Source organism: Castanea sativa, chromosome 4, assembly GCF_040712315.1.
Source record: "Castanea sativa cultivar Marrone di Chiusa Pesio chromosome 4, ASM4071231v1".
Lineage (NCBI taxonomy): Eukaryota > Viridiplantae > Streptophyta > Magnoliopsida > Fagales > Fagaceae > Castanea > Castanea sativa.
In genome coordinates this window covers 42,563,511-42,707,689 of record NC_134016.1, presented here as the reverse complement: position 1 = coordinate 42,707,689, position 144,179 = coordinate 42,563,511, and the positions used below count along the sequence as shown (strand labels likewise).

Below are 144,179 nucleotides of genomic sequence, written 5' to 3'. Positions count from 1 at the left end.
AATGCAAGTAATTTGATTCAACTTTCTTCTTTGATAAATGAATTTTATGTTGAATTTGTTTATATTTTTATTATTAATAAAATTTCAATTCAACATATATGGATATTTGTTTATATTTTTATTAATGAATTTTATCTTTTATGTTGAATTTTTTATTTGTTTTCATATGTACCTGAGATTTTCTTTCTATCTTATTCTTTTGTTATGTTTAGAATTGATTTTCTTTTGAGTAATTGGGTTAATCTCTATATTTATATTGACATTGTTTTCATGGGTTTAGTTTTTAGGTATAAATTTCTATTAATTATTATTTTTATATTGTACATAGCAGATAAAATATCTCTATTTTTGGAGAAAAATCGAAGCTACAACTTATGTTTTCCTACCTAGGGAATGATAAATTTTTATTTGGTATGTTATATATAAATTTGTTGAATTTGGTTTGGTTTTGAAGTTGAATTTGGGGGTTCTATAAATTTTGAAGTTTTAAGTTTTGGGGTTTTTGATATTTATGTCTTAGTAGGTTGATTTTAATTCTTCACCTTAAATGCTTTTTATTTATTTATTTATTTTTTTTAGAAACACAAACACACACACACACACACACATAGGGAAAGGGAGATGAAATAAGGGAATACACTCACATGTCAACACCAAAACTGCATGCGGTAGTTAGTGTCGTGAAACAAGTGATAAACTCCTTTTTAATATCACACCTTACCGATGTGGTACAACTCAACAACAATGAGTATCTTTTTTGTTGATTAATTATTTGTTAGGATTAATTTCAATTAATTATTCGTTTGGATTCAATATAAAAGATAATGAAATTAGGTATTATAATTTTGATACTATTCCATGTTTTGAATTTTCTATATTGTTTTTTTTTTTTTGAATAAATGGCAACAAAATTTTCTATATTGTTATTACTACGAAAAAGTCATATTCCTACTCAAATTTGAAACTTGGTGTGTATTCTTCGTATCATGGTTTTTGTTTATATATTTGCAGTTTATATTAGTTTTGAGAGTGTATATATATATATAATTATTAGGAGTTTTGCTTTATTAATTTAAAAATTGTAAATTATTTTGTAAGTTTTGGTAATTATGCACTCGTAACTCAATAACGTTCTACATTAGACAACACTTCTAAACTATAGAAAAGTATAGAAGTTACATATTTCATCATTTTTTTTCAGAGTCAATAGTTTTTCCGTGCACCGCACATATTAGCAACTAGTTTAGGGAAATAAATATGCATTTTCATAGTTTAGGGGCAAGTGTAAACAAGGTATTGTTTAAGAGCATGAAGTGTACATTTTCATAATTTAGGGGTAGAAGGGTAAGTGTAAAAGGGATTATAGTTTGGGGCTAAAGTATGCATTTTTATAGTTTAAGGGGTCAAGTGTAGAATGGGTATAGTTTAGGGGTATAGTGTAATTTTTCTGCATAAATTAAACTCTATTTCTAATTAAGATATATAGTTTACTGTACATAAAACTCTATTACTTAATTTTCAAGAAATTCAAAAAAAAAAATTCAACTAAAATTTCATTATTAAAAGTTTCAAGTAATTAAATGTTGTAAAAATATCATTTCTTATTTAGTTTAGATGAAGAGAAAGTATTTGATATCAAATGATACTATGCTAGTAATATCAAAATCCAATAAGTGTGAGACATGTCAGCAAAAAATAACTAAGCCACTAACAATGGAAAGACACGTGTTAGTGGGTAATTATTTTTGTACACATGTCTCTCATTTATTGGATTTTGATAGGAATCATTTGATACAAAATACTTTTTCCTAGATGAAACTCTATTAATTTTATTTTTGATACTCTATTAAAGTTATTATTGGACTTAGCATTGCTCCAATGTTCTTGTACGCTAAACCTATCAACATCATCACACATAAGTAAAAAGGGCATATCTCATGAATCCAAAACTAATTTTTGTCCTTAGAGTTTCAAGTGATTAACTAATTATTAAATTTTTATTTTTTAGTGAATATATATTAAAGAGTCTATTACTTGGATTAATTTTTTTTTATTAAAGATTTATCTTTGTTCCCCTGAATTTTTTTTTTGTTTTTATTTTTTCTCCGCCACTATTAATACATAAAGAAACAGTAGACTGATGGAGCAAAAAATTGTTTTACTTTATTCATAGATTATGATTTAGAACCCACTGTTTTATTGTAGTAACTATCAAATTGTAAAAAATAAAATAATATACATTTGGAAATCTTTTACTGAACAAGACAATTTAACAAGGTTTTATAGGTTTCTCAAAAAAAAAGTTTTATAGGGTTATGGAATTAAGCTATGTTAGGTATAGCTGCAATCCCCCATAATTACATTTATATTTTTCATTTTAAAAATTGGTCAAAGCTTAAGTTTTAAAAATTTAAGCCATTAAACTATGTGCTTACGATTTTGCTTCTTGCACTGTATTTCTTACTTAAACGATATGCATGCTTTAGTGTTAAGTGATTACCATATGGTCCTTATTGTTTTATCACATCCACGTGTTCAAACTAGTAATCAAATTATAAAATAAATACATGACGTTCATACCATGTCGTTGCTTATTTGATTATACGAGTCATGAACTCTTAGTGCAAATGCTTCGGTTGACTTAGGCATTCGAACATGTAGGGACACGAGGATGAAGAGAATATCATTAGGCTTTCTAAACTTGTAAGTTGAAGCTGTAACCATCCATGAATTCAAATGGACTCATTCCTTAGGCCTAGTAACAGAACATTATACGCAAACTAGCAAGTGTTTAGATTTGAATTCCGAAAGATGAAATCCTAATTCCGTCCTTATTGGTGGGCCATATCCATACATATTCTCGCGAAAGAAGTAGTGTCTAATGTTTTAGATGTATGTAACATCATACTATGAGTTAGGCCCATAGGTGGGTGAAACTCACATGTTATGAGTGTGATGTTACAAGAATTTGAAACTAGTTTGATGAGGAGTGTGATAGGGTTAACTTCCTTTATTAGTGACAACACCAGGTAGACCTATTGACTTTTATCAAAAAAAAGAAAAAAAAAGGTAGGCCAATTGACATAGCATTACCTAATCATAATTTTGTTCTTTGTGTATATCCATTTTGGCGGTCATTTGTATTTTTTGTTGGATCCATGTACATTTTGAGGGAGCAGCCAAAATGGTTATCAAGATGTCACTGTTTCGAAGCTAACATAAAACACTTACAAGGTGGAGAATCTGAAATGTGACAATGTGAGGGAAACGTTGATATAGTGGGGAATCTGAAACCGCAAAATGTGAAGGAATGGACTATTTTTGAGCATGCCAAAAAAGCACATAAAACATATTGCAACATGCATCCCTTTTGAGGCTTAAGGTACCATTTCTTCTTTTTTCACACCACAAAGCCCAGAAATATCACTACCACAACAAATTTCGAAATGAATTTTAGTGGTTCGAATTCTTTTGAGATGCAGATAGATTGTGTTTACTTTCAGACTTGCTGGTAGTGCCTGGCAACAAAGAATCCATGTTACAAGTAAATAAAAGGAGAGGTAGAGGAGAACACATTGGTTTCAATATATATAGGCTACTGTCTCTTTTGACCATTTGTGTATCTTTCAAAACTTACTATAACTATATTGAAGAATTTTGTTATGAGTTTGTTTCATACATAAATGAATCATTTCTCAAGTGTTATCTTTGGTATTTTTCTCTTTTTTGTTCTCCTTCATTGAAAAAAATTAAAAATTCTATAGGTAATCTAAATCTGGTTTTGCTTCAGATTGTCTTTCCGAGCAAGTTATCTCAAGCACTGATAGGACTGGGGAAACTTCGCTGATAGTACCAAGTGTTTCAGCTTCATAATCAGAACAAAGATGCCATAGCATGGGATATGCATTAGTGCCACCGATAAGTACCTTCAAATTATTAAAAAAAAGGGTTAGCCAATTTGCTTATATATGCATAAACAAAAATATATTGACAAAAATAATTTTACTGCTTAGATAAATTATCCAAGTACTAGTTAATTGTGGAGTTTGGACAACTGCATGGATTGAAATAGGAAGGAAACATGTACTGTGGTACAGAAGAATTTTTCTGATTGAGAAATTTGGATTTGTAATTTGCAAATTGTAAATAATGATTGCATCATGTAATAGAGGAAAAAAGCATTATAAGTTTATAACTATAGATCAGGGCTACTAAAAGAATTTGGATCACAATGTTGAAGAGCCACCTGTTTGACCTAACATTTACAACTTCTGACAGATTGGCTTGAGACATGGAAATTGTAAAGATTGTATGGATTCAAAGGAAACAATTATGTGAGTAAAAATGTTTTTATATGAACTTTCTGGTTGAAGGAAACATAGGGCCTAATTTCTTTCTGAACAATAGAAGGCGAATGGTTAAGATTACATACCATAGTGGAGCATATGAAGATGACAAGTCAAGAAATGGATATGGCCACCTGTTTTTCAAAAAAAAAAAAAGAAAGTTACCTAAAATATATTCAAATATGATGGTTTTTTTATAGTACAGGCTTCAGATAATGGTCTTACCAAAGTTTGACACAAGCATGTAGTATCCACTGAAAAATCACATAAACGACTGTCCATAGGCAGAAATATCCAATTCGAAACCAAGAAAACCTCTGAAAAAAAAAATTCATAATAAAGATGAATGTTCATGAAAAGAGCTGAACAAAGAGTGAAAAATTGAGATAATTACAACAACTTACCAAGCAATTCAAAGCCGTCTCACCAAGCAGGAAAACAGCATTGATTGAGTGCATATTTATAACCAACTGCAGTAATAGGGGGAAAAAATTGTTTAATCAATATTGACACTGAATATTTTTTTGGGGAGAAGATAAAGAGATAAATTTCCTTTCTGTAAGTTAAAATGGAGATTGGTCTCATTTTAGGAAGACGCAATGCATTAAAAGAATAACCATCTGCCAGAGTTTTAAACAATTTAGCTTGCAAAGTGCAAGATCAGGTCAAGTAGTTTGTAGTTTTACATAAATGTTTGATCTTTTGGCTTTTTGCAATAGCAAGCTCGTATTAGGTTCTAGACTTTATCCAAGGAAAGTAAGTCATTCATATATAATAAAAAAAAAAAAAGAAAGAAGAAGAAGCATTCCGCATATGTCCTGCTTCTAGTCAACTTTTCAAAATAACTTGAGAAAGGGTATTAATTGGATACAATCAAATAAAATTTTGCAAAGAATAATATTGAGGCTCTATGATACTTACAAAATTTAGGTTGTAATCTTTGATCAGAAGGAATGGAACAATTATAAACCAAAAGACACAATCTGTGAGCAAAACAGCACCTGCATTCATCTGTTAACAAGAAAAAGAAAATGTCAAAACAAGTGCATGGAAGAAACAAAGCTATTAAGTTTTCTATTTTTTTTAACACAAAAATCAAGAAAAATAGAATGCAATATTTAGAAGCATTATTCAGCTCCTGTCTGAGTGGTGCCTACCTGATTCATACAACAACCTATTCAATTTGCAACATAATCTAGGTGGGAGCATAGTACAATTTCAATTGAGAAGTAAAATTAGTTAGTTAATGAAAAAGCCCTGCTTGTCATTACTCATTCTGTAATTGAACTGGTGGTGAAAAGGTTGAGGATTACATTGGTAATATAATTATATTCATGCATAGTAATAAAATTTTGCCTTAAGTCTTAAATTTAAAAGGAGTTACCAAGTGCTAGCATATAATGAGAGGCAGAGAAACAGATTATAGGAAAAAGTTGCATGTCTATGCAATGCATAAGCACTATATATTTCCTACTTCAGCGACTCATTCTTGAACAAATTACCTGGAAAATTATTTGAAAGACATAACCCCAGAAGCCTGCAGGTTCACGTACATGACATTGTGTATTGGGGCCTGAGATTTTGGATGGGTCTGACATTTTGGAATCTTGGCTATGTGAAGTAGATACACAAGAACCTTGCTCTGTATCCACCTCTACATTATCAACTCTGTCACCTCCAGCTTTCTTATGATATTGGTAACAGCCACGCATGGAGAGCAATGATCCAAGCTACACATTGAAATTGAGATCATAAGTAAGAAAAAACTAATGCAGATAAGAAAGAGAGAGACAGAGAGGATGATTCATCATTAGAGAAGGTTCACTGAAGATGCAACACATACCCCAAAATAAATGGTGATTGATGTAAAAGTCCATCTGTCCACCAAAACAAAAAACGATTAGTTAAATTATATGGTCTCTACATCACATGATTAACCAAAAATAGCATCACACAAAGTTAATTCTTGACCAACTTCACACTATTTTTCAAACTCTTAAACTCAATGTAAAGGAAACAATTTCTGAAATATTTGCATATCATACTTATTTTGGAAAATCCTTCAATTATACTCTTAATCATCTATTTCATATCATATAAGATAAATGTCGGATGCATATAAAGTTCTGACATAAACTGAAAACAGGAAATTATATACAAACAAAATCATGAGTCTTTCCATACTATAAATAATCTCAAGAAGAAATTAAAATTGCTTACTGAGTGTAATAGTAAAATATGCTGCCTCCATCTGTTATAGCTGTGGCAATGAGCAGTGCTAAAAGCACCAAGAAAGCAAGAACTCTGAAACTCAACAACCAAGCTGGGTGGATTCCTTTCAAACATGGCCTCCAAGTTTCGTCATCATACAAACCTCCTTCACTTTCTTGCTGGGTTTCTGGGCTATGGCGTTTGCGGAAACCTTCATGTTTCCATATTAGAGTGAATGCGAAAGTGATCGTAATTGAAACCCATATGGCACAAAGCAAGACCCTCCAATTCATCCAGTAACTTGAGGTTGTTGTATCACCAGTCATGATTGGATGCCAAGAATCTTTTGAGGACCCTGTTAAAAAACTCATGGCTTTACTTTTCCTTCTCTAATTGTTCACTCGCTATGATATGAAATGAAGGGAGACTCTGAGAGAAAACAATACTATTGACAAAATGAAGTAAAACAACATGAACCTACAAGAGTCCCAATGAAACAACAATCAGATTGCTGCTAGTGAAACTGTTGGAAAATGAAATCCAGAAACACAGAAGGCAGCAAAGTATTTCTAGAGATTGCAGCTTCAGGAAAATATATCCCTATTGCAATAACTGAGTGCAAAAATTCTAAGAATAAAGTAAAAGAATAAATGGTTTGAGGAAAGTAAAGTACAAATGCTCAAACCAAAAACCAAATCATCCAGACAAACCCTCACACTTTCATGAATACCCAGTTCCAGAAAAGCTAAATAGAATGTGTAATCACAAAAACCCAATAATGCAATGAGGCCAAATTCCAAAGATGTTTAGCAAAGTCCCCATTGATCATGGGTTTCTCATATGAATCAACATCAAAACCACTGCTTAAGATTTTTTCCAATACAAAGATTAAAACAAAATATACATAACCCATTGCCCCACATTAATCTCTAGCACAAGGCATAGATTCCAAACTTTAGTTGCATTTTGCACATAAAGATAAGCCGACATTTGTTATAATAAACTAGTACATGAAATGTAAAAGCAGTAGCAGAAGAAGCTGAATTCCAAGCAAAGGAAAGGCTTATACTTACAAGGGAAAGCAGGAAAATGTTGTGGTGTGTGTGTGTTAGAAAAAGAGAGGAAGAGATGCTTTGCTTCTTTGCTTTAAAATACAAAACTAGCAAGAGAGAGAGAGAGAGAGAGAGAGGAAATGGGTGGTAGGCTTTGAGTATAAGCTTCTTTCTTTTGAGTCTAAGTGGATGTTTGGGAGAGTAGTTTAAGTTACATTGTTTAAGTGTTTTTCATCTACGTGTGGGTGAAAAAGTGTGTAAAAATATGTGTAATATTGCTTAAAATGTGTAGTTGTATGTTAAAACTAAAGTGCCTAACAGCCCTAAATTATTTAAAACAAGATCTTGTAAAACAGACCAGAGGCACAATCTCCATATTTTCATGCAAATATAAAATTCACAAAGACATGCATGTTTTTTGTCACCTTTTCTAAGATTACCAGTCTTTTATTTATTTTCTATTTAGTTTTTTAAAGATGTTGGTATTGCAAAAAAACTTAAAAAGAAAGAGAAAGACCAACCAGGCATAATATTAGTTTAGTACTTGTATTTTGTGTTGGACGGCTTGAAGTTGAAGATGCTTTTTTGAGGTACAAGAATAGCTTTTGGTTGTGTTCTGAGTTTTTCTAATAAAAGCAATAAAATAAACAGAAATGAAAATAATGATGTGCTAGATTGGGGAAGTGGGTCCCAAATTTGACCCAAAAATTATTTAGGGTCATTGGTCATGATTCATCAATCAAGTATTGGTTATACTTGGGACCCACAAATTTTGTGGGGACATTGCGTTGATTGGAGGCATTATTTTATGGGTCCTAATTGCTTTTAGTTGAAGCATGAACTTGTTGTTGCTTGGGGGAGAGAGATGTGGGACCCATATAAGTCACACACCGTGATGGCCCATTGCTTTGGCCTTTGGGCCTTTTAGCCTTTTGGACCAAGGACGCTCTCCGATTGCCTCATACGTGTCTTTTATTCATTGGTTGGATTGTGGATTTATTATCCATAAACAAATTGGTCCCACTTAAGTAAATCATCATGGGGTTTAGGAAATTAGGAAGCAATTAGAGAGAATAGAACGTGAAAGCACAGGGTGCTTGCATGGTCACGAGGTTCATGAATTATCAATCACATCACACCTCTAGGTGAGTTTTGTATGAAAAAAATTAATATACAATAACCCTTTTTTAGGCCTTGACTCAATTTTGGTGCCCTTTTAAAGCTAAACAATGAGATCGCCGACATCAATGGCTTTTCAAAACTTTCATTACTTCAAATCATAAACCAACATAAGAAAAAGAAAAAGAAAAAGAAAAAGATAGGATAAAAAGATATGTTGTTGTAGAGGTAATTTCTTTTGGGTCTTTCACATTAATTTTTTAATAGTAAATCAACGTGTTGAATAATCAATGGAGACGAAGGTGTCAGCATATCATATACTTTTGGGACCAATGTTTGACAAAGGTGTCAAATAGTCCCATTTTTTGGGTGAAGCGTGGAAGCCAAGCAAGTAGAATAGTAGCCAAACTCCACAAGTTACTTAAGAGCATGGAATAAATGGTGAAATTAGTTTTTTTTTTTTTTTTTTTCAACTGTTAATTGATGATCAAAGAAAAACTAAAAAGAGCTCGTAAATGTGATCATTGCCCTAATATTATGTACATCTTTACATTGCGTTATATTATCTATTACCATAATTTGAATTTACAAATTTTAAACTTGTTGGTGTGATATGTTACAATAACTTTCTAGTTTTTAGTTCATACCAATGGACCACCTTTCGGTGGTTATTTTTCAATGTCCATCACTGTATCCTAGAATAGGTATAGGCTTCGAGTTCCCTAAGTGTTGTCTTTGGCTCCATGTGTCCTATACACATAGGGTATTAATCGTATAAGACCTGAAGCCACTAGACTAACCATCTAGGATTGGAATAATAAGTGCCTATTGAGTCATTGAGTCCATCAAGACCTTGAAATGTCATAAAATTTGTGATGTTTTAGGTGAAAAATAAAATCTAAAAAGCAAGAGGCAGTTATACTTAAGTAATGTTCTTTATGGAGCCCATTATTAAAGTAGATGCATGATTAGATATTGCTGAACCTTTCTGATACAACATCATAGTCTTATTTTTGTATCATAAATGTGGTCAGATTTCTTCATCAATTGGAAATATCTTATTCATGCGTGCCTCTCAGCCTCTGCACAATTATATTGTAATAATTTAAGCATAACACAATGTTATGATAGCCCAACAGCAACTTATTGCATGGCTTTTAGCAGAGAATTATTGAACATGAAGAAAAACAAAAAATCCTTACAACTACTATATTTTTTTCTTGATGCACGAACCAGCAAACAAAAATTACATGTTATGATCATCAAGGTTGTGTATAATCATCAAGCGGAAGAAAAAAAAAAAGACTCAAGAAAAATCAAATATAGGCATTCATTTTTTATATTTGAACTAGAAAGAGATGAAAGAACGAGATTTACCTTTCATTTTGAGTGACTATTTTGTAAAGGAAATCCCAACTTAGCTCCTGAAACTGTTTGTTGAAAAGTGAATAATGGTGAGGAATTACCACAGCTTAGCTCCTGTACTTATAGTAGAGAGAGGTTTGTGTCATCAATATCGGAGTAGAAGCTACCTGGCAAAAAATGAAGCTTTCATAGGAAGAAAAGATAAAAAGATTGTTGTAAAGCTAAGTTCTTCCATTCATATTGACTTTAGGGACAAAATTTTTGTCACAAGTCACAACATTTATTTCCTTCCAAAATATGGAAAAAAAGAAATAGAGAAAAAGCTTTCATAGGAAGATAGGATAAAAAGAATGTAGTAAAGCTAATTTCTTTCATTTATATTGACGAACATAAATTTTGTCACGATATTTTCCTTTTACAATTTATTAAAGTGGTTAATTGCGCATAAGTTGTGGACAATACTTTTATATAAACCTATCAATATATTTTTTTTCATTACTTAAACAAATTATAAAATAAGTTGTGACAAAACTTATATCTTTAGACTTATTCGATGAATTTTACAAAGAAATCTAAAGTACGCAATGAAGAAGAAGTTGCCCGCATTTCATGCTTGAAATGGGTGTCCTATTCTCATTTAAATGTGTGTATACATGACAAGCGTGGTCGCCAAGCAAAGGAACAACCAGACTCAGGTCCCCGAAGCTCTTGGCCTCATTCCTAAAGGTAATGACTCCACGCGCATAAGACACAAAAACAAACGAACAGACCTGTTAAGATCCAAAATTTTGAAATAAGGGCTATTTATTACTTTTTAATTGTGATTGTTGAGGATTTTGAGAACGTTGGACCAACGTTTGGGATGAATATAACCCTCGTTCCCCACACAGAATAATTGATATAGACACAAAATTTGACAACATTTTCAAGCTAGTTGTTGTCAAAATTTTTTACCCGTTTTCATTTAAATTTACTGGAGGTATAACTTTTCTACCTACCATCTAATAATCTGCCATATTATTCGGTGTGAAATTTTTTGGGTTGATAAACTTTCTCACCCCCACACACACACACACACACACACACACACATATATATGGGTATACAATTACAAGAAAGAATTAAATATTAAGTTAAAACACTTGAACACAGGGTCTCATAGATAGTATAAAATTTGAAAATTACCATACCAAACTTTTAGGATTGGAATAATTTACTCCAGCAGTTTTGAAGCTCAACTGCATCTCACAGTGTTTGGAATAGTTTCTCATATACGATACATTAAATTCTTTAAGTAAATTCAAATATAAGGTTCGAAGGCATATTTTTAGCCATTGAAACCTATTTAAAAATGAACCCATCAGGACTAAGACAGGGCATTAAAAAATTGGCAATTTTTCAAGAGTAAGAAGAAAGTAGGTGGACAATACAAACTAAAAAGCAAGAGGCTGTAACTCTATTTAATGGTATTTAGTTTTTTGGTGAAATTATGGTGTCTTTACTTTATAGCTCATAGAAGTAGACAGATTATGACACATTTCTGAACATACACAACATCAAATTCTTAATTGGTATAGGTGGTTACTGGTTAGCATTTTATGTACTGTAAAATCATGAAAATTTTATGTTCCTTCATCAATTGGAAATGTGCCCCTAGAGAATTATTAGTTTGTAACAATCTAAGCACAATACAACGTATACAACGGTGTGTGTGTGTGTATATATATATATGTGCAATTTATGCACACACACATGGCATATTTGGTTTTTGGAAAAAATATTGAAAATAAAGAAAAACAAAAATCAATACAATTTTTTTTTAAGACGAGAATAAATTTCCCATTACTTTATAGATGCCTTTGTTTTATACGGAAAAAAAAAATAAAAAACCTCAATTAGTTATGTATTACAAAGCATGATCAGCCAACCAATATGATATGATCTTTCTGCCAACAAACCAAGTTTGTGTGACGAAAGTATGGCACGTATTTTTTGGGGGGGGGGTGGTCTAGCTAAAATCTACTACCTACAATATAATTTTATTATATATATGTATATATAGTTTTTTTTAAGCAAAATGTATAGCTTATATTTTTAGAGTTGTGTTAACCGGCACTATGTGCCTGTTAAGGAATTAATTTATGTCAGATTTTTTTGCTAGCTGATTTGTCTACACGAGCCTATCATAGATAGAAAACTAGATATAACCCTTCATTATAGCATCCTTCAATGCAACCTTTTTTAGTTTTTGCTAGCTGATTTGTCTACACGAGCCTATCATTAATAGAAAAATAAATATAACCCTTTATTATAGCATCCTCCAATGCAACCTTTTTTAGTTTTTTAGGTTCATCATTAAAAAGTGGGGAGAAAAGATATAAATCAATAGGCACATGTTTCTCAAAAAAAAAAAAAAAAAAGGCACATGTTTCTCAGGCCTCCATTTTCCCTACTAATAATTCCTTGGCTTGTGATAATAGGACCATATTAGTTCAAAAAATATTATAAAAAAAAAAGTTCAAAGAATATGATGTTCTAAAATCCAATGATTTCTTTCCCTAAAAAGAAACCCAAATAAAGTTTCTCTCCAAACTAGTTTAGAGAAAGACCCTTCAAACTTATTATATATTTTTATATTGAGTGTGAAATTTGAAAATCTAACCGTTGAATTGTATGTTTTTATTATATCCTTCTGCAAAATTTCTAGAAGATCAAAAATCAATTGTTATGTCATCAAATAAATGTTAAAATTTTAAATTTTTGTAATCTAAAATTGTGTATAAAAAATAAGTTCATTGATCAAATAGTAAATAAAATCCGATTTGAACAAAATTTGATATGCATGTTAAGAACTTAAGTAACATAAAATTCAACAGTTGGATTTTCAAAATTCACACTCAAAAAAGAGATATATGATAAGTTTGAAGGGTTTTTCTCTAAACTAGTTTTGAGATAAATTTTGTTCGAAGAAACCCCACCCAAATAGTTTTTAAAAGACTATATATTAGTTGCTCCTTTATTCTCTATTCGTGGCATTTACGTCGAAATATGCCAATGGTGTCCCAGTGAGTTTTCTGGTCCAAACTTAGTTCAAAGTGAATGCAAATTCAAAACCTCCATTTTTGTTTGATTTATAATTCATTATTTTTTTTTAATAGTTTAAGCTTCAAGCGTAATTGATAATTTTACCATGATATCAAAGAAAGGAATACTAGGTCTGACAAACTCCATCTCTATCTAAAACTTAAGCTTTTGGAACAAATGATACTTTATCAATCTTGTTACTACAATGTCAAAGTGTAAGACAAAAAATAAAGAAATATCACATGTAGGCATTCATTTATATTTTTCCAAGAAAGAGACGAAGGAAGAGAGATATACCTTTCATATTGAGTGGCTATGCCTATGTCTAAGTGCAAGGAAAACCCAAAAGTTAGCTCCTGAAAACTTCAAGTTAAATAAGTGACTAATGGAGAGGAACCACATTTTAGCTCCTGAGCTTTGAGTTTATAAGCAAGGAGAGAGGGAGAGAGAGAGAGATCTAAAGCTATAACAAAGAGTTAACAAAACATGCCGCAATTAACTTCCACGTTTTAAAGCAGTGGAAGTAAGGAATACGCAAGAAAATGAGACTTTTGTTAGAAGCAAGGAAGAAATTCATATATAGGGGATAAAAAAAAAAACTAAACTAGATGATGAATAAGCCTTTACATAGCCTAGAGTTATAACAATAAGTTCAATGACACATTTACATGCATAAACTATTTCATAACAAATCATGTAACCTGTTATGGCAGGTATTATATAATTAAAATAATGTCAAATTTAAATTTATTATGACACATCAATATTAGAATATAAAGAAATAAAAGGCTTTTCAAAAAAAAAAAAAAAAAAGAAAATAAAAGGAGCATGCTAAACTAATTGAGTTTAAAGATTGATAGTTGCCTGTACGACATTGAAAAGACAGGCACAAAAATTGCTTGTCTATGTGTGAGTTGGATATAAATAATGCCTAAACCATTTGGCCAATAAAGTTCATATTCATGGTCATTGTTGGTCTGTGGGCCATGATTCAGTCAATTTCAAATTTAGCTTTTCCATTAACTTGGTTTGTAATAATTTTAGTAGGAAAAAATTAATGGATGCTCTAAGGATATTGATTTAAAATTATTTTTAGAAACATTTTATAGGTAAATGAAAAAGGAAATAAATTTTTTTGATTATTTTTTAATTTTTTATGAGAGTGGTATTAAAACTTTCTTAAAATAATTTATTAATAATTATCCAAAGAGCGCTTGTTAACATGACCTATCAAATCCTCGTAAAGGATTCAGATCTTCTAGAGTTTTTAGGGTACTCTATCAGTAGAGTTCATTAAATCCTAACCATTCTTTAATGATTTAATGGTTTAGATTCTGCCATGTCAACATTTCATTAATAATATTCTTGAAATAATAAAATAATGTTGTAAACAAAACAATTAAAATGATTGTTAATGAAATGCTGACATGGCAAAATCTAGACCATTAAATCATTAAAGAGTGGTTAGGATTTAATAAACTCTACTTGGTAGAGTACCCTAGGAACTCTAGAGTATCTGAATCCCCTCGTAAATGGTTTCTCATTAGTCATTAGATCATACGGTTATAATTCTGATAATTGGACCTCACATTTTCACCTAGTCATGCATCTTTAACAATTGGTATAAGTTGCCCTTTCCAAGGTACACAGAACACTGCCTTGCCTAATACACCAAACCAGTACATCCCAAACAAGAGACATCACTCAAGACAAAATTCATTTAACCCAAAAGCCAATATCTTCCTTTTACAAGTAAATTACACATGGCCGGCTCAAAATTCATTTAACCTAGAAGCCATCTTCTTTCTTTTATTTCGTAAATTGCACATTCAGACTCTTGAACCAAGAAATGGACTTTTGAACCCACATGATCTCAATCTTTATCCCGTACATGTATCTATATACTATATTGCAAGATCAACTAATCATTTAAATTGACTCTCCAAAAAAAAAAAAACTAAACATTTAAATTGACTCTCCCAAAAATATTCATATTAGATTTTAAATAATAATGTTGTGCCAATCATCATTGTAATTAGATTTATAAACTTAGTGATAACTGTTACAGGTATTACAAGTTTTATTACAATAAGCTTACAATTTAATGTATCACAAATCATAGAAAAATAATTCAAATATTCAGTTATAACGTGGTTGAATCACACCAATCATATTATCACATCAATTTGTAAGTTTTATGTAGAAAAATTTGTATCACTTTTAACGTTTTCATTTAAAATTGCTTTAAAATTATTTCTAATTCATTCTACTTAAATCCCATTTTAAAGTTTACAATCCATTGGAAAATAGCCACACTTTCTAGCCAAAACTTATTATTAATTTAAAAACAATCTTAATAAAAAAAAAAATTTACCATGTTATTATAAAAAAATTGACTGTTCGTTTTTAATATCTTTCATAATGTAAGGTCACAATTTTGTCCCTAAACCCAAAAGAGAAAAGGAAATAGGCTCAAAAAACTCAATACAATGAATTTGTAGAGAGTGAATTGGAAATCTAGGCACTAATGAGTATGTATAACAATCGTAGTGGGCCAAGATGATAATAGAATAAAGATGAAGTAATTTTATATAAGGAAAATCGTTCCTGAACTCAATCCGAGGATGTTAATTCTTCTATTTAACTCCCTTAAGGACAGATTACAAATATTGTTCTTGAGTCTACAATGTTTTTCTCTATTTTTTCTCAAATCCCCTTTTCTTTGGAATTTTTTCCATTTTATACTATCTTCTTCTATCTCTATCCTCCACGTGTAGATTAGATTGCTTGTGTTGATCCTTATCCCATCAGCACATTCCTGAAATCTTTGAGAGTAACTGTAAGGTTGAAAATTCACTGTTCAGGTATCACTTCCTCATTAATGCGGTCAGAGAATTAGCTACAAAGCATTCGATGCGGTGGTAATAGCTTTCTCTGAGATATTTCATACTTTTCTTTTGTCCTGTATTCTTACGATGCATCATTATCAACAGAATCTCTTGGAATGTTGCTTTCGGGTGACAGACCATACCTTCTGACATCTGCCTCATTCAACTAAGGAGGTATCTCTCCTTGAACCCCTCCTCAAACCATTGTAATTTCCCCTTTGTCTTTATTCTTTAACGCTGACCTTCCTAACAATGTTCACATTGTCCTCGGACAATTAAGCGTCCTCGAACCGGGCCTTTGACTCAATATACACTATTGGGCCTATTCTCCCTACACATAATAACTCAATTTTTAAAAATTATTTGAAAACATAAACATTGCCTAAACTCAGTGCATTACAATAACAAAAATTACTTTAAGAAATAAAAATAAATAAATATATCAATAGGTCAACAAAGTATATATATAGTCTTAATTAAATTGAGTAATAAAAAATACTAATAATTTGCATCCTTAACAAATGATATCCTTACAAGATTTTTTCAAGAGCCAACAAAAATTAAAAAACTAAACATTGATAATACTTAACTTAGGAGTACAAAAATTTTATATGTATATCTAATTGTGTAATTATGAAATGTGCCCGTGTGAATGCAAGAGGGTATGATTAGTTTATGGAAAAGGTTAACATAAAGTTAGAATTTATTACTTCTATATTTCAGACTGATTTAACCTGTCTCTCTTAATAAAAGCACTATGGTCTTTTCCCTCCAAAAAAAAAAACTAGCTAGCCGTGCCCTTTGCAGATACAAAGAAAATTTTGTTCATGGAATTAACCTCTTAAGCTCATTGGAAGCTCCTTCTCTACTTACTAGCTCTATTTTGGGGACTTTAATTTGCTTACGTGAAAAAGGGCAGGGAGACCTTTTTCTTCATCGTTGTATGGTGGAATTAGCAAACCTTTGGAATAATAGTTCAGAGTAAGTTGAAAGAGCTCCAAGATCTAATTGTTTACATGCAAAATGAAGTTACATCGGTTAAAAACATAGAGAAAGATAAGAGGTTGACATGGGAGCACAATGAAAACCAAAGTATTTTAGAGGGTGACTTGGGATAGAGAAGAATGGAAGATACGAACAAAGCCTTGATGGCTAAACTCAACTAGAAATTTCTCACTAAGAAAAGACCACAGTTTGTTTGGGAACAATTTATCTAAGTTTTTTTTTTTTTTTTTTTTTTGTGTGCTGAAAATGTACTAAATTATATTTGTATATCAATAAAATAAGAAAAATTGAAGTTTTAAAAAACTGTATATAAAAGCTAAAAGTTAAAAACTGAGCAAATAAACTCAAGCTAAATGGACACGTGTTCTAGGAGAGAGATGATCTTAGAAGTTTTTTATTTATTTATTTTATTTATTTACTAGAAACTTCTCAATAAAACATATGGATACTCTGTTTGTTTCGATGAAAAACTTTGTGTAAAGATAGTTTTTCATGTTTTCAAGCGTTTGATAGATTCATAAAAAAAGAGTCAAAAGAAAACTATCTTTGGTCAACAAAAAAGTATGGTTTATTTTTAGAGATTATTTTCCACTAAATTTTTTTAGAAAACAACTCTATCTCATAGTAAACTAAATAAAGGAAGTTAAAAAATTGTTTTTAACTTATTTAATGTTGCTATCAAACATAGGAAAATGATATAATTTTATAAAAAATACTTTTTAAAAAATTACTCAATTTCTAAAAAATATTACTGCCCAAACAAATAGAGCGGGACTAATCTCCTCAAAGTAAAGTAGTAGTTGAGAGAAAAATTTTCCGAAGGCAGAGACTCCTAAAGATGGTTCATGCCTTCGTTGTAATGGAAGTCAATTTGAATGGAAGAGACCCAGTACAAAAAGGGAATCCATAATGGAATTTGGAGTAGCATTTGGGATGAGGTTTAGACTATGGATCCACTCCTTTCTTGACTTCATCCTCGTAACTTTTTTTGTTATTTTTTTTTTCCATTATTTATATCAGTCACGTAAAGATTGTGGTAAAACAATAAAAGTTGTGGTACAAAAGCTACAAGTTACAAATATAAATTGTCTTTAAATTGAAATCACTTATATTTTGATTCATGTAAGTTGGATTTTGACTTTAGGACTTATCAATTAGAGTTCAGTGCAATGGAACACCACCCCCAAAAAAAAAAAAAAAAAAAACAGTAATCCAAGCTTTGGATGATGAAACAACTAAGCATGTCCTTAGATTCCATCTTCCTCAAGTTGTAGCAAAAGATGGTTACATTGGACCCCAAGTATAAGTGAGTTTTTCTACAAAATCAGCATAAAAAGCTTATCAAGATCATAATTCTCCACAACAAGCCCATTACTGAAATTGGAGTAGAATAAGTTATGAAGGTCAAGGATTCACGAGCAATTGAAACTATTTATTTGGAATATTGCTTGGGACATTCTTTCACCTAGAGATATGATAAGGTCTAGGTTTGCTATTGAAGATACTAGTAGTCCATCATGCCATGATGCATCTGAATCATTTTGTCACTTGTTCATCTTTTGTCAGTAGCTTAAAATAATAGTGAATGGGTGAAGATTTTGCTAAATCCAAGCCACTATCATAAATCATAATATTCCTTTGGAGGAGGCTGAGAATTTCTTGCCTTTTGCTATTGCCTGTTGTGATTTGATTTTGGATGTGTAGAAATAACCCAAAAAAAAAAAAAATTCCAGGGGCTATAGACCCTTTAAAAATTGCAAGGTATATCAAAGTCAATAAAACATACATCAACGATAAACAAGCTTGTACACATATATATAAAGGGTTGTGTTAACGTAAGGTGCCCGTTAACAACATACTTTGAGTAAATTTTTAAGTAACTTTTTCAACTTTTGACAATCTTTCAGTTTTTGGCAATTTTTTTCTACCTTTTTTGACAATTATTTTGACAACTTTTTTCCTTTTTTTTAAGTGAAACACAAAAAAAGAAACCTTAACAAGCACCGGATGATGTTTGTTAACATTTCCCATATATAAAAGCAACAAGAAGAACTAGAACTCTAGAAGTCAACAACAACAGTAAACAAGCCTAGGAAACCTTATACAGTTCAACAAAGTCATTAATGATATTTTGATTTTGGAACTCTCCCTTACTGGGCAATAGCATGTATCAGCTACATATAGCATCTTTCTTATATTGTATGGTCTATGTGAGAAAGATATTGCACATAACTAATACATAGATACTTTTTCCTACCGCACATGGCGCAGGTAACTTTAACGCGACAATTAGAGAATAAAAAGCAGAGATCCTCCAGATTCGGTCAAACACCATTGATCCTGGTGACCCTCAATGGGAAGAAGCTTTGGCAACACTGTTGGCATTTCTTTTTTTCTTTTTTCTTTTTTCTTTTTTCTTTTTTGCCGAATACTTGGAAAATAAAGCATTAAGGAGGAAAAGAGATTGCAAGCTAGAAGAGGAAGCATCCTCTCCATCAGCAGGGTAAAAAACAGAACCAGGAATATTAAGTGTTAAAAGAGAATGGTTTCTCTGAAATCATGTTGGAGGGGGATGCGCTTTTTTTTTGGTTAAGAGAGAACTCTATTAAACTTAGCTAGCCATGAAAGGCAAAGTATTGGCTACACGCCTTTCATAGTACAGACCAGTGGCATCTTCATTAACAAAAGTTACAATATCAGGGGTAGGGGGATTAAACAAAATAACAAACTCTTCTTGCTGCACATCTATGAATTCCAACACTGTTGCCAAACTAATGCCAACAGTGAGCTATGAAATGGTTATTAGATGCGCTTTAACAAACTCTTCTTGCTGCACATCTATGTAATGGTTATTTATAGATGTAATGGGATGCGCTTTAATGTTATAGATCTTATTCATTCTTCCTCTACTGCAGCTCACTGGTCTATCTAATCTATTATTGTGCATATTTTGGTTGTTTAAAGTTCTCTTTTTGTTACTAAAAAAAAGAAAAGAAAAAGAAAATCTCTCTCTTTGGAGAGCTAATTCTATGACCACTTCATTGCCCGTTGGGCCTCTTGTTGTAACCAAAGAAAGAAGGCTTTCCATCTCCTCTAGTCTGAGGATAGATGAAAGATGGACAGTGACAGTGTTCCTCTTCCCCTGTTTTGGTTTAATAAATTCCATTATCAAGTGAAAAATAGAATTGATGGGAAAACAAAAACCAAAAGCTTGTCCTAGAGCCAGTTTTCTTAAAAAATAATAAATGATAAAATAAAAATAACCTTCTCTCTTTTCAATGAATAACAAAATGTTATTTGCAAAAGGCATTATTTATTCAATAATTCAACCTAGCAGTACTTTCCTAATAAAATTAGGCCATGATTTGTAAAGTAAGAGTTCTTAATTTCCTATTCATTAGAGAGAGAGCATCAATAAGAAAAATGTTACTTGCAAAAGACTCCATCTAAAGAATTGATTCTGCATTTTTAAAAACTCCTTGACCATAATTATATCAGTAGATCAAAAGGCCATACCTTTAGGGATGAGATCAAAGGCCATTGATCAATAATATTTAATCACTGCCTTAAGAATCAGGATCATAAAATATTATTGACATTGATTCGGTACCATTACATCTATAAATAACCATAATTTATATAGCTTGTCCAAATTCGAAGACAGTACTGAATCCACCCTGAGTTCCATGCTGTTGAACCTAAAACTGTCACACACTGTCCTATATATTCATCTCTACAAATTGATTTCTTTATAAGTTTGCTATATATAATTTCAATTACTCATATCCATCTGGACAAACAATGATGAGAATATGAACTTTTATTCCCCCAGAATGGAGAGGCCTTTCAACACTTACAATGCAGAATGCACATCAAAGTTACATTGCATGATATGAGTAAAACTGTTTTCCGAACCCTCAATTTGATAACCGCTTATGCATCTTCTTGACGCAATTCCACCTCTCCAAAGTGAAGCTGCATGTGATGTCTCATAAACTAACAGTGTCATCTCCTAGTATTGAGAGAGAAAATGGGGCAATGGCCACATTAAAAGACTGAGAGCCTACTCTATCGATGTGTTTCATCTCAAAGTCACCTTCCTGCATTTGAGCAAAACCAAAGAAACTTTGATTTTCTAGGTACGTTAAACATAAGACAGCATCATCATAAACGTAAACAGATCTTGTAACAGACAACTAGCATGAAAGTACATCAGTACATGTACCAGTACTACACATATTTTAACTCAATGAGCCTTTCTCCAAGCTGCAAACATCTCTCATAGACCTTGCATACATTATTTCGGCACCAAAGCTCTATTACCGAACAATGAAATGAATACCATATCCGGGGAGAAAAAAGGCAAGGCAAGGCAAGGCAAGGCAAAACCACACGCCCCACTAGAATGGAGTATGCTTGTCTGCAAGACATGCAACTTATTTTTGATGGGGCAAATACTAGGTGAATGAAAGGCGTTATATGCAAACTCCATGTCATGATGCTCAAGGAAAGATGATTAATTTACACAATTTTCAATGATGTGAAAAATAATGTTGATGGAAGGTTTCAAACTCTAGTTTGTCCTTTTGGACCCTAATGTTGGGAAAAATAAATTAAGTATTCAAGATGATGAATATGAAATATTTTAGCGATTCATTTCTGGAAGTTCTTGTCATGTAATAGTGCAGCTTACAAGCAAAATTCTCAAGCCATGTATCATTTTGACATTCAATTGATTACTGATCATAATGGTACAAACCTAAGCTAAGAAACTGAAAATGCTTCTTTCCCTGATTTTTTTTCAATTGATACAATACCCATGAATCTAATTTCATACAAGTAAGTAATAAAAGAGAAAGCAAAACAATACTATCTTACCATTCTGCCATTGGGAGTGTTTAATGGGCATGCAGATGAGTATTCGAAACCAGTACGAGGAAGTATAACAGGCTGTTCTCCAATAACTCCTATCCCCCTGAAATAAAGGGAGAAGGATCAAAATTTAGTACTTTTTTCTCTCTAAGGAATGCAACCCATACGAAGTAATAGGACCAGTTGAAAAATAAAATAAAAAATTATCTAGGAAGACTAGATGGACAGTAAAGATTAGAATAATTTACTCACCAAACATTCTCAATTTTTTCATTGGCATCAGTAATAATCCAATGTCTTCTGAGAAGTTGAACGGGGCGGTCTGAATTATTGGTAATTCTTATTCTATATGCAAAGAAGTATTGGCCCCTTGAAGGTTGACTACGGCCCTCTATGTAAACACTCCTGACTTGAACCCTGACCCCCTGAAAAAGAGAGATTTAATTTTAGATCTACCAATAATTGTACAGTTTTTAAAAAGACTTTGTTATATTTGTCTATGCTATACCAATCAGAAAGATAATCTAGGAACACTTGAATGTCCAAATACCAAAGGCCATTCCTTTTCTTTTTCTGCCAGCATTCAGGGGCACATATCTATCAAAACACCAAAATGGAGGAAGGCTTGATAAATATATATATATATATATATATATATATATATATATGTATGTAGTTACAAAATTAACTTTCTTACGGAATATTAAATGGACATAAAGAAAAGACCAAAGAGAAACCGTATGAAAACTGAAAAAAAAAAAAATGTAGGCAAAATTGAAATTGACTAACTAAACCTTGAGCAAAAAGAAATTTTTAAAAAAAAAAAATCAAGTTCTTAACATACCAAGGTTGTTGCATCACTTGAACATTTTAAAAGAGCGTGAGGTGCAATTTCCTTTAGCTCATCACGAAATTTAGCTGCATCCTGCAGTAAAGAAGTTCTCAAAAAAGAAAGAAAAAAAATCATTGCGAAATTCATAGATGGGAGGGCTTAAGATGGATCTGCGTCATACTTCAGAAATAAAGGCTAAAAATCTAAGCTTGAAACCAAAGATCAACAGTGTAGACTGTAGAGTTGTCCATATTCAATGAAGGGTCAAACTGAACATAGGGCAGAAACAAGACGTGTCTATATTATAATAAGCTTCCATATCCTTCTAATTCCTTTCTAATTGAAAATTCAAGAATTGCATGTAGTACACTATTTTGCCAACCTTTATAATATAAGAGAAAGATTCACATAATTGTAAGGGAATAGTCCACTTTCCCACCCTTAAAAATAGGGTAGTTGCAATGTCCCAGATTGAGCACTTTACCCATTCCGTTAGTATTTTCTGTCAAATTAATGGGTTTTTTTTTTTTTTTTTTGTGTGTGTTTGGAAATATGTCTGGACCTACATGTGAATGACCTTAATACTCTCTAATAAGAAACACATCACATGCACAATGATGACTTTAATACCCTCCAATAAGAAACACATCACATACACAATGATGAACCTTCAAGTTGTGAACATGATGTGTTTGTTATTGGAAGGTATTAAGGTCATTAATATATGGGTCTGGACACATTTTTTCAAGAAAGTGTGAAATTACTGTTAATTTGATGTAAAAAACTAAGGGAGTGGGTAAAGTGATCATTACAAAAAGATAAGGGGGGACATTGCTATATTTTAAACTAAATGGGGGACTTTGCAAATGTCCTGTGTTGAAAGGGGGGAAAGGTGTAAGTTGCCCTAACTTTAGGAAAGGCTTTAGGAGATGCTAGTTACAATTTGGAAGGTCATGCAATTTACCCTAATGTTACTTTTAGGCTTGAGACTAAATGAATGTTCACCGGAATGTTAGAACATAACTATAGCATGACAACTTGTCTACTTAGGATAAGTTTTTCTGTTTGCTTCTCTTGTCCAAGAGGACAATGGGTAGTAAAAAAAATTTTATTCTAATATCATAAAGCTATGGCAAGATACTGATACTTCAAAATAAATTGACTAAGAAGAAGATGAAGGAAACGGCACAACAATTTGCTGCTAGACAAGGTTTATAACAAAACTAACATTGCTTAGCAGCCATTGACACCTATAGTGGGTTTTAGATATCTCAACTTGTAAAGTCACCTATCGTTGAATAAGGGACTTGGGATTGAATCCCGCCCACGCCAAAGAGGAACTCACTAGTGTCTTGGCCTAATGCTAAAGAGGAATCATCATGGGGCGAATTCCATAGGTTCTAAACCCAATTAAAAATAAATGAAAGACACAGCTGCAGTGTCTGCAGCACTCACTATAATTGTTGCTTATTGTAAACCAACACCAACACCAACTTGATTTTAAACTTGTGGAGACAATAGTAACAATCCTAAAATTCAAGTTTACCAAATTTGAAGTCTAAAATAAGACCAAGAAATTCGCAATCTACATTCGGAGAAACACACAAGCTGGAATACCTCAAACCTCTCATCAGCAATTGCCTCCTTCATCAATCTCCTTAGACGTAAAACCGGCTCTTCTTCCTCGAATGATTTCAACGAATCACGTATCCTTGCAGCTTCTTCATAATCCTGTTAAATCAAAAACAAAACATTTTCAACTACAATCACTCATCAACAATTGAGCACAACAAACAAAAAAAAACAAGTATTTTGAGTTGCAACTTTGCTTTACTTTTACTTTATCTCTATAATTGAACAAGTTTCAAACACACCCAATTGAATTTCCATAATTTTTTTATAAAAAAAAAACATTTGCCAAGAACGTTCTAAAGTGTGTGTTGTGTACCTCGGATTTGGCGGCAACCTCCAATCGCTGCTTTAACAAAGCATAGGTTTGGCTACGAGAAAAGAACGAACTAGAACTAGAACTGGAACTCGGAATCGGACTCGGGGTTGAACTCGGAGTCTGACCCGGCCCATTACCATTACCATTATTACCACAAGCTAAAATCCTAGAATTCTTGGATGAATCTCTGGGATTGAACCATTGTTGTTGTTGTTGTTGTTGTTGTCTCCTTATTACTCCGACCTCGGATTCTCCAAACAACCCTCCTCCACAGCTTCCTCGGCGAACAACCAAGCGCCTCGTACCAGTATTAAAATCAGTGAAAACCTTAATGTTTAATAAAGATTGCATTTTTTTTTTTTTTCCCTTCAAAAACCAGATAAAGTTTGCCCTCAAATTTTGCTGCCAAAATTGTGTTATAATATGAGGCACAGAGATTAGAGGGATTTTTTTGAACTGTGCGGCTTAAGCCCGGTACACGCACGCACGCACTTTTTTATTATTATTTGCGGGTCACATAATTTATATATGAGAAATGATATGTCCACAACATTTTCACAGTATTTTTACAACAAATTTTAAGTGACAGATTGTTACTGGTTGTTATTATTGGGGCAAAAAAGTAATTTTTGTGTTAGGTTCAAATTTGAACCTACTAGCTTAGATCCAAGTCATCTAGATTTCTCATAATACTTTACCAAATAGATTTTCTTAAATCTTAACCATTCTTTAATGATTTAATAGTTTAGATTTTGCCATGTGAACATTTTACTAACAATAATCTTAATTTTTTTTGTTTACAACATTATTATATTATTTTTAAAGTATTATTAGTGAAATGCTGCCATGGCAAAATCTAAAGGATTTGAATCCAACCTGGCCTACACGCACTTCGTGTGCGATGAGGCTTTTTTTTTTTTTTTAGTGGAACTTTGATAGCAGTTTACTGTAGCTAGATGCTTTAAGATTTAGTAACTTTGATGTAGTGAGTTTTTTAGTGTTTTTGGTGTTAGAGCATTCACATTAAGTGTGAGTTTGGGTGTTGCTGAAATCTGAAAGTTAGTGCGTTTGGCATTTTTTCAATGGGTTATGTGCATTATTCATGGGACCCACAAGTATGGAATTTAGAAAATTTTAAGTTAAAATTAGGTCACACAGTATTATTCACACATTTAAAAATTATTTTGCTACAGTATTTTTAATTTTCAGCAATAAACAGTATCCAAACAGACCCTAAGAGTGGTATAAATGCTAAAATGCTATTTTTAGCAACTGAAACCACAAAAATCTACTCCATCAAAGATGCTATATGCTAAAAAATTTGACATGTTGCTACAGTGAGCTCTAAAAAATGAGAGCTCATTGTAGCAACATGTTATCATTTTTTAATGTTTTTAATTCTCTCTTCTCAAACTTACTCTCACTCTCATTCTCTCTCATTTTTCTCTTTCTCAGACTCTCCCTCTTGTTCTCTATCCTCTTTCTCACTCTCCCTCTCTCTTGTGGACTAATTGGTTCCTAGGTCACGATGTGGTGGTTTGTTGGTCCGATTTGGGTGGTTGGGTAGTGGGTCGTGGGTCCGATAGGGCCGTGGGCCGATGGTTGTAGGGTCCGATGGTCTGATTTTGGTGCTTTGATGAGGTCGTGGGTCGTGGGGGCGATGGATCTGGTTGTTGTTGTTTGTGGTAGTTACAGGTGGATCTAGCTATCGTGGCCTGATTGTCTAATTTTTTTTTTCTGCTGTTGTTTGTGGTTGTAGGTGGATCTAGCTGGTGGGGGCAATGGTGGAGGGTTTTTTTTTTTTTTTTTTTTTTCTGTGGTTTGTGGTGGTGGGTGGATGTGGCTAGTGGAGGCAATGGTGGGTTTTTATTGGTTGTGGCATGGATGGTAGGTTTTGTGGTGGTTATGGTATGGGTGATGGGTTTTTGGTGGTTGTAGTTGGGTGGTGGGTTTTATGGTGATTGTTGGTGATGTGGTGGCTGGCGGTGCTTAGAATAGGTGGGTGGGTTGAGAGAGAGAGAGAGAGAGAGAGAGTGAAAAATAAATAAATAATAATAAAGAAAGAATATTTAAATGAAATGGTAAAAAGTAGAAGTTTTGACGTTAGGTGTATTGTAGAGTGATGTGTTATTTGCTAAATGCTAAATTTTTTAAAACCCTTGATGTGAATGCTCTTAAAATAGCAATTTAGCTCTTTTAAGAGCTTTGATGTGAATGCTCTAAGTATGATAAAAAAAAAAAATTATGCCCATTAGGTTTTCTTTTTTTGGATAAATTATTATCAATGTGATGAAGAATTTGAATTATGGTTCTCCTAGTAAAGGAGACCACTTAATACTACAAAGCTCTTGAGGTTAAGGGATAATTTTTTTCATATTTTTTTCACAACTGGCTGAAATGACAGGTTGTGTTGTGAGTATTGATTATTGAGTAGTCAATATTTACTTTAACATGACTCATCACTTATACCACTTTTACATTTCACCATTTATAACTTGCCATCCTAACAAGTTATGGGGAAAAAAAATGTGTTGCAAACTTAATGAAACAATTAATATATCAAAAACAATGATAATCCAAACTATAATTGCTTTTAGATAGGGCAAAGTTGTAAGCTAACTAATAGTTTTAGAGTTTTGGGCACGGGCAATTGAGGGGAAAAAAAAACCCTCTCGCTTTATCCTTAAGACATAAATCTGGTATATGCGATATTATTGAAACCCAAGTTCTTTATTTAACTACTAGATACTGTTCATCAGGGGGAAAAAAACTACTAAATACTTTATTAATTGAGCTAAAACCCACATCATCATACAATCTTTGAACAATGGGGTACTTTTTTTTTTAGCATTTGTTAAGATAATAAGTTGTTCTTTGATCCATAGTAATTTTATTGTTTATTATCATTATTATAATGTATTAATCTCAATATGTTAGTATTGAATTGAAAAAAATGATTTAGTATCAAAGTATCGCAACATGTTATTCCTTCCTTACATGAATGATAGATCATCATAAATTTAATTTATGAGATCTATAATTAATCCATGTGATAGGAGGAAGTCTATACTTCAAAAGTACTAATAATTATTTGTTGAACAGTTTTGAAATTTTTTTTTATTCACAAAATTATTAGTCATGCTATGAACACAAAAATAAAATAAAAACAAATTTCTGGATGTCTCATTTATAAACACCAATAGGTACCAACCATTTGAGTTTCAATACTCTTTAATAACTATTTAAGGTGTACGGTATTTGAAGATATAAGATTAATTTAAAATAAACTTGATAATTGTGCACATTTGATGTAATGGTCACTCCATAAGTACAAGTTCTTATGGGGGTGCACGATAAGAGCCGGGTTTCAAGTTATTAGAAGAGAACTTCACATATATATACAACTATACAAGTAGGTAATTAATTTGGACTTAGAAAGTATTGTTTCCCTAGGTAAAAAAAATTAAAAGGTGATAAGTTAATTACCATATATCCCATAAAGCGATAAAACATAATTTGATATTTTAATTTATTTTCCATTCATTTCGATTTAAGATTGCTTTTGCCATAGAAACAAGCTACACATAATGCATTGGCAGTACAGAAGCAAAAGAAAACATGGTTCTCAGGGCTTTTCCAAGACAGGAGGAGCTACAAGTAGATGATGATCATGGCAATGGACTATGCACTCTTGCTTGAGGTTGAAACAATTAGTTATAACACACCAACGGTTATTCTGTCTTCCAAAATCAAGATTAATTAACACAACATTGACCTTCCGGAAGTAGATAATCTTCATCATCTATGCCGCTGCCATAGTTATTATCTGTTATAACAATATTAAAAAAGAATGTTAAAATATATTTAACATTTAATTAAGAGATAAATTTAAAAGTATTATTTTGGATGGTTGAATAACATTGAAGAAATGTTGCTAAAAGGCAATAACCATAGAAAAAAAAGATGTTAATGTTGTGAATAAGATGTTCAGAGGGTGTTTGGTTAAGAGGAAAAAGTGAAGTCTTTTTTTTTTTTAATTGTTTTCAGTGAGACTCACCACTAAAAAATTGGGTTGGCTTTTCTACTTGTACTCAATTTTCATCTTTGGGATTCAAAAAAGTAAGTTTGAATACAAAAAATAAATACACATTTTTGCCATTTTCATTTTGAAAATGAATATGGTGGCATTTTTGTTATAAAAAAAAAAAATTCATAGTTTGTGTTAGATTTTTAATTGGAAAGTGAAAAAAAAAATTATATTAGACAAGAAAATTTGTGCCAAACACAAAATGAGTTGGAAATAGAAAATGAGTACAAAAAATGAAATGTGAAAATGAATACACACCCAACCCAAACAAAACAGAACCTCAATACATGTTTTCAATTTTTAAACAACATTACACGTATTTTCATACACTTTTTCACCCATACGTATTTCCAAAAAAACTGAAAATTGTTGTTGAAACATACATATCAAACATGTTAAATTATCGACTTGTAGCTCTAGCTCCTCAAATCTAAACACACGTATTTCCAAAAAGTTTAAATACATATTTTCAGTTTTTAAACAACATTACATGTACTTCCATACATATTTCACTTACACATATTTCCAAAAAAACTGAAAACTGTTGTTTAAACACACGTATCAAACGTGTTAGATCATTGACTTATAGCTCCTCAAACTGTTGTTTAGATTACCATTGCCATGATAATCATCGACTTGTAGCAGTTTAAATAAGAGTTTTCAGTTTTTTTCAGTCTTTTTATTTTTATAAAAAGATTAAGCACTTCAAATTTTTGTGTGGGAGAGAAGGAAGAAGCATAAGGCATACGTACATTGATCATGAGGAGCTACAAGTCGATGATTATCATGGCAATGGCTAGTGCACTGTTGCTTCGTATAAAAACAATTAGTTATTTGACACCAACGAGAAGTGGATCTTCCAAAATCTACATGAACACAACATTGCCCTGCTGGAACTACATAATCTTCATCAACCAAAGCAGTTGTCTTTGTATCATCTCCACCATTGCCTGTCATATGAAAAAATTGTTAATAATAATCAACAAAACACAGCATATAATTAAGAGAATGAAGGAAATTGTTAAAGTTGTGAAAGCACAGCATATAATTAAAAGCACTTCTACTTTTTGTGTGGAAGAGAATGAAGATGTATAAGGCATACATACATTCATGAAGAGCTAAAAGGGTTACAAATACAATGAAACAAAGAAGAAACGTAGTGGTGTGGAAATTTGGATTTCCCATTAGAGTGATAATGAGAGAGTGTATTCTGGCTATGCAATAGAACACAACAATGTTTATTATTTATAGCAGTTATACCATGCAGATTTAGTAGTATTGAGTCTATTGACATGGTTATAAATGTCTCATTTGTCTAAAGTCTAATAGAGTAATTCTTAAGTACTTCCGGAATACGGAAAATGATACTCTTTCCTTTCGTATTCATGGTGGGGTTTACTTATTAAATTCATGGTAGGGTTTACCATAAATGTGAGAGATGAGAGTACTATTTCTTCGTGCTCCAAGAGTACCTAAAAATTTTCCTATCTAATATACCTCTAATAGAGATAACCGAATCATTAAAACACATATCTACCAAGTTTTAACATTCTTGTAATCTTAGGACATATTTCTATAAGAAGGAGATAGAGTATACCAGCCTACCAGGTGCACTAAATATTTTCACAAATAATTCAAGTATCACGATCAATCATTGACAAAATAAAACTTTAGAAGTAAATGATTTATCATAAATCGACTATGTTACTATGTATTATAAGGGTTTCCTTTACACGCACATATACACCCATAGAATTAGAGGCTTTTCTTCAGTATTTAGTTTTTATATTTCAATGATATTTAACCTTTGAAGTAGAGATGATATATTTATAGTATGTTAGAAATTATGTACTTTTTTTGTAGAATGAAAATTTTTAATTCAATCTATGATGAGTGCTCTTTATTATCAAACTCGAGACATGAATTAGTTTTTAGTGGAGGCGGGGTTTGAAGTTTGAACTTCAAATCGCTTATTCGACGATAATAGACTTTACTTGTAATTATAAATTTTTAACTAGTTAGCAACTCATGTAATGCACGAGAAAGTTTAATAAAATGTGATTTACTCTTTCTGTTTAATATCTATATATAAAAGTTGATAATTATGATAATTATTAATAAAAGAAGACATTTTTATTTTGATTATATTTGTATATGAAATATCACATATAGCCAAGAGCCTTATAACTTAACCTACACCTCCTTATATTTCCAATAAAGATATCCACGGTTCAAATCCCACTACCCTCAACTATTGATGTAACCGATAAAAGAAATTAAATATAAAAATTTGAAAATTATGGTAGTTATTAATAGGTATTTATTATGATTGTCTTTTTCTATGTAACTATTCAATACATAATTATGGTTGTTATTAATTTATATTTATTATGATTGTATTTTTCTATGAACCTATTTAACATATAATTATGGTAACAAAAAATTGAGAAACAATTATGTTACTTATTAATAGATATTTATTATGATTGTTCTTGTACATGGAACTATATGTTCTATCGTTGAAAGAAAATATAATGTTACAATATTCTAGTCGAGGGTTTTAAAAGTTAATTCAAAATATATATGATGTGGTAGAGAATGATTTTTAGCTTCAACTTTCAATTTTCCCTCTATTTGTAGTAAGTCAAAATAAAAATTAAAAAAATTGAATGATTTATCTTACAAATTTTTCTGATTATTTTTAATTACATTTGTGAGGACAAAAGGTCCATGGCATGTTCTTGGGCCTTGGGCCTGATTTGAGGGTATTTACTTGTCCGAGGAGAGTTCAATGGTAATAATGATGTCAAACTTAAAGGCCCACGAGAAAACTATTGCGAGAAAGGCTGGTGGAAATAGTCCGAGGAGGGGTATCTCCTCGGCTGAGGGAAGTAAAGGTCAATTGGTACGCCATGGTGATTAGTATGATATTCTAGAAATTCTTATGGATGAAGATATGTTTCACAAACGCACAGAGAGGAAGAATGGGTGGGAAATATCTTAGAGAAAACTGCTACCACCGCATTAAAGACTTTGAACCAACCGCTCTGGCCGCATTAATGAGGAAGTGACATTTGAACAGTGGTGATCAGCCTTACAGCTATCATCTGAATATTTGGGGAAAGGGGTTGATAGGACAAGTATCTGGATCGGTGATCTCATCCATACGTGGAAGATGGGGAGAAGGAGGAGGATGATATAAAAGGCAAAGGAACACATTCAGATGGGGGATCGGAGAAGAAATAGGAAAAACACTGTATACACTACCACTCTTAATTGTAATCTATCTTTAGAAGAGGGAAAGATAACACAAATCGTCATCGGCTTGTGTCCGAGGAGAAATTCTGTTACATAAACGGGTTCATTGTATGTGATGTGATAATTTAGCCCATCATTTTTGTTATCCAACACTCCTAGAACCTAGATTTCAAGCCCAATCTCTACAAATTTCATTGTATTGGGCTTTTTGGGCCCGTCCCCTTCACACTGTTGGGTTTGGGCGCAAATTGTGACCTTACAACATCATTGTCTTAAAATTAAACAAATGAGATTTTTAAATGCAATTAATTCAGTTGATCTAATTAAGGATCACTTAGAATTATTAAACATGACATGGTGTATGCCACAATGTGTAAGAATTCATATCGACCGTTAAAGTTTGGTGTGGCTTGATCTTTTAATCGAATGGTCCAATTGTCGCATTTTCATGTCATTTTGATCATCATGAACTCATTTGTATTTTGAAATGAAATTTGTTTTCATCGATCAGTGTAAATGACATTTTTATTCCCATAGTATTTAAAATTTATCTTTTTGCTCTTGAATGAGTGTCTAGTTGCAAAATAGGGTGCCTACATAATGCCCCTCTACTTTAAGGAGTAATGTCCTTAAAAATCCTAATTTGAAAAAAAGGAAGATTTGATAACCATCTAATGTGTAGGATCTTTGTTGTTTTTTAGATGAATTTAAATAAAGAATAATTGATATTTTCCAAAATTATTTTTAATTGACATGGTCATAATTAAGTTGATTTAAATATGTCTAGAATAAGATTTTTCATTAACAAGGCAAGTTTGGTTCAATATGGTATGATTTGATTAATTAGAGTTAGGGCCAAGTAAGAACTTGAAAACCCTGACTCGACCCAATCCAACTTGAAGGGTCTTGGGTAGGTTAGATGGTTGTTCGGCTTGGGTTCGAGACAAACGAGCGAGATTGTTTTGAGTTTAGCCTACTTAACCTGACCTGCCCAATCTAAGAGAGGGAAAAAGAAAAAGAAAAAATCTTTCAAGTTAATAGGTCCTTTGGTGAGCTTGAATAACAAACATTTTGAGTGAATGCCCTTCTAATTTAGTTTTGACCAAAAATAAATAAAACTAATTATTATTATTATTATTATTATTATTATTATTATTATTATTATTATTATTATTATTATAGGGTTTTAACCTATAACATTCACTTCTAATAATTGAGTTTTTTATCATCAGATTAAGATACCAATTGGTACATTTTTATGTAAGCGAGGATTGAATCCTATATCTTTTATTTGGTCATCAAATACTTTACCAGCTAAACTAACTGGAACTAACTTATTGTTAATTAGATTCATCAATATGGAAATTTTCTGTTTATGGTTGAGGCTTTTGACCTTCATGAGGAATGATGCCTTTCATGAGGAAAATTCTTAGGTACTCCCGGAGCACGGAGAAATGGTGCTCCATTCTCTCCCATTTAGGGTGGACTCCACTATAAATTTGATGAGTTGACTTAACCATAAATGTGAGAGGAGGAAACACCATTCTCTATACTCCGAGAGTACCTAAGAATTACTCCTTCCATGATTGCACACTACTATGTTCAAGGAAGTTTGTGCATAAAAGACAATTTCCTTAACTAGGGTGTTGGTAAATGACTTAATTAATGGTATAATAGCTTGACTTCTATACTAGTATCGTAATAATATTTATTTATTTATTTTTAAATTTTTATTTGTGTATTTCTTTTGCTATATATTTGTATTTAATTTAGGAGTAATGCTAGAGGCACAAATAATTTCACAAGATTTTTACAAAGTGCCCATCCCAAGACCAAAATGATATTGTATAAAGCCACACACACACACACACACACATATACACACACACACACACATATAATCCGAATTAAGTAGGAATGAACTAGGTGTAAAACTCATATTTTACATCATCCAATAATAGATTGCCACATTAGCATTTTACTTAAAATTCAATACATTCTACCACTCCTAATAACATCTCAATAAACTCTCAATTTGGTTAGATTTATATATGGGTATCAGAATTGATTGAGTGTGGTTATGCTTATTCATAAATATGTGATAAGATGATGTGGCATATTAGAATTGGAGGAGTAAAATATGAGTTTTACACCACGTTCTTTTAGAATTTAATCTCATATATATATATATATATATATATATTTCAAGTTACACCTGTTACACCCCTCAATATATTTTAATCCGAATTTTGATAAATTCACTATTTGAATTTTAAATTTTTGTAGTTTAAAATTATTCATAAAAAAATTATTTTATGGCTTGAATAGTAAATATATAATATCTGAATATAATATGCAATTTAACATGCATATTAAGAACATATAAAACATGTAATCCAACAATAAGATTTTCAATATATAAATTTTATTAAAAAATTATTAGGTAGTGTAACATTACTTAGAATTACAGTATATGTAACTTGAACCCAACCATATACATTGCATAAGCTTCTCAAAAAAAAAAATATATATATATACACACACACACACATTGCATAAACCAAGTTTTTAAAAAACTAAATTTTCCTCAATTAACTTTGCACTCTTTCTTATCCCAATGACCAAAAGATTAATTACTATAAAAAAAAATTTAAAAAAAAAAAAAAAAAAACTCAAGTGCTCAAGAGAAAACATATATCTTAATTAGCGTATTGAATACATATATGACAAGTGTATTGTTGGAACTAGCTAGGTTGACAAAACTTAAAAAGTTAAAACTCCTTAGACAATATTTCAGTACTCATATATACCAAACAGATATTTTATTTTAGATTTGACAATGAATTTTGTTTCTCAAAAAAAAAACAAAAAAGACAATGAATTTTATTTGGCCATTGGACTTAAATATAATTATATTAGAATATAAAAGAAATAGTCATGTATTATTTTCACAGAAATAATGAATTTGAGTGGAATTTTTTATAGTATTTGTAATTTTCTTATTTTTATGAGATACTGCAATTTTGTTATTTTTTTTTATAGTTCCATAAAAGCTTTTTTTTTTTTTGAGTGGGGGTGGGTGGGATTCATATTTTTTAGGAGGTATTATGTAAAAAATTATTTAAGATTTAGGAACTATCCCTTCATTTCTGTATAATAATGATTTTGCCATAAAAACAAGCTGCAAATAATGCATTAACAGTACAATAGTCAATGTATATGAAGCAATTAAAAACCAGTTCCTATAACAATGTCGATACAGGAGGTACAGGTCTGGGAGGTTTAGGTAGGGGAGGATGAGGATCTGGAGGTAGAGGACTATCATGGCAATACTTAAAGCAGGAGAAGTTGAAATTATAACAAGTAGTTATAACACACCAACGATGAATGTCTCTTCCAAAATCTACCTTTATGCAACATTGACCCTCTGGAACTATATAATCTTCAACATCTGCTCTTTCCCTTGAAATTGCAGGACTATCATCACCACCATTGCCACTGCTGCTAACTGTTATATATAATAAAAAAAATGTTAAAAATAATCAACAAGATATAACATTTAATTAGTAGATAAATTTAAGTATATTCCTTTTGATAATTAAATGATATTGAGGAACTTTCTCAAAAAAATTAAAAAATTATGAAGAATTGTTGCTAAAAGGCACCAACTAAAGATGAAAAATAAGGGTATGTTTGGTATTTTTTTTTCCCTCAGTTTTCTATTTTCTAAACCCAAAAAACTTGTTTGATAACCCAAAATAGATATAAAAAAAAAACAAAAAAATTAAATTCTCAAAATATTATGTAAATTGAAAACAAGCATTTGTTATACACACAATAGAAATTCTACTCAAACTTAATTTAAGTATATATGTGTGTGAAGCTCCCTTTTGGAGATTTGAATCTCGGTTTTTGCCCTCCCATAGGTGAAGGTGACAGTTGTTACATTTTTTAATAAAAAGTTCAATCTATTTATTTAAAGTTTGTTTGTTTGGGGGTTTTTTTTTGGGGAGGGGGGGGGGGGGAGTTAAGCATTTCTAATCTTTATATGGAAGAGAATGAAAAATGTAAGGCATACATACATTCATGAGGAGCTACAAGTTGATGATTATCATTGCAATTGTCAATGCACTCTCCCTTGAAGTCGAAACAATTAGTGACAGGACACCATTTTGAGAATTTTCCAAAATCTACGTGAATGCAACATTGGTTTAGTGGAACTATGTAATCATCATCAGGAGGCAAAGCTGTGTTTGCTCCTTCCTTTGAATTGTTCAGACTATTATCTCCACCATTGCCATTGTTACTGCCTGTTATATGAAACAAAAATTAAATTAAAGATTAAGCACTTGTACTATTTGTATGGGAGAGAAGGAAGAAAAATAAGTCATGCATACATTCTAGAAGACCAAAGAGGGTCTAGAATACAATAAAACATAGAAGTAACCCACTGGTGAGGATTTTTGGATTTGCCATGAAAGTGATAATGAGAAAGTATGTTCTGGTTATGCAATAGAACTCGACAATGTCTATTATTTATACCAAATATAGCATTCAAATTTAGTAGTATTATCATTGTTATAAATGTAGGGTTAATATCAAATCATTAAAAAAATGGCAAATTTTAACTTACCTACCTCTGGTTTGACCAAAATTTAAGTTACTTACATGTGATTGAAATTTGACAATTTACCCGCTTAAGGTTAGCTTACTTAGAGTTTCATAACCCATCTTTGTTAAAAAGTAAAAACAAGGTTAAATATGTAATTTTTCTTCACTTTATGTTTCTCTCCTCCAAAAATACAAAAAACATAAAAATACAAGATTAAATAAGATAAAAAAAATTTAGCAGAACACTTGCATTATGGGATTTTAAACCACATGTAAGCAACTTAAATTTCAATCAAACATTAGGTGAGTAAAGTGTTAAATGATTTATCTGTAGTTTTTTTTAACTCTTAACATTTTTAGCATTAAATGACATTTCCTTTTTTGGATTCTAGAAACATGACCAACACTATGAGATAGGGGTAGTAATTATTATAGTTATTAATAAAAATTTATTTTTTGTATGTAAAAAATTAAAAATTAGAAATGATAATTATGGTGGTTATTAATAGGTATTTATTAGGAAAAATTTCACTTTACCACCCTAAACTATACGGTGTTTATATTTACTACCCTGAACTTTCATAATGCATAATTACCACTTTAAACTATAACTTATGTTTCACTTTACACCTTACCATCAATTGGGCTATTAACTTGAATTGAAAATCATATCACGTGCGACTCATCATGTGACCTCTACATACGTGATGCTACATGAAAATGCTGAATTACCCCTCTTCAATCCCTTAAAATAAAAGTTACATGGCACCACAAAGGTTAAATCTGTTAAACAATTTTGTTTAAAGGATTGAAGATGAGAAATTTGCTCTTTTCATGTGATGCCACATATGTAGAAGTCACATGAGTCGCATTTTATATGTTTTTCTGTCCAAGTTAACAACCTAATTGACAGTAGGGTGCAAAATGAAATATGAATTATAATTTAGGGTGGTAAAATGCAATTTCCTTACTTATTATTATTGTCTTTTTCTATAGAACTATTAAATATATAATTATAGTAATTATTAGTAGATATTTATTATCATTGTCTTTTTCTATAGAACTATTAAATATATAATTGCAGTAATTATTACTGGATATTTATTATCATTGCCTTTTTCTATGTAATTGTTGGTCTTAGATATAAAATTATGGTAGTTGTTAATGGGTACTTATTATGATTGTTTCTTTCTAGCTATAAATTAGTAAATATATAATTATGGTAATTATTAATAAATATTACTATGATTATTTTTGTATAAGGAAAAATTCTAATTAGACTTAAATATAGAATATAATTAAAACTCAATTAAATAAATTTATATCAGAATGTTGACTTGCAAAATTGTGAATATTCAAAAATTTATGTGGCAAAATATTATGATGTAACTAAAATTCAAATATCTTTGATTTTATATATATCATAGATTATTGATAAGTTCAACCCCCAATTTTCAACTTGAAATGACGAAAAGACAAGGAATAAACATAATTTTTGTTTCTTATTTACTTTGCATTAAATTCTTTTAGTTTTTTTCCCCTTAAAATTGTAGGGTGCCAAAAGTTTGAAATAAAAACTAATAAAATAGACTAACCCTTTAGACTTCGTTTGGGAGGAGAGAATGGAATGAAAGAAAGAAATATTTTTAAATTCCTTGCTTTGGAGTTTTAATTGAGGAAATGGAAGGTCCATTCCCTTATTTGGGAGTTTTAGTTGGAGGGAATAGAATGGTTAGAAAGGAACACTTATTCATCTATTTTCCCTCAAAACCTCAAACAATGCAATGAGTTCAACTTTCTTGTCTTTGCCCTTGGTATAAGGCTGAGAGTGATGAAACCCTTGTAGTGTTTATGTCTAATTATTACAATGACAAAGAGGGAGCACAATTCAGAAGTAATACTTGGTGCAAGTCGTTTTTATTAACAAACATAAATTGGATTATAGTAATCTAATAAATGTTAATATATTTTCAACATAGAAATATACATAACTTGATTTTTAACTTCAATAAAATTTTCTTTTTCCATAAACTAGAATCATTTTTTTATATTCTTTAAAATTGGGGGTATAATAGTAATGTTATTATAAAATAATTTTATTCCATTCATTCTAATGTCACTTCCGAACAATGTTACTTACATTTTATTCCATTCCATTCATTTTCATTATTTTATTTTATAACATCCAAACGAGATTTTTAAATTTCATTCAATTCAATTCTTTTCCTTACTAAATCCATTCCATTTTCTTATAAACTCCCAAACGGAGCCTAAGTTTTTATAGTTGAAATGGATAAACATTTTTTGTTTAAGAACATCAAGAATATTGCCTCAAGGGCGGAGGACTTCATCGACCTTGGACAACTCAAGAAGTGTGGAGTCTTAGATATGGGTGGGTGGTCATTATCTGAGGAGCACAGTCCATTTTTAATGACGACATTGTGAGAGTAAAGAGATGCACAGTTTACTAATTGCTCGTTATTATTATTCTCAAACACTAATTGATTTTTTATCTAAATAAGAATTAAATTTCAAATATCTTTTTCAAGACCCAAAAAAAAACTTTACCAAGTTCTGTAAAAATATTGCAGTAAAACTTCTTCTAATATTGCTCATAATATATACAGTATATATATATATATATATCATTACAAATTTTCATAATAAATATAGCAGAAGTTAAATTATACTATCAATCAACTTATATCATGAACTTAGTTTATTATTATATTCATTATTATTGGTGAGAAAGTCAGATTATTATCATTATTTATTTATTATGAAAGATGAGAAACAGAGTCACGGACTCATGAGGGTCACATTGTGTGTGTGTCTGTGAGAGAGAGTCCGTGAATTGCGGACCAACCTGCCTCGTCTTCTTCATTTCTCTCTCTCGTACCAGCCAAAAAACACCAAAACGTGAGCCATAAACAAAGCGAAGTCATGTGGGGGCCACGTGAAGAGAGTAGAGCAGAGTGGACCCCACCTGTTCTAGAGCAACAAGAAAAAAAAAAACAAACACAACGAGAGAGATAGAGCCGTCTCTAGTCTTTAGTCTTACGTATGTGCCTGCCTGCCTTTGTCTCAATTCTCATTTCTCAATCTCTCATCTTGATTCTTTCTTTCCCCCCACTTTTTTTTTCTTTTCTTTTCTTTTAATATATATATAATTTAGTGGTAAATCTTTTTATTATTTATTAAATTTTGCCATTTTTGGAAATTTTTTTTGATAGAGCCATTTTTGGAATTAATTGGGCTGATTGATTAGCATTGGACCGACAACCACCTGCCCACTCAAAAAATTTTAATTGCAAAAATTGAAATTTTTTTTAATTAATGGCAAGTACGAAAATAGCCTCCTGATCTCACATGATTTTGGGCCCATTTACATTGAAATTGGGCCGGTGAAGCAACCAACTCTGCCAAGGCTAACAACATGTTAGCTGGTAGCTGGATGGTTGCTCCTACCAAGAGAGTCTGACATTATATTATGATTCATATTCAATACCCAAAACGCCAAATAAATAAAAACAAAAGGAAAAAAATGTATACAAGAGTACATATTTTTGTGAATCATAATAAGCTCTGTAAGCCCATGATTCATGTTGTGTTTATGCATAAAAAGATGTTCAGAGACCAAGTACAATAAGGGTAGATACTCCCCCCCCCAAAAAAAATTATTATAAGGGTCAAGGAATTTGGTTACATTATTACAAAAAAAATCATAAGATGTATGTTGTGTATGTGTTTGTTTTATTATTTTTATACAATTTGACTAATAAAAAAACAAAACAAAACATAAGTTATAAATCTAGATATATTGTATCATAAGTCTCTCAATTAAATTTAATGCATGGTTGTATCAATTAATATAACCAAGAGTTTTAAAGTTTAATTGGTACTAGGGGTGTTCACAGTCGAATCAACAAGAGTTTGTATTCAATTCATGCTCGACTTGATCAAATTGAGTGGATTAGAATGCAACCTGCTGTCGATTGATGAGGAGCATTAGTTTGGATGGTCGGGCTCTTTATGAGTGGCGATTGAATCAGTTGACACCAGCTAAAGAATGGGTGAGGCAGAAATACAACCTTACTTTTGTTAATATTCAACAAATTATCAAATAACCTTTTATCCTAAAAAAAAAAAATTATCAAATAACCCAAAATGCTTGGTCTACTAGTTTCTAAGATTTTATAAGACCCTGAGTTTAAAATTCATAACCATCATCTTTCATGATGTATGAGTCAAGATATTAGATTCGTTTGGTTAGACATTTTAGGAGCTTAAAAAAGTGTTTTTAAAACTTAAAACTCTATTTTACAACCACAAGTTCTCACAACTATTATACAAATGTTCATCTTAAATTCAAAACACTGATTTCTATTAGTTTATATAAATCACACTCAAACATATAAATAAAATTTTTTGAGAAGAAAAAAACAAAAAAACCTAATTCCAACACACACTAATAAATTTCACCTCCCATTTAGCCAAAAATTAATATGGGGCACATTATACGCCAGACATAGGCCCAACAAAACAAGGGGTCCACAACAAAAGAAGGACACCATAGTAAATTTAGGCACACTGAACCGACGCATCAGTAACCAGAGAAATAAAGAAATGAAAAAAATTACTGGTGGGAAAACGAAAAGAAAAAAAAAAAAAAAAAGCTGATGAAGGCGATGAAGAAGTTTACACCACCAACACCAACACCAACACTAACAATTTCTCTTCGTACAAATGGAATCATCGGTTTTCTTAACCTTAACCACTCACCCCAATACCATCGTCTTTTTCCACGAACCATTGTCCCTCCCAATACCATTAATTATTATTGCTACCATTATGCTTCACTTTCTCCTTCTCCTCTCTTAGCAAATATTCTCTCTCTTTTTCTCTTTCTCTCTATCTCTCTCACCCTCTCATTCTCACCACTCAGATCCGACTTTGCCTCCATTTGAAGTTTTTTAGGTACTGATTCTGCAAACAATAGGAAAGAAACTGGATTTAAAAAAATAAAAAAAAACTTGTTTTTTGTTGTTTTTCCATTTCTTCTTTGATATTGCTGATCTGGGTATTGCTTCTTTTTTTTTGTTTTGGATGCTATGATGGGATAAAGATTGGAACTTTTTGTTTTTGTTTTGATGGTTACCCTTTTGATTTTAGAAATCTATGGATGATTGTTGTTATGCTCAAGTTGGAAATTTTATGTGTTAGATTTTGTTTTTCTATTAATGGGGTGGAATCGATGACTTTCTCTGATGTGATGGGGTTGTTGAATCGAAATAGAGGCTTGCTATGGGTTTTAAGTTGTTGATATGCTAGGTTTTGAATTTGATATTCATTTGCGTACGCTGTGGTTGATGTGAATGGTGTGGAGATGAGAAAATTTGGAAAACTTCCTTGAAATGAGTTTTAAGGGGTTGTCTGTCACTCTGCTGAGTTGAGTTTATTGCATTTTTTAGGTCCAAAATAATGAATAGTTGAACTTTTCAATTTGTAGTTCTTGTTTCTTTGTGTTAGTATCTCTCTGTAACAAAATGCAGCATAGTGTATCTAGTTATTGGTGATGTTGTTTGTGATGTTCTACAAGGTTCTTTATTGATTTTTTTAAGTGGGTGCTCTTCAATTTGCTCGATCATCTGGTTCCCCTCATAACTATTGATATTTTGAGGTGCTTCATTGTGCATGATTTGGATTTTTTAGGAGATTCTTGAGCTTAGGTGCTTAATCGTTGGTACCCATCATAATTAGTTTGGTAAGTTTGGTTAGTTTATGAAATGATGGTTGCCTGCCTTGGTTTCTTATAGGATTATGTTTGGAGGAGATAATAGCAATCCCGTGTTTCCCACGTTCGTTGAGGAAGGTCGGTTTCAATATGATACCAGTGGATTGCCTCAGCTGCAATTATTTGGGGATTGTGAGTCTTTCCTAAGAACTTATTACTCATTTATGCTATTTGATTTTCTTCTAGTTACAGATTTAGATTTTCTAATTCTGTTGTTTTGTTGTCCTAAAATGTTATTTTGATATTCATGTAGCTTTTGTACATGGTTCTACTCTTATTGTCTGGTCCTGTTATTGCTTCTGGACAGTTGTTATGTGCTTGGTCTCTCTATATTTTACAACTTTGATCAATTAGGATTTTGGACAAGGTTTCTCATTCAGTTTGTGCATTTAAGATTTTATTATTGCTTAAATAAAGGATGATGTATTTGTTGCCTGTGCCATAATTTGAACAAATAATTTGATTTTTTAACTTAATACATGTTTGAAAGTCCAGGTAATTTCAATATATAAGCGGATTTGAGTTACTTAACAGATAACTATGAGAGGAGAAAATGGCCTGTATATGCTAAATGAATATGCATTTTCTTAAGTCTTCCATTTTTGTACTAGTAGTTGGAGTTGACATCATATGTTTGTGTACATATTATTGACGATCAATTATGAGAAATGTGCAAGTAATTATGATTGAATGATGACTGGTTATTGGTAAATAAGCCAAGTGTAGTTAGATTAATTTTTCTAGTGTTTCAATGGGTCACCATATACTTATGTTTAGATGATGGGATGTAAAGCTACAGCGCTGCTAGCACACAAGTTTGGGTTCTATGCAAAATTTGTAAAACATAACCACAAACGACAGTGGCCATTAAGCACCTGAACTTTGAGCATTTTACATCAGGATTAATAATTTTGACATTGTCCTGGACAGAAGAAAATGTAACATATTCTCCATGTATCACCTCTTGTGACCCTGTCTCTTTGTCCCTTTCCAGTTTGTCCCATTACAGCAATCTTTATCCTCTACCGTTTCTTGTGAGTTGTGACTTATCTTGTCAATACTATATCTCTTTTTTCCCCCCACTTTCTTTCTTTGTGTTATTAGATGTGATGTATTATTATTTTTTTGGTATACTTACAACGAAATTTAATTTTCTTTCTGTTGCTCTCATTGTTTATATCGATTTTATATGGTTATAACTTGGTGGCATTTTTCTTTTTCATTTAAAATATTCAGTGTCTTTTGTTTAATCTATAAGGTAACTTTGCAATCTGTGCAGTCCCAGTTGGATGCAATGTTGGTCCTTTAAACTACATTGGAAACGACCAAACAACTCCTATGGAGCAGCCAATCAAAAGAGCTAGGGAAGCAGAATCTATTTCCAGACAGCAGCAAAAGCGTCTTTTAACTCTAAATAATAACTTCTCTCAAGACAAAGCTGGTCATTCTGGAAGCATTCTGAATCCTAATCCTGTATCAACCGGGCTGAAACTTTCGTATGAGGAGGATGAACACAATTCTTCTGTTACTTCTGCAAGTGAAAGTATGACAGGTGTCCTTCCTGTTATTTTATCCCTCGGCGATAATCTGAAGATAGAGATTGATCGGCAGAAGGAAGAATTTGATCGTTATATTAGACTTCAGGTAATAATCTAATTCCACAAACTAGCTTATGGTGTTGTTGTGTCAACATCTAAATCTTAACAATACCTGCAATTCTTTTTATGGTGAAAGAATCAGAAGTAAAATTTTGATCCTTTTTATCACCACTTAGGAGGTTGACTCCTAGACATTAGTTTGCGATAGATTTGTTGCTTGTTTCACAATACCCTCTACAACCAATTCTTCATTGGTGTGTTTTGAACAGGAAGAAAACATCCTCAAGGGTGTGAGGGAACTGAAGCATAGACAAACAGTTTCTTTCCTGAGTGCCATAGAAAAGGGAGTTGATAGGAAGTTACGTGAAAAAGAGCTTGAAATAGAGAATATGAACCGCAAGAACAAGGACCTAATGGAGAGAATAAAGCAGGTCGCCATGGAAGTTCAGTCTTGGCACTATAGAGCAAAGTACAATGAGTCTGTAGTCAATGTCTTGAAAAGCAATTTGCAGCAAGTCATGTCTCAGGGTGCTATGCATGGGAAGGAAGGATGTGGGGATAGCGAGGTTGATGATACAGCCTCTGGTACTAACGTGGATCACCTACGCATTGTAGGCAGGTCTGGAAATTTGGCCTTTACAGAGAAACAGTTGAGTTGCAGGGCTTGTAAAGTTAAGGAAGTCTGTGTCTTGTTGTTACCTTGTAGGCATCTGTGTCTCTGTAAGGATTGTGAAGGGTTTATTGATGTATGTCCTGTGTGCCGGGTAATGAAGACTGCAAGTGTTCAAGTATATATGTCTTAAAAAGTGTAATGGTATCAAGGTATATTTCTAGGCACTTGCATTCCTCATTGCCCCTTTACTGCAATCAATTTAATTTATTAATGTTATCATGGTTACTGGATTTATGGGTTGTTAAATGGAGGTGCTTAAGTTACAGAGTTTTTAAGACAAATTATAATGGCTCAAGTTTCATTAATTTCATTGGTTTACAAATCTCTGTAAAGGATTTTAAGCATCATCCATGTATAATCTTTGTGGGAACACAATTTTCAGACCAAGCTCAAAATGTAAGGGATCTTGGCCCAGTGAACCTAGTACAATAAATTTGTAGAGAGTAGGTCAAAGAGCTAGGCTTTAATGCTTGGATAACAGTTAATATGGTTTTAAATGATGTGCCAACAAGAATTGAACTCGGTTTGGCGAGAAAGTTGGTTGTCGGCACAGTCCGAGAAGTTCTGTTCTAGCATATATTGGATGACCATCGTTACAGGAGTTGTTGAGATTCCTCAAATGCTTTCTCTTTTCCTTTTTTTAATCTCCTATTCTATGAGATCTCTACCCTTATTTACATTACATCTCTCCCTTCATCCTTACCCTACACGTGGACCACATGTGGACAGTTGATGGTTGTCCCATCAGCCCCCTCTAAAAGTCTTCTGGGGTAGCTATAAGGTTGCCATAATACTGTTCAGAGGTTACTTCCTCATTAATGCGGTGATAGCAGTTTTTCCTTAGATATTTTTGAGTTCTTATCCCTCTTGTACGTTCATAATGCTCGTTACTATCATTAGAACTTCCTGGAAGGTCATCCTTGATCATTAGGATCTATACCAGATTTACGTTTGGCTTTATCCGAGGAGATAGTACTCCTCGGACTTGGACCACCCATGCTTCTCAGCCAAACCCACATGCTCTCGACCAAAACCACATACTCTCGGCCAAATCCCAAAATCCATGACCCAACAATCTTAGTGGGCATTGTGTTTTCTTTTTTGTTGGCTTTTCTAAACAAAGTTAATTTGGTTTCTACTTTCTCATTCCAATTGAAATTGGGTATGTTATAGAGTTATAGTACTGTCATGGACTCATGGTCCCGGATGTGGGATATAGACTGTTCTAACAGATAAAAAGATCTCTCTCTCCCAAAAAAAAAAAGAAAAAAAAAAACATGATGAGTGAAAAAGAGGGGAAAGCATGCTGATATTGGAGATATAGAATTACAACTTTGATTTTGATATTGAAGGCAATTGAGATGAATGAACCAGAATTTGAGATTACTGGGTTAGTTTTTAAAAGCTGAAAGGTTTAAATTAGTGGAAAATGTTATGCAAGAAAGGCTCACCAAGTTTGTTGTAGGCCTGGGGTTCAAGTGATAGTTCAATTTGTACAGATTTATTAATAGAATTTGTAGTAACTGTCACTCTAAAAGGCCCAAAACCGACTTTAGAATGAACAAGGCTTCTCTCGAAACCCTCTTATATATTCTTATTAAATATGAATTTTGAAAATCTAATTATTAGATTGCATGGTAAATATTTTTATTAAATGTGAGTTTTGAAAATCTAATAATTGGATTGCATAAATATGAATTTTGAAATCTAATAATTGTATTGCATGGGGGTAAAGTTGCATTTTTTTTTTTTTTTTTTTTTAAGTTCTATTTGATGGGATCATTGTAGGTATGGTAAACTTGCATTTTTTACTACTGAATTAGAAAAATTAGAATGCCAACTGAGATCCCAACAAATTGTCTCAGTCTCACTTAACTCAAAATGGCTGATGGGAATTATAGATACTCTGTTTAGGAGATCTGGTATCATTGTTTATTGCACCTCCTGGGTTCATCTAACTTTATACATCTTGTCTATCATTGGTGCCATCTATAAATACCATTAGATTCAATAGTCAAGAATATTTCCACTCATATATGCCATAAAAATATTCTGATTCCAGCAAAGTTGGAATGGCAAGCTCCTTCACCTAGAATTCATTATTGTCAAACTTTTTTCACAAGTTTTTTTTAAAATATTTTTTATTTTTATGTGTGGGGGTGTATCACTGTCACAGATCTAATCTAGCTACCTGCTAATCAATTTGCCGGTTGTTGGAAATGGCAGTCCAGGCTTGGATGATCAAAGTCTTGTTATTTTCTTCCCATCCTTACCAATAGGTCAAAAATTGAATTAAATACACACTTCCTACCACAGATGAGACATTTTCCTTCCTTTTTTTGGCCGCCAAACAAATGGGACTTCTCCTTTTTTTGGTCGTAAAGTAAAATAGATGGGACTTAAAAGAAATATAAAAAAATAAAATAAAACATCTATGTTACCTACCATTACCAAGACTTGAAAAGGAAATTAAGAAATAATCAAGAAATATAAATTACATTTATCAAGTTGATATTTTTAGTCACTGAATCATGGATTGAAAAATCGTTTCGATCCATAAATTATGGATTGCATCAATTTATTCCCTACAATTTAAAAAAGCGTTCGGTATCATACTAATATGTTTTTGGTTTTACAATTTAATGGTTATAAAATTTTGGAAATGTAATTTTACAAACTTAAGGTTTTCAAGCATAACTATTAAACTTGGACTAGACGTTAACTCGGTTTATAAGCTGGGTCACTGGTTCAACCAGTGGGTCACTAGTCAAACCGCATGGTCAAATTAAAAAAAAAAAAAAAAAAAAAATATATATATATATATATATATATATATATATATATATAAGTTTGAAAAATCGTAGCATGAATATGTAAATTAACTATTGCAACTTACAATAATTAATGTTTTTTTGAGAAATAATTACAACATGCTGCTAATCCTGCAGTTTGAATCATTTCCCCCCTGGACCTCTAAACACTTTGTACATAGGGAGGTGTCAATTCAATTACAAGGCCATTGACAATTAATTTTTTAACTTTATACATAAAAAGATTAATAAATAAAAGAAATCTTAATGGCGTTTAATTTATATTTGGCAATAAAGTTAAGGTTAGCTAAAGTCTAAAGTAATAAACAAATTCAAAGCAACAAAATAGTGGAAAATTCAAAGAGGAAACATGTCATACACTCACACAGTACACCGAAAAAAAATTAAACAAAAGAAAAGATGCTTAAACTTAAAAGGCAATAAACAAATAAAGTATATATATATAAAAATAAAAATAAATCTAAACAAAAGAAGACAAATGAAGTTTTGTTGTTTGATATACTCATGCGGTCATCCTTGCTAATTGGTGGCGAATTACTGAAGTGAAAAGTGATTTTGTTTAGACTTGAGCACAGAAAACTGATGCACAGTAGCAGCCTTGCAGGCTTGGAGAACTGTGAAAAGTGATGGTATTGGGTGAATCAGCAGAGAACAATTTTTTTTTTTTTTTGGGTTTAAAATACCATATGATCATAAATTAAATAGTAAAAAAGTCAATAGAGTGTGATAGGGTTCTGGTTTTTCTCATCTTGAAGCCGTCTATAGAGGTCGTCCGTGACCTAACTAGTATTGCAAGCACCCCTGAAAACCTTACCTATAACTATCTCGTTCAAAGAGAAAGAGCCTAGGACGAGGTCCTCGTGACCAGGGAATGAGATGCTTGTCCTTAAGAAATTCATCCGTAGACGGAACGGCCCCTATTCATGAGCTAAATACACTCGACAAGGGGATACTAGGACGAGGGTATCATATTTAGGAAAATCTCTGAGTATAATGTGACAATTCCTTATTTTACGCATAACTTCCCCGTATCCGTTGTAGTACATAACTCCTAAACAGTTATGAAAGTTATTTTTAAATCCTTATGCCTCCTTAAATCCATGAGAGGTTATAATTGCGATAACCGTCTATTAGAACACTATATAAACACTTATTCAGACAAAGTAAAGGTACGTTTTTATTGCTCCCAAAAAGTTGGAACTCCAAAAATATAGAGAGAAAACTAACTTTGTCATCGGAGAGTTTTTGGCCGGCAGCCCCGGTCACCTTTGATTGCTTTTCTTTCTTTTTTCAGGCCGTTGATAGAGCAAATAGTTCTTTCAAGTCCGAAGCATCCAGCCTACTGATTTTCTTTGCATCATCAAAGTGGATCTAATAATGTAATTTTATGCAATTTATAAACTCAGCTGGGTTACACGGGTTGCTTAAAATCCACTAAATTTTATTGGTTTTGACCAAGTCATGTACTCTTCCAATATAATTGATTATCCGGTTTATGTACTGGGTCATCAGGTTACCGGTCCAACTAGCCAGACTCATTTAATAACATTATTTCCAAGAGTTAAAGATAGAAACTTTTTTTTTTTTCATGTAAATATGATACAGATTTGAAAGTTTTGACACACGCTTCGTATGAGTAATTATTTATCTTTATATCAAAATATTAATATGTTTTCTTTTGTTAGAGGCAAGATTCAACGTACCTAGTCTTGATAACAAAAGATTTCTTTTTTTTAGAACCAAAAGACTTTATCATTTGACTATTTAGTGAAAAATTGACTAATTAAAGAAAAAGAAAAAGAAAAAAAAGGATTAGGATGAAAATTTGATAGACTAAATTAATAAAATATCTGTTTGAATTTGACACCCTGATTTGAAACTGTTAATTTAAAAAGTATATATATTTTTAATAATCTTATAACAAAATACTTTTTTTTTTTCCAGATTGGCAAGATTCGATGTATCTAGTCTTGATAACAAAATAAATTTTCTTTTTTTTGGAAAACCAAAAGACTAACAATTGACTAATTAGAAAGAAATAAAAAAAGAGAGAATAGGATTAAAATTTGATTGACTAAATTGATAAAATTACGTGAATGTTTTGAGTTTGACATTCTGATTTGAAACTGTATATTTTTAAATCTAATTTTTTAATTCTGGTTACAAAAATTTTAAAAATTTATATATATATTATATAAAACAGCTACACCTAATCAACACAACCCAAAATTTACAGAATTCAGGATAACAATGCTTCAAAAACCCACATCATTTACAACAACAAACTGAAACTGAAGTGGTCTTACTTACAAATAACTATATCAAAGTCTAATCAATTGTAATTCTGTACTTTCACACATAAATTATCCATGTACAATTGATCATATCAAAAACTATGACACAAAACTATAGTTGTGTCCTAGACTTTCTCTATAAGGATATACATCCAAATTTATAGTATCTCATAATTTTTTTTTTTTTTGAAATCTTAATTTAAATTAAAAAAAAAATTTATAGTAAAAAAAATTTAATACTAATATTAGACACAAAAGAAAGAATCCCAAAGAATATGCGAGACATTTCCGATTCCGTTTTTTTTTTTTTCTTTCCTTTTCATTTCGTCTCCCACTTCACTCCACCAAACCCAACTACCCTCTCTTCCTCGAACGACTTTCCAACGCCTAAATATCTCTCTCTCTCTAAATCTATAAACCCTTCTTTCTCTCTCTCTCTCTGAGATCTCTCTCTCACACAAAAGCTTTGAGTGCTTTCGAAAATGCAGAGCGCGTCGTTCACACTCGCTTCTCCTTCGCCATCGCTCTCTCTCCTAAAGTCACGGAGGCAGCCTTCGAGCTTCAGCTTCAACCCTAGATTCGATCCCATTCGCGCTTCTTCGTCGTCTTCGAACCTCAACAGCGATTCCTTCAATGTGAATCTCTCTACTCGCCGATCCTGGTCTCTCTCTTCTTCGTCTTCTTCGTCGCCGTTCAAGCTCAGACCTTGGAATGCGCCGCCGCCGTGTTATTCCGATGCGGAAACGAACCGTTTCGAGGTTAAGGCGACTTCGGTGCCCGAAGCCGCCGGAGAGAAACCCGAATCGAGTGCCTTGTTCAAGACCTTGGAGCTCGGCGCCTTGTTTGGCCTCTGGTACCTCTTCAATATCTACTTCAACATCTACAACAAGCAGGTTCGGTTTCGCTTCACTTTCGTTTTTTGAAAATTTTTTTTTTCTAGATTGAGAATTTGTGGATTTTCGTCGTGAAATTTTGTGTATTTGGCTTTGTTCTTTTGAGCGAATGTGTTGTTGCTATTTGATTTGGTTTTGAGCTTTGAGAAAAATGTGTTGCTGGTTTGTTTTGGTTGTTGAAAATTTGAAGGTTGAGGATTGTGGATTTGCGTGATTTTGATTAGGTTTTTGAGTGTTGAAATTTGTGGAAAATTTATTGTTAGATCGTATAGTGAAGGAAATGAAAAGAAAAGAATTAAAGTGAGCTTTGTAATGTACTGAAAACTCTGTTTTTCTTGGAACTCTGTTTTGGTGGGAAAGCTTTCTGAGAAAAATCACTTTGAAAGTAAAAAAGATTATTACTATAAAGTAAAAGAATTTATTTGAAGGAGTGATCAAAATGTGATCTTTCGTTTACAATTACAAGCGAAACACTCTGTATGATCCAAAAAATCAACAATGGTGCGTCCTCAAATTTTATCTGATACTCTTAGCTGTGTTTATGGTTGATGTTGATCAATAATTAGATTTTGGAAATTACCCCGAAAAAATGTACTTTGGTGTCTTTAATTTTACCAGAAGAATTATAATTAAAGTGAGCTTTGTAACGTGAATCACTTTTTGAAAGCAAAAAGATATTATTATAAAGTAAAAGAATTTATTAGGAGTGGTCAAAATGTGAGCTTTCACAAACAATTACAAAAGAAACACTTGTATGATCCAAAAAATCAACAATGGCGTGTCATCAAATTTTATAGTTGATGTTGATTAATAATTAGACTTTGGAAATTACCTGAAAAAATGTACTTTGGTAACTTTAATTTTATCAGAAAAATTATAATTAGTTTTTACTTGGGTCTTTAGGGTTTAGTTCAAATCAGGCTGCTGATTGTGAGACACTTGAATTTAATGTGTGTTAATACTTGACCAATAATTCAGTATGAGATTGGAGCTGATTTGTGACACATGTTTTGATCACAGGTTTTGAAGGTGTACCCATACCCGGTAACTGTCACTGCAATTCAGTTTGCTGTTGGTACTGTAGTTGTTTCTTTAATGTGGGGTCTTAATCTCTACAAAAAGCCAAATGTTAGCAGTTCACAGGTATTTGATGTGGTGTGAAAGGTTTAGTATTTAGTGTACTGGTCTTGATTTTGTGTAGTGATTCTTATTTGTGAGTAACTTCTTGACAGCTTGCAGTGATATTGCCACTGGCAGTGGTGCATACATTAGGGAACGTTTTCACGAATATGAGTCTTGGAAAAGTTGCAGTGTCATTCACTCACACGATCAAGGCTATGGAGCCCTTCTTCTCTGTTGTCCTATCTGCTATGTTTTTGGGGGAGGTGCGAATTTCCTTTTCTATTTTGCCCCTTTTTTTTATGTCTTTGGATCACCAAGATTGGGTGGAGATGATTTTTTTTTTCTAATAAGTAGTGAAATTTTTATTGATATCAAAAAAGAGTCACTCAAGTATACAACTGGGTACTATACAATCAATCACAGAAACTGGATGGAGACTGGAGATGAAACTGATTGAAATATATAATTCTGTAGTATGATAGCATTGACAGCTTTAGTTAGTTTCCAGTAAAGTTTCCTTTGTATTCTTAAGTTTTGTTGAAATGATTTCTATGCAAGAATTTCAATTTTTATAATGAGCATCATTCATCAAGTTGTTTTGATTCTAACTATTATCCTCGTTCTCATACAGTTGCCCACTTTTTGGGTGGTTGCTTCCCTTGTACCTATTGTTGGAGGAGTGGCACTTGCATCAGTCACCGAGGCCTCTTTCAACTGGTACAACATTATATCTGCATATAAAATTATAAATCTTATTTACTTATCTATCTATCTATCTATCTATCTATATATATATATATATATATATATATATATATATATATATATATATTGTTTACATAGATTAAAAGATATCCGCATCATGTAGTTGTTGATTTAGGATTGAATGGTTGTATGGTACTCGAGGGGTGGGTTATGAGGTTCGACCCACCATAGATGTGGGATTTGTGAGTTTTATTGGACAAGGGGTATTTTCTATCATTCGGGAAAAAAGGATTCTAAAAATAATTTTGGGCTGTCAATGAGCTCTAGCATAAATAGCACCTCTTCTAATGAAAAAAAATGAATGGAGGGTGAGATTGCGGGTTCAATGCCACTGGGTGTGTTACTTACCAGCAAAAAGAAAAAAATGTGACTTCATATGGGCTATTCAGTAGCATTGTAAAACTAAGGACTTTACTTGATTTAGTTTTATCAGTGAAAAGAATAACATATGATCGTTCTGTTTTATTTTGGAGAAGGGCTGGATTCTGGAGTGCTATGGCTTCCAATTTGTCAAACCAATCTCGTAATGTCCTTAGCAAAAAGGTCATGGTTAAATCAGAGGTAATCAACATTTTCGAGATGCATATGTTCTTAATCTTTTTGCCTTTATTTTTTGATTTATGAAATAATTGTTTGGTGTGTCATACTACATTCTGCTGTTGTTATTTCTTTTCATTTTATTTTTAGTTTGTATTTGAATTGGCACATAATCGGCATTTTATCCTTTCACAGGAATCTTTGGACAACATCACTCTCTTCTCCATAATAACAGTTATGTCCTTTATCTTGTTAGCCCCTGTGGCTCTCTTCATGGAAGGTGTCAAGTTTACTCCTACATTCCTGCAATCGGCTGTGAGTAACTTTTTTAAGAGCTAAAAGCTACAACAAAAAGTCTTTATAGTTTGATTTTACGCAGAAAAGAATCTTTAATGTAGGTGCCTATCTGATTCATTTTATATATTTAAATTCCATGACAGGGGTTAAATGTTAATCAAATATACACCAGGTCTCTTCTAGCTGCACTCTGCTTCCATGCTTATCAGCAGGTGAGGCACTTCGCATGCTCTGGCTTCTCTCATTTCTTTTTCTTAGTGTGCGTTTGGGTTAGAATGAAAAATGAAAAAAAAAAGTACTATTCAACTTATTTTTGTTATTATTCATGGGCCCCACTGCACTTTTTGGCACTATTTATGGGCTTTATTATACTATTTTAACTAACTTTTACCTTTATCTGTAGTACTTTCAGCTTTATCTGTAGTACTTTCAGCAATAATTTTTCAGTTTCAACAAAATAAGTAGTATCCAAACACACTCTTAATGTATATGTTTTTCATACGTGAATTATGACCTTTCTAGAACTAGTCTTGAGCTTCTTATATGTAAAAGCTGCCATCTTTGTTTATTTTAAATAGTGGATATCAATTGTTGGACAAGTAGCTCTCATGAGCAATGAACTCTTGTTTCAAGATAGGTTAAGTTCATTGTTTAAATGATATATGCCTGTTATTCTACCGAACTATTTGACAAAAACTTGAGAAATTTGCACCATTTGTATGGAGATTTTTTGGCTCATTAGAGCCTATTATTAGGTTATGACACATTGTTTGTCATTTATACTTGCAATGTATTTACTTGAAGGAATCTAAATACTGCTTTACTCATCATATATTCTTTTGCCTCTCAATGTGATTTTCTTTCACATGGTTGTACTCACCATGGTCTGGTGTAACCGGAGTTTTGAAGATTCTGAAAGGAACTGATCTTAAACTCTTCTTCTTCAAAAACTTATTGGATTGGTTGTCTGTAATAGGCAGTCATTCTATTTTTTCAGTTTTTCTTTGATGGATGTTTGTAATTTGTGTTTTTGATTGTTTCTTGTCCCTAGTGTATACTTCTTGTATACTTGGGTGATACTTTTTTGATATTTAAATAAAATTTTCTCATTACTTGTAAAAAAAAAAAACCATGGTCTGGTGTGACTACTTGCAATCTGGTCAAATTGACTAGAAAATGATTCTCTCATGAAGCCTTTTACACCTTGTTACACTGCTCACACATATAAGTTCTGATCAACTCAATGCTGAAGTGTCTGATAGGGTTAAACACGAGAGAGGGTAAAAAGTGAATGTTCTAGTAGGAACCGTGCTAACTGAGGTCTTAAATTAGAAAGAGAAAAAATCATGGGAGGCATTGTACCATTTTAAAGCATTTGGGACTTTACATAGGCCTCTGCTTATTGTCAGCATTTTTAAAACATTTTTCCTTAGTAGGAACAGTGCTGACACTTATGGATTGAACTTCGCAGGTTTCCTACATGATATTGCAGAGGGTATCTCCTGTTACCCACTCTGTAGGCAATTGTGTGAAGCGGGTGGTGGTCATTGTTAGCTCTGTCCTCTTCTTCAAAACTCCTGTCTCGCCAATCAACACTCTTGGTAATTTACTTGCTTGATCTTAAGCTGGAAAAAAAAAGGTTTACATTGTTTGGTATTAGTTTTATATTACTATGACCCTTCCTTTCCATTCATAGAGATATTTTTGTCCTGGACTTCGTGCAGGCACTGGAGTTGCTCTTTCTGGAGTCTTCTTGTATTCACAGGTGAAGCGCCTTAAGCCAAAGAAAGCTTGAAATTTTGTGGAGAAATTTTTGCTCGTAATTTGTTTTTTTAGATGATAAGTTACGCATTCAAGAATTTGTTTGTAGGTCAGGTTGTGACTGAATTAGATGATAAGTTCCTTTTATGCCATTTAACTTATTTGGCTATTCTTTTGTGGACCGAGAGTAAATGATGCTGTTCCCCAAACCATCCTTCTATCACCTTTGTACTTTTGGTTGGGTTTATAATTGAAATTTAGAATGTAATTCCTTGTGCTATTTCACGTTTTTTTTAATAATTAGATCAACAATACTACAGACACACCCACCCAATTATACAACATGATGTGCTTGATTATAAGTGGTTGATAAAAAATGATGGGTCCATGTAAATAAGAACGTGTAGAAAGTATCTATCACTCATAATCGACTACATCACCTTGTTGTAAAATTGGGTATGTCCTTGCAATTATTGTAATCTGACTGGATTCATGGAGTATGAAGATTTACAGGAACGTGTTTGTTGAATGCATCTAATATGCATTATTGGTTGGTTCAGAAAGGGTCGGGTGTGCCTCTTATTTGCATTATGGGTTGTTCCGGAAAGGGTTGGATGTGGTAGTGTATATCTCTCTATTAAATAACCTGACTGCAAAACATTCACATATTTTGGCTATATCATTATTTGCATCTTCTAACAAGTTAGGAAGTGTAGAGGGGACAACCTTAATGCTGAGAATCCTTTAAGAGCGAAACAAAAGCACAGAACAGAAGGTTATATCACTGAAAGCTTGATCATAGAAGAGATTGTGTTTCCGGAGAGCATCATAAGTATTGTTGTAATTGCTTTTTATATTAAAGTAATTTTGCAAACATTGTCAACATACACTTTGAGGTTTCAAACTTTCAATCATACACAACCCAAGCAGCCGCATCCCACCCACCCACTGACTGCATCCCACCCACCAAGCTGAGATGCTAGACAATGCAAACCTAATAAGTTGAGATGCTAGACAAAACAGTAATGCTTTGCTCTGAGATGAACTAAACTGAACCAAGTAACTTCAATGTATGAGATAGAACAGAGAGGAGAGAGTGAAAAAACAGGGAAAAAAAATGGTGAAAGAGGTTTTATAGATTAGTGATGATGGAATTTATGAGATAGTGGAGAGAAAATTGGTGGTGGCTCATGAATGGGAAGAGAAGAGAGCAAAAGGGAAGAGCGGAGAACAAAAGAGTCTGTAAGAGTGGAGAGGGTGAAGTAGTGAATGTGTGGCTCAAAGTGAAGATAAAAAGAGATTTTATTTAAGATGAGAGAGAAAGATGAATAAAAAATAATAAAAATCAAATGACATTTTCTTTCGTACTGTTTCAAATATGAGATTTTACTATAGCAAATGCCAAAACCTTTTGGCATTTAACACACTTTATGATAGTCTGTTTTTGGTGTTTGGTGTGCCAAATGCCAAATATTTGACATTTGGCCCACCTAATAGGAATGCTCTTATTCATACGAGTATAGGACATTATCACCGGTGTTTAAAATACGTTTTACAATTTCTTACCTTGAAACTTGGTGCACCTTTGAGAAAATCAGAAATTGAAACAATAAAATATTAAAATAACAAACTCTCAAAAAAAAAATTTTTGGTGATAACTAAACAGGAAAAGAAAAAAAGTTGAAACTTGGTGTACCTTTGAGAAAATCAGAAATTGAAACAATAAAATATTAAAATAACGAACTCTCAAAAAAAAAATTTTTTTGGTGATAACTAAACAGGAAAAGAAAAAAAGAAAAAAGAACAAAGAAGAAGAAGATGAAATCTATAATCTAATCTACTTTCAGTCCAGGCTAGTAGATGCACAAATTATTACTATTCAAATGTACCTAGAAACATTTATATGGATGGATTACTTATATAAACCAAATATTATACAGAGAACTTTACCGTATAATAAGTTAATAACGTTTATTAACATCTAAATTTTAATTTTATCAACAAGTTCATGGCTATCCTATCAACAACAACAAAAAGTTCATGGCTACAGTAAAAACATGCATATAATGCCATTGACCTGCATATAAAATTTAATCCTTTCTTTTTCTTTCTTTTGGTGCGGTGGTCACTTTACAAGTATAAATATTTGTGGGGTGTGGAGGGTAAGGGCCGGAGTTCAAATCTTCAGGGTAGAACTTTACACACATACATACAGATTAGATTAAAATAAAAATTCTATTTTGTATAAAAAAAAAAAAAATTGTCTAATAACTTCACGATCCCGTGAAAAGTTACATGTTTGGTATTAATTAGTAGAATCTGAAAAGGGAAAAGACTTAATAAGAGAAATGGAAAATTTAAATTTTGCAAATTTAGAAACCATACTAGCTCATAGTGCAAGTTATTATAGGCTAATTAAATTTAGTACTAATTAGTAATTACGAAATTGGACCGATATAAACAGAAAGGGTTTTCTAATAACAGTGTGGCTCTATGTTTAACACTTTCCCTTACAACTAGCTAATGAATATTACACAGTCCACAAATTGTTTTGACTTCCAGCAAATTAACACCAACATGTATTAAGTATAACATCGAGTAAAAACTGTCATTAGTGGCTACAATATCCACTCCGTTACGCTTTTTTCTGAGTATTTATACTCCATTATTTATTACATTAATTTAAGGCTTCAATAGTTTTATTTATTTATTTATTTTACTGATGAAGAAAGTTATACATGAAGCTTTCACATTCCTTGACATAATGTTTCTAAATTCTTCATTTATTGCAAAATTCCAACACGAATTGCTTATTAAGGAGGTACACATTTATTATACTTTAATATCATGCATGCTTACTATTAACATGTTGATCTACTTGGAGCAAAATAACATAAAAATTTTATATTAGATGAAGTACTCATACTGAAAAATTACGATCGAGGAGTACTTAATTAATTGCCATCTAAACATGTCCCTACGTATATCATCTATATATATATGCGAGATGCATAATAATGTGTGGTGCATGCCTAATTTGACCTGAAAATGTTACAAAGCACTCTTTTTACTTTTTCTTTTTCTTTATTTTTAATTTCAATAATTACAACATGGATGAAAGATTTAACTCCTAGAAGTTTTAGTTAAAAACACCAAAAAAGTATTGGTTAAGTTACACGATCATTCTTATTAAAGTCATTCAAATTATGTGAAAGTGATGATACTTAACAATGAACACGCTAATAGCGAACAATACAACTCCAAATATATTAGTTGGAAAATAAATAAATAAATGTTCAAAATTTTCATTCATAATAAGCCTGGAAAAACAATATACACTCAATTCCCTTACAGATAAATACAATTCCATACAAACAGTTGAGTACATATGTCACAAGAATTCCAATAGTATTATTTATTTTATTATTATTATCATTATTTTATATGTATGTTTTGCTTCTTGCATGCGTGTTACCCAACTATTATCCATTCGTTCTTGAATTCTTCCTCTCAAAGTAATTCAAGGAAAAAAACTTTCAGCCAATGGCATAAGAAAAAAAGGGAACCCTGAAGCCAAATTCCTAAGGGTTTACACATTTGGCTTCATTAACTTGAGACATCATCTCCACCAAATCCAGCTCCTTCTTCACGTCACAATCTACCACTGGAGTCATATCAACTGGAATATCCATGTCAAAATCATTCTCGTCCACAACTACTGGAGCACAATGCAGCATATTCTCATTAACCACAGGACCACAAGGCATTTGATCATCAAAATTGTTCTCATCCATAATAGGAGCATTATTAGGTATGTCATCAAGAAGAGAATCAATGCTACAGCTCTCCTGAAACATGTTTTCGTCGAAACAAAAGTCCGGAACCTCATTGAAATCATAGTTTGGAACCAACCGAGCATTAGGGCAAAACTCATCAGTGGACTGTGGCAGCTGAGTTGGTGTTTTAGTGGTGGTGTTATTGGCTGTGGCATTACTAGAAGAAGTCTTTCTTCTATTTTGCACCATGTTTGATGGGTCCAAGTTCAAGCCCTTGATGTATTCTTGTAGAAGAGAGCCTCTAGGGTACTTTGAACGACATTTTCGTTTCGAGTATTGCCTTCTTTTGGTTGCATTCCAGTGGTTCTTGATGGAGTTTTCAGTTCTCCCAGGCAACCTCTTTGCAATCTCTGCCCATTTATTTCCAATCTCTGCATGGGCCTGAATTAGTACCTTATCTTCCTCTTCACTCCATGTATCCTTCTGCAAAGTAACGAACGAATATGAGCAAAAATAAAAGACATTTTCATGCATTGGTGTCTAGTGTTAAAAAATGCATATTTGTATCTCGATTTAATCAATGAATTCCATAAAAACATGTAGGGGTAAAGATAGAATAATATAGAATCAATGAAGAAGAAATTAATAAAACCTTGATGTCTGGTCTAAGATGGTTATGCCATCTCTCTCGGCACTGCTTTCCTATCCTCCCAGGCAACATTTGAGCAATGTAAGACCATTTTCTCACTCCATATTGCTTAACCAGTTGAATCAAATGCCTGTATTTACATGCATCAATACTTGATAAAGACAACCAAACATAGGGAATAACAAAAGAGCAATTTTAGAGAAACACAAAATTTGACAACTTTTTTTACAATTTGTTAATATGATAAGTTGTGATTTAAGTATTATCACTTTCCCATATGTTTATCATCGATATCACTTTTATTATATATGAATCATAATAAATCATGTTAACAGTTATAAAAACTTGAAAATTTTTGTGTTGTTAGATTTATTGATAACAAAAATTCATAATTGATAGGATCTTGATTGTCTCAAGCTCTCAACATCCACACTCCATGCACATTGGACAATTATTTATGAAGTGTGGACATCAAGTATCCACATAGAATTCATATTTTTCAAACTAATGTCCAATGTGTATGGAGTGTGAATATTGAAAGGGTCAAACAATAATTTACCTAGATAATGTAAAATTATAAATATATATATATATATATATATATATTTATTTATTGAGGAATGAAATCTTTTGTACCTGTCTTCTTCAACCGTCCATTGACCCTTAACAACATTAGATTTCTTACGAACTTTTTGTGGTTTTTTAGTTGTTGGAAATGCTCTATTCTTGTTCATGCCAATTTTTTTGTAGTACCCATTTTCCGCTGTTATGCATGAGACTTCATCTGGTACAACAAAATTCAGAGGTTTTATTATGTCTTGGCAAGTTGTAAAGACCATGTGACTCCGATCTGATCCCATAATATCAATGGGATTTCTCTGAGGGAGATTCAAGTATCCTCCACTTTGGAAATTGTCCATTACATGACCATGCCCACCATTATCCATAAATGGCTTACACTCGAAAATATCAAAATCAGTTGAGGTGCACTGAGTTTGCACCCCAAAGATGGGATTTGATGAAGACCCATTAATTTGAAACTGATCAAGATGGTGAATAGATTGCAAGAAACCCTTTGATGAAGGAGCTTCAAAGGATAAATCATCTTTCATATAGGACTCTAGGTAATTATCAGACAAAAGTATTGGTTGTGAAGCAATATTTTCCCTATACTTTGTGTCAAGCTCCATTAGAGAGAGAGGGAGAGATGAGGACTAAGTGAGGCAAATGGCCTAGTGTTTTGGTTCTAATCTCCTTCGTGTTACTTAACAGGTGAGCCTTAGATGCAATTAACTGTAGTGGTCGAACATGACCTTTAAATCTACTGGTGACCAAATTTTGCTTTGTTAAGACTTATCTGGTATTTCCTAGCTTTTGATGGATACTTTAACAACTGCAATTAAGAATTTAATAAATATGTAATAAGTATATTAAATATAATTAAGGAGTTACATATAGCATATGGTCAATGAAGGTCATGGTTTCAGACGTGAGAATAGAATTGAGTACGGTACTTGTTGGTATAAATATTCTAATCGGACACATGGCATAAAGGCATTGGCTAGATTGATGGGAATTTTTGTCTTTCAAAATTTGTTTTATGGTTTCTTATTTTAAATAAAATGAAATTTGCTCCACAAATTAATTCCGAGTGGAAGGAATGTTTTGCAACATGTAGCAAAATGGTTGAACATATTTATGACCATCTTGACCTTGTTTTTACTTTCTATATGCGGGGAAAAATTAATATGCAATTTGACGAGGATTATCTAATTGGCCAAGGATCTTGTAACTGAATTGACACCTCCTCATGTACAAAATGCTTGGGGGTCTAAGAGGGAAAAAGTTCAAGCTGTGGGCCGGTTAGCAGCATATTGTAGTTATCTTAAAAAAAAAAAAAAACTAGTTGAATTTAAGAATATGTTTAAGGGCTTCTTATTAAATAAAAAGTATATTTACTCCACAAATTAATTTTGAGCGAAGGTAACTTTTTTGCAGCATTAGTCAAATGGTTGAACATACTTATGATGGTCATGACCTTTGTTTTTACTTGCTACATATGGGACTAGTTAATATCTAATGCTGTGATCATCTTACTTATGTTTTTACTTACTACATATGGGACAAGTTAATATTCAATGCTGAGGATTTAAAACTGGAATGCATTTGTTGTTTGAGAAATTAGGTCAATGGAAATTATGCAAATGTGTCCTAAGCACAAATCTCATTTAATTACTTAAATTTGTAAAGAAAAAAAACTTTAATTATTTTAATATTGCAATTTATAAAAAAAATTTACAAGCATAATTTGCAATTGATAAACCTTGTAGAAGATGAGGAAACTGAAAAAAATGCTCTTTATCACTTTAAGTTTGTAAACATTGGTTATTACCACCCAAATAGTTATTAGTGTTTGTGATAATTTATTTTGATACAAAGAAATCATAAGTTAGAATTTTTTTATTTATTATTTAAGCTCACCTTTAGTAAAATAAATAATTTTTATAATCATATCAATAAATTATAGTGAAGAAAAACATCCTATATTCTTATAGCTGTAAATAAATTTAGGCTCTTGTCGCCTCAACTATCATTATTTCTTTGCACTTTTCGTTTGATTTTTTTTTTCCTCTTATATACTTTCTTTCACATAATTTATTTGATATGATCATATGACCATGATGGTGTCATTACACTAATCAAGTTGACTGTTTTTGACAAATATTTCAAGAATAAAGGCATCCTAATAATTTGGACAGCTTAGAGAGACCTAGCCAATTAGAAGTATCCGTCTAGAATAATGCTAATACCATAACAAAAATTTTGCCACAACTTACCCACGTAGTATGTTGTGAGCAATGGAATATAAGTGGTGGGTCTATATAAGTTTATAACTCCACCACTCATAATATCAAACATGGGCAAAATGTACGTGGATTTTATTGTGGTATTGGATTCATCCATTATTCCATTTATCTTTCGGTGTCTCACAAAAAAAAAAAAAACAATATTGTATCTAATTCACTCTAAAAATATCCCTTCAAACCACTTTGGTTCAATTTAGTTCATTTGGTCCAATTAGATCCATTTCGATCCAATTTTAGCCACTTCAGTCAACTTTGGTTCACCTCGGTCCATTCAGTCCACTTTGGTCATTCGTTCTTTTTGGTCCATTTCAGTCCACTTTAGTCCCTTAGGTCTACTTTAGTCCATTCAGTCCACTTTGGTCATTCGCTCTTTTTGGTCCATTTTGGTCCACTTCAGTCCCTTAGGTACACTTTAGTCCATTCGGTCCTTCTGCTGCACTAGGTCTACCTTGGTCTCTTAGGTCCAGTCCATTCGGTCCTTTTAGTCCACTTCGGTCTATTAGGTCCACTTTGGTGAATCCGGTCCACTTAGGTTCAATTCAGACCATTTGGTTCAACTCGGTCTATTGGGTCTAGTTTAGTCCATTTTGTCCACGTCAGTTCCCAAACAAACACTCAGTTGTTTTAAGCATGCCTGAGTTAAGTTGAGTATACAACAATATAATTGAATTAGTAAATGATATGAATTTTGTGTTGTCTCATCCTTATTAATAATAACAAAAAAAGGTGCATAACATATCTAATTTTATCCGTAAATTTTGAAGCAAACTGCTAGTAAGAGTCATGCTAAAACTATTACTAAAATCTCAAAAATCAAGTTAATATAAATCATAACTCAACAAAATTAAAATAAAATAATCTTTTAACATAAACATGTAATGCGGGACTCACGTTCTTGATAATTTGGAGAATATATATTTTTTTTTCTCTAAAGTTTATATGAAATTCGTATAACATGCACACTAGATTCTTCATTAATTGTTAAAAATAAGTTTGACATTTCAAATAAAAATTATCTAGAAATAAATAGAAAGTTAGAATGTGTAATGTTTTGAATAAACTTCAAAAAAATTAAGGATGACAAACACATTAGTGTAAATTTTAGGAACTATGAAGTAAGATTGTTTCACAAATGGTTAGGCCCAAGTAGAATACAATAGAAAAGATCGACCATATGTGGTGGTTTGGGATATTGCAAGATCCTAGGAGCTAATGTAGCACTTCTCTGTAGTTGAGTTCAGTAGTTGTTACCTGGGTTAGGAAATTCTAACGTCTCAGCTCATGAATAGAAACTAAGTTTAGGACAAGTACATGTTGTTGTTAAAGGTGCATAATTGAGTTACAAGGCTCTTCACAATCATCTTTAGCCTTGTATTTCTATGCGTCCTTGACCATCCTCTCAATCTCTTGATTGGGTAGTGATCTTCCTTTTCATACCAGAGGTCTTCTCTTCAGTGGAAACATTAAGTATTACATTACATCAATGGCAGCCTTAATGTCTCTACTGAGGAGAAGATCACTAGTGTATATGAATGAATTACTCACCCTTGTATTAGACTCTCTTTTTGAGAGAAAAAGGAAATTAATCTTTGTTTGGTATTTAGAGGAAATGGACGGCTTCCTTTTGTCCATGAAAGATATTTACTATTACTAGTAACTTGGGGTAGAGTATGAGAAGTGGGTGTTGGAGTTGATGACAAACTCATGTATTGCAAATTATGCCATGCCATACTTATCAGATGCTATAGCTCTAAAATTAGCAAGGGTTAGAGACAAGTCTAGTGGTATTTACTTTTGTGTTTATTTATGAGCAACTCTTTGTTTTGTTGTGTTTTCTATTTAGTGTTTATCTAAATTGATAAAAAAAAAATTCTCCACTGTTTAGCCTGTTACATTTACTCTTCCAGTTCCTAGAATGTAGATGCTTTCTTCTCTTCCCCAATTAAAAAATAACAGAACATTGAAGTAATAATGGCTGATATGAGTAGCAATAGCTTGGTAGCTTTTTATTACTTTTTGTGGTGTTTGTTGATGGCATCAGAATAATTTTGTAGTTCAGTAATGTTTATTTGGGAAAGCCGAAGGGGTCCCAAAAGTTTGATAAAATTGTGCAGTCAGTAGTCATTGGACTTTGGTAGTGGACAAGAAGATTTCTTGCAAAGAAAACAAGATCAAATAACAACAGCGCATAATCTACAATATCAAGATTAGACAAACTAATTAAAGTTCTTTTTTGAATGGAATCACACCCTAATTATCTCAAAGAGTTGTGTTGTATTGAGATCTATCCAACTTACTTGGAGGGGATAAACATTAAACACTTGTAAAGATTAACTTTTTAATTTTAATTTTACATTTTGAATGATAAGCCTTAAGATTGTATATTAAACCCTTGAAATAGTTTAGCAAAAATTAAAGAATTCCATGATTTGATGATGCTGATAGTTTTTGGATTTTTTTAGGCACCGTCAATTACTCCTGAATGAATGCCTCCTCAACCATCCAAAAGAGGGGGGGAAAAATTTGTGGAGGTGGCTCTTACAACAAAACATCAGATTTCATTTACAATTTGAAATAGAAGGATTTAATTATATACACAAGGTTTCTGACCCTACATTCCAATTAGATTTCATCATTGTTACAAAGCCTAAGTGACACTAGTTGAATTACAAAGCTATTAATTAGTTAAGGTCTAATTAAGAATGTAAATGAGTTTATCAACAAAAAAAAAAAGTACGTAAATGGGTTCAAGTTATTTTAACCGATAAATATGTTTGAATAATCTATGGGTGATTAAGTCCCACCTACATAATATATAAATCAATTGATATCTTAACATGATGATAATAAATTGTATCCATATATTTCAAATTCTAATTAATCTGGAATTTATTTTTCTTTGGATACATGCACTCCAATGAAACTCATGCCTTTTTAATGAATACATGCACGAGTATTGAACATCACTCCAATTTTCTTCCTTACTTTTTAAGCATAATTACTTGTCCCTTGCGTAAGCTTAGGAAGGAAAATTGGTGTGCAATTGAAAAATAATCCATTCAGAGTTTTGAGTTCAGCTAATTTAGGAAGGTGATATTACAATATTTTTGCAAATATGGAGAGTTAATAGGAGCAAAGAACAATATAGTTATAGTTATTGGGCTGGAATTTTTGAGCACATCATGTCTTAATGAATAATATTTTACAACTTAGACGTTGCATATGAAAACATACCTTCAGGCCTATATAAATTTTAAGTGCAGCACCTATTTTAAACATTGCATCTAGTGAGTTCTAGAAAAGGAGTTACACTAGAAAGTGAAAATCATGGAATACCCTTCTTTTTTGAAAATTTTCTTCTTCATGATGAATGCTCAACTTATTAGAAACATTTTTGGTGATAAGGAGTTTTGTATCAAAGCTGATCAAAATCCTAAAAGAAGGTCTTTGTTTATGTTAAGAGTATCAAGAGAGCTTTTTCTCTGAGGGAGAGATTCAAGTATCCTCCACTTTGGGAATTGTCCACAACATGACCGTGCCCACCATTATCCACAAATGGCTTACACTCAGTAAATATCAAAATCAGTTGAGGTGCACCCATATGTAAAATTGTTATTCAATGAATCATAACACTGAGTTTGCACCCCCAAAGATGGGATTTGATGAAGACCCATTAGTTTGAAACTGATCAAGATGGTGAAAATCTTGCAAGAAACCCTTTGATGAAGGAGCTTCAAAGGAGAAATCATCTTTCATATAGGACTTCCAAGTAATTATCAGACAAAAGTACTGGTTGTGAAGCAAGATTTTCCCTAAACTTTGTGTCAAGCTCCATTAGAGAGAGACGGAGAGATGAGGACTAAAAGTGAGGCAAATGGCCTAGTGTTTTGGTTCTAATCTCCTTTGTGTTACTTAATAGGTGAGCTTTAGATGTCATTAATTGTAGTGGTCGATCATGACCTTTAAATCTAAATCATCCAATGGTGATCAAAATTTGCTTTGTTAAGACTTAATTTGGTATTTCTTAGCTTTTGATGGATACTTTAACAACTGCAATTAAGAATTTAATAAATATGTAATAAGTATATTAATTGTAATTAAGCAGTTACATATAGCATATGGTCAATGAAGGTCATGGTTTCAGATATGTGAGAATAGATTTGAGTACGGTACTCGTTGGTATAATACCCTAATCGGACACATGGCATAAAGGCATTGGCTTGATTGATGGGCATTTTTGTCTTTCAGAATTTGTTTTATGGTTTCTTATTTTAAATAAAATGAAATTTACTCCACAAATTAATTCTAAGTGGAAGCAATGTTTTGCAACATGTAGTAAAATGGTTGAACATATTTATGACCATCTTGACTAGGGGTGTTCGCGGTACGGTGCAGTGCGATGCGATGTGGTTTTGGGCCATTTTTAGCACCATACTTTGCGGTGCGATTTAGCTAAAATCATAACTGTACCACACCTTATTTTTGAGGTCACATGTGTGGTGCAGTGTGATTTATATTTTAGCCAAAACCATAACCACTTTACACCTCATTTTTGCGGTCATATATGCGATACGGTGTATAAGATGCGATTTGAATGATTTGAAGTTGGTATATTTTTCAAATTTTGGGTTTTTTCAACCTAGCTCAAAACTAATTTTTCTCTTTGTTTTGGTCAAAGTTTTAAACTATTGAGCTAGTTTTTATTTATTTTGGGCTTACTTTCCTAATCAACACTTGCTAGGGTTATCAAACTACTTATAAAAAAAAGGGTTATCAAACTTTTTTTTTTGAAAACTAAGGTTATTAAACTATTAATAATATATTTAATATTAAAAATAATTAAATATATTAATATATAGAGAGGGTGCGGTGTGGTGTAGTTTGTGCGGTTTTCTTATTATAAAATCTCAAACCGCACTGCACCATGCGGTGTGGTGCGGTGCGGTGCACCATTACTTGCGATGCGGTGCAATTTTGCCATTTTGTGGGCGGTTTTGGTGCGGCTTTTACGATTTGTGCGGTTTATGCAATTTGGTGTACACCTCGAATCTTGACCTTGTTTTTACTTACTATATGTGGGAAAAATTAATATGCAATTTGATAAGGATTTTAACTCGTTGTCTTTTACAATATGTTTAAGGGCTTCTTATTAAATAAAAAGAAAATTTACTCCACAAATTAATTTTGAGTGAAGGCAACTTTTTTGCAGCATGTAGTCAAATGGTTGAACATATTTATGATGATCATGACCTCTGTTTTTACTTACTACATATAGGACTAGTTAATATCTAATGATGTGGTCATCTTACTCATGTTTTTACTTACTACATGTTAGAGATATATTAAATATATTAGCTCAATGTAATAGGCTCAAGCCTAGTCCTACTTGTACTAGTAATCTAGGGTTTAGTCGCCTATATATACTCATGTTAGGGTTCATTGTAACACAGGTTTTGTACTACACTCTTATGCAATAAAAATGTAACCCTTAAGGGGTTCATTTGTAGATGTAGGCCGACAAGGCTGAACCATGTAACCCTCGTATTCTCGGTGTTCCTATTTTATGCTTCCCCTTCCGCATCCACTCTAGCATATACAACATGGTATAACACATTGCGTTGCTACTAATGTATTTTAACATGGTATTAGAGTCATTCCTCTTTCTGGTTCCTGTGGACATCTCTAGCATTCTTCCGCTACCCTCGCCTTCATCCAATAGTCATTGTCAGATGCGAGTCACCGCCGCCACCCCCACAGTCCCTGCAACTCTCGGTTCTCACCTTTCTGTTTATCCAACTGTCAAAGCAAAGACATAGAGTGACAGAACAGCTAACCCCGAGCAAAACCCAACCAAGAACAGCCAGAAAAGACCTCACACGCGCTGCCTAAAGCTTCTAACTGTCGAACACGAGCTACACGCGTCAACACGCGCCGCCAGAAGTTCTCCACGTGTTGCACGCGCTAGTCAGAGTGCCACCACTCGCACACAAAGGCTCCAAAAACTCCCACATGCCGCCGAGTGTTCTTGACTCCCAGCTTGGATCTCGGCCACACGCGCCACCCTGATGGCCTTGTCATCCCTTGATCTGCAAAACACTAAAATTCTGCAACAAAACGCTAAAGCACGCACCCCCACGCGCCACCTGGAAATATTCTCACGCGTCGTCGTTGTCACTTTCCTGCCACACACCAAAATACTATGTCAGCTAAATATGATGTCAGCCCTAGCCACATCATCAGCCACGCACGTCAGTAGTGTCGCCTTGTCAGCACCACGTCACCTAGTTGACCGTTGACCCGGACCACCCGAATCTGACCTGTGAGCTTTGACTGTTGACTTTGACTTTTGTGTTGACCTTTGACCAAAAGTTAAAATTTTCCAAAAGGGCATATCTTGCTCAGTTTTTCGCGTAGATTACGATTTTGGACTCCGTTTATTCATTTGAAGCTCCAAAATTGGGCAATTGGCACATTCTTCATTGTGGTTTCTTCGAAGGCATTCTTCAAGGCATCTCCAAGGGATCTTCTCATGCTTATCCAATCTCAAGCCTTCATCGAGCTTCCACCTTGAGTTTTAGGGAGGATGTTAGAGAGATATTAAACATATTAGCCCAATGTAATAGGCCTAAGCCCAGTCCTACTTGTACTAGTAGTCTAGGGTTTAGTCATCTATATATACTCATGTTAGGGTTCATTGTAACACATGTTTTGTACTACACTCTTATACAATAAAGATTTAACCCTTAAGGGATTCCTCCATGAATGTAGGCTGACAAGGTTGAACCATGTAACCCTCGTGTTCTCGGTGTTCCTATTCTATGCTTCCCTTTCCGCATCCACTCTAGCATATATAACATGGTATAACACATTGCGTTGCAACTAATGTATTCTAACACTACATATGGGACAAGTTAATATTCAATGCTGAGGATTTAAAACCGGGATGCATTTGTTGTTTGGGAAATTGGGTCAATGGAAATTATGCAAATGTGTCCTAAGCAAAAATCTGATTTAATTACTTAAATTTGTAAAGAAAAAAAAAATTGTTTTAATATTGCTATTTATAAAAAAAAAAAATTTCAAGCATAATTTGCAATTGATAAACCTTGTAGAAGATGAGGAAACTGTATAAATGCTCTTTATGACTTTAAGTTTGTAAACATTGGCTATTACCACCCAAATACTTATTAGTGTTTGTGATAAGTTATTTCGATACAAAGAAATTGTAAGTGAGAATTTTTTTATTTAATATTTAAGCTCACCTTTACTAAAATAAATAATTTTTATAATCATATCAATATATTATAGTGAAGAAAAACATCCTATATTCCTATAGCCATAAATAAATTTAGGCTCTTGCTGCTTCAACTATTATCATTTCTTTGCACTTTGAATTTTTTTTTTCTCCTATGCACTTTCTTTCACATAATTGATTTGACATGATATGATCATATGACCATACTGGTGTCATTACACTAATCAAGTTGACTGTTTTTGACAAATATATTCAAGAATAAAGGCATCCTAATAATTTGGACAGCTTAGAGAGACCTAGCCAATTAGAAGTATCCATCTAGAATAATGCTAATACCATAACAAAAATTTTGCCACAACTTACCCACGTAGTATGTTGTGAGCGATGGAATAAAAGTGGTGGGTCTATATAAGTCTATAACTCCACCACTCATAATATCAACACATGGGCAAGTTGTGGATTTTATTGTGGTATTGGATTCATCCATTATTCCATTTATCTTTCGGTGTCTCACCAAAAAAAAAAAAAAACAATAATGTATCTAATTCACTCTAAAAATATCCCTTCAAACCACTTCGGTTCAATTTAGTGCATTTGGTCCAATTAGATCCATTTTGATCCAATTTTGACTACTTCAGTCAACTTTAGTCCACGTCGGTCCATTTAGTCCACTTTGGTCATTCGTTCTTTTTAGTCCATTTCGGTCCACTTCAGTCCCTTAGGTCTACTTTAGTCCATTCAGTCCACTTTGGTCATTCGTTCTTTTTGGTCCACCTCGGTCCCTTAGGTACACTTTAGTCCATTCGGTCCTTCTGCTCCATTGGGTCTACCTTGGTCTCTTAGTTCCAGTCCATTCGGTCCTTTTGGTGCACTTCGGTCTATTAGGTCCACTTTAGTGAATCCAGTCCACTTAGGTCCAATTCAGACCATTTGGTTCAACTCGGTCCATTTGGTCTAGTTTAGTCCATTTTGTCTACTTCAATCTATTGTTCCCAAACAAACACTTAGTTGTTTTAAGCATGCCTGAGTTTATTGAGTATAGAATAAATGATATGAATTTTGTGTTGTCTCGTCCTTATTAATAATAACAAAAATAGGTGCATAACATATCCAATTTCATCCGTAAATTTTGAAGCAAACTGCTAGTAAAAGTCATGTTAAAACTATTACTAAAATCTCAAAAATCAAGTTAATGTAAATCATAAATCATAACTCAACAAAATTAAAATAAAATAGTCTTTTAACATAAACACGTAATGCGGTACTTACGTTCTTGATAATTTGGAGAATGTATTTTTTTTTTCTCTATAAAGTTTATATGAAATTCGTATAACATGCACGCTAGATTCTTCATTAATTGTTAAAAATAAGTTTGACACTTCAAATAAAAATTATCTAGAAATAAATAGAAAGTCAGAATGTGTAATGTTTTGAATAAACTTAAAAAAAATTAAGGATGACAAACTAAATTAGTGTAAATTTTAGGAACTATGAAGTAAGAAAGTTTCACAAATGGTTAGGCCCAAGCAGAATACAATAGAAAAGATCGACCATATATGGTGGTTTGGGATATTGCAAGATCCTAGGAGCTGATGCAGCACTTCTCTGTAGTTGAGTTCAGTAGTTGTTACCTGGGCTTAGGAAATTCTAATGTCTCAGCTCATGAATGGAAACTAAGTTTAGGACAAGTATATGTTGTTGTTAAAGGTGCCTATAAATTGAGTTACAAAACTATTGACAATCATCTTTAGCCTCGTATTTCTATCCGTCCTTGACCATCCTCTCAATCTCTTGATTGGGTAGTGATCTTCCTTTTCATACCACATGTCTTCTCTTCAGTGGAAACATTAAGTAGACCATTACATCAATGGCAGCCTTAATCTCTCTACTGAGGAGAAGATCACTGGTGTATGTGAATGTACTACTCACCCTTTTATTAGACTCTCTTTTTGAGAGAAAAAGGAAATTAATCTTTGTTTGGTATTTAGAGAAAATGGATGGCTTCCTTTAGTCCATGAAACATATTTACTATTACTAGTAACATGGGGTAGAGTATGAGAAGTGGGTGTTGGAGTTGATGACAAACTCATGTATTGCAAATTATGCCATGTCATACTTATCAGATGCTATAGCTCTAACATTAGCAAGGGTTAGAGACAAGTCTAGTGGTATTTACTTTTGTGTTTATTTATGAGCAACTCTTTGTTTTGTTGTGTTTCTATTTAGTGTTTATCTAAACTGATAAAAAAATTTCCCCACTGTTTAGCCTGTTACATTTACTCTTCCAGTTCTAGAATGTAGATGCTTTCTTCTCTTCCCCAGTTTGAAAATAACAAAACATTGAAGTAATAATGGCTGATATGAGTAGCAATAGCTTGGTAACTTTTTATTACTTTTTGTGGTGTTTGTTGATGGCATCAGAATAATTTTGTAGTTCAGTAATGTTTATTTGGGAAAGCCAAAGGGGTCTCAAAAGTTTGATAAAATTGTTCAGTCATTAGTCATTGGACTTTTGTAGTGGACTATATTTCTTGCAAAGAGAACAAGATCAAATAACAACAGCGCATAATCTACAATATCAAGATTAGACAAACTAATCAAAGTTCTTTTTTGGATGGAATCACACCCTAATTATCTCAAAGAGTTGTGTTGTACTGAGATCTGTCCAATCTACTTGGAGGGGATAAACATTAACCACTTGTAAAGATTAACTTTTTAATTTTAATTTTACATTTTGTATGTTAAGCCTTAAGATTGTATATTAAACCCTTGATATAGTTTAGCAAAAATTAAAGAATTCCCTGATTTGATGATGCTGATAGTTTTTGGATTTTTTTAGGCACCATCAATTACCCCTGAATGAATGCCTCCTCAACCGTCCAAGAGAGGGGGAAAAAAATTTGTGGAGGTGGCTCTTACAACAAAACATCATATTTCACTTACAGTTGGAAATAGAAGGATTTAATTATATACGCAAGGTTTTTGGCCATGAATTCCAATTAGATTTCATCATTGCTACAAAGCCTAAGTGACACTAGTCGAATTACAAAGCTCTTAATTAGTTAAGGTCTAAATAAGTATGTAAATGAGTTTATCAAAAAAAAAAAAAAAAAATACGTAAATGGATTCAAGTTATTTTAACCAATAAATATGTTTGAATAATCTATGAGTGATTAAATCTCACCTAAATAAAATATAAATCAATTGATATCTTAACATGATGATAATAAATTGTATTGATATATTTCAAATACTAATTAATCTGGAATTTTTTTTCTTTGGATACATGCACTCCAATGAAACTCACGCATTTTTAATGAATACATGTACGAGTATTGAACATCACTCCAATTTTCTTCCTTACCTTTTAAGCATAATTACTTGGTGTGCAATTGAAAAATAATCCATTCAAAGTTGTGAGTTTCAGCTAATTTAGGAAGGTGATATTACAATATCTTTGCATATATGGAGAGTTAATAGGAACAAAGAACAATATAGTTATAGTTGTTGGACTGGAATTTTTGAGCATATAATGTCTTAATGAATAATATTTTACAACTTAGACGTTGCATATGAAAACATACCTTCAGGCCTATATAAATTTAAGTGCAGCACCTATTTTAAACATTGCACCTAGTGAGTTCTAGAAAAGGAGTAATACTAGAAAGTGAAAATCATGGAATACCCTTCTTTTTTGAAAATTTTCTTCTTCATGATGAATGCTCAACTTATTAGAAACATTTTTGGTGATAAGGAGTTTTGTATCAAAGCTGATCAAAATCCTAAAAGAAGGTCTTTGTTTATGTTAAGAGTATCAAGAGAGCTTTTTCTCTGAGGGAGAGATTCAAGTATCCTCCACTTTGGGAATTGTCCACAACATGACCGTGCCCACCATTATCCACAAATGGCTTACACTCAGTAAATATCAAAATCAGTTGAGGTGCACCCATATGTAAAATTGTTATTCAATGAATCATAACACTGAGTTTGCACCCCCAAAGATGGGATTTGATGAAGACCCATTAGTTTGAAATTGATCAAGATGGTGAAAATCTTGCAAGAAACCCTTTGATGAAGGAGCTTCAAAGGAGAAATCATCTTTCATATAGGACTTCCAAGTAATTATCAGACAAAAGTACTGGTTGTGAAGCAAGATTTTCCCTAAACTTTGTGTCAAGCTCCATTAGAGAGAGACGGAGAGATGAGGACCAAAAGTGAGGCAAATGGCCTAGTGTTTTGGTTCTAATCTCCTTTGTGTTACTTAATAGGTGAGCTTTAGATGTCATTAATTGTAGTGGTCGATCATGACCTTTAAATCTAAATCATCCAATGGTGACCAAAATTTGCTTTGTTAAGACTTAATTTGGTATTTCTTAGCTTTTGATGGATACTTTAACAACTGCAATTAAGAATTTAATAAATATGTAATAAGTATATTAATTGTAATTAAGCAGTTACATATAGCATATGGTCAATGAAGGTCATGGTTTCAGATATGTGAGAATAGATTTGAGTACGGTACTCGTTGGTATAATACCCTAATCGGACACATGGCATAAAGGCATTGGCTTGATTGATGGGCATTTTTGTCTTTCAGAATTTGTTTTATGGTTTCTTTTTTTAAATAAAATGAAATTTACTCCACAAATTAATTCTGAGTGGAAGCAATGTTTTGCAACATGTAGTAAAATGGTTGAACATATTTATGACCATCTTGACCTTGTTTTTACTTACAATATGCGGGAAAAATTAATATGCAATTTGATGAGGATTTAACTCGTTGTCTTTTACAATATGTTTAAGGGCTTCTTATTAAATAAAAAGAAAATTTACTCCACAAATTAATTTTGAGTGAAGGCAACTTTTTTGCAGCATGTAGTCAAATGGTTGAACATATTTATGATGATCATCTTACTCATGTTTTTACTTACTACATATGGGAAGTTAATATCTAATGCTGTGGTCATCTTACTCATGTTTTTACTTTCTACATATGGGACAAGTTAATATTCAATGCTGAGGATTTAAAACCGGGATGCATTTGTTGTTTGAGAAATTGGGTCAATGGAAATTATGCAAATGTGTCCTAAGCTAAAATCTCATTTAATTACTGAAATTTGTAAAGAAAAAAAAACTTTAATTTTTTTAATATTGCTATTTATAAAAAAATTTTACAAGTATAATTTGCAATTGATAAACCTTGTAGAAGATGAGGGAACTGTAAAAATGCTCTTTATGACTTTAAGTTTGTAAACATTGGTTATTACCACACAAATACTTAGAATTTATTTTGACACAAAGAAATCATTAGTTAGAATTTTTTTATTTATTATTTAAGCTCACCTTTACTAAAATAAATAATTTTTATAATCATAATAATATTATATAGTGAAGAAAAACATCCTATATTCCTATAGCTATAAATAAATTTAGGCTTTTGTTGCTTCAACTATTATTATTTCTTTGCACTTTTCGTTTGATTCTTTTTTCCTCTTATATACTTTCTTTCACATAATTTATTTGATATGATCATATGACCATGCTGGTGTCATTACACTAATCAAGTTGATTGTTTTTGACAAATATATTCAAGAATAAAGGCATCCTAATAATTTGGACAGCTTAGAGAGAGCTAACCAATTAGAAGTATCCATCTAGAATAATGCTAATACCATATATAACAAAAATTTTGCCACAACTTACCCACATAGTAAGTTGTGATCGATGGAATAAAAGTGGTGGGTTTATATAAGTCTACAACTCCACTACTCATAATATCAACACATGGGCAAGTTGTGGATTTTATTGTGGTATTGGATTCATCCATTATTCCATTTATCTTTCGTTGTTTCACCAAAAAAAAAATTATTATAATAATGTATCTAATTCACTCTAAAAATATCACTTCAAACCACTTTGGTTCAATTTAGTTCATTTGGTCCAATTAGATCCAATTTTGATCACTTCAGTCCATTCAGTCAACTTTATTACAAAAAACGCGTTTTTGAGCTGCGTTTTCCACATGCTAAGGTTGCGTTTAGCTGGGTAGGATTGAACCTGCCTTTTTAAAAACGCGGCTCTATGGGGATTTTTTTCTCTTTTTTTTTTTCAATATATCTGGAGCTGCGTTTAAGAAACGCAGCTTCAAAGATGCTGAGAGCTGCGTTTATTAAACGCAGCACCAAATATCTTGAAGGTGCGTTTGATAAAACGCAACGTAGTTTTAAGAGGGCGTTTGGATTGGCGTCCACGTCCACGTCCACATCTGAGTTTTGTTTTGTTTTTTTTTTTTTTTCATGCGCGTCTGTTACTGTTCATTGGCCATGAACAAGTGATTTTAGGCCAATGAACAGTAATTTTTGGCATGAATAGTATTTTTTACACATTTAAAAATTATTTTGATACAATGTTTTCAATTTTCAGCAATAAGTTCTATCCAAACACACCCTAAGTATAAAAATAAAATAAAAAAAATTTCCTCAACTCCACATAATTGAAAAAAACCCTAATAAGCTGCCTCTCGGTCCCTAAACCCTAAGCTTCAAAGATGCTGAGAGCTGCGTTTATTAAACGCAGCACCAGATATCTTGAAGGTGGGTTTGATAAAACGCAGCGTAGTTTTAAGTAAAAAAAAAAAAAAAAAAAAATTCCCTCAACTCCACATAATTGAAAAAAACCCTAAAGCTGCCTCTCAGTCCCTAAATACCTCAGATCCAATACCCTCCCCTCCTTCCCTCACTTCCACCCTCTCCGCTCTTCCCTCACCGACGCCGACGCCGACGCCGACAAAGCCCAGTCCTCCATCACCGTCGACCTGCCACTGCCAACCTCCACTTCACCGCCGATCATCCTCACCGAGCCGCCACCGTTGTGTTGCAGTGCTGCCGCCGACGATTTGGCTAGCACTCTAGCCCGCCGATCCTCTCACTCTTCAAGGTATTTGGTTGGGGTTTGATTTGGGTTTTTGATTCGGGTATTTGCGTTGCAATGATTTGTTATGTTGCTTGTTCGTTTTTGATTTCTGGGTTTCGGTCCTTTAGGAATTTGAATGCTTGGGGATTATGGTTTTTTGGGTCCTAGGGTTTTCGTTTGAACAAGATTGGTAATTTTGGCTTTTGGGTTTCTTTATCTACGTTTCAATTTACACTATAAAACTTGTTTAATCCGAATTGTACTAGTATACTTACTAAAGTTTTAAAAATTTTCTCTCTTTTCCTATTTTCAAAGGCCTCTTAATATTCTAATTCTGTTTTCTGCTGCATTCTGAAACCACAAAACCAAAATGTTCCAAGTGGATATAGGAACCCTGCTCCCCGCTCAAGAAAAAAGAAAAGAAAAGAGCTAAACAATTAAAAATTAGCATTTTTCTAAATCTATCTATTCTTACTGCACAGCTTACTTTGCTAATGAATCTTCTTCCTAGAGTTCTGCCTTTCTAAAAAATTGTCTTTAAGCAGCCCCACTTTATTGCCCTTCACGTATTTGCACACTAAAGTACTTATTTAATGTCAAATTTAATGGCTTGCCTTTGTTTTCTATTTTGTGCCTTCTGTGCAGTGGTGTGAACAACTGAACATTGCACACTGCTATCTTAATATATGGAGGTGGTTCTGTGTTGGGAAAAACATCTTTGGTTTCTCTTGTTTATCTTTATTTTTCTATTTTTGTTTTAATGGTTAGTTCCATAGCATCTCCCGCGGAATAACCTTGTCTTGATAGGGAGAGAATTTTAGGATTTCTTACGTGGTTGAAAAATGTTATCCAGATTGAGGAAAGAACTCTTGGAAGTGGAGCTGCTGCTCAACTTCTGGAAAAATTGAAACCACCCTATTGGTTTTTGGCTCGCCTACATTGCAAGTTTTCTGCTCTTGTTCAGGCTGTTCAGCATGGGGAAGGTGGCCCAGTGACAAAATCTCTTGCACTTGATAAGTGCCTTCCCGGTCGCCCATTTTTACAGGTATATAAGGTGATAGTTGTCTAAAGGGCCTTTCTTTTAGTCAATGCTGAAGGCTAAACTTGTGGCATTCACTTTACTGTTAGATACAATCCCTTTCAATCTGTCTCCAATCATTCCTTTTCTGGTATAATTATGAATCTTTAGACTATTTTGACTGTTTTCATTTTGCATTTTGAAACCTTGGATAACAGGTCCTTAACATGCATTCCTCTAATGTGTTTACGGATAGTGTTTTCTTATATTATATGTCACATGTGATTGTTTCTATTTGCTGGGTTTTGAAAAGAAAATTAATGAGATTGAAGAAGGCTTTATACCCAAAAAATAATTGATGAGTTGTTTCTTCAGATTAATCTAATCTAATAAGAAAGGATGTTTACTTAGGGGGTGCGAAATGGAGATAGTAATGGTGCTCATATGGAGAAACTTATCAAGGGGAAATGTGAGCTATATTTTGTACAGCTTCAGATATCATGTCCTGTATTTAGGTGGGGTGTTATGTTGTCTAGTCCAGCTTGTAATTATTTTCCCCAAGAATATATTATTGAGAAGTATGACAAGATGGACATGGATTTTAACATGTATCATGCATGTCTACATCTTACATAACCTATGTAATTATACACATTCTATATGTTTCTTGCATTTATGTCTATGTTCAATTTTTTGAATGATGTGCATGTTGCCATGCCTACAACACCTTAATTACTGTCTTTTGTTTATGATTGTCATGTACTCTGTACTGAACATCTTGATAAATTTCTAGTTACTGGGTTTGCCAATTATTTGCCATTTGATTCCTTGCTATATATATATATATATATATATGATATTTTTATAGACGTTAAATAAAAAATTAAACTATTTACAAATATTAGGAGAAAGGCACACAACTACAATAAATTTGTTATGAAGGCTTTTTTATTTTTCTGTTCAAATAAAAGAGGATCAGTCCTTAAAGCTTAAATGCAAGACTTGATGGAAACATGCAAAATGGATTGCTAATTTGTCTCTCATTTGAGCTTAAGTTGACAATTAGATAAGACTCATGATTAGATGATTATATATATATTACGCAGACACATACATCTATTCATGAGGGGGCTGTGTTTCAAAAACCAAAAATAAACCCAATTTTAAAGCTCAAATATGCAAGACTTGATGTGGCTTCTTATTTCGTCTCTTATTTCTCGTATTCAATTCTTCATACTTTTGAATTACTGTAACACTTATCTACACTGTATCATGTTCTAAATATAATACATACAACATTCAACAAATTGAGTGTGTGACAAATTAATCCAAACACTATGTGCTTCAATGGCCAATTCCTCAATTATATTGCCTTGGTTGAAGTGATTGAAGGTTTGGATTTCAGCACACTTGTTAGGCAGTATAATGGGGCCAAGACCTTTCTCAAGTGAGCGTTTTCTCAAAGTGAAGTGGGCATTTTCTTTGTAGCTTTGCTCTGGGGGGAAGATGTGTATAATGTCTTCTTTTTTTCTTTTTTTTTAAAATGATATTATGATGGCACAACTTTAGCAATACACTGGTTTGTATCTATATACACATGCGTTCCTGTGTGGGCATGCACCATGCATTTAGGTAACATGTAATGTAGATTTTTATTTTTAGCAGTAGATGCATCCATATTATTCCATTTTTATGTGCGTGCATTGGTGCATGCGTGTGTGCCTTACTATGCATGTATTTGTGCGCACACGCTGGATAAAATTAATTCAGATTTTATTTATATTTTTTAGGGGAGACATTCAACAGCATATTATTCCATTTAAGGCTTACCCATTCTGTCTGTGTAGATGTGGGTGTGATTGTATTTGCATCTACCTCAACTTAGATCTGTAAAAATTTCAGTATTGGAAATACAAGTTTTTATACTTATTTAATTGAAGTGTTTTCCTTTCATAAGAGCAGGACTGGCAGTGGCAGGATAAGTGCTTGTGGAGGTAATGGATATGGCGGTGGCGGTGGCGGTGGCGGTGGTGGAAGAGTTTCAGTTAATGTTTTCAGCAGGCATTATGACCCGGAAATTTTTGTGTATGGTGAGACTCACTATGTTCTTTGGCTATGGTTAGCTCCCTTTATATTTTCTTGATAAGTAATTATTAGAATTGAAGGGAAACCTCATGTACACGGTACACTGGATGAGTACATTACAACAAAAAAGAAAAAGAATGATGCAGCAAGAAAAACTTAAGAGCTGAAGTAGTTCTGATATGTGCTTATTGAGCTGTTAACAAAATTGGTAAAGAGCTTAAAATTTAAACAAAAGTAGAAGAAGTTGTAGTCTTGAAGGAAAGCAGTCTTAAAAAAAAAAAAATTTTAATATTATAAGTACTTGAAGACATTTATTGAAGAGAGAAAGGAAAAAAAAAAGTGCTCCCCATGTACAAAGGAAGTTACTTGGGAAACTAAAATATATCAGCTAAAAGTTGAATATACCTAAAAATTTCTTCAAACTATGGACTCCCTTCTTCTCTTGCACATGCATCACCACCCATATGCACGTGGAATTGTGTTTGTAACAGTTAGTGGAGGTTCATTTGGATGTTTTGATTCCTTCTCACTGAGTTTATCAATAAGGTCACTGACAAGTGACAACAAACTAGATTGAAAGAGCTCTGGCCCTTTTCGCTTTTTTGATGTTGTAAATCTATGTTTTTAACATTTTCAGTAAGTTAATGCAATGATACATTGCTCTTTCCAATTCTATTCCATGTGAACCATATTTGCTGCTGTTGGTCCTTATAGTGTCCTTTCAATTTATGGAGTTCATTATTAACTCCCACAGGATTGCTGAGAGGCTTCATAGCAGATTATGGTGTGCCATTGATGGTTGTAGTTTGGACAGCTATTTCCTATCTACCAGCTGGAAGTGTTCCAAAAGGAATCCCAAGACGACTCTTCAGTCCAAATCCATGGTCACCAGGTGCATATGAGAATTGGACTGTCATTTTGTTGTGTATAAGTTTTCACATGGTTTGGAACTGTGGAGTGTTGGCAATTGTTTTGTTGGTTCCAATTGGTTGCATATGTTGAGTGTTTTGGGCAAGAATTAAAGATTTAGCCCAAAAAAATAGGGGGAAAAACCTATAGCCGCGTTTTTAAAGACGCGGCTATAGAAAACCCCACCGTGTTTGTAAACGCAGCCCAAAGCTTGCCTATAGCCGCGTTTTAGAAAACGCAGCTACAGGTCTGAGCCTACAGCTGCGTTTTTATAGGTCTTAGCCCATACCCGCGTTTTAAATGCAGCCCAAACCGGGTCTATAGCCGCGTTTTCTTCAAAACGCAGCTATAGGTCCCGCATCTATGCACGTGAAAAAACGCAGCTACATGGACTAAAAAACGCAGCTATAGGATGATCTGAAGCTACGTTTTTAAAAGCGCCTCTTCAGGTCCCGCAGGGGACTATTGTCGCGTAGGATAGGCTGTGTTTGAAAATGCGGCTTAAGACACACAGCTCGGGCCCTGAAGTTGCGTTTTTAGGGACTATAGCTGCGTTTTTCAAACGCGGCTATAACCCTCGTTTTTTTTAAATTTGCTCCATTTTGGTCCATGTCGGTCCATTCAATCCACTATGGTCATTTACTCTTTTTGGTCCATTTTGGTCCACTTCAGTCCCTTAGGTCTACTATAGTCCATTCAGTCCACTTTGGTCATTCGCTCTTTTTGGTCCACTTAGGTCCCTTAGGTACACTTTAGTCCATTCGGTCCTTTTGCTCCATTAGGTCCACTTTGGTCTCTAAGCTCCAGTCCATTCGGTCCTTTTGGTCGACTTAGGTCTGTTTGGTCCACTTTGGTGAATTCGGTCTACTTCGGTCCAATTCAGACCATTTGGTTCAACTCGGTCCATTTGGTCTAGTTTAGTCCATTTTGACCACTTCAGTCTATTGTTCCCAAATAGACACTTAGCTGTTTTAAGCATGCCTGAGTTAAGTTGAGTCTAGAACAATTTGATTGAATTAGTAAATGATATGAATTTTGTGTTGTTTCATCCTTATTAATAATAATAAAAAAGGTGCATAACCTATCCAATTTCATCCATAAATTTTGAAGCAAGGTGCTAGTAAAAGTCATGTTAAAACTATTACTAAAATCTCAAAAATTAAGTTAATTTAATCGTAACTCAACAAAATTAAAAAAAAACAGTCATTTAACATAAACACGTAATGCGGGACTCACGTTATTGATAATTTGGAGAATATATTATTTTTTCTCTAAAGTTTATATGAAATTCGTATAACATGCATGTTAGAATCTTTATTAATTGTTAAAAATAAGTTTGACACTTCAGATAAAAATTATCTAGAAATAAATAGAAAGTCAAAATGTGAAATGTTTTGAATAAACTTCATAAAAATTAAGGATGACAAACTAAATTAGTGTAAATTTTAGGAACTACGAAGTAAGAACGTTTCACAAATGGTTAGGCCCAAGCAGAATACAATAGAAAAGTGGGTGTTGGAGTTGATGACAAACTCATGTATTGCAAATTATGCCATTCCATACTTATCAGATGCTATAGCTCTAATATTAGCAAGGGTTAGAGACAATGCTAGTGGTATTTATTTTTGAGTTTATTTATGAGCAACTCTTTGTTTTGTTGTGTTTTTAATTTAGTGTTTATCTAAACTGATAAAAAATTTCCCCACTGTTTAGCCTGTTACATTTACTCTTCCAGTTCCTAGAATGTAGATGCTTTCTTCTCTTCCCCAGTTTGAAAATAGCAAAACATTGAAGTAATAATGGCTGATATGAGTAGCAATAGCTTGGTAACTTTTTATTACTTTTTGTGGTGCTTGTTGATGGCATTAGAATAATTTTTAGTTCAATAATGTTTATTTGGGAAAGCCGAAGGGGTCCCAAAAGTTTGATAAAATTGTGTAGTCAGTAGTCATTGGACTTTGGTAGTGGACTGGATTTCTTGCAAAGAGAACAAGATCAAATAACAACAGTGCATAATCTACAATATCAAGATTACACAAACTAATTAAAGATTTTTTTTTTGGATGGAATCACACCCTAATTATCTCAAAGAGTTGTGTTGTACTGAGATCTGTCCATCTTACTTGGAGGGGATAAACATTAACTACTTGTAAAGATTAAATTTTTAATTTTAATTTTACATTTTGGATGATAAGCCTTAAGATTGTATATTAAACCCTTGATATAGTTTAGCAAAAATTAAAGAATTCCATGATTTGATGATGCTGATAGCTTTTGGATTTTTTTAGGTACCATCAATTACTCCTGAATGAATATATCCTCAACCGTCCAAGAGAGGGGAAAAGAAATTGTGGAGGTTGCTCTTACAACAAAACATCAAATTTCACTTACAGTTGGAAATAGAAGGATTTACATATATACACAAGGTTTCGGGCCTTGCAGTCCAATTAGATTTCATCATTGCTACAAAGCCTAAATGATACTAGTTGAATTACAAAGCTCTTAATTAGTTAAGGTCTAATTAAGTATGTAAATGAGTTTATAAAAAAAAAAGGTACGTAAATGGGTTCAAGTTATTTTAACCGATAAATATGTTTGAATAATCTATGGGTGATTAAATCCCACCTACATAAAATATAAATCAATTGATATCTTAACAATAATAAATTGTATCCATATATTTCAAATTCTAATTAATGTGGAGTTTTTTTTTTCTTTGGATACATGCACTCCAATGAAACTCACGCCTTTTTAATGAATACATGCACGAGTATTGAACATCACTCCAATTTTCGTCCTTACATTTTAAGCATAATTACTTGTCTCTTGCGTAAACTTAGAAAAATTGGTGTGCAATTGAAAAATAATCCATTCAAAGTGGTGAGTTTCAGCTAATTTAGGAAGGTGATATTACAATATCTTTGCAAATATGGAGAGTTAATAGGAACAAAGAACAATATAGTTATAGTTGTTGGGCTGGAATTTTTGAGCATATGAAAACATACCTTCCGGCCTATATAAATTTAAGTGCAGCACCTATTGAGTTCTCGAAAAGGAGTTAAACTAGAAAGTTGAAATCATGCAATACCTTTCTTTTTTGAAAATTTTCATCTTCATGATGAATGCTCAACTTATTAGAAACATTTTTGGTTATAAGGAGTTTTGTATCAAAGCTGCTCAAAATCCTAGAAGAAGGTCTTTGTTTTTGTTAGAGTATCGCTGCTTTTTCTCGGAGGGGATTCAAGTATCCTCAAATTGTCCATAATATGACCGTGCCCGCCATTATCCATAAATGGCTTACACTGGTAAATATCAAAATCAGTTGCGGTGCACCCATATGTGAAATTGTTACTCAAATTAGCTATTGAAAATAATCAAATATATTATATTGGGACTTTTTTGTACTCTCTTGCTTATTAATTTTTGGAATAATTATTCTGTTAACGTTACATGGTAATTTTTTTTTTTTTTTTAAATTTCCCGTGATTTATATTGTGATGGTATGATTGCCATTTTCGAAAGATATGATCTACAATCAAGGACCATTTTTTTCTTTTTAGTTTTTTAAAGTCCCTTTATTTTAGACCCCCAAAAAAAAATCCATGTCCAGAGCTAATTTCTCACTTAATTGCTTGAAGATTGACAATTAGAGGTCCTTCAAGGTTTAATATGAAGAACTTTTTTTTTTTTTTTTTTTTTTTTTGAGAATCATATGAAAGACTAAACGGAGTTTGAGCATTCTATATATGACTTCAAATTTAAATCTGGACTTAAGTGCCAAGGATTGGCCGTGTGGCACTCACCATAGATTAATTACGTTTATTTTGAACCTAAGCTTTATGAAAAAAAATAAAAATTGAAGGTTTCAATTCTAGCTTGGTGTGAAATTTTTATAAACCATTTTCTAGAGGTAGAATGCATTTTCAGCACTTTGAGATGGTAAGCAAGACTATGATTATGAATACTCAGTTTTTTTATTTAGGAGAAAACAAGTCTAGTTTGAAAAACAAAGCATTTCATCCAAGCCAAGGCACTAAAAAGTCTCAAAAAACCCGTATCAAAACTCAATAGAAATTGTAAATCCAGAACTTGAGCCTGTTCCTTCCTATGAGAAAAGGCTGGGATAATAATAATATTTATCAGAATGTGTTTAAGCTAAATGCACCAAGATCGAGTCAAGTTAAGATAGGCTTAAAGGTGCATTCGAGATCATTCACAAAGGCTAATCCCAATCTCATTTCACAATTTGTTGATTTTTCAAATTGAAAAGTTTGAATGGTCTGTGACTTGATTTGGCTAGGCTCCATAGCATTGTAAAACTAAGGACTTTACTTGATTTAGTTTTATCAATGAAAAGAATAACACATGATCGTTCTGTTTTATTTTGGAGAAGGGTTGGATTCTGGAGTGCTATGGATTGAAACCCAGTAGATTTGGATGTTATTTTTTGATATTTTTTGTTTGGTTACTGAGAAAATGAGAGAGAAATGATCTGTTTTTTTGGTTTGAAACTTAGTAGATCTTGCTTTTATTTTTTGACCTTTTCTGTTTGGCTCTGCATTTTTTGGTATGATTGAATCCCTGTATGTTTTGTTCAGGTTGAACTGGAGAGGTTACGCATTATTTGCAAGAGAATAATCAGACGTGAAAAAAAGAAGGTAAGTAATTGTAAATTAAACAATGTAGTTTGCAACTAAAAGCATCTACATCAGTTCTTTCATTTTACACGTCTACTTTTATACTAAAAATTCACTTTTTTTATTTTACACATTTAATTTTACAAAAACATCCACGTCATTTCATTTACCCTACCAACCTTTTTAATTAAATAGTCAATTTCCTTCCATTTTTTATTATTTACCCAACTGCCCTATATAATTAGAGCGCTACATCTCTCCCTACTCATTACTGATTTTTGCTCTCTCTCTCTCTGTACCCCTCCCGATCAACTCTCGATCAATCAACTCTCCCTCTCCCTCTCGATCAATCAACTCTCTCTCTCTCCCTCTCGATCAATTCTCCCTCTCCCTCTCGATCAACTCTCCTCTCCCTCTCCCTCTCCCTCTCGATCCGATCACGAGCTCAGATCAGCTCTCCCTCTCCGATCCACGATCCGCGATCCGCCCTCTCCGATCCACTCTCCGCGATCCGCCTTCTCCGATCCACTCACCGCGATCCGCCCTCTCCGATCCACGGTCCGCGATCCGCTCTCTCCGATCCACGGTCCGCGATCCGCCCTCTCGGATCTACGTTCCGCGATCCGCCCTCTCCGATCCCCGATCCGCGATCCGCCCTCTCCGATCCGCGATCCGCGAGCTCCGATCCACGGCAAGACCCACGAGCTCCGACCAGTCAAGCACCGATCTGTGTTTGTGTATGTCTGTGTTTTTTTTATTTTGAGCAAAGTGTATTTCTGTGGATCTTCTGTGTCGAGAAAAAAGATGAGAGAATTGAGTTTGTTGAGCACGGATCAGAGAGAGAAAAAAAAGGAGTGAACGATAAAATGATAAAATATTGTATAAACGAGCTACAGTAGTATTACACGGATACTTTAGCTCGTTGATGGTTTTGTAAGATTTTACACAGTTTTAGGTCCACTTATGTACGTGATTTTTTGACCAAAATGTGTAAAATGAAGAATTTTTTGTATTATAGAAGATTATACAAGAACTGTTGTGGATGCACTAATATTGTATTTGTAACTGTGATTGAGAAGCTCATGGCATTGGAGTTCACGTTTCAACCTTTGCGCTAGTGATATGCTTGTTGATGCAAATTTCACTGAAGTATAAGAAGTTTGTACCAATGATTTGAATACTCTATGATTGTTAATGGAAATTTCTCTAAAGTATATGCTTGTTAATGGATGCTTGTTAACTCTATGATTTGAATACTCTTATATTTTAAGTCTATAAATGCAATGTGGATCTCTTTTACTCTTTGTGAAGTAGGCTAATTAGTTACCTTATTGAGAAGAGACCTTAATCAGAACTTCATAACTTTTTCTCTTCCTTATTTTTCTTAGATTATTATATTTCTAACCTTCAACCGTACGCGACACTTCAGCTGAACTAAACTACACCTCAGTCACTACTAATTTGGGGGTTATCTCTATGGATCCTTTTCCCAATTAATTGGAGACTGCCATTTGTATTTTTTTCTTTCATTTCTTTAATATTCTCCCACCACCTCTTTTTATGTTTCTCTGTGATTTGGTATCTGTCCTAGTTGATGCATTAAGTTTGGCTTCGTAAGTACACGCTTATCACATTTGTCCTTCTAGTCTTTAAACTTATTTTTAGTTTCGACTACCTTAATTAAATAAGTTTTAGGCCAGCATGCATTTCACAATAAGAGGATTGGAATTTCAGAGGCTATTAGTCTATTACTAATTATGTAATTGCCATTTCCATTTTCCCAAGATGCTAAAATTTCTTTACATTTTCTATCTTGTAAGGATCATGTTTGTAATACTGTCCTGTCATGCTTACGCCTCTACACTATCAATTTTAGTTTTTTAGTGGTCAAATGACTCAAATCTTCATCATCAATTTAGGTTATTCTCTTCCTTTCTTTTTCTTTGTTTCCTTGTCAGTCATCAATTCTGAAAGGCGTTATCCTTGAATTATTTTGTATAATAAAGGCTGTTTTATGTTCAATCTTTTGAGAAATGAAAATAGAATCTAAACATCTACTTTCATGCTTAGCCAACAAGTATTATGTGCTGCTGTTTTACTGTAAAATGTTATAAGGAAAATAATTTCAGCATTTTACAATTTTTTGTTTCATTGTAAAATTTGGTTGAACTTCAAAATGTTTCCTATTAACTACAAAATCATTCGTAAAATGTTGTACAGCGTTTCACCTTTAAAAACTTAGTAAAACATTGAAAAGCTATTCCATTTTTTCTTGAGTATCAAGGCTCTTAATTATTGTCTTTAGAGATACATTTTTTCTTGGGTTTCTTTTTCTTCATGACCATGTTAATGGGTTTCAGTTATTCCATGGTGAGAGGTTAGAAAAATTAATTTTTTTGAGGGATTTGCTTCATGGGGTTTTATTATTTTGTTGTTTTCTTGCAGGAACAAAACAACCTCTCTCTCAATCTCAGTCGGACCTCTCTCAATCTCCCCAACGGTAAGTTTTTTTTAAAACTTATGTTTTGATTTTTGGTTTAGCATTACGATTTTGTGTTTGTTACCAAGGTTTGTCTTTTGCCTCATTAATTATGATGTTAGACTTGAAAGAACCTCATTAATTAGAGTAAGGATTATTGTTAATGCTCGTATACTTATCTCTATGTAATATTCAGATTTAGGATCTATCTGGGTAGATGTCATTCATGTTGATAACTTTGTCAGATAAAAGAAGTTGAAATGTATTGGAATCTTGAAATTACTTTGTTCGAGCTATTTCTGTAAAATGAAGGGAAGATGATTTGATTTATATCTGTCACAAATGCAGTCCTTTCATTGGGTCCTTTTTCTTTTTCTCTGGTTTCTGGTGGCAATATGAATCAACTCCAAGGCCTCATTCCTTTACCAGTTTGTGTCAAAGACATCAGTTCCATCCTCCCACCCCAACCCCCACTCCACCCTTTACAATAGTTATGGGGGTTTTCTGTTACTAAGTTACCATAATTTCCCTGTTGTGTGTTCTTCCTGTGCTTTTAAGGAATTTTTTCTTCGTGCCTTTCATTTGGTGGTTGTTGGCTAGCTTCTTTTATTGATAGTCTTCTTGATATTTTGGATTTCCTAAGTTGCTTTTTTCCTAGAGGTGCTCCCTATACACACTATTGTTAGCTTTAGTTTGATGCTTTGTGAGCCATTAAAAAAAAAAAAAAGCACCGTAGTCTGCATGCATATTTCTTGTTGATTTTTTCATGCCTTTTGATAAAGAAAATATAGGTCAAAGAAACAGTGGTTGAATCTATTTTAGGGGCAACTTAGGTGATGAATTTAAGTATCATTTGGAAAATCCATTCCCCAGATCAGTCAGGATGTATGATTTTCTCATTTATAATCGAGCTTTATCGGGAGATGGGTTTTGGAGGACAGTGGTGAGGGTGAATGGTGTATGTGGTTAGCTTGTGGGAGAGTATTAGGGGTGATTGGGATGCATAATTGTTTGGAATTTGATTTTCAGTACGGTAGTTGAGTTAGCTTTCAGCACAATTTTTAATGTGGGGAGGTTGCATTAGAACTCATAATTACTTATATGCAGTAGATAGAAGCAATTGTTGTAGATGAGGCTAATATGAGGTTAAATGAATACAACTAGTGGCTTCTCCCTTTGTGTGTGTATCTGTGTAATTTGGGACTTGCTTTTCCATTTTTCTGCTTTGTTTTTTTTTTAAATGTTCCTCATGGAATTTCCATGTACTAGGGTTACGCTGTGTTGAATATTTTCTATAAATTTAATTCCTCACTAGGAAAAAGAGGAAAAAAAGGAACAAATATACTGGAGTTGTAAAGAAAATAGAGGAGTTATGTTGGGAAGTCTTGCAGCTAAAAATCCTTTGCTAAATGAGCAATCTTATAGCTCAAGATATCCTCCATTTCATTAGCTTGTCAACACAGTAAAGATCTTATCTAAATGGCAGATAGTTCAATAGTGTTCTGATCCTATGAGCAAATTTGAGTGGCAATCTTTCTACTGGTTATCCACTGAATAACATTATATACCATACCTTTCTACATGAGGATTAGTGCTGCTACCCTCTTTCATGGTATATTTTTTTCTAGTTCCCATCAACTATAGCTTGATACCTGTTCATTGTCAATTGTTGTCATAGCTTCTAATGAAGACTCTCACAGTTCATACTCTTTTTAAGCATGCCATGGTAAGTCTGTGATTAGAATCCTCAAGTTCTCATCTTGGCTAGTGGTCCAGGTTTATGAACTTATACTATTGAGTCTTATCTTGCATTTTGTGTTCTCTACATCAAAACTTACCTTGTCATATGTTCCCATCACAAATCGTTTACATTCACTCCTCTCCTTTTTTTTTTTTTTTTTTCTTTTTCTTTTTTGTGGGGAGAGGGCAGGTTTTAATTTTTTAGGCTCTATCAGTGATTGATATTTGACCGCTACCTATGTTTTTAAACTTGGTTTTGCTACTTTTAGACTGCTGGAATCTTGTGATTGAATGCTTGTATGTTTTTAGAGATGCATTTTTTCTTGGGTTTCTTTTTCTTCATGACCATGTTAATGGGTTTCAGTTATTCCATGGTGAGAGGTTAGAAAAATTAATTTTTTTGAGGGATTTGCTTCATGGGGTTTTATTATTTTGTTGTTTTCTTGCAGGAACAAAACAACCTCTCTCTCAGTCTCCCCAACGGTAAGTTTTTTTTAAAACTTATGTTTTGATTTTTGGTTTAGCATTACGATTTTGTGTTTGTTACCAAGGTTTGTATTTTGCCTCATTAATTATGATGTTAGACTTGAAAGAACCTCATTAATTAGAGTAAGGATTATTGTTAATGCTCGTATACTTATCTCTATGTAATATTCAGATTTAGGATCTATCTGGGTAGATGTCATTCATGTTGATAACTTTGTCAGATAAAAGAAGTTGAAATGTATTGGAATCTTGAAATTACTTTGTTCGAGCTATTTCTGTAAAATGAAGGGAAGATGATTTGATTTATATCTGTCACAAATGCAGTCCTTTCGTTGGGTCCTTTTTTTTTTTTCTCTGGTTTCTGGTGGCAATATGAATCAACTCCAAGGCCTCCTTCCTTTACCAGTTTGTGTCAAAGACATCAGTTCCATCCTCCCACCCCAACCCCCACTCCACCCTTCACAATAGTTATGGGGGTTTTCTGTTACTAAGTTACCATAATTTCCCTGTTGTGTGTTCTTCCTGTGCTTTTAAGGAATTTTTTCTTCGTGCCTTTCATTTGGTGGTTGTTGGCTAGCTTCTTTTATTGATAGTCTTCTTGATATTTTGGATTTCCTAAGTTGCTTTTTTCCTAGAGGTGCTCCCTATACACACTATTGTTTGCTTTAGTTTGATGCTTTGTGAGCCATTAAAAAAAAAAAAAAAAGCACCGTAGTCTGCATGCATATTTCTTGTTGATTTTTTCATGCCTTTTGATAAAGAAAATATAGGTCAAAGAAACAGTGGTTGAATCTATTTTAGGGGCAACTTAGGTGATGAATTTAAGTATCATTTGGAAAATCCATTCTCCAGATCAGTCAGGATGTATGATTTTCTCGTTTATAATCGAGCTTTATCGGGAGATAGGTTTTGGAGGACAGTGGTGATGGTGAATGGTGTATGTGGTTAGCTTGTGGGAGAGTATTAGGGGTGATTGGGATGCATAATTGTTTGGAATTTGATTTTCAGTACGGTAGTTGAGTTAGCTTTCAGCACAATTTTTAATGTGGGGAGGTTGCATTAGAACTCATAATTACTTATATGCAGTAGATAGAAGCAATTGTTGTAGATGAGGCTAATATGAGGTTAAATGAATACAACTAGTGGCTTCTCCCTTTGTGTGTGTATCTGTGTAATTTGGGGCTTGCTTTTCCATTTTTCTGCTTTGTTTTTTTTTAAATGTTCCTCATGGAATTTCCATGTACTAGGGTTACGCTGTGTTGAATATTTTCTATAAATTTAATTCCTCACTAGGAAAAAGAGGAAAAAAAGGAACAAATATACTGGAGTTGTAAAGAAAATAGAGGAGTTATGTTGGGAAGTCTTGCAGCTAAAAATCCTTTGCTAAATGAGCAATCTTATAGCTCAAGATATCCTCCATTTCATTAGCTTGTCAACACAGTAAAGATCTTATTAACCGGAAATTATCTGGATGGAAGAAGTTGTACTTGTCTAAGGGGGGTCGTTTGATATTACTCAAGAGTACGCTTTCTAGTCTTCCGACTTACTTTCTATCGTTGTTCTCTATTCCTACTCATGTGGCTAATAAAATTGAAAAGATGCAAAGGGATTTCCTGTGGGGAGATAGCAAGATTCACTTGGTAGGATGGGACAAAGTTTGTGCGCCTATAGCCAATGGTGGCTTAGGGATAAGGAAACTTACTACCTTTAATAAGGCTCTATTGGGGAAATGGTTGTGGCGGTTTGGTAAGGAAGAGGGTCGTTTATGGAGGCGGGTAGTAGCTTCAAAATATGGGGAAGAGTGGGGGGGATGGACCTCAAAGCTGGGTAGGGGAGCTCATGGGTGTGGTTTGTGGAGAAGCATCCGTATGGGTTGGGAGGATTTCAGTAAAAATTGTCAATTTGTGGTTGGGTTGGGGAATAGGGTGAGGTTTTGGCAGGATGGGTGGTATGGGGATCAACCTTTTCAGTTGGCTTTTCCTAGGCTGTATGGCATTGCCATTGATAAGGAGGCTTCTGTTGAAGCTTCTTTGCATAGGCAGGGGGCGGAGGATAGAAGATCTTGGAATGTTCGGTTTAGTAGATTTTTTAATGATTGGGAGATGGATGAAGGGCTGCGGTTTCTTCGTATGTTGGGTGCTATAATCCCTCCTATGGATGTTGGTGACCGGATGAGCTGGAAATTGAAGCGTAATGAGGCTTTTGACATCCGGTCGTACTATTACAAATTAAGAAATTCTCCTTCAACTATCTTTCCTTGGAAAGCTATTTGGAGAGTTAAGGCCCCTAGGCGAGTTTCTTTTTTTGTATGGTGCGTAGCTTGGAATAAGATCCTAACGGGAGACAATCTGAGATTGAGGAGATTGGTTTTTGTGGATTGGTGCATTATGTGCCGTCATGGTGGAGAGACGGTAGATCACCTGCTTCTTCATTGTGAGGTGGCCTATCGGTTATGGAGCTTTGTTTTTATAACTTTTGGCTTGGCTTGGGTTATGCCTAGTTCGGTTCCAGACTTGCTTTTTGGATGGTGGAATTGGTTGGGGAAGCATTCGTCTCAGATCTGGAATTTAGTCCCGTTGTGCATCCTTTCGTGTATTTGGAAGGAGCAGAACCGGAGGACTTTTGAGGATTTGGATAGCTCTAGGGATCAGTTGCTTGCTTCTTTTTGTGGAACTCTATTTGATTGGTCTCGGGCGTGGGGACTCACGTCTAGTGATTCCCTCCCTTCTTTTCTTTGTTCCCTTCTCTTTTTGTAATTTCTCTGTTGTTTGGTTTTCTCTCTTGTTTCTCTTTGTTTTCTTTTTCTTGTATTTCTGGGTTGCTTTGTGTTTTTCAGGCATAGAGTAACTTTCGTATATATATCATTCTTACTTATCAAAAAAAAAAACAGTAAAGATCTTATCTAAATGGCAGATAGTTCAATAGTGTTCTGATCCTATGAGCAAATTTGAGTGGCAATCTTTCTACTGGTTATCCACTGAATAACATTATATACCATACCTTTCTACATGAGGATTAGTGCTGCTACCCTCTTTCATGGTATATTTTTTTCTAGTTCCCATCAACTATAGCTTGATACCTGTTCATTGTCAATTGTTGTCATAGCTTCTAATGAAGACTCTCACAGTTCATACTCTTTTTAAGCATGCCATGGTAAGTCTGTGATTAGAATCCTCAAGTTCCCATCTTGGCTAGTGGTCCAGGTTTATGAACTTATACTATTGAGTCTTATCTTGCATTTTGTGTTCTCTACATCAAAACTTACCTTGTCATATGTTCCCATCACAAATCATTTACATTCACTCCTCTCCCTTTTTTTTTTTTTGTGGGGAGCGGGCAGGTTTTAATTTTTTAGGCTCTATCAGTGATTGATATTTGACTGCTACCTATGTTTTTAAACTTGGTTTTGCTACTTTTAGACTGCTGGAATCTTGTGATTGAATCCTTGTATGTTTTTAGAGATGCATTTTTTCTTGGGTTTCTTTTTCTTCATGACCATGTTAATGGGTTTTAGTTATTCCATGGTGAGAGGTTAGAAAAATTAATTTTTTTGAGGGATTTGCTTCATGGGGTTTTATTATTTTGTTGTTTTCTTGCAGGAACAAAACAACCTCTCTCTCAATCTCAGTCGGACCTCTCTCAATCTCCCCAACGGTAAGTTTTTTTTAAAACTTATGTTTTGATTTTTGGTTTAGCATTACGATTTTGTGTTTGTTACCAAGGTTTGTCTTTTGCCTCATTAATTATGATGTTAGACTTGAAAGAACCTCATTAATTAGAGTAAGGATTATTGTTAATGCTCGTATACTTATCTCTATGTAATATTCAGATTTAGGATCTATCTGGGTAGATGTCATTCATGTTGATAACTTTGTCAGATAAAAGAAGTTGAAATGCATTGGAATCTTGAAATTACTTTGTTCGAGCTATTTCTGTAAAATGAAGGGAAGATGATTTGATTTATATCTGTCACAAATGCAGTCCTTTCATTGGGTCCTTTTTTTTTTTCTCTGGTTTCTGGTGGCAATATGAATCAACTCCAAGGCCTCATTCCTTTACCAGTTTGTGTCAAAGACATCAGTTCCATCCTCCCACCCCAACCCCCACTCCACCCTTTACAATAGTTATGGGGGTTTTCTGTTACTAAGTTACCATAATTTCCCTGTTGTGTGTTCTTCCTGTGCTTTTAAGGAATTTTTTCTTCGTGCCTTTCATTTGGTGGTTGTTGGCTAGCTTCTTTTATTGATAGTCTTCTTGATATTTTGGATTTCCTAAGTTGCTTTTTTCCTAGAGGTGCTCCCTATACACACTATTGTTTGCTTTAGTTTGATGCTTTGTGAGCCATTAAAAAAAAAAAAAAAGCACCGTAGTCTGCATGCATATTTCTTGTTGATTTTTTCATGCCTTTTGATAAAGAAAATATAGGTCAAAGAAACAGTGGTTGAATCTATTTTAGGGGCAACTTAGGTGATGAATTTAAGTATCATTTGGAAAATCCATTCTCCAGATCAGTCAGGATGTATGATTTTCTCGTTTATAATCGAGCTTTATTGGGAGATGGGTTTTGGAGGACAGTGGTGAGGGTGAATAGTGTTTTTGCTGAAGTTACTAAGTGAGCGTATGTGGTTTGCTTGTGTTTTTGTTGAAGTCACTGGTTAAGTCAGTGCATCATGGATGCATTGAAACTAGGACAAGAGGAACAACAAAATCTGATTTAAAACTTCTTGGCAGATTTGGTAGCACTTGGGTTTTGAGGGTTAAGGGTTAGGTTTTGGTGGGGAAAAGGCTAGAAAATAATAGGATTGGGTTTTCAAAGGGTACAAGGTGATGTAAGGCCAATTAGGGATTTGCCTACGTTTAAGGTAGGAAATAGAGTGAAGTTAGGCTATTTAGGGGCTGTGTGAATAGTATCTATGAACAATAACGTGAATAATAACATGAACATCAACCCTGTCGACGCTCGGCCTCAATCGGAACGGTAGTGGAAAAACTGCCTCAGTTGTCGCGAGCTCTTGTTCGACTAGCCGCCGTGGCGACAGCTCCCGTGCGCGCGAGGTAGACCTACCTTTCTCCACCTGTAAGGTGTTAGGCACTCCACAACATCTGTACAAGAATAGTCCTTTATTTTGATAAAATCTTAATTTTTAAAAATTGGCAGTAAAGACATGATTTTGGCATTGGCTATCACAACGGAAATTAAGGGGCAAGTAGGTATATATATCCATACATCATGCACAATGCAAGCACACAAAGCAAGAAAGTAAATGCCTACAACCTTAGAGCATAGCCCAAAATATAACTAGGGGTCGCCATAATCTAGAGATGAGAAGAATGGTACAAAGCATGATATATCTAATACAAACTATCTAGGGGAGAAAGGGGGGAGGAAGAAAAGAGGTTTAAAAGAGTACATAACCAAAGGGAATGCTAAACTCCTAAACCTACTGACTTAGCCGCTTGGCTCATATCCACATACTTGCGCTCGCGCCCTTTTTGCTTGTGCCTGGGAGACCGTGGTCTAGCTCCGTGCGTCCTCACTCCATGTGTGCACATGCAAAGGCAAAGACGAAAAACCAACAGACAAGCGATGGAAGGAAAGGATGCAAAGAGTCTGAAAAGGCATAAAGTAGATAAGCATAATAGACATAGCAAACAAGGAAGCACTAAAGCAAGCAAACGAGTGAGCAGGCAAACAAGCAAGAAAACACACAAAAGGTGGTGTTCGCAAGGGACAAATGTAGGTTTGGATTGAATGTCCATAATTTCATTGTGTTGAAGCGTGAATGACACCCTAGCAAACAGGACTGATGCATGGACAAGTAAGCATGTAAAAATGCATAGAAAACCAACGGGTGGCACAATCAAGCTTAGTAAGCATAACATCATGCAGAGCGGAAAATGGAAAAGGTATGCATGGAGCGACTCGGCATTCGGAGATGCATCCCAAGCGATTACATCCGAATGAGGCCTCATGGGCATCAAGTGTAACCAAACAAGATCAAGCCTGCGGAGGGCGCCAAACAGGGCAAAGCTTAAAATAAAGGTAGGGTGATCCAAACCCTTTGATGTGGGTCTCGGTGTATGAACGATGACAAAGACCATAGGGTCTAGATCGAGTTCGAATCATTAGGCAAAAAACACACGAAAGAATGATAAAGCAACAAAAGGGCTACAATAGCACATGGCATGACAAACATAGCATAGGTCTAGGCACACAAACATGGCATAGAGCGCACAAACACACTAAATATGGCATAAAGCACATAGAACATACAAGCAAGGAAACAAGCATGTGAGCATGTGAATGTATATCTAAGCATGTAGGTCTAAGCACAAATGGGGTAAGAAGCATGGAAGCAAACATGTGAACATGTAAACCGAGACATGGCATGCAAACATCACACAAGGTGCCAATCAATTATTTCAAATAAAATAAGCAAAAAGTGTGAATTCAAAGATGATTAAAAGACCTAGGAAGTTGTTTGAAATACACGTACACAATTGATAGTGACTTTAGTATGATTCAGAACATAGATCATAAAGACCCAAGAATGAGGTTGTGGTTGGGGGGGGGGGGGGGGGGGGGGGGTGGGCATGTCATTTCTCTGACTCAGATCTTTTCTAAGCTTAGTAATTTTGACTTTTTGTAATAAAATTGATGGTGACTTTTGTATAATTCTTCTCTATCCCTATTGTTGCTCATTTGTTGCAGAAATTTTAATAGCCAGATGAGCAAGGAAGTAGCTAATTTGTTTTTTACAGTTCTATGGGCTTCTACACTTTACCCTAAGACCACTTTGGCAGATACAAAAACTTTTCTCGTCGGTGGACTAATCGGTTGGACCAAAGAAAACAATGGTAGTTGGTTTCCTATTGGAACGATCTTCTATGATGGCGATTCACTCGGTGATTCTCATTATCTCTACTCAATACTTGATTACACTTATATCCATATTCTAACTGTTAATGCAATCACACCAATCTAGAAACACATCAAATTAGATTAGTCATATAATTTCTGTACATGAACTAAATTGGTTTTGTCAGTAATAAAGGAAATTTAAAGATTCTCGAATCTCCAACTAAGATTCAATTTTCTCCGTGTTTCTATGTTACAGAGTTTGTATTCAACCAAATGGAGTACAATGTCGTTGTTGTAGACAAACATGCTTATGAAACGTGCAAAGCAGCTGAAGGCGCATTCGAATATAACAGTGGAGATGATACAGTTCCTCTGAATAAAGGAGAAAACTATTTTATTTGCACTAAACGAGGATGCTGTGAAAGCAACATGAAAATGATGATCGTCGCAGCGGCAGGACAGAGACAAACAGAAAGGGAAGAGACGGGACAGGTCAGGTCAGGTCAGGACAACAAGGTTAAAAGTTGGGTCAGGTTGATTGGTATTTGTTACATGTTCCTTTTTCTTTTGATAATATGAACCATGGATTTGCTGTAATGTTTTTTTGAGGGGGATACATTTTAAACATTACACACATTTTACCCACACCTATATAAAAATACTCAAACAACATAATTTAAAAATTGAACTATTTCTTAAACCATTTTCTATCTCTATCTCTACTCTGTTGATAAACGGGTATATCAATAATTTAAGGTAACATCACTTGCCCGTTCAGCAAAGACAACAAAGTAAGCAATATATGATATTCATAATCAACGGCATATACCTTACCAAAAACGGGTGATCAACAACACATTACTAAACGGGAATATATATGATCATATCTTCTTTCCTTTATGAGTGTTTTTAAGTTGAACAAGACAAACCAATACTAACATTATGATGTATCTAATTAACATTATGATTACTGCTTTTCAAGTGTATTTATAGGCAAATTACAACTTATTTATCTGTGGTTTGGTCTAAATTTAAGTTGCGTACCAGTAATTTGAAATTTGACATTTTACCAATCTGAGCTATATGCTTCGTTAGGCTTTCGTAATTCACCTCTCCATTTTCTGATAAAAAAACACATTTAAACGTAAATAATAATAATAATAATAATAATAATAACATAAACAGATTAAAAAACTAGGGTTTAAATATCAGCACTTCAAACAAATACAAATTAAATATCAACACTTCTCTCAAAAAACGTTCTAATAGAAAACACTAAGCCTTTTGTGACAAACTCATCAAAATGAAGCAAACTTCTGGTGTTAGCCTAAAAGAGAAACCAAAAAATATAAATAAAATTGAAAACATAGCACGAATCTTGGTTGGGTTTTTGAGAGAGAGAAGGAGAGAACTTGAACTTCAATGAAGACATGACAAGATGCTAGGGACAAGATGATATCTGGGCAAGATGATTACAATGAAGAAGTCGATATATTTTCTACACTTTTGGCTGATTTTGATTAGGATTCGGAAATAGTGATCTTGATTGCTGGGGGTGTGGAGTCCTTTCCGGAAGAGTATTTAATTTTAATGTCCACAACTCTTACCCATCTTCTCATCTTAGGATTTGGACATTTGAGAACATTGGATAGGAAGGGGTAACACCTTACCTCTACATTGCTCACATCCCCTTCATAGATAACAATGAAGAAATCAATCAATATCTCGCGCCAAAATTGTAGACAAGATCCAACTTGATGTCGCGCAAGCTTGAACTAAACACACTCAATGCTCTCTTTAATGGACAAAAACTAAATTATTAGTTTCTAGTAGTAAAAACACCAAAAAATATTTTATAGTTTGCTGAAAAATTTTACTTGTCACACAAAACACCAAAAAATATTTTAATTTGAAAATATTTTTTTTCAAAACAAACACAATAAAAAGTAAGAAGAAAAAAATGTGATTTCCATCTTTCCTCTATCCGGTTTGTAAAGGGGAGAGAGAGGCTTGTAAAAGGGGGAGAGAAAAAGGCTTGTTAAGAATATATTAGTCAAGTCATTTTACAGTATAAAAATCAAATATATCTTAGTTGAGACAAGCTGTCAACCATTGAAGTCTACTGCATAAAATAAAACAACGGCGACGGTTAAGAAATAATTTTATGCCACATTATTTTATTTTATTTTTTTTGTTAAATTTTTGGCCAATTTTGTATGGCATAAAACCAAGAATATTAGGGTTGTTTGGTATATATATGTTTGAGAAAATATTTGTTTTATTGTTCGAAAATACGTGTAGATAAAAAGTATAAAAATATGTAAAATGTTTAAAAATTAAAAACGTGTTTGAGTAGTGTACCAAACATCCTTAACTTTTTAAATTTTACATATCCCGTCAATCATATTTTCAATCATTTTGTCAATTTATACCAATTTTTTATTAAATAGTATTTGCCTTATTTTTTTATTTTTCTACTTCATTATTGGATCATATTATCGCCATTAAGGCATTAATTAACAATTCATCTTAAAAAAATTTTGACACTTATATCAAGACAATCAAAACCAACAGCTGCTATGAGAAAAATATTTGAGAAATACACACACACACATATATATATATATATATATATATATATATATATATATAGGAGAAATGAGATAAGATAAAAAAATACTCACACACCAATACCAAAATTGCATCCCAACAATTATCACACTTTACTGACGTGAAACGACTCAACAACACTAAAAATCTCAACAACAAAAAATTTAGTATTTAGAATCTGTTTGGATAGAACTTATTGCTAAAAACTGAAAACACTATATCAAAATAATTTTTTAATGGGTAAAAAATACTATTCATTGGCCTAAAATTACTGTTCATGACCAATAAACAGTGACAGATGCGCTTGAAAAAAAAAAAAAAAAGGGACTAGACGTGAATATGCTATCCATACGTCCTCTTAGTATTCCCAAAAAAAAAAAAAGAATTCAACCCCACTCCACCACAACTTTTTTATGCAACTTTTTTATGAGTTACGATTTTTGAGATACTGAGTTATGAGCGAACCAAACCGGCGTTGAATATGCTTCAGGCTTTCAAGCAAAATAAGTGTTGTTATACTTGGCCTAGATGCGCTATTTACGCCCATATTGAGGCAACTTCCAGACCATCTCCCACTTCTTGATTAGGGTGAGTAGGTAAACCCCCTCGTCCTTGAAAAGCTGTATGAAAAATAAAAATAAAAACTGTTAAAACATTAATATATTTTTTTTTAATAAAAATTTTTTTTAAATAAATTATTAATCATTATTTTATTTTATTCTCCCTTGTTTTTTCTTTTTGTCATTGCAGATTCTCACTAAACGTTTTTTACCCGTAATTCTCTCTCTACTCTATCACAGAAACTCTGTTATGTTCTCTCGTAGAGAATATCATTAAAAAACGGGAAATTAGATTATTAAAAAAAAAAAAAAAGTGAGAAAAGCCGGAAACCACAGGGATAACCAGAAAACCGGAAACTGGTGCAGTTAAACCGGTTCCAGTAACTGAAAATCAAAAAATCAAAACAAAATCTAGAACCAACCAAACTAGACAAACTTCTTATAGATTTATACTAAAATGAGATGGGAGAAAATCTCATCTGTTGGTAAAAGTAAAATAACAGAGATAATATGAGAAACCTATGCTTTAAGCAGTTTGACTGGAATTAGATGTTGATGAAGAACTTGTTTAGAGAGAGAAAGAGATGTCTCTTTGAGTCTGGACTGTGGAGGAAAGAAAACTAGGAAAATAAAAAGAATTTCAAATCTTGAATAGATCTGATAGAATTCACATCGGAGGATGTTAAAAAAAAAAAAAAATCTATTTTACATCTTTAATTTTTTTTGGTAAACCATGAATTAACATTAAACTAAGAATTTGCAAGTGTATTACAATGCAAACTAGCTTTATCAAAAGCCAAAATACTATCCGCCACAGGCTGTGGGTTACAAAAAGCAACAAAACAAAAGCCAGAACCAACCAAACTAGACAAACTTCTTATAGATCTATACTAAAATGAGATGGGAGAAAATCTCATCTGTTGTTAAAGTAAAATAAAAGAGATAATATGAGAAATCTATGCTTTATTTGACTGGAATTAGATGTTGATGAAGAACTTGTTTAGAGAGAGAATGATGAGATGTCTCTTTGAGTCTGGACTGTGGAAAAAGAAAACTAGGAAATTAAAAAGAATTTCAAAATTTGAAAAGATCTGATGGTAATTCACTTCGGAGGATTTTTTTTTAAAAAAAAAAAACTATTTTACGACTTTAAATATTATTTTATTTATTTTACTAACCCTTAACAATCCGCTCAACATTTCAATTTTAATTTTTTCATAAAAACTCAAATCAAATAATATAAGCTACATAATCAAATAATTTAAAAAATTTTGTTTCTTTCTTTTTTCTTCCATCTCTCTCTCTTTCTCTCTCCCTCCAATAACCATGTTCTAGGTCCGGTCCTTTTTCCGATTCTTTAACCGATTCGATTTTTAAAACCATTCAGACCATAAATAGTATACCTAAGAAACCATGTTTGTTCCCAGGTCGGTCCGGGACTGGTTTGTGCCCAACCCGCAACTGACCCGATAATCAGGTTTCCGGCAAGAAGACTCACCGCCGATTACATCAGGTCGGGTCGGAGTTGTTTGATCGGCGGTCGGATCGATCGAAGCCGACGATGATGCTGCCGGAGATTCCTTTAGGCGGCAACCTGTATTTGTTCGCCGGATCTTCGCCGGATTTGTGCAAAACTCACTGAGCCAAAAAAAAAATCAAATTGTCGCCGGATTTGTGTAAAACTCAGAGAAAAAAACCAAATCGTCGCCGGATCTGAGCCTTATTTGAGCAAAACGCACTAAATTGTGGATCTGAGCGTAAAAGACGAGATCTCGCCAAATCCGGTGGAGATTTGTTGGATCTAGCTGAGATCTTGCCGGATCTACAAAAAATTATAGACCTATGATCTAAAACAAAATATGGAAGCCCAAAAACAGTAACACAACAACAAAAAATTCTCAATAGCAAAACTAAACAAAAAAAATGAAGTCCAACCAACAAATTTTCCCCAAATCAGACAACCCAGCCCTTTAAAAAAAAAATTAGCAAAATAATTTCCCAACTCTGCACTTATGGAGTTGAGCGCTAAGCCCAACTCCTGGAATTCCAGATATGAAATCCAAAAATAAGAAATCCGAATATATGAAGAAAAAATATATACAGGTTCAGATGAGTGATTAGCCATATACCGTAGCTACAACAGCCAAAAACAAATCCTCCACTGAACAGTTAGGCCACCTCCGCCCCTGCCGCGTCAAACTATCTCCGGTGTGGACGTGTGGTTTTGACGGATGTTGACGGAGAGGAGAAAAATAAGTTAGGTAGGGGTAAGGGTAGAGAGCTTCGTTTTGATATAAGAACTCTCAGAAGCGACAAAGGAGAGAAAAATATACCCCCAACCCAATTGCTTTTCCTCAATAATGCTTTTTTTTTTTTTTTTTTTAATCTTTTGCTTTCCCGGGACACTTCCATCTTTTTTTTCTTTTTTTTTTTTTTGGACAAACGTTAGCTCTTTTTTCTTTCTTTTGCTTTCTCGGGACATTTGCCTCTTCCTTGTTTTTTATTCTGATTTTCCATGGGGTGAGTGGTTTGTTTTGTTTTGTTTTTTTTTTTGTTTTTTTTTTTTTTTTTTGGGTTTAAGAGGGCGTTTGGATTCAACTTATCATAGCTACGTTTTGCGTTTTAGCTTTTAGAGCTTTTTTTTTATCTTCAGCCGTAATTGTTGACTAATTCCACCATGAACAGTGCATCCGTGCACTGTTTATGGACCCACAAATTTCACTTTTCAGCAACTTTTTCATTAAAAATGGTTCCACGGCACTATTCACATATTTAAAAATTATTTTGCTTCAGTATTTTCAGTTTTCAGCAACAAGTTTTATCCAAACAGACCCTTAAGTATCCGTTTGATCCGCGTTTGCGAATTCACGTGTTTTTTTTTTCCTTGCTGTTTTGACTTTTGGAGTGAATAGTATAAAGATGCACTGTTTACGGGTTTTATAAATTTTACTTTTCAACAATTTTTTTTATTAAAAATGGGTTTTACGGTACTATTCACATATTTAAAAATTATTTTGTTACAGTATTTTTAGTTTTTAGTATTGTTTTAAAAACCGGTACGATGAAAGAACCAAAAAAAAAAACTAAATATCGATTTTCTGGTCGGACCGAGATCCGACCGATGGTTAAACTGATGACGTCATAAATAATTTAATTATTATATATTTAAATTATATAAATAATTAATAATATTTTAATATACTAAAACTAAAAAAAACCAATAATGATAAATATATTTTATTAAAAAAATACAATATATAACATCTATTTAAAAAATTTAACATAAAAAAATTATAAATCATCTTTAATATAATAAATTGAAATATTCTTTAACATAATAAATTGAAATATTATATGTTTGTAGGTTAGTTTTTACTTGTTAGCTTCCTGTCCAAATTAATAACTATTGAAGATGAAGTGACGTGAGAAGGACTTTTCCCATTGTCTAAGCTAAGTCCGACCCTTTTTTTCTTTTTCCTTTATTTTTTTGAATAAATCTTCCACCGTTTTTAGATTTTAATTCTACATCTTTATCTCTTGCTTTCTATTTTTTTTTATTAATATCATAAATTTTTCTCATCCACCCATTTGTACTTTTTACCATTCCAAGGCCTCTTTTTGACTTTTCCAACGCCTAGTGCCTACTGCCTACTGCTTGCACATCTCTTCAGGTCATCCACCCATTTAAAGAAAAATACCTTCCCAATGCCTTCTTTTTTTCTTTTTTTTTTTACTTTTCCAAGCCTACACATTTCCTTACGTGTTCCCCCTTCTCTATTTCTTCATCACAAATCTAAAATCTCCTCACAAAACTCCTTCTCCGCCTCCTTCTCAGTCTCACTCACGGAAACAATCATAGGTTTTTTTTTTTAGTCAAAAAATCTTGAAGAGCATTACATCGTCACTGTACAGTCGCTGCTCCTTTCTTTCTTTCTTTTGTTTTTTTTTGTCAAAAAACTCTCGCAAAAGGCAGAATTGCAGAAGCACTCAGTGCAAAAAAGCATTTTTCACCCAAAACTGACCGGAATGTTTCAAAACAAAGTAGTTTTAGGCTTGGAAAAAGTCGAAAAACGGTGTAGTTTTTAGTTTTCAACCCAACCGGCCATAACCGGTTCGACTGCGCCGGTTCTCGATTTTTCGGTTGAACCGGCCGATTTTTACTGTTTACTGATTTTTAGTATATTTTCGGTTTTATAACATAACCGAACTGAATTGATGACCGGTTCCCGGTTGAACCAGTCGGACCAGCCGGTCTTGTCCAGTTTTTAAAATTATGGTTTTCAGTTTCAGCAAAATAAGTTTTATCTAAAGAGACCCAACTAGCTGTGATTTTTTTTTTTGACATAATTTTTATTTTTAATAAATTTGGGGTGATTTTTTTTTTGTTTTAATTGGGTATTAATTTTTAAAAAGGTATGTGAGTAAATTTATATAAACTCTTTTTTTTTTTATCTATCCATTCTTTTACTCTCAACTAAACAAAATGAAAGAAATTAAATTTTTTTTATGCTCCTATTTTTCTATCCCCCATTATTTAGACTAGAAAGAGAGATAGTGGAAATTTTGTATCGTGGTTTTGTTATGTAGGTTTATTTAGTTCTGTTATTTAAACAACAAGTTTCGTTATACATTACAACACATTTTTATAAGGGCAAAACTTAGGTACAGTACCTCAAGTACCCTTTTTAAAATTAAAACACATGTACACTCACTTAACTATGATACTGCCGTTACCTTCTCCGTTTATTTCTTTTCCTTCTTCTTTTTTTTTCCCTGTTTCAGACCCAAGCATTCTGACTCTTGAACTCCCGCCAAACGCTCTTTGCTCCTACCATTCTTTCTCTCCCTCTCTGTTCTTCTCTTTCTCTATTTCTTTCCTTCTCTCTCACTCAGATTAGATGAAATAGACGAATCCAACTCTCTGAACTCTCTATCTCACTCTGTTTTCGCAGATTGGTTGGCTAGCACTAAGAAAATTCGTTGGTATGTATTGACTGAATCTCATTATAGGTTTTCAATTCTAGTTGCTGGGTTTGTGTTATTTTGAGGTTTGATAGAGTTTTTCTTTGTTGATTATGATCTGGGTATCAATTTTTGTTATTAGGTCTGTTTTATTGCTTTGGTCTGTTTTGATTTGGGTTTTCAATTATAGTTGCTGAGTTTGAGTTATTTTGAAGTTTGGAAGAGTTTTCCTTTGGCTATTTCTGATGAATGTTCTAATTTTGGTTAATGAGTTTCTCTTAGTATTGCTTTGGTTAATTTTAATTTGGGGTTTCAATTATAGTTTCTAGGTAAGATCAACCTTAAATAGTTTACATTGACTAGAATTTTTTTATATATATAGTGAGGTAAACCAGAGGGACATAGCTTTAACAATATTGCTACACTTTGGTCCAAACATGATATACCTGTTAATGTAAAATTCATTCAAGATTCCAAAGTGATATTCTATATCAACTAACGAAAGGAATATATATATAAAAGCTGCAAAGGAGGGGCTAGCTAATAAGTTAATTTATGGGAACAAATAGAGAGCCAAGGATAAATTAAATGGGTTTTTTTATGATTCTTTTAAGGTTCTTGACTGTTGACTTATTTGCTTCAGCTATTAAAGTATAAAATTAGTTGAGTAAATTGAATGCCACATTGTTTTACTAAGCCAAGCTAAGAACTAGCTCAAAAATATTACAAAAACATATTAATCATACAATGAGGGAAAAAAAAAGGGGAAGAAAAGGGTGTGGTGCTTTAAAAAAATTTTAACCAAAATCTGGTGAAAAGTTGTGTAACTCTTTATTAGTATTGTCCCACACCAGTGGTTGTTGTGTTTACTACTCATTTTACAGAGTGGTTAATTTTAGAATACATGGAACCTAATAAGTTGTGTTTGTTAATTTACAAGTTATGGAGAAAGATGGGAAGAGCAACCTTAAAGAAGTTGTGTCTATTAATTCAGAGGAAGATACAACTCCAAAAATTGGAGAAAATGAAGACACTAAAGAAGATATAACTCCAAAAATTGGAATGGAGTTTGATTTAGAGGATGAGGCATATCTATATTATAATATGTATGCTGGCTATGTTGGATTCAGTATTCGTAGAGATTGGCTGAACAGAAGTAAGGTAGATAAAACAACTATCATATCCCGCAAGTTTTGTTATTTTAAAGCTGGTTACAAGAAGGAAGTTGCATATGATGGAAAGAAATCTAGAATGGAATTAAGATGTGGCTGTGAAGCCCAAATGGTTATCAGTCATCAAAAAAGTGGTAAATATTGTATTACCCTTTTTGAAGCGAAGCACAATCATGAAGTTATAACTCCACGGAGTAAACACAAATTGCCATCACAAAGGAAGGTATTAGCTGCCCAAACAGCTGAAGCTGAATTAGCAAATCGCTCTAGGATTAGGCAAAAATTAGTTTTTGAGTTCATGAGTAAACAAGTTGGAGGTAGGGAAAATCTTGGTTTTACTCTTAAAGATATCAATAATCATTTACAATCTAAACGGATGAGGGAAATGAAAGAGAGAGAAGCATTTACCCTTATTCATTATTTTGAGATGAGAAAGTCTGAAAATGCTTCATTTTTCTATGATATAGTTGGATGTTGATGATCAAATAACTAATATATTTTGGGTTGATCCTAAAATGGTTGTGGATTATGATTTATTTGGTGATGTAGTTTGTTTTGATACTACGTATCGAACCAATAAAAACCATCACCCATTGGCACCTATAATTGGAGTGAATCATCATAGACAAACTGTGGTCTTTGGTGCTGCATTGTTGTATGATGAAACAACTGAAACTTTTTTGTGGTTATTTCGAACCCTCTTAAAAGCAACGTGTGGAAAGAAGCCGGTTACAATTTTTACTGATCAAGATCCAGCAATGACTAAAGCAATTGCAGAAGTGTTACCAGAATCTCATCATCATTTATGCCAATGGCATATATATCAAAATGCTCTCAAAAAACTCAACAAGTATTTTCAAAGTTCAAATTCATTTGCTACAGAATTTAAAAGTTGTATGTGTGATCATGAGTATGAGGATGATTTTTTTCAAGCATGGGAATCAATGTTAGATAAACATGGTCTTCAAGAAAATAGTTGGTTGAAATTCATTTTTGAAGTTAGAGAAAAATGGGCGATGGTATATGGTAGAACGACCACACAATTGAGTGAAAGCTTCAATAGTCGCTTGAGACATTATCTAAAGTCAACCAACAATGTGCTAGAATTTTTTAGTCATTTTGACAAGTTACTTGAAGACCTACGCCACAATGAGTTGGATTCCAATTATGACATGGGCCAACATTTGCCAGTTTTGAAAGTGGAAGTGCTTTTATTGAAGAACTCAAGGGATGTTTACACACCCAACATCTTTAATTTCTTTCAAGAAGAGTATAAGAAGTCTTTGGACATGGTTGTTAATACATGCTATGATATTTCACCATTGTTTGAGTACAAGGTTTGCATGTATGGGCATACTCGAGAACATAAGGTTATCTTCAATTCTACGGATCAAACAGTTGTTTGCAGTTGTAACAAATTTGAGTTTGCTGGGTTTTTATGTAGTCATGCATTAAAGGAGCTAGATATTCAAAATATAAAACTACTTCCTTCTCGATACATTTTGAAGCGGTGGACTAAGCAAGTGAGAGTTGGATGTGTACTAGATAGCTATGGTTGCATTGTGAAAGAAGATCCTAAGTTGGATATAACAAATCAATACAAAGATTTGTGTCGAAATGCAGTTAACATTGCAAGTAAGGCTGCTGAAACTGAAGAAGCATCTATGTTTTTAGCTAAGAAAATGGTTGAATTAAATCTTGATGTGGAAAGGATTTTGAAAAAAAAAAAAAAAAAACCAGATTTACCTTCCAATAAAATTGGGATGGATCCTTCTCATAATGAACATGTAGATGTTGCATCTGTCATAACAGCTTATAAAACAACTAGGATTAAGAAAAAAATAGGCACATCTCGTGTTAAAGGTTGGCCTAAAAGTTTTATTGAAAAAGGATCAAGGTAAAGGTGGCATCCTTGTGGAGAAACTCCTGTGACAAGTACTACTGTCAACATCCCAGCTTCTTTATCTGTTGACTATACACAAGTAATACAGGTAATTTTCATGCATATATATATATATATATATATATATATATATATATATATATATTGTTTTAGACCTTTAAATGTTATTTTCATTCTTGGATGTTATTATATTTTGTTTTATTGGAGGAAAGAATCTAAGTGGTGCTTATAATTTTTGGAAGTTACTCTTATTTTGTTTCTGGTTAGTTCTTATTCTATTTCAATTTTACTTGGAAATGGTAGGCATCAAGCATTGGGTTTGATTATTCTGCAAGGGATGGCGATACTGGTAGTCATTAAATTCTGTGGATGTGTACTTAGTGTGGTGGTAGTATCTACAACTTACCATTAACAAGGTATTTTATGCATATCTATATTTTTTAGTACATATGAAAATTTCAAGAATTAGGCTATAGATTATCTAATGATGTGATTAATAAACAATGAGTTGTTTTTTTTTTTTTTGGCAGACCATTGTGTTCTGTAGCATGGGCAAGGAGTTTAGCGTGCAGGAAGTTTAGTGTGGCTTTGGATGAATCAATCAATTTTTGGCATGGGCAAGGAGTTTAGTGTGGCAGACCATTGTGTTCTGTAACATGTGATTAATAATTTGTTTACTAATTGCTACAAGCGACATTACTTTGCTTCGTTGTCATGTATCAGTTTATTTACTGATGCGTGTTTTGGGTACTTTTATTGTTATAACTTATCAGGTGTAACTTCTTTAATATTGGATACTTTTTTTGGTCCAAATTCACTACTGGCCTTTTGATTATTTGAACTGTTTTTGCCTTACTTTATTTATTACAATCATCTCAAACTTGAATTGTTTTTGCGCATGCTTCAAGCACTACCATATTTCTGCACTCTGCACTGGTTTCTGCACTCTGCATTGGATTTCTGCACTCTGCACTGGATTTTTGAACTGCTGGATTTCTGCACTCTGCACTGGTTTCTCTGCACTAGGTACTGCTGGATTTCTGCACTAGATAGCTGCTGCCTGCAGCTTGTGGGCTGCTGTTTTCTTAATGCAATTGCATCATTGAATAGGCTTGCTTGTGTATCTAATGGTGAAAGTGGTAATAAATACATGTGTACATAATATTACATTTTGCATAATTCATTTCTTTTGAGCTAAAAATTGCCAATTGTTGTACGTGTACAATTTATTTTTGTGTGGATTTATTATTTAGTGTACTTGAAAATCTTAGGGTCTTCTTGGTTTTGGATGAGGGCTGTACTTAATGGATCATAATTGAATGTAGCCAATTGCTTTACTAGTTATATGCTTTGCCTTCAAGATCATATCTCCACTTCATGCAAGACCTGCTTGGAAAAATGGTACCTACTTTCTCAGCTTAACAACATGTCCAGTCAATACTAAACTGACAATATCATGCAAGACTTGGTGGACTCTTTTTATAAAGGATGAGGCAACCTGTGGTGAACATAGAGCCAAAACTCACAATAAATTCAAATGAAATGGCATAAATGCCCCACTTATAACTCAAAAAAAAAAAGTTTTGATAATAAAATGAAGTAAACAGTGTTTTATTATTGTGAACTCACATTTCAAATATCACATGACATATTGCAAAAGAGAGTACACTACAGTAAAATTAGAATTCACTAAATAAATACAATGCTTATTGTGCAATTTTTAAATAACTTGCAATTGTACAAAATAATTTGAATGTATTCAACATCTTAAGTCCTACTACCTATTCAATCTAACACGTCTCTCTGCCGTTTGAAATGGTTGAGCTGCAAATCACTTTGTCTCCATGTTGTATAAATCTTGTGTCCAAACAATGCATAGATTTTTGGATATTATAATTGTTTCTTTTGGTTCTCCTACTGAGCTTAACATTGATGCATCTTGATACTAAGATGTTCTTTCCAATCAGTGAGGAGATATAACAGGATCAGTCTGATTAATGAACTCGATCAACTAATTCTGGTGAATGAGAATAGATATTCTGGGCAGGCTTTAATAGACCAGGAATGAATGGTCACTCCTTGAGATGCATCCCTCATAAATCCTAAAGTGGCAAATTTTTCCAATCTGCCCACCTATGCACAAGTCAGAACCAAGGTAAAATGAGAAATATTAAAAAAAATAGTCAAAAGATGGTAAAATTTCATTTCTAAATAATCAAACAAAGTGAATAACCATTCTGGTAGCACAATGTGTAGCTGAATGATGATTATGCTACATATGCATGGATAAAAACAAAAGAAGACACACTTGATATGTCATATCTACTCCTTCCATCAAGGCAACTAAAAATAAACTTATGTGCCAACTATGATACACCATGTGGATTTGATTAGGAAATACAATCATACAATAACCTTATGGAAATCAATGATGATTAAATTATGGATTAATACCCATAGAATACACATATTTTCTTGGTACTTTCTTTCTTTCACACATTTTCTTGGAAAAATAGAAGAATTGAAATTCTACATGGTCAATAAGACCAGGCAGCAGCCTGGACTACATTTTCTGGGCACTTTCTCACGTTTATTAAACAAAAGCTCCCAAAATTTCCTTACGTTTACACTTTTTGGGACCCTTTTGGAAGACACAAAACCAACAAGTCAATTTTAATTATTATAAGGATCTATTCAGATCCCTACTTAGTACCAATTTGTTGGAATGGCAATTCATTTCTCCATTTATAGAAAATAATATTACTAATAGCAATAAAGAAAAGACCAAAAGCTATGCTTCCAGCTATAAAGAATACTTTCTTCAGCTTAGAATACAGCATCCAGCTCAGAGGGTAGATCTTCTACCTATACATCAAGATTTGCAAATAAAACTACTCTTCTATCAATGGAATGAGCAAGTTGATTACTCTCTCTTTTTACATGTCTAAAGCTATATTTATGAAAAACCTCTAACGGTATCCAAATCTCTTTCAATAACATGATCACTGTTCTATTGATACATACACCCATTGTTGTATTGTTGTTTTAATCTATTTATTAAATGCAGGCAAGAAATGTAAGACGCCCCATTTGAAAGCCCAAGTTGACTGGGGTCCTATGCAAACATTTAAATGGATTTTTTTTTGTTAGTTTTTGTTATGTTGATAGTAATGTGATTCAGAATAATATGACAGAGACTAATCGAGAATAGTTTACTGTGATTTTGTTTGAAAAATACAGATAGAAGCACCACCCTACCAACCAAATTCAAGTCAATGGAAGGAAAACACAGTGGTCTAGAGACATTTCATTCAAAAATCAAAAGAACACATATTGGTGATGATGGTTGAAGATGAAAAGCATGGTGTAAATGAGCATATAAACATTGATCTCCTCAGCAGACTGACAGTTTTGTGTTGGATAGCGTTGGAGGTTGACACAGTCTGATTATACAATGACATGTGAACAATTCATATGACTGTGGGAACACACAACCTTCATTTCTCATGGTCCTAACTACTAAATTTTACCTCAACTAAATTTAATTTAAACCCATATTAGATTCTCTCTCAAAGCATGGTGTCTTTTTAAATTCTAAGAATAACCTATAAAATCAAGGCGTAATGTACCTTTCACTACTCAACTTTATAGGGTCAATTTCAATTTGTTCCTCACAAAATTGTTTAAGGTTGCTCTTACCCAGAAACTATAATTGAAACCCCAAATTAAAATTAACCAAAGCAATACTAAGAGAAACCCATTAACCAAAATTGAAACCTTCATCAGAAATAGCCAAAGGAAAACTCTTCCAAACCTCAAAATAACTCAAACTCATAAACTATAATTGAAAACCCAAATCAAAACAAACCAAAGCAATAATACAGACCCAATAAGAAAAATTGATACCCAGATCATAATCAACAAAGAAAAACTCTACCAAACCTCAAAATAACACAAACCCAGCAACTAGAATTGAAAACCTATAATGAGATTTAGCCAATACATACCATAGTGCCAGCCAACCAATATGCGAAAACTGAGTGAGATAGAGAATTCAGAGCTGGATTCGTCTATTTCATCTAATCTGACTGAGAGAGAAGGAAAGAAAGAGAGAAAGAGAAGAACATAGAGGGAGAGAGAGAACGGCAGGAGCTTGGGGTTTTGGGGTTTTCAGAGAAATAAATGGAGAAGGTAATGGCAGTATCATGGTTAAGTGAGTGTATAGGTGTTTTAATTTTAAAGGGTACCTGAGGTATCGTAGCTAAGGTATTATACTTTAAGTTTTACTCTTTTTATAATATTTTTTTATCTATTTTCACAACATTTAAACAAAATTAATACTAATTAATGCAGCTTACTAAACAAATCCGCAATTTTGTAGAACCTATTTTAACGGATTCCGTGCCCAGAACCTTTGATGGTGACATTAGAGGTTTCTTTTGATTTTTTTCTTATAAGTGTGACATTCTGACATTAGAGGTTTTGTCCTTTTGTTTAGGGACAAACCTTTTGAAAAGTTTTGGAGCAGTCCCCACACAGGGGACCCGCCCATGTGTAATAGCCTTTACTTTTAGAGCATTCACACTAATATTTTTATAGTCTTTTCTAATACAATTTTTTTTTTCTATTTTATACATTTTGGTCAAAAAAAATTTCACATTAGTGAGTCTAAAACTGTATAAATTTTGCAAATTTATCCACAAGCTACAGTAACCGTGTAAATATATACGGCTACTGTAGCTTGTTCATTCAATATTTTATTGTTTTTCCATTCGCTCCTTTTTTTTTCTCTCTTGTCCGTGCTCAACAAACTCATTTCTCTCCTCATCTTCTTCTTTTTCCTCAGATGCACACAAACACACCCACACACAAACACATCCACACAGACAAATCAATAGATCAACACAGAAATACACTTGCTCAAAGAAAAAAAAAACACAGAGATTCACAAACACAGATCGGTGCTTGATCGGAACGATGGTACTTGATCGGTGCTTGACTGGATCGGAGCTCGTGGGTCTTGCCTGATCGGAGTTGTGAATCGGTGCTTGTGGATTTGATCTGAGCTGTCAAGTCTTGCTGATTGGAGCTATGGATCGGTGCTTGTGGATTTGATCGGAGCTGTCAGGTCTTGCCTGATTGGAGCTGTGGATCGGTGCTTGTGGATCTGATCGGAGTTGTCGGTTCTTGCCTGGTCGGAACTGTGGATAGGTGCTTGTGGATCTTATCAGAGCTGTCAGTTCTTGCCTAATCGGAGCTGTGACCGAGATGGGTCTTGCCTAATCAGAGCTATGACAGAGATAGGTCTTGCCTGATCAAATCTAACCGAGATGGGAGAGAGATGGAAAGAGAGAGAGATGGGTAGAGATGGGTAGAGAGAGAGAGCCAAATCAGAAATGGGTAAAGAGAGAGGGAGCACATGTATATAAATGGCAGTTGTGAGAAATAATAAAAAATTTGAGAAAACTAATTATTTAATTAAAAGAGGGGGTAGAATAGATGAACTGATGTGGGTGTTTTGTAAAAATGGATGTGTAAAATAGAATAAATAGGTTTTTAGTATAAAAATAGATGTGTAAAATAAAAGAACTGGCGTGAATGCTCTTAGTATTGGAACATGAAAGATTTGGGGTGTCCAACAAAATTGCAGACCCGACCCACCTGGCCAAATCAACCGGATCCGAACCGACTGCCGTCCGACCCGAAGACCTGGCGGTCGGCGGCAGGTCCCTGCCATCTTAAACCAATTCCGGTAGGTTGAGTGGCGGGTCTTCCCTTCCAAAATCTGATCCACCCGACCCAACCGTGATATATAATCCAGCACTTAGTTCACCGTTAGTTCTCTAAGTTCACTCAGTCTCTCTCACTCTTCCACTCTCTCGATCTCTCAACGGCTAACTTGCTCCACCGATCTTTAGAACTTTAGATCTTCAAACCTCTACTGATCTACGATTCTCCTCGATCTGTGATTCTCCTCCATCGCACCATCCCCGATTTGAAATAATCTCTCTCAGGTTTTGATTTTCAGTCGTTTTGTCTCTTTATTTCTTTGATTCAGTCTCTTGCATGTTCAGATCTGCTAACAGTTCTCTTATCCCTGTTTGTGTTCTTCAAATTTGTGGGCTACTGGTGTTTGGGTTTGTAGATTTGTTCTTCAGTGACTTATTTCAGATCGGCAATTTGGTGTTTGTGTTCTTCAGATTTGTTCTTCGGATTTATGGGCTACTCAGTTCTCTTATCTCTGTTCAGTGTAGATTTGTTCTTTCAGATTTGTGGAATTTGTTTCAAGTTTGTTCTTTGATTTTTGTCTTTCGGTCGGAGTCGGATCTGACTGCTGTCCACTCTAGCCCAATCCGACTCGACCTGTGATTTTTCACGGTCGGCGGCGGGTCCGCCGTCCAACCACCCGACAAGATCGAGTCGGTTCCAGGGTGAGCCCAAACCCAGACCGACCCGACCTGTGGACACCCCTATGAAAGATAAGAATGAAACTTTGAGATCTGGTTTTTGACTTGTTTTCAGGATTTGATTCAATAAAGAGGGATTAGGAGCCGGTGTATTACACCGGGTGCAATTTATCAAGGGTCCGGTTAATGTGTGCCCTAATTTTGAAAATATTTTCTTAAAAATTGAAAAAACTTTCAATACTTTTTTAATTCCCTAGAAAATATTTTAAAAAATGATTAATTATTGTGTGCCCTTAGGACACACATTAGCAAAATCCATTTATCAATTATCTCTCGCAACATTTTTTTTTTATTTTAATTTTTTTTTACCTTTTTAATTTTTATAATTTATATATATATATATATATATATTTTTTCAATTAATAATTAATATTGAAAATTGCTTTTATAACTATCAATCCCAACTGTTCATAAAAATCCAATAAAGAGTATTCTCATTTTCCTTTGATAACATGCTGTCATATCATCATCTAGATGTTGCCAAAAAAAGAAGAAGAAGAAAGACTAGATGATGAATTGACAGCATGTTATCAAAAGAAAGGGAGAAGCCTAGATGATGATAACATGCTGTGACATCATCATCTATTCTTTTATTAAAACTCAAGTTATTCTTTTCATCTTTTAAACCTTCGTCCTCTTTCACCTCACAGTAGATGATGTTAACATGCTGTGACATCATCATCTATTCTTTTATTAAAACTCAAGTTATTCTTTTCATCTTTTAAATGTTCATCCTCTCTCACCTCACAGCCGGTGGAATCAGGGTATATGTTTTTCTTCTCTCACAGTTGGTGGGACTTATCAGCTATAAGAAAAGAGGAAAATATTATTATGCAAACAATCTCCGTTATAGTCTGGATGCAATTTATGGGATGGAAAAAAAGAGATAAAAAATTTATTAGGTATGTTTGGTTGGTTAGGTGGATTGGTGGAAAGAAAATTTGTAAGTATTTTTTCCTTGGGTTTTCCAAAAATCTTTTTTCCTTGGAAAAAATTAGAGGGGAAAAGGCCAGTGAACAAAATGATGTAAAAAACCATGAAATTCTACATCAGTTTTTCTTCTTTGACGTCTTCTCTTTTTATTTTTTCTTTTGATTTTTTTCGTTTTATGTTATACCCACGACCCATCTAGTCATGACTTTAAAAATTGGTATGGTCAAATAACTTAACATTAGTGGTAACTAGTTTTTTGGTTCGACCGATGGTTGAAGTGGTAACGTCATAAATAATTAATTAATAATTTTAAAATTATATGAATCTATACTATATATAAGAGAATTTTTATCTTTCAACTAGACTTTTATATGGTTAAAAAATGTCATCATTAGTGAAGAATAACTTCATTTAGAAATAGTGTCATAAATGTCAAATAACAAATTTCATTTTAAATTCAAAAAGAGAATTCCTAAAATTTAGGATTTTTTCCCTTCACTTTCAAAAAAAAATTGATACGGCTTATCTCTAAAATTCATCATTTTTTATTTGTTTGAAAAATAAAAAAATATTTCTTAATTATAATACATACACATTATTAACATTTACCCAAAAAATAAAAAGAGGTTCTGAGCATGCGCTCACGAGCACATGCATAAGCGTGTGCTCAGAGGCTAATATATATTAAGTTTAAGACTAATGATGATGCATGAAAATCAGTGACCTAAAATAGTTTGGGCTATAGTAATGGCTGTAAGTCCTTAAAAATAAAAAAAATAAAAAAAAACTGTCAAGGGTGACCAGTGTAACTCGGCAAAGGACCCTTCAATAGTTAAATCAGTTTTCTCTCTAGAACATAAAGATGGGAAAACTATGAATAGTCGAACTTACCTTGGGTGAATAAGACTTTTCCTTTTATAGAGAATTAGAAGTGGGTCTACTTGTTCGGATCCACCATAATCATGGGTGATGTGGGTGGTTAATGGAGGAAATGGGAAATGTGAAGCAGATTATGGGGAATTTTCTCGACGTTTTATGAGTAGTGCATCATGATCTGATTACATGGAGCCTTATGAGAAGTTTTCTTGTAGAATTCACCAAGTATCTTTTGGTCGTCCATGCCCTTGTGTCCGTCCTGGACAATCATCATGAGATTGAATGTCCTTGTTATTGATGGATGAGTATTGGTCTTATACATGATGGCATTGTTGGGCTTCTCTCCTCTTAAGGTTTTTTGGATGCAATTAGGCTATGGACGTGGTTTGATTGTCTGGATGACCACTATTGACGGATCTTGTAAACTCCAGCCCCCATCAGTTGCCCCCTTGTCCTTGTCTCGTCCATGCTACTATTGGCTTGACCCATGGTGGTTTTTCATTGGTTGGAGGTAATTTGAAATTGAATGCTTTTGATGTTGACACGTGGTGTGATCTCAGGGCTTGTTTGTCACGTCGCTTCGTTCTTCAAGAAAAGTGCCACGTGGCACATTCTGATTGGTTTATGTCATTTCAGTACCTAGGTTTGTCGCCTATAAATAGTGGAATTCCTCTCCTACCCTCTCACATTTCTCATATTTTCTCCTCTGACCTCTGTCGTCCAGTGCCTTGTCTAGGAGTTTTCTTCCGTCCTTAGTCATCCTCGTTTAGAGCCAGGTCTCCTCTTTTTCTAGTCTTTAGGTTTTTCTTTAGAGTTTTTTCAAAATGTCTGAGATTATAGTGTCTTTGTCTGGTGATAGTGACGAGAGGAAGATAGACGAGTATCACGACGAGAGTAGCTTTAGTGGTAGTAGTAGTAGTGATAATAGCAGTAGTAGTGGGAGGAACACCACGGATGAGCAATACTTGTTTGGGGTTCTTAGAGTTCCCCTAGAAGTCCTCTAAGGGGAGATGAGGACGAGAATGGGCTTTGGGTCATTTGTTGGTACATCCACCAGTGCCCCCTTATTTGCCTCTTCAAGTAAAAATGAGACTTTATATTGTTGTGTTGTAGGCATCTCTTCTAGGACGGATGAAAAAAAATTTAATTCCCTTAGAATTTGGTACTAGATCCCTGACGACCTTAACTCTCGTTTAGCCATCTGTGGTGAATGGTGCTGTAATCCTTATTTTGGAGTAGGTATATATGAGGCTTATCTTCTAAAAGGGCTTAGGTTGCCTTTTAATGCCTTTGCTAAGGAAATACTCCATAGGTTAGGCATAGGCATTGTGGAGGGAAGTTTTTGATGGGAACCGTCCCCTCACTGTGGACGAGTTCCTATATTGTTTCAAACCCTAAAAAATTAGTCAATCCCTAGGCTTTTACCAGTTTTCTGCTAGGAGTTCAAACTATAGGTTGGTCAAGTCCCTCCCCATGTCTGATAGGAGATGGAAGACTGAGTTTTTTTTTCTCGAGGTTCTGGGCTGGAAACCCTGTTGAGGTAAGCAGGGACCCATTTCTCCCTACATTGGTGAGAAGGGGAATCTTCGGCTAGAAGGTATGTTACTTTTCACTACTCATTTTATTTCTTTTATTATATCTATCTAACTCTATTTGCTTTCTTTCTTACAACTGTAAGACAACCTTCCTTGAGTAAGTTCTATCTTGATCGCGTCCAACAGGCACACTCGTTCACAGATAGGGCTTATCATTATTTAGTAACTCTATGTCGTCTTACTACTTGGAGGCTTGGACCTGAACCAACTGAGGAGGACTTGCTCACGAGCTCACCACGTGTAGACGTGAGTTGCTTACATTGCATCCTAATTGTTTACTTCGTCTAAATTCTAACACATCTTTCTTCTTGTAGGAATGGCAACCGTGAAGGAGAACAAAGGGAAGGGTTTGGCAGACGAAGAAGCTACTTAGGAAGAAGAAGTCCACTCCCAACCTCGTCCATTGGCATAGAGAAAAGGAAGACTCTTTCTAAGATGACAGACATAGGGAGTCTTCCTAGTTGCTAAGGCTATAAGAAGGCAAGGCATGGGTCATCCAAATTTGGGGTCGTCAAGACTGGCTCTGTCGTCCCTCCTGCTCCTGCCAAATAGCCATCCATAGTATAGATCCTTGACTTCGATTCATCCAATCCTCCTGAAGCCACCCCGTCGAAACCTTTAAGTGGCAAACCCATGACCTTTCTCAGAGTGAGGACCTTGCCTGGAAGAGGTTTTAGCAAGCTATGTCTGAGGAGGACATTGCCATCTGCCATGATATGTCTGTGAAGGAGTTTGAGCGTTCTACAGTTCATGACCTATTCAAGGTACTTTTTCTCGTCTTTAATCATTCATAATTAAAATATTCATCCACTTATCTCACATCCATATCTTTTTATACAGGCTATGACTAAGTTTATGTCGGCGTCCAAACAAACTTATGAATTGGACAAGCAAAGGGTTAGGCTTGAGACGAAGGTTCGCGAGATGGAGAAAGAATCCAGTCGTCGAGCTGAAGTTAGGGCTAAGTTGGAGGACGAGGTAAAGGAGCTAAAGAACCTCGTCAAAGAGTTAAAAGCAGATGCCATCGAGAAGGACACTTGTTTTGACCATTTCCAAAAGAGAAGTGACGAGCTCTGCACTCTTCTAGTAGAAACTAGAGAAGCAGTTATTAGGGAGTTCAAGGTGTCTAGTGAGTTCACTAACCTTTTGGAAAGAAACTATGCTGCTGGGTTTGAGGACTTCTGTATGGACACGATACACTTCTCTGGAGTGGATTTTAGCCCTATCAAACTTTGTGTCACTGCTGAGAGTTCTCTTCTTTAGATGAGTTCTAAAGATATAAATGTTGAAGACGATGCCTCCACCTAGCCTACCAAGGATGACCCAAAGTCCGGGGATACTGCCCCCAGTGGTTTATAAAAGAAGAATTGGTAATCATCTTTATTTACTTTCCTTGTTTTTCTTCTCTTTTTTTTAAGGGGTCCGTTGTTTTGGACCATTTAGATTTATGCAAGTACATTAACTCGTCGAAGTTTAAGGACGAGCATTTATACAATTGCCTTTTTTAGGTCTGACACATTTAAGGGTTTTTGGACAATGGTCGTCTATCCTCTTATTTATGAACATATTTTTGTCCATGTTTGAATGTTTGATTTTATCGCCAATTTTTATGTCCAAGTATTTTCTTGTCCATGGTTTGAACTATCTTCGAATGGTTAAGTATTTTCCTCGTCCTTGTCTTAGACTTTTTTGGAATTTTTAGTTGTTTTTCCTTTCGTCAATAGTTTGGATTACTCAGTAGTGTTTTACATGCGTGCTTTTCTTTGTCCATTGTTTTTGGACGAGTGTACTGGGAGGTGTATGCTCCTTCCCTTTGTACTCGTATTATTGCCTTAAGGTTTTATGATTAGCCCTTTCCTTGTTTAAGGATGGCTTACGACGATGCATCTTTGCATCCAAAGCTTTAGTCGTCTTTAATTTCATATGGACATTAATTTCACAAAATCATCAACAATTAAATTAGAGAATTCAAACTTCTTTATATACAATGAAACTATACATAACATCGTTCATAAACACAAGAGAACTTAGTACATAGCCTCATCCAAAGACTCATTCATGCTAGTACTTAGTCCTTTTTAAGGAATTTAAATTACTTTATATACAAAAGGACTTATTTCATAACATTGTCCATAGCACATGCTAGTAGCAAGTGCTTTTTAGGGAATTCAAATGGTAGAAAATATAAAATACTATAGAAAAACATGAGTGTTGAAAGATAACATAAATAAACTATTAGTGGTTACTAGTAATCTCTAATCTCGTCCATGCTAACCTTCCTGACGAGTCTTTTTCATTGGTAATACTTTCTTAAGTGCTTCACATTCCACGGGTGCTCCAACTTTCGTCCATCCAAGGCTTCCAAGTAGTATGAACCTTGCCTTTTGGAATGGATAACTTTATATGGTTCTTCTCAGTTAGGTCCCAACTTTCCATGAGCAGGGTCCTTAGTAGCCAGGGACACCATTTTTAGGACAAGATCTCCAACGTTAAACTGCCTTGGTTTCACCAATGCGTCATGGTGCTTAATCACCAGGTTCTTGTAACGCGCCACCCTTTACTCTGCATCCATCCTTACCTCGTTAATAAGGTCAAGGTTTAGACAAAATTTTTCTTATTCTCCTCGTTGTTATAGTGGGCCACCCTGTAACTAGTAAGACTAACCCTCATGGGTATCATTGCATCACTTCTATATGCTAACTTAAAAGGAGTTTCTCCAGTTGGAGCCTTACTGTAGTCTTATATGCCCAAAGGACACTGGGTAATTCATCTGGTCATATCCCTTGTGCCCCCTCAAGTTGAGTCTTGATAATCTTCAGCAAAAATTGGTTTGCAACTTCAGCTTATTCGTTATTCTATGGGTGGGAGGGTGAGGAGTAATGATTCCTGATCCCTAACTGCTCGCAAAACTCCCTAAAGGGTGTATTGTCAAACTGGCGTCCGTTGTTTGAGATGAACACCCTAGGGATTCTGAAGCGGCAAATAATGTTTTTCTAGACAAAGAATAATACGTTCCACTCGATTATTTTTTCCAATGGCTCTGCTTCTACCAATTTGGTAAAATAATCAATCCCTACCACCAAGAACTTCATTTGTCTAGTCCCCATAGGAAAAGTACCAAGGATGCCCAACCTCTACAGAGCAAAGGGCCAAGGGGCCACCATTGGGGTGAGGTACTTTAATGGTCGTCTGGGTATGTTATTGTAGCGTTTACACTTGTCACACACTTTGACATAAGCCTTGACATCTGCTTGCATGGATGGCCAGTAGTATCCTGTACGGACTATCTTGTGGATGAGGGATCTAGGCCCTGAATGATTTTCACAGGCTCCTTTGTGGACGCCCCTCAAGATGTAATGGGACTCATCTAGAGTCAAACACGTCAAATAAGGCTAAGAGAAACCCCTTTTATACAACACCTTGTCCATAAGGACAAACTTTGCTGCCCTCCCCCTTAGCTTCCTTGCTTCTTCTTTATCCTCTGGGGGGAGCTCATCTTTAAGATAAGACACGATTGGGGTAGTCCAGTTGGATATTCCATCCATCTGATTCACTACTGTAATGTCAATCCTTGGAATGTACTGGACTTTAATTTGATCTCCTGCTATCTTGTCTACAGATGTCGTCTTAGCTAAAGTGTTGGCTTCTGCATTTTGCTCCCTTGCTATCTATTGAAATTAGGCATTGTGAAGCCTTTAATACATTGTCTAACTTTTTTCAAGTACTTCTTCATCTATTCCTCCTTAGCTTCACACGTTTCATTCACTTGGCCTATCGCCAATTGTGAGTCTCCTTGGACAAGGATTGAATCTACTCTAAGTGATTTAGCTAACTCCAAGCCCTGAAGTAGGGCTTCACATTCTGCTTCATTATTGGTGCTTGGAACTGTAGATAGACGGCATACTCTAGATGATCCCCTTCTAATGATTGTAAAACTATCCTAATTCCTCCTACATGCTGTGTGGACGAACCATCCATACGGACGACCTACTATTTTGCCCTCTGGTCTTCATTTTGCTAACTACTGGCAGGAGTGAATTCGGAAATGAAGTCCTCCAGGACTTGAGCTTTTATTGCTTCTCTTGGCCTGTACTGCACGTCAAATTCACTAAGTTCCATTACCTACAAAATCAATAGTCCAACAGCCTCTAGCTTGATCATGGCCTTCTTTAGTGGATGATATGTTAGGACGTTGATTACATGAGCTTGAAAATAAGGCCTGAGCTTTCTTGCTGCTATCACCAATGAAAATGCTAACTTTTCCATTAGCGGATGTCATCCTTCAACTCCCCTTAAAGTTTGCTATTGTTATAGACAAGCTTTTATACCTTCCCTTCTTCTCTGATCAAGGTTGAACTATTGCATGAGGGGACACCGCTAGGTAGAGATACAACTCTTCTCCTAGTTTATATGGGTTTAGCAGCAGAGTTGAAGCGAGATAAGCCTTCAAGTTTTCAAATACTTGTTAGCATTCATCCGTCCATTCAAATGCCTTCATTAATACTCTGAAAAATGGTAAGCACTTGTCAATAGCTTTTGAAACAAACCTATTTAGGGCAGCTACTCGTCTTGTGAGGCTCTGGATGTCCTTGATATTCTTCGGGGGCACTCACTTGGATTTTATCTAGGTTTGCTTCAATCCCACTTTGTGAAACCATAAGACCAAGGAATTTCCTTGATGCAACTCCAAAGGCACATTTGCTAAGATTCAACTTCAGTTCTCTGAAAAGTCCTTACAAGCTTTATCATCACAGAACCTGATATGAGAGGGGGTAAGATCAATAAAGGAAGAAGATGATGCCATGGAACGAAGAGGGTTCCGGGACGGAGTAGACTTGCTCTTTTTAGGTGCCATGAGAAGACTAACCGAGAGAGAGAGAGAGAGAGAGAGAGACGCATAAAATTACCAAACACAATTAATATCAAAAGAAGGAAAGGAATGGTACGTATATATGAAAAATACATGAACATATGACATGCACCAATAAATACATCATGGGCTCAGCCCAATCCAAACCTATCAGCACACATCATTTCAATATATAGAACATACATTTAAAATGTATGAAACATTGTGAAAATGCAAATGTGATGCCATGCATGAGCATACATAATCATTTAAGCAAAACCCAACCCAAAAATTTTGCAAAAATCTCATCAATTTTGAAAAACCCCAAAAACTTTTCAAAAATCTAAAACTTAGGTCAAAATGAATGAAATTCATGATACAAGAGAGAAAACAAGATCATACCAGATGAAGAAAACTTGATTTAGGTTGAAGATCAAGTGGGGAATGTGAAAAGGTTGAGTGTGAGGTGTTTGGGAGAGAGAGAAGTGTGTTTCTATCAAGAGAGATTAAAGAAAATGAGAGAAAAATTACGTTAAGGCTATATATAGAAATTACGATTCTCGATGGATCGAAAGGTGTCAAGAGGTGTCAAACACTAATTCTCTACAGATGAAGCTGTTGAGGTACAATCGAGAGCTGTCCACAGCAAAGAGACCCCGATGGATTGAACTTATATCGTCTAAGTGTGTCAAAAGTTTCTTGAGGGTCGTCCATATGTTGAGTCTCCCTTGTACTCTTGACCCACATATTGTCCATGAGCACTTCCACATTCTACCCTAGTTGTGGATGAAACATGTGATTAACTAGTCCCTAATAGGTAGCTTCTACATTTTTTCAAACCAAATGACATTACTTTGTAACAAAACAAACCTTGGGTTGTAATGAAGGATGTTTTCTTTTGATCTGCCTCGTCCATCTTAATTTGGTTGTATCCTGAGAATGCATCCATGAAACATAGCAGTTGATGTCTAGCTATTGAGTCCACTAGCTCATCAATGCGTGGAAGGGGATAGCTATCCTTAGGGCATGTCTTGTTTAAATCTATGAAATCCACACACATCCTCCATTTGCCTCTGGCTTTTTCGACCATTGCCACATTGGCTAGCCAATCAGGCTAGTAGACTTCACGAATGAATTCTGCAGTTACCAACTTTTGAACTTCTTTTTTAATGGCATTATCTCGTTCTGGGGCAAATACTCTCTTCTTCTGACGGACGGGCTTGTAAGATGGAGACACGTTTAGTCAATGAGTAATCACACTTGGGTCAATCCCAGTAATGTCTTCATGGCTCTAAGCAAAAACATTCGTGCTCTTTTTGAGAAATCTGAGGAGATCATGCTTTGTCTTCTTTTCCATGCTTGTCCCAATCCTAGTAAACTTATCGAGGTTGGACTTCTCCAATGGTACATTTTTCAATACTTTAGTCAGTTCGGCCAACGTTCTTCTTTCTTAAATGTTCATTTTCTACATTTGTTTGTCCATGGCCAACATTGTCAAGTAACATTCTCTAGTAGCTAATTAATCTCCTTGTACTTTCTTAATGCCATACTCTATTAGAAACTTGATAGACAAGTGGTTGGTGGTTGTTGCAGCCCTCCAACTGTTCAAAGTTGGTCGTCCAATGATAGCATTATACGAGGATGAGCAATACACAACAACAAAATCCACTTCCTTATTGATCTATCGTGGATAAGAGCCAACCACGACTAGTAAGGAGATAGTACCTACTAGCAGAACCTTCATTCCTCCAAATCTAATGAACGACATGTTCACTAGACGAAGTAGCTAATTGTTAATTCTCATTTGCGGGAAAGCTAGGTAGTAAAGGATATCTGTTGAATTTCCATTGTCTATTAACACCCTTTTGGTGGTATAATTTGCAATCGCCAAAGTGATGACAATTGCATCGCTATGAGGATGGTGCAATTGTCTTGCATCTTTATTCGTGAAAATAATGGTAGGCTCGTCTTCCCTAACCATCCTTGGTGGTCGTCTAGATGATTGAACATTCTAGACTACCCGCAGATAGGTTTTCTTAGCCTTGGACGAGCTTCTAGTTAATGGACCTCCTACAATGATCCTTATTTCTCCTAGTGGTTGTCGTAGTGATTCTTCAGCTTTGCCTTTCATTGGCCGCTTTTCGTCCTTGTGATCTCGTCCAAGGAAATTTTTCTACTTCTCTTGTTTAATAAGAACTTCATTCTGCTGCTTTAAGTCATAACACTCGTCCATATCATGCCCATAGTCTCGGTGAAAATGACAGTAATTGCTTTTGTTCCGCTTGTTAGGATCTACTTTCATCCTTTCAGGCCATTTAAATGACGAATCATCTTTAATTTGCATCAGTACTTGGTCAAGTAAAGTATTCAAGGGAGTGTAGTTGGAATATCGTTCTAAGGATGACCCTGCCTTCTTTTTATCATGATCCCTTTTCTCCCCTACTTTGGCTTTCTTTGGACAGGAACCCTACTTTGGATGATGTATATAACCATTCTCCAGTCGTTCATCTTTCTTCTTTTTCTTAGCAATAATCGCGTCCTCTGCATTATGAAACTTTGGGCTGAATGTATCAACTCAGCCATTGTCTGTGGCTCCTGATCATACAGCTTATGGATGAACAAATCTGAACTGACTCCATTGTAGAAGGTTGCCAAGAGGATCTTGTCATCCATCTTGTCCACTAACAAGGCTTTTCTATTAAAGCGGCTTATAAAAGAACGTAGACTCTCATTCTCTCCTTGCTCTATGCTTAACAAACTAGATGAGGAACACTTTTGCCTCTAACCTCCAACAAAGTTATTGATGAACAACTTACTTAACTCCTGAAACAAGGTTATGGTATTTGGTGGTAGCTTACAAAACCATACCCTGGCAGGGCCTTTCAATGTGGTAGAAAATGCTCTACACATGATTTCATTTGGTACACCTTGAAGATGCATGATTGTCTTGAAAGTGGCAATGTGATCACGAGGATCATGAGTCCCATCATATGAGTCCAAGGTAGGCATTTTGAACTTGGAAGGCAGAGGGTGACTTGTGATGGACGCAATGAATGGTGAATCTGTCCTGTGGACGAGGTCATCCACGTGATTTGCTCTCCTCATGGAATCCTTCATCTTTTCCATGACTCTTTTCATTTGATCCATCTCTTTCTCCAAATATGGTAGCCTATGGGTAACGGTATCTTTGGACCAGTCTCCTTCAGCATTGTTCTTAGCCCCTTCTTTTTCTAAATTTCTCCCTGTTCTTCACCACGTCGATGCTGACGCTATCTACTAACTTCTCTAGTTAACTCCTAGTTCTGTTATGTCAATTATGCCATCGTAGTTGTCGTGGACTACAACTGTTGTTGGAAGATCATCGGGGTGCTGGTGCACGATTTGGGTGACTAGAGGTGTTTCCACTCTCCTGGTGTCCTGGACTAGTGGCCATTGACCTAGTTTGAACCATGTAGCCTTTTTGTCTTGGAAAGCAAAGAAGTTAACACTTAGAAACTTGTTCCTCACTACTTTCCCACAGGCGGCACCAACTAATGATGCACGAAAATCAGTGAGCTGAAATACTTCGAGCTATAATAATGGCTGTAAATTTTAAAAAGAAAGAAAGAATTGTCAAAGGTGACTACTGTAACCTGGCTAAGGACTCTCACGGTTAAGTCAGTTTTCTCTCTAGAACGCAGGGATGGGAAAAATGTGAATAGTCAAACTTACCTTGAGTGAATAGGACTTGTTCCTTTTATATAGAGTTAGTAGTGGGTCTACTTGTTTAGATCCATCATAATCATGGGTAATGTGGGTGGTTAATGGAGGAAATGGGAAACGTGGAATGGATTATGGGGAATTCTCTCGACGTTTTAGGAGTAGTGCATCATAGTCTAATTTCATGGAGCCTTATGAGAAGTTTTCTTGTAGAATTCACTAAGTATCTTCTGGTTGTCCATGCCCTTATGTCAGTCCTAGATGGCCATCATGAGATTGAATGGCCTTGTTATTAATGGATGAGTATCGGTCATATACATGATGGCATTGTTGGGCTTTTCTCCTCTTAAGGTTTTTGGATACAATCAAGCTATGGACGTGGTTTGATTGTCTAGACAACCACTATAGACGAATCTTGTAAACTTGAGCCCTCATTAACTAATTATATATCTTGTTATAATATAAGAGAATTCTCCTCTTTTACTTGGATTTTTATGTGGTTCAAAAATACCATCATTAATGAAGGGTAACTTCATTTAGAAAAAGGGTTATAAATATCAAATGAAAATTTTCATTTTAAATTCAAAAAAGAAAAAATTTAAAATTTAGAATTTTTCCCTTCACGTTCAAAAAAAATTACAGTTACTGCTTATTTCTAAAATTTATCATTTTTATTTGTTTGAAAAATAAAAAAATATTTCTTAATTATAATAGATATAAATTATTAGCATTTACCCAAAAAATAGAAAAAGGTTCTAAGCATGTGTATGATCGTGTGCTCAGATGCTAGTATATATTAAGTTTATGACTAATAATATATCTTGTTATACTATATGATAATTTTTTTTATAAAAAAATTTAATTGAGTTTTCATCTTTTTTATTAAGAAAACAAAATGCAACTAATCATATTAACATTACAATATCATCCTTAAAACAAAAAAATCAGTGGCATAGACAACCATCATTATGTACTAAACAAGTTTCAAGAAGGAATGATCTCATCATACCTTTATTCTTGTCAACTATGAGTTTTGGACAATTCCGCTTCCAATGACCTTTCTCACCACAATGGAAAAATTTTCCTTTGGTGTAGTCCCTTTCTTTCTTCTTTCCCTTATTGGCAACTCCTCAGGCAACTTGTTTACCTTCTTGTTTGGTGAAGTCCTTTGTCTTTCTACCACCTTTGCATTTCGACTTAGGCTTAGAAGAAAAAACTTCAGCCATATTAGTATCAATATTGGCTATTACAAGGATGCCTTTTGCTGCCACCAATTCATTCATCATTTTAGACAAAGAATAAATATTTTTGTTCATATTAATTAAGTCTGAATTTTTTGAATGATTCTGGTAGGGATTGAAGTATCATATCCATTTGGGATTCTATATCAATGTCGGCACCTAAAACCTCTATTGTATTTAGATAAGAGATCATCTTGAGACAATGCTCTCTTACTAGAGTCCCTTAAGCCATTTTGGTATTCAGAAGAAGCCTTATAGTATCTTGCTTAGCAGAACGGACTTGCTCACCAAACATCACCTTCAAAATAAACATTATGTCTAAAGCTAGTTCCACATCTTGCATGTGATGTTGTAAACCATTTGAAATAGATGCTAAGATATAGCACTTAGCCATCTCATTAGATTTCTACCAACAATCATATTGCTGCTTCTCCTCAGACGGTGCATCTAATGCAGGAAAGTTTGGACATAGTTCATTAAGCACATATTTGTGCTCTTCAGCAGTAAGAACTGTATCTAAATTTCTTTTCCAGTCAATATAGTTGGATCCAGTCAGTTTGTTTTTGTAAAGTTATGATTTACAATTATGTTTTATGTTTGTTTTATTCCATGACAAAAAGTGTTGTATTTGCATAAATTTGTTTCTTTGTATTTTTGTGGGATTTTATTGTATTGGGTTTAGTATTAAGTTGGTGAAGACTCAAGCTTAATTGAAGATCAGTGCATTTTGCGACTAGCCCATGAGAAGGGTTCCCGCGAAAAGGGCTTGTGAGAAGCATATGACTGGAAGCTGAAGAGTCGTGCCAGATTGTCAATTTTGCGAGTGTCTCATGAGTAAGGCCTTCTCGCGAGATACTTGCGAAACTCTCTACCTCAAGGATTTTTAAGTGTGACTTTTTTACCCTTCACCCATACTATATATACCCTCATTACCCACAAAAGTATGAGAGGTCATTAGAGAGAAAAACCCTAGATAGGTTTTCAACAACACACACACATCTTTTAGAGAGAGAGCTACGAATCCTTAGTGAGAAATCATCCTAGTCTCTTCTCCTTCTCTTTCCTATTGTCATTCCTTGAGAGGAGATTTGTACCCAAACACAACCTACACCTTTTCAAAGTGTAGAGAGTGTTTTGGAACTTGGGAAGTTTTGGGGATTTGCCAAAAGAAGCCGGTGAGACTTGGCGGATGCAATCGGGCGTATTGCGGGATCAGTAAAACTAGACAAGACATGGTTCCGAGAAGCCTTGTTGGAGTAGGAGCTTGGAGGGCTTAAGTACATTGGGTAGATTAGGCTTGTAGGGTCTCTTGCTATTCGTGTATCCCAACTTATTGTCTAGTGGATCGATTTATAGCTTGGAGGGCGGCGGAGAGGTTTTTTGCCAAATTCTTTAGTTTCCTCTTCGATAACACATCGCCGTGTTATCTTGAGTTTGCCCCTTATCTTGTGCTTTATTTATATTGTTTGTTGTTCATGTTTATGCACTAGAGTAGTATTGGTTGATTGCACTTCATTTACTCTTGTTTCCGCACTCAGATAAGTTAGAGTAAAAGCAATCTAGCCGTAATTTTTTAATTTGGGGTCTAAACAAGCTCGTGTTTTAACACAAATCCGAGCTTTCAGTTTCGATTAAGAATAGTAACTATTGTCATCCCATTTTACAACCTACATATAACCTCACATGGAGGGTAAAAATGTAATTTCACCTTGGAAATAGGCATCTTAATTGTGGCCGCTATATCCTTCATTATATTTCATTAAAATGATCTTGATATTGTAACGATTAAAATGATTGGTCATAAGCCTTAATCAGACCATCAGATTGAAAGTTATCATCAAATTAAGTTTTAATGACCAAGATACACTATCACAAATTGAGTTCAACTATATGTGATTATGAACAATTGATTCCAATTGGTTATAATTATAATCAATTTGAAATTAATGATGTTTTATCATTTAATTGGCTAGGACTACATCTTATGGTAAGGTTGCACACACTTGATTAATTAGATAATCAAACATTAATTATTCAACGAGTAATTTGTGTAATTATCTTTTTAATTAAGGTAAATTTGGAACTGATTAAGTCAAAAATGGAAGTGATTGGAGCCTATTAACGTTAATTGGAAACTAATTTGGGGCCTATAAATGCTAATTGTGTTGAAATTATTTTCCAACAACTGACCTCTGCTCTCCATTTCGTTGATATCTCTAAGAATATTTGAATCTGTGAGTGAGGTTAATTTTTCTAGAAACTAGACATCCAAAGTTCAATTTGAGCACAAGGACAAGATAATTTCTATAAGAATTGAGTAAGATATGATTTTTTGAATTTTTCTCTACAGGTTGTAACAATAGTTGCGGGAAAATCAAATTATGTTTGCTCAACACTCTAACCAATCTCTACATTTAATGCATCAGCTTTCCCCAAAGTTTGAAATAGAGTCTAGGTTCATGATTCTTTTTGATTATTTGTCAACCCTAATTAAATGACATTCCATTCATATTTTTTTCACTACTACTATATAAATCCCCCTCTCCTCCATTCCAAAACACATGGAAACACCCTTTCTACTTTTCCCTTGAGTTCAAGTGAAGTTGAACAGTCTTGTCATATCTTGGTCTTCTTAAGACTTAGAGTATTGAGTGAGACTCTCACTCCCTCTCCTAGTTCTTCTCCACTCCACCCTTAGGACCTCCTTCAAGAGTCTCCTCCTTCACTGTGTGAATCTTGCATGCAGGTATAATTCATTTTCCTAACTTGTTTTTTATATTATTATGATGAGATTAGGATTAAAGCATGCTAGTGTTTATTTAAATTCCTTGAATATGTTTGAATTTTCTTTAAAATGTTCATATGCGTTCTTCACATGTTCTTGCCTGTTCATCACTCATTCATACATAACACAAGCTTTGATCTTAAATCCACATAAAAAATTTGAAAAACATTTATGTTTCATAATTCTCTCAAATCCTTGAATCTAGGATATCACCATCCACACACATTTACTTAATTTATTTTTCAATCCAAATGCAATGCTTAATAAGTTGAATTAGGGTTTGTTACATACACACGCATTAAATTTAATATGCAAATTGATTAATAACATATTAGATAATATGCTATGAATGTTGGCCACCATAGTCTAGAAAACCGGTTTCACTGGGCAAGATGGGTGTCTAACACCTTCCCACCTTGTAACATAGCCTCTGAGCTTAGATCAAGGGTTGATAGATCAATGCTTATCCTTGTAATTTTCAATTTCTAGATTGTAACTAGGAAACAAAGTCATGTACTTTATCTTAGATTGTATCTAGGACCAAAACCATGTAATTTCCTATGATCAATTTAAATTCAATTTCAAATCAATAAAATGATGAGTTTTTTAATTATGGTTTTCTTATTTATCTCAATAATTAAATAAGTGGTGACTCCATTGTAAAACCCTTAATCTAAAGGGTAAAATATAATCAGTCGAATCTTCATTTTGAGAGGCAATAACACAACTCCACCCATTTACGTGGGTTTGGCCCAACACCAAAAAAAGGGGCCGGGGGCGCAGTCTCTCACAGTAACAAGTGGGCTAAAAGATGCCATGATTAAATCTGAAAATAATAAACATGAATACAATAAGTAAATTGGACATTATGAATTTAGCTTATAAACATATAGTATGGAACCTTAATAAAACCTTAATATAAAATATGCAACGACAACTCAATCTCATATTCAATATCCCTCAGCATAGAGTGAACATTAAATACTATGATTGATTGAAAACATTTTTCATTACTAGTGCTGCCTCGATAACTCTTACCAAACACTAATAATAAATCGTTATTCATTTAGCCACTAAATAATAATAGCAAGAACTTATCATAGAGGATATTATAATATTTAGTCTAGTGTATACCATTTCCTAGAGTCATGTGTAGCCATATTTCATCTACCAATAAAAGGTTAATCTCGTAGTACCATGATACAAGAAACCCTTAGCATGGAATGTAAGGCTCAAGGCCAAGACGAGGTGTTTGCTCACACCACTATAAACCGGGAAGTTCAAACTTGTAGTACTATGAAATTAAACACCCTCCACATGAAATGCTAGGCTCGAGGCCAAGACAAAGTGCCTACTCCACACTATTATGAACCAATAATGGAGGCTGTGAGATTCAACCCTTCAATCTCTCTCCCACTAGTAATTTTAAAAGAAAGGTTTTTTATTTAGAAAACATGTGTAGTCTCATCACACATAGCCTTACACTTATATTAATGTTTTAACACTTATTGAAAATTCAAAATTCAGTACGTACGTTCGATCGGTCGAAAAGTCACTACTTGATTGATCGAAAAATTGAAGAAATTCACCACAAAGTCACTGCTTGATTTGATTGATTCTCGATTCCTGTTCGATTGGTCAAAAAGAACATTTGATCGATCGAAAGGAATTCTCGACTAATCGAGACTTGTGAAACTGAATTTTTCAGAATTTTTATGATAACTGTTTTTGATGTTTCACATGTACAAAACACAATCCCTTGATTATAATAGAATGGGATTGAGATTGAAACTTAATTTCATTGACGCTATAGTCTTAAAGATCAATTTGGCATACTCAACATTAAACTAAAACAACATCAGAACATCAATTTCAGTTTCATCAAACAGTAGTTCTGAAATCAAAGTATGTAGAAAAATTACCGCAAAATTTTCAAATACCATGAAAATAATTTTCTTTGATTCTAAAACTCACTCAACATGTTATACAAACATGAGATTGAAGACCCAATTGTTGGAAAATATTATTTTGCGTCTCATACAAAAATACGCAGCGGAAATAAACGGATCTACTTTATTCATATGAGATAACATGGAACATCTATATTTTGGAAATAAAGAATAGGAAGGCGTACCTTGATGCAGTGAAATTAAAAAACAAATGAAGAATGAACTTGGGAAGAATTTCAATCTTCATCCCCATTCCACATATGCCCAAAACGTGTGGTCTCTTAATCAGTTCTATAAGTACTTGTTCAAGAGAATAAGAGAGTGTCTTGAGAAATCTGTATGTTTCTCTTTTAATTATACGCATATATTTTACTGCACTTGTAGTTACTTTATTTAATAACTCTTATTAAATGAATAACTAATTATCTAATTAGGTTAGCCTTTTGGGTCAGCCCAATTGGGTTTTAGTGTATGGCTTGGAGTGAGACCCAAAGGACAAATAAAACTCTAACTCTAATGGGCTTCGGGCTTATCTGTCAACTCTTGACAAGTCTAAAGTTACAATTAATTATATTTAATACAATTATATAAATATAATTGCACTCTAGGCCTTATTAATAAATTATATCTCAAAACTTTATTATCTAAACATTTAACCCCTTCATGAAAATATTCGTAATAATACAAAGTCATAATGTATAACTATTACTTTGAAAATTACTACCTCTTGATCCTTAAGTATCCGGTTTAATCCTTTAAGTTATTCATATATATATATATATATATATATATATATATATATATATATAATCCAATTTCATAAAATATAAACTTTAGTAATCAAACCCATTAAACTTATCTCAAGGGAATATTTTACATCTCTATAAAAAGATTATGAATTCTATCTTGAAAATATGTATTCCTTCAACATTACGTGTAGCTGCCCAAAATACTAAGGTTTTGATCGTTAAATTAGATCTCACTCCTGATATATCAAAGCAACTTACATTTCATGATTGGTTCACTATTCTCTCAGGATTGAGAGTTTATGTAAATAAAAGTCATGAAATTTATTATTCATCTGACAATCGTTAATAGAATAATAAATCTCATAATGGTCCAGTTCAATATGTCTTATATACTTAAAACATATTAAGATATCAACTAGGAGTCTGCATTTTCATGATCAAGACAAATCGTCTTAGTTGATATGTTGTAGTCTTCACAGATGAAATGCCCAATTTTATCACTGATTAGAACTAAGATTCTGAGCTTACAAAGAACTTATGATTTACATCTTCTTTGACTAAATCACATAAATCACATACTATGCATCTTAATATGTCTAAATATATGATAATGTCCAAATATTCATGTTACTATTAGTTTAGATAATAAAACAACTTTATTACTTATAACATAATGCCATACAAAATGTCATACATGACATTATACAATAGGATTTTAAGGCACTAATCCTAACACACTAAATCTAAATGACTCTTTGAGATGAGATGAGATGAGAGAGTAACTCGGTAAAGTGAAAGAAAGAATTTGTTTTAGAGCTACATGTGGTTTTAAAATTGACACTTTTACCCACCCGAGCTTAATTCCCTTGAATTGCCATAAGCCACCTATGTTAAAAACACAAAATACATTTTAAAAAAAGGAAACAAGATCAAAAAGTGGTTTTTGTAAAAAGTATTTGGAAGCTTCAAGAGCTTCAACAAGAACACAAAACCAAGATAATTTATTTATTTATTTTTATTTTAGTGTTTGGCTCCAAAATTCTTTTGTACTTCCTTAATTCTCTATTTCCTTTCTTCAGCCCCTCAATCTCTTTCTATAGGAAGTGTTGTGATAGTGGAAAATTAAGTAAGTATATAAAGCATGAATCTGTGACTGGCGTTGCTTTTTTCGTCACTACCAAGGCCGGCTCAACAATTTTGGGGGCCTTAGGCAAAAATTTTAAGTGGGGTCTTTTTATATTTAAATATTAATCAAATAATATATATATATTGAATTTTTTTATTTAATGATAAACAATATATATAACGAAAAAATAATATATATAATGAGAAAAAATTTATAGATAAATAAAACACAATTTATAATTAAAAATGATAATTTAACTAAAAATAAAATTTGAAGTAGAGAATAATAGAACCTAGTTATTGCAATTTTTCTAAAGCTATGACCCCTTTAAAGTATAAACCTACACAAATAAAAATTAATTTAATATATGGTTCAATAAATTAGTATCACTATAATACAAATGAGTTGATAAGATACACATCAAATTATTAATTAATATAAGAATTGATAAAGTGAGAAACCGTGATCAAATAAAATAAATTAAAAAAAAGTGAGCAACCGTGTTGTATAACTATGGGTTGCACAATACGGGCTGCACTGTGTAGCCTGTGCAGCAATGCAGATTAGTAGTTAGTAGATGTGAGATGTCCACCGTCCAATCTGTACTCTATCATCCTGTGACTAAGTTTTAAAGCAAAAAAAAACGTGTACTATTTTTTGATAAGAAGCATATGAGGAACTAACATCAACTAAACAAAGTTCAAATTTGATACATCAAGCTGAATCTGGTTCCTTATAGCTGGGGGAGTATCTTCCACCCATACAATACATTTGCCAATTCCTCTGGCCTGCTGTGCCAGTAAGTGAGCTACCCAGTTGTTGCCCCTGCATGTATGAGAGACCTTCCAAGAATTAAACTGCCTCAAGGACATTGCAATGCCTTCCATAACCTTCCTGATGGAGCTTGGAATAAACCCCTGCCCCCTTAGCGCACTCACCACAACTAATGAGTCACTATCCACAATAATATCCTTAAGCCCAAGGTCCCAAGCCAAATGAATCCCTTCTTCCACCACTTTAGCTTCAGACTCCAATGCTCCCAAAGGCAGCAACATTTTTTTGCTCAACAATCCCATTAGCTGGCCCTTCTCATTTTTTATCACGACTCCCACTCCGTTGCACCCAATGTTTCCAAAAACTCCCCCATCAGTATTTATTTTTTATTAGCCCTGGTTTGGGGGAACCCAAGATCGCAACCCAGAGCAGGAGGAAGCGGGTTGGTTTAGTTGAGGTTGCCTAACTTCCTTCACATATTTAGCTGCCTTCTGCACCATAACCATAGTAGTTTTGCCACCACCCCCATGCCTAATAGTGTTCTGATTAGTCCACAAGCTCCACGCTGTAACTGAGAACAATTCCCAATCTATCCCTAAACATCTCTCTCTCATTTCCCAAACTAAATCCATGAAATCCATCTGAGCTTCAGGTAGAAGAGGGAGCTTTATTTTTGTTGCACCCCACACCTCGGTAGCTGTTTTGCATCCCCACAGAATGTGTCCTGCTATTTCCTCCCCACCACAAATGTAGCAACTTGTCTCCACCACCATTTCCCTAGACTTTAGACGGCACTTCATTGGCAGAACATTTTTACACGCCCTCCATATAAAGTGTTTTATCTTATTAGGGCAGTCCAGGTTCCAAATAAGCTTCCAAATGGCTCTAGATTTTGATCCATCTGAGCTTTCCCCTCTTTCACCTTGCTGTTTGAGCTTCGGCATCAGTTTCTAGGCTACTCTGTAGGCACTTCTGACTAAGAAACTACCATTGGGAGTCCAGGCTCAGACCAAGGAGTCGTTAGGAAGCCTAGGGCTGATTAGGATTCCCAACACTATTTCAGCTTCATGGGGGAGGAAAGTGTTCTTTACCAAATCAACATCCCATTCCCTCGTCTCCCTATTGATGAGATTCGAAACCATTACAACATCAATAGAGGGACCTCTTGGACTGACCACTTTGAACGAATCCGGATTTGGTATCCATCTATCCTCCCAAATGTGGACACTTTCTCCATTCCCAATGACCCATCTAGACCCCCTCATAATTACATCCTTGGCAGCCATGATACTTCTCCACACATAGGACGGTCTATGGCCCACTTGTGCCTCCCAAAACGACCCACCCGCAAAGTACTTCTCCTTAAACACTTTATGGACAAGGGAGTTTGGGTTTTGTTGAATCCTCCACCCTTGCTTCGCTAGGAGTGCTAGGTTGAAGGTTTTTAAGTCCTTAAAACCCATACCCCCTTCCATCTTTGGAGTACAAAGTTTATCCCAAGAAACCCATGCCATTTTTCGTTCCTTCTCCTTCTGCCCCCACCAAAAGTTGCTGGCCATGGAATTTAACTCATCACATAAAGTCACCGGAAGTTTGAAACAACTCATAGTATAAGTGGGGGTGGCTTGGGCTACGGCTTTAATAAGGATCTCTCTCCCTGCATTGGAAAGGAGCTTTCCTTTCCATCCCGCTATTTTCTTTCCCACCATCTCTTTAATGCGATTAAATGCTATCCGCTTCCCCTTTCCCACTAGTGGCGACAACCCAAGCTACCTCTCATGGTGTCTAATAATTTGTGCTCTGAACAAACTTTTCACTTGATCTTGGACTTCTCTACATGTATTCTTGCTAAAAAATAGAGAGGTTTTTTCCTTATTCAGCTTTTGCCCTGAATCACCTCATAATCCTCAAGCACCCTCATTACCCGACTTGCTTCTTTAAGGGAGGCTCTACAAAAGACTATGCTATCATCTGCAAATAAAAGATGGGAGATTTTTGGGGCCCCCCTACACACCGTAACCCCTCTTATACCCCCACTTAGCTCTTCCTTTTTTAACATGGTCGTCAAGCCCTCCACACAAAGAAGGAAGAGATATGGGGATAATGGGTCACCTTGTCGGAGCCCCCTTGAGGGAATGATTTTGCCTTTTGGTTCGCCATTAAGCAAAACCGAGTATGTCATGGAGGTCACACACATCATCATGAGAGACACCCACCTATCATGAAATCCTAGCTTTCTCATCATTGCTTCCAAATAGCCCCACTCAACCCTATCATAGGCCTTGCTCGTGTCAAGCTTAATGGCCATAAGGGCCTCCTTTCCTTTTCTTCTTTGGTTTATACAGTGCATTGTTTCAAACACCACTAGAACGTTATCTGTAATGAGTCTCCCCAGGACAAAAGCACTTTGAGATTCGTCAATCACAGCAGAAGAACTTTTTTCAATCGGTTAGCTAGGACCTTAGCTATAATTTTGTAGAGTACATTACACAGACTTATCAGTCTAAATTCAATGATTTTTTGGGGGTTCTTAACTTTTGGAATAAGGCAGATATAAGTTTCATTAAGACCGTTAGGAAGTACACCAACATTCGGTGCATGCAAGACACAATTTATCACATCAACACCAACCAAATCCCAATATTTTTGGTAGAAAATTGGGGACATACCGTCAGGTCCAGGAGATTTTGTTGGGTGCATCTGGTTGATCGCTTGCACCACCTCGTCAGCCTTGAACATTGCTAAGAGCTCATTGTTCATTTCGAGGGTGACTCGGGAATTGATTGCACTCAAACTGGCTTCAAAGGAAATTGGATGGTCTGACTTGAAGATGGCAGCAAAATACTCCAAAGTAATGTCCTCAATTCTCCCTTAATCCTCCTGCCAAACCCCTTTCGAGTCTTGCAGCCCCACTATCCTGTTCCGCCTTCTTCTTTGACTAGCAGTGGTGTGAAAGAATTTTGTGTTCCGATCACCCCACCTGATCCAGAGAGCCCTAGACCTTTGGTTTCACATGATCTCCTCCCTCAGTAAAGACTTATTTATTTCTTCCCTTAACTTCCTAATCTCCTCCGCCTTTTCATTCCTTAGTTTCGTGGCTTCAAGCAGTTGAAGTTTTTCTTGTTTATGCTTCAGAACCTTATTCACATGCCCAAACACCCTCCAATTCCAGCTCTGCAAGTGGTCCTAGCATCGCTTCAGTTTATCCATGATTGTTGATCCTGCGTCACAACTCAAAGGGTCCCACGCTGATGCTATAATTTCCTTGCAACCATCCTCCCTCGCCCACATAGCTTCAAACATAAACCTCTTTTTCATTGGCCTTTTTGGCTGGCTACATTTCAGGGTGAGAACCAACATGCAGTGATCTGAATTAGAAATTGAAAAGTGATGAACTCTCGCCTCTGGATGCAGTCTCAGCCACTGTTCGTTCGCCACCATTCTATCCAACCTGAGCTTGGTTCTTTGATCGCCATACCTCCCATTACACCAGGTGAAGCGCTGGCCAACAAAACCCATATCGAACAACCCACACCTATCTAAGCAATCCCTAAAATTTGCCATCTGTCTACCCTCTCTCTCAGGACCCCCCATTTTCTCATGAGAGTAAGTAATCTCGTTAAAATCACCAAAGACGATCCATGGCATTTTGCACTGATTTCGTAAAACTTCTAATAGTTGCCACGATATATACCTCTTCTCGGTATCTGGATGATCGTAGAAGCCCGTGGCTCTCCAAGGAGAAGAAGAGGGACTTTCACGGACCACCACATCTATGTGTGCGTTTGAACAGCTCTTGAAGCTCACACTTGCCCCTTCCTTCCATAACAAAGCAAGGCCACCACTCCTACTGTCGCTAGGGACGATGATACCCTGCGTATAGTTTAACTTCACTTGAATTCCTTTTATTCTACTTGCATCGGCCTTTGTTTCCACAAGAAAGACCAGCAGGGGTTCGCAGGATTTCACCTCATCGGTGAGGGTTTGAACCGCCAAGGTAGACCCCATACCTCCGCAGTTCCATGCCATCACATTCATTAGGCTCAGCGGGGCTGCGTTGCAGCCTCTGCCTCTCCGCCAACCTTCTCTTCTTCATCCTTTTGGGTGAGTTTCTTCTGATTCACCCCTTTTTTTTTTCTATTCAACTACGCTTAGGTCCAGCTCTTGTAAAGGAGTTGGACCAGTTCATTTTCTGCTTTCTGGACCGAGCCCATCACATATATTCTTACCCTTTGGGTCCCTTGCCAACCGTTTCCAATGTTTTCTATTTGGGCCTAATTTTTCCGAAGTCCAGCCCATTTTTGCTTCATATGACATCGCAATTAGGCCAAGAGGCCCATCTTCTATTCCTGTGCTTTCCTCATGCCTCTTTGGACTCTGAGTGGATTTCAACATAAAGTTAAAAGTAGGCTCCTTCACTTGCCGTGTGGTACCCTCCCACTGCATCTCCTCAGACACCTCGGGTTGGGTAACTTTCACATCAGAAGCCTTTTCATTGACTTGAGCTACCACATCTTTTGATTTTTCTTCTTTCAGATTGGACATACCTTCTTCGTGAAAGTTTGCTGTTAGAGGCATTGGGGGAACCAAGATTATTTCACCCCAGGTAGGGCTGGCGTCACCCTTCTCAGCAGGCCTAGGCGCGTGGGTGCCACCCCCCGTGCCAACTACGACGACCCTTCCGCTTTTTGAAACTCCTTCCATACCCGGCCTGATTAAATCCTTATATCCTCTTTTCATGGGCTCCCTTCTCAACCAAGTGCTATATTGTAGTTCTCCACTATTTTGAGACTCTTTTCCGGAGCTGTTTTGGCATTCCTTAAGGCAATGGCTGAGCATACCACAGCTATAGCTGAAATTTGGCAATCACTTGTATTTAAAATTGACCCACCGACTCTCCCCGCCTTCTATGGAGACTCGTTTCCCCCTCATCAAGCGTTTAGTCGCATCTATACGAATTCTCACCCTCAAACACTTCCCCCAGTGTACACCTGATTCGGGTACATCCACATCCAACACTTCCCCTATTTTTGAACCTATTGCAATCTCTATCTCTCTTGTTCTACTCTTCAAAGGCAGATTAAACATCTGTACCCAAAAGGGAACCCATTTCAGTTCTATCTCCTTTGGGGTTAACTCGGCTTCAAATTCTTGTATGATTACTAGCTGTTTCTCATAACTCCAAGGGCTCATATCTAGAACTTTCCTCTTATCTTTCTCGTCTCCAAACTCCGCCAGAAACAAGTCCTCTTCTATTTCAGACAGTTGCATTTCCTTCTTTGGCTTCCACATCATTCTCAGATTCTTCCTCAAAGCATCTAAACTAATGCTTCTGTTTGTGAGCACCTTCAGTACGACACAATACTTCCCTCGTTCTATTGCCGTTGTCGTGCTACGACTCCCAAGCTCGACATTGACCTCTTCCTCTGTAAACGATAACTTCTTCCACAACTCTTCTAGTTCCTCCACCATTATCCACTCTTTAGGTTCTACACTAACTTTGACTAGACACCACCTAGCACTACCAATGACCTTACCTGAGGAAGGCCAGACTAACTCTCGCAATAAATGCAAGACACTCACCTGCTGCTACAAGCCTGAGGCCAGAGAACACCAGTAAAAAAAAAAAGTGCACTATTATAGCAAAAAATGATCCAATTAAGAGAGGGGTAGAAAAGGGTCCTATCATAGAAAAAAAGTGTCACATGATGGGACTCCCATCAAACAATTGTGCAGTAAAATAAACTAGAAAAATATATAACCTAAGTTTAATAAATAGAAGAGTCGTCATCTTCATTTTTGGAAAGGCAAAGAGGGAAGAAGATTACCTCTGGTAGTTGTGAATTGAAGGGAAACCACAAAGAAAAATTTCAAGAATCAAGATGAAGATGAAGAAAAGAAAGGTAAGAAGATAGATGGAGAGGTAGAGAGATAGAGAGATGAGAGATTTTTCTTTTGTTTTTGAAATTTATAATCTTTATTTTAGCATATTTTAAGACAATTACGTTGTATTATTAATGAATTTGTCTTATATTAATTTTGGTTTTAGCATATTTCAAGAATGAGTTAATAAATTTGTCTTCTAAAATTTAATTTTGTTAGCTGAAGTTTAACGATTTTTGTTTTTTTCCTTTTTAATCTGCCGCATTTTAGGATACAATGGGGCCTTTTTAATGCATTTTATTGATCAATTAAAGTGCTTAAAAAATTAATAAATATATAAATACATTATATATATAATTTTTTTTTACAAGTGGGCCTTCTATTATTTGGGGCCTTAAGCGATTGCATCAATTGCATCACCTATTGAGCCAGCCTTGGTCACTACCGCCTTTGCAACAGCTCTTGGTTCTTTGTTGACCTTGTACTTGAGGCTTGGTTTTTTGTTTTTTGTTTTTGGAGTTCCATTGATGGTGGGCTTTGATTTCAGTGAGATGGTGGTTGTTTTGGGTTTCTTTGTTTTTGTAGGTTGCTGGGTTTTCCTTGAATGTTCTTGAACCATTAAATGAAACTCTAGCTCAAATATATATAGCTTCCAACACCATATAGTTTCATACCATCTCAAGAACCATTCTATTTCTATTGCTAACATTTTGCTCTTCTCAACCAGAGTGTTCTTGAGCAAAAGTTTCACCGTTTTAACAAATATGCTTTTAGATCTTGATTTTTAATGTCTTTTTTTTGTTGTTGTTGTGTTTTTAATGGTGAAATTACAGAGGTGGGTGGAGGTGGGTTACGGCATCCTAACAGAGCTAACTTTAAGTGGGCAAAGTGTCAACTTTTAAATTACAAGTAGACAACTTAAATTTTGACCAAACCACAAGCGGTAAATTGTAATTTTCCTATTTTTTTTTAGAAGGAACTGAGATATCATTCAACAAACATGAAAACAAATACAAAAGCCCCTGGAAAAGAAACAACAAATACAACAAACACAAGTACAAGGATACTAGCAATAGCTTAGACATAAACAGTACTTTGCCTGAATAGCTCCCTCTGATCTAGCTAGCTCAAACAAAAATTCTAGAATCTCCATTCTCCATGAAAGTTTCTCTAATTCTTCTAGCATGCTGAGCTAGTTCATGGGCTATTTTGTTGCTAGTCCTATTAATGTGTCTAATTTTTGACTCCTAAATATTGCATAAACTTTGCACAATGCTCTTCATAATGTGGCCAACAGCTCCTCTAACATCATTTGCTTCAACAGCTTGGACAGTAAGGAGAGAGTCGCTCTCTATGATAACTCTCTCTATGCCAAGCTTTTTTGCCAACACACATCCTTGCTCCATTGCAATTGCCTCAGTTTCCTCGACAAAATGTGTTCATTTGGAGGGGCATAGACATGGCTGCAAAAAATTTGTAATCACTATCTTGAACTATAATTCCAATTCCTGAGTGTCCATTGGCCAAAGGGATAACACCATCCACATTAATGATATAGAAGCCCACAGGAGGAGGTTCCCAATGATCCTTCTTGTCCATCTTGTGTTTAAAATCCAGCCCATTTACTTCTTTGAAGTCTTCAATCATACGGATAGCAGCCCCCCAAATGTGAGATTCCAAGGTTCCATTTGCCTCATAAAGCACATGGTTTCTATTGTACCAAATCCTCCAAGCCACACCAAAAAATTTCTCCAGATCCCTTTGGGTTCCTTGGTGCAGGATCTCAATAGCCAAATCTGGAATATCCATGTTGTTTGCCAATAGACTAATAGGACAATCATCCCACATCCTCTAAACATTACTAGCTATGTTGCATTTTAGTATATCATGATTAATATATTTTACTTCATCATTACACAGCGGGCATATGGGATTGAGCTAAGGTGTTAGTAGTTTTTAGTTGAAAGTTTAATAATAATAATAAAAAGTTAAAGATAAGAAAAAATTATAAGTTAAAAAATTAAAATAGTAATTATATGTGAGTGGGATGGGATATTGCACCCGTTCCAAATCCAAGTCGTTGGAGTATAGTTTTTAACGAGTTTCTCTCCATTGTTTTGTCCATCCATGCTCCCTTGTGAAGTCGTGACAGACCCTACACAGTTGAAAATTTTGAACAAATGTTTTGGATTCTACACAGTTGAAAATTTTGAACAAATGTTTTGGATTCTTCAAAGCTTTGTCTTTGTCTTCATCAGCACAGGCCACGTATACCAGGCTATAAGCCTTAGTATTATTGGATTCTATATACATGTGAGACATATGCACTAATATATATAATTAATGATAATTTCAAAATAGTACATTAGTATTAATCGCTAGGGTGATTATTGTGTTCAAGGAAAGCTTTTTTGATTAAGGTGGAGCAATATCAAAAGGAAATAAAATTATTGGATGAAATTTGAGTCAAGATGAAAAGTTGTGGAAAATTGCCTAAAATTTGTATTATGATTTGGAAAGCTAATTTGGTTTTTTTTTTTTTTTTTTTTGAAGAATGAAAAATTAATTTTGCCATTTCTAGGTTTATTTGGTGTGAAAGAAAAAGCTATTCTTTAGAGTGGAAAGAACGCCTAATCTGCTAATCCTTGTCAAAAAAGTAATGTGTTTTGTCCACTAATGAATAAAATTTGAAGTCTTATAAATTGACAGTGTTGCAAAGAAATTGATGACTTTGGCCAATGAAGATTCAGCCAAATTGGAAACTTTAGAAATGTAGTAAAAAGAGAGAAAAAAAGATAAGAAAGTAGGTATGTGGCTGGTGGGGGCGTAGTTGCACTTTCAAAAGAGGGGTGGAAACGTAAGAGGCACGAGTTGAAGCAACAATTCAAAAAATCAATCCAGTTATTTCTTTCAATTGGAGAGATTACATTTTAGTGGTTTTGGAGAAAAAGATATTTAGGCCCCACTGAACAAAAAAATAAAAAAAAACTAAAGTCACTTATATTAAAATTTACAAATTGATGAAATAAAGAATGTGATTAGAACCATGTCAATATCATAATAAAATTTTGAATTAGTTTTTTTGTTTAGTATTTACAAATATTATAACAGTTTATCTAGTTTTTTTA

The 144,179-nt window shown here is 34.1% G+C and overlaps 11 protein-coding genes and 3 long non-coding RNA genes across 20 annotated transcripts; 6 read left to right on the top strand and 8 right to left on the bottom strand.

Moving 5' to 3' along the window:
* Positions 1–3,566: 3,566 nt before the first annotated feature.
* Positions 3,567–10,246, bottom strand: LOC142630697 (uncharacterized). Of its 4 annotated transcripts, none has more exons than XM_075804722.1 (9): positions 10,106–10,246; positions 6,567–6,912; positions 6,190–6,223; positions 5,849–6,076; positions 5,268–5,357; positions 4,751–4,816; positions 4,572–4,663; positions 4,433–4,480; positions 3,567–3,926 (listed from the first exon to the last, which is right to left on the bottom strand). In XM_075804722.1, the coding sequence occupies exons 1-9, from the start codon at positions 10,110–10,112 to the stop codon at positions 3,809–3,811; spliced, it is 1,029 nt and encodes a 342-aa protein (XP_075660837.1). In that variant the 5' UTR covers positions 10,113–10,246; the 3' UTR covers positions 3,567–3,808. The 4 variants fall into 4 exon arrangements, with proteins under 4 accessions (XP_075660837.1, XP_075660839.1, XP_075660840.1 ...); XM_075804724.1 differs by lacking the exon at positions 10,106–10,246 and adding an exon at positions 7,631–7,767; XM_075804725.1 differs by lacking the exon at positions 10,106–10,246 and adding an exon at positions 7,039–7,553.
* A 10,349-nt stretch (positions 10,247–20,595) lies between these two features.
* On the bottom strand, positions 20,596–25,152 carry LOC142630576 (uncharacterized). Its single transcript, XM_075804588.1, has 6 exons — positions 24,723–25,152; positions 24,392–24,505; positions 22,787–22,867; positions 22,195–22,367; positions 21,949–22,045; positions 20,596–21,170 (listed from the first exon to the last, which is right to left on the bottom strand). Exons 1-6 carry the CDS (start codon positions 25,071–25,073, stop codon positions 21,060–21,062), a joined length of 927 nt encoding a protein of 308 aa, XP_075660703.1. The 5' UTR covers positions 25,074–25,152; the 3' UTR covers positions 20,596–21,059.
* Positions 25,153–41,283: 16,131 nt separating this feature from the next.
* Positions 41,284–44,975, top strand: LOC142630226 (E3 ubiquitin-protein ligase BOI-like). The gene is made up of 4 exons (XM_075804199.1): positions 41,284–41,655; positions 42,495–42,604; positions 43,752–44,116; positions 44,340–44,975. Exons 2-4 carry the CDS (start codon positions 42,499–42,501, stop codon positions 44,871–44,873), a joined length of 1,005 nt encoding a protein of 334 aa, XP_075660314.1. The 5' UTR covers positions 41,284–41,655; positions 42,495–42,498; the 3' UTR covers positions 44,874–44,975.
* A 5,174-nt stretch (positions 44,976–50,149) lies between these two features.
* LOC142631497 (phosphoenolpyruvate/phosphate translocator 1, chloroplastic-like) lies at positions 50,150–55,523 on the top strand. The gene is made up of 9 exons (XM_075805666.1): positions 50,150–50,761; positions 51,782–51,904; positions 51,994–52,146; positions 52,515–52,600; positions 53,125–53,209; positions 53,381–53,500; positions 53,626–53,694; positions 54,954–55,083; positions 55,207–55,523. The coding sequence occupies exons 1-9, from the start codon at positions 50,351–50,353 to the stop codon at positions 55,275–55,277; spliced, it is 1,248 nt and encodes a 415-aa protein (XP_075661781.1). The 5' UTR covers positions 50,150–50,350; the 3' UTR covers positions 55,278–55,523.
* Positions 55,524–58,824: 3,301 nt separating this feature from the next.
* On the bottom strand, positions 58,825–60,780 carry LOC142632950 (transcription factor MYB98-like). The gene is made up of 4 exons (XM_075807262.1): positions 60,305–60,780; positions 59,672–59,798; positions 59,058–59,502; positions 58,825–58,976 (listed from the first exon to the last, which is right to left on the bottom strand). Exons 1-4 carry the CDS (start codon positions 60,778–60,780, stop codon positions 58,825–58,827), a joined length of 1,200 nt encoding a protein of 399 aa, XP_075663377.1.
* A 15,681-nt stretch (positions 60,781–76,461) lies between these two features.
* LOC142633103 (uncharacterized) lies at positions 76,462–80,804 on the top strand. The gene is made up of 4 exons (XR_012843806.1): positions 76,462–76,726; positions 77,348–77,747; positions 79,683–79,810; positions 80,560–80,804. It is a non-coding gene; the product is annotated as an uncharacterized LOC142633103 (long non-coding RNA).
* A 4,722-nt stretch (positions 80,805–85,526) lies between these two features.
* LOC142631302 (uncharacterized) lies at positions 85,527–87,852 on the top strand. The gene is made up of 2 exons (XR_012843574.1): positions 85,527–86,088; positions 86,428–87,852. It is a non-coding gene; the product is annotated as an uncharacterized LOC142631302 (long non-coding RNA).
* A 7,446-nt stretch (positions 87,853–95,298) lies between these two features.
* Positions 95,299–102,462, bottom strand: LOC142631301 (uncharacterized). Of its 4 annotated transcripts, none has more exons than XR_012843572.1 (5): positions 102,218–102,462; positions 101,492–101,726; positions 99,994–100,148; positions 97,963–98,039; positions 95,299–95,667 (listed from the first exon to the last, which is right to left on the bottom strand). It is a non-coding gene; the product is annotated as an uncharacterized LOC142631301 (long non-coding RNA). The 4 variants fall into 4 exon arrangements; XR_012843573.1 differs by having other exon boundaries at positions 99,999–100,148; XR_012843570.1 differs by lacking the exons at positions 95,299–95,667; positions 97,963–98,039 and having other exon boundaries at positions 99,747–100,148; positions 102,218–102,461.
* Positions 102,463–105,992: 3,530 nt separating this feature from the next.
* LOC142632949 (protein FAR1-RELATED SEQUENCE 5-like) lies at positions 105,993–106,700 on the top strand. Its single transcript, XM_075807261.1, has one exon. It carries the CDS (start codon positions 105,993–105,995, stop codon positions 106,698–106,700), a length of 708 nt encoding a protein of 235 aa, XP_075663376.1.
* Positions 106,701–106,737: 37 nt separating this feature from the next.
* Positions 106,738–110,193, top strand: LOC142632948 (protein FAR1-RELATED SEQUENCE 5-like). Its single transcript, XM_075807260.1, has 3 exons — positions 106,738–108,119; positions 109,152–109,264; positions 110,093–110,193. Exons 1-3 carry the CDS (start codon positions 106,738–106,740, stop codon positions 110,191–110,193), a joined length of 1,596 nt encoding a protein of 531 aa, XP_075663375.1.
* Positions 110,194–135,083: 24,890 nt separating this feature from the next.
* On the bottom strand, positions 135,084–135,449 carry LOC142632947 (uncharacterized). The gene has a single exon (XM_075807258.1). The coding sequence runs from the start codon at positions 135,447–135,449 to the stop codon at positions 135,084–135,086; it is 366 nt and encodes a 121-aa protein (XP_075663373.1).
* Positions 135,450–136,172: 723 nt separating this feature from the next.
* On the bottom strand, positions 136,173–136,877 carry LOC142632946 (putative mitochondrial protein AtMg00310). Its single transcript, XM_075807257.1, has one exon. The coding sequence runs from the start codon at positions 136,875–136,877 to the stop codon at positions 136,173–136,175; it is 705 nt and encodes a 234-aa protein (XP_075663372.1).
* Positions 136,878–138,354: 1,477 nt separating this feature from the next.
* Positions 138,355–139,176, bottom strand: LOC142632945 (uncharacterized). Its single transcript, XM_075807256.1, has one exon. The coding sequence runs from the start codon at positions 139,174–139,176 to the stop codon at positions 138,355–138,357; it is 822 nt and encodes a 273-aa protein (XP_075663371.1).
* Positions 139,177–140,034: 858 nt separating this feature from the next.
* On the bottom strand, positions 140,035–140,640 carry LOC142632944 (uncharacterized protein At4g02000-like). Its single transcript, XM_075807255.1, has one exon. It carries the CDS (start codon positions 140,638–140,640, stop codon positions 140,035–140,037), a length of 606 nt encoding a protein of 201 aa, XP_075663370.1.
* Between the last annotated feature and the right edge of the window lie 3,539 nt (positions 140,641–144,179).

Coding starts and splice junctions, on each gene's coding strand:
- LOC142630226 (XM_075804199.1), top strand. CDS start 42,499: ATGTTTGGAGGAGATAATAGCAATCCCGTGTTTCCCACGTTCGTTGAG. Junction 42,605..43,751: donor GCTGCAATTATTTGGGGATT/GTGAGTCTTTCC, acceptor CAATCTGTGCAG/TCCCAGTTGGATGCAATGTT. Junction 44,117..44,339: donor ATCGTTATATTAGACTTCAG/GTAATAATCTAA, acceptor TGTTTTGAACAG/GAAGAAAACATCCTCAAGGG.
- LOC142631497 (XM_075805666.1), top strand. CDS start 50,351: ATGCAGAGCGCGTCGTTCACACTCGCTTCTCCTTCGCCATCGCTCTCT. Junction 50,762..51,781: donor TCAACATCTACAACAAGCAG/GTTCGGTTTCGC, acceptor TTTTGATCACAG/GTTTTGAAGGTGTACCCATA. Junction 53,501..53,625: donor CTACATTCCTGCAATCGGCT/GTGAGTAACTTT, acceptor ATTCCATGACAG/GGGTTAAATGTTAATCAAAT.
- LOC142632949 (XM_075807261.1), top strand. CDS start 105,993: ATGGAGAAAGATGGGAAGAGCAACCTTAAAGAAGTTGTGTCTATTAAT.
- LOC142630576 (XM_075804588.1), bottom strand. CDS start 25,073: ATGCAATCTTTATTAAACATTAAGGTTTTCACTGATTTTAATACTGGT. Junction 22,868..24,391: donor TTGCTGATGAGAGGTTTGAG/GTATTCCAGCTT, acceptor TCTTTACTGCAG/GATGCAGCTAAATTTCGTGA. Junction 22,368..22,786: donor CAAGTGATGCAACAACCTTG/GTATGTTAAGAA, acceptor TCTCTTTTTCAG/GGGGTCAGGGTTCAAGTCAG.
- LOC142632950 (XM_075807262.1), bottom strand. CDS start 60,780: ATGAAAGATGATTTATCCTTTGAAGCTCCTTCATCAAAGGGTTTCTTG. Junction 59,799..60,304: donor TGGACGGTTGAAGAAGACAG/GTACAAAAGATT, acceptor ATGTAAATACAG/GCATTTGATTCAACTGGTTA. Junction 59,503..59,671: donor ATCTTAGACCAGACATCAAG/GTTTTATTAATT, acceptor GTTACTTTGCAG/AAGGATACATGGAGTGAAGA.
- LOC142630697 (XM_075804721.1), bottom strand. CDS start 6,928: ATGAGTTTTTTAACAGGGTCCTCAAAAGATTCTTGGCATCCAATCATG. Junction 5,358..5,848: donor TCTTTCAAATAATTTTCCAG/GTAATTTGTTCA, acceptor TCTTGTTAACAG/ATGAATGCAGGTGCTGTTTT. Junction 3,927..4,432: donor TCTTCATATGCTCCACTATG/GTATGTAATCTT, acceptor AATAATTTGAAG/GTACTTATCGGTGGCACTAA.
- LOC142632944 (XM_075807255.1), bottom strand. CDS start 140,640: ATGGTGGAGGAACTAGAAGAGTTGTGGAAGAAGTTATCGTTTACAGAG.
- LOC142632948 (XM_075807260.1), top strand. CDS start 106,738: ATGGTTGTGGATTATGATTTATTTGGTGATGTAGTTTGTTTTGATACT. Junction 108,120..109,151: donor TTTATTGAAAAAGGATCAAG/GTAAAGGTGGCA, acceptor TCTCTGCACTAG/GTACTGCTGGATTTCTGCAC. Junction 109,265..110,092: donor TGTATCTAATGGTGAAAGTG/GTAATAAATACA, acceptor CTTTCCAATCAG/TGAGGAGATATAACAGGATC.
- LOC142632946 (XM_075807257.1), bottom strand. CDS start 136,877: ATGGTGGGAAAGAAAATAGCGGGATGGAAAGGAAAGCTCCTTTCCAAT.
- LOC142632947 (XM_075807258.1), bottom strand. CDS start 135,449: ATGTTGCTGCCTTTGGGAGCATTGGAGTCTGAAGCTAAAGTGGTGGAA.
- LOC142632945 (XM_075807256.1), bottom strand. CDS start 139,176: ATGGGGTCTACCTTGGCGGTTCAAACCCTCACCGATGAGGTGAAATCC.